This window comes from Rosa chinensis, chromosome 5, assembly GCF_002994745.2.
Source record: "Rosa chinensis cultivar Old Blush chromosome 5, RchiOBHm-V2, whole genome shotgun sequence".
Classification (NCBI taxonomy): domain Eukaryota; kingdom Viridiplantae; phylum Streptophyta; class Magnoliopsida; order Rosales; family Rosaceae; genus Rosa; species Rosa chinensis.
Window position 1 is genome coordinate 30990520 of NC_037092.1, and position 144179 is coordinate 31134698.

Genomic DNA, 144179 nt, shown 5'->3' on the forward strand with positions numbered 1-144179 from the left:
ATCTAGTTTAATTTAAAAGGCGAGAGACTAAATTGTTTTTCAAGGAAAAGTTTGAGGAGTAACAAGTATTTAATCCAAAAATAAAAATATTGTTATTCGTCTCCCACAACTATTTTTTCCCCCCTCATCCTCTCCTCTTAATTAAGCGATCAGTTGCAATCTAACGACCAATCTTGAAATAAAGGGAGTGAAGAAGAAGAAGACATGGACAAGGAAGAAGTGACAAAGTGGCAAGTTTTTTTTTTTTCCTTTTTTTTTTTTTGAGAATAAAGGGCTTGTACGGCTATCCTTAAGCCTTGATTAATGAAACTGAATACAAAGGGGGGGGACGTTGAGCCTAAACCCCTAATTACAATAAGCATCTAGAGAATGTCCCGAAATAATATCAGGAGTCTCAACAAAATACATGTATTCTAACAAGCACCAATTAGCAAAGAGTGCACTACTGGATACTCCATTTGCTTTTACATAGCGGTGACATATTGGAAAGATAACTCAATTACAACGAAGCATAATAACTAAAATATCAGTTTTCCCACTATGTTGCCGCCGGACAATAATTCTGACGACACTTAGTTTCATTCTGCCACTAGGAGGATGAGACCATTTAATTGATCGTTGCCTCGCTAGGCCAAACAAGACACTTAGAGTGCACGCACAGACACAAAGCCCAACTAGCCCTACACCACAAGTATAAGGACTTATTACTCGCAAAATGCGCAAATAAACTAAGCAACAGAAAATAAAAATAGTTCTAAATAAAAAGAGAGCTAGGGCAGGGCCCAAAAATGGAGCCCAAACCCAAGCCCAAATAGCAACCATGGGGTCAACAAGGTCAAAAGCCGCCAGCCAATATCGGCCGGACCCTGCTACAGGCACCGCCGGACCACCCACAACGCCGCTCCTCCACCAACTCAAGACCGCCGCCGTCATCCTTCCACCCTCCCCGACATGACATGGAGAGACACCACTCCATTCCACCGTCACCTTCCCCAAATCGTCCTTCTTTTAACGAAGAACAGTTTTGTGTTTTTTATTTATTTCTTTAACGATGTATTGGTTTGTTTAATTTTTTTTTTTCAAGTGATTGTTGAAAAGACGAAAAAGCGCCTCACGTGCTAACCAAATTAATAGAAAATTGGATGGAAAGTCTAAAAAATAACGATATGGTGTAAATCGGCAACAATTAGAAAAGTGAGGGTGTAGATAATCAAAATTGAAATTTCAAGGGGTAAATCAACGGCCATGAGAAAAGCCAGGGGGTAATTTGACTATTTTGCCTATAAATAATAAATCATAATTATGAATGCCTGAATGATTTTTGATTTTATTGAAAATTTGCAGAAATGATCTACTCATGATTATCTAAATAAACATTTAACGATTAATTGCCGAAATATGATTGAAGAGTGAGTCTTATAACCGTTGATTAGGAAGTCCTCATAAATTCCTCATTGTAATGGTTCTCATTAGAAGCTCATGTCTCATCACTGTTATTTCACTTATCGATTGTACATCTTGTAGCACAAGAAATGTGCATTTTCAAAGTTGTTAGTAGTGCATTGCACAGCTTAATTTGTTGCTTTTGGAGTGACTTGGACAGAGATGACTAGTTTTTTTGTTGACCCATTTCTTTGCTAGGTTGTATGGAATTGATGATGATGATGATGATTGTGTTCATCACAGTCATCACTGCTATATTGCTGGAATGTTTCAGTCATGCAATAAAATTGATTTCATGCTCCAATCCTATAGCCTTAACAAGTTGAAATGAAAAATAGAATAATTAATGACTGTAATCCTATGGTATCATCATCAATTTTCTATTGGGGTTATGCCCGTTTGCCCAAAATCTCATGGTATTTTACCCAATCAATCCATCACCTTTGTACTTTGCTCATTTACACAAACTTTAGGGGAAAAAACTCATAAGGGTAGTCCTTTCTAAGATAGTGCCTAGTATATCATATGCTGACTTTTGGGTCCAAAACTCACTTTTTCTTAGAAAAATCTGTTCAAACTTCTAAGAAAAACAAAACTAGCCTTCAACATGCCCAAGTTTTTCACCTAACGGCTCCTTGCCTAACGGTTACTTTAACAGGCAGAATCACTGCTGCTTGTTTCTATCTTAAGCTGAGGCAAATTTTCTTAAGAAACTGAAAATCTGAACTTAAAGGAAGTATAGGATAAAGGCTGAACGTAACACAGATGGAGTATAACAACATAAACTTTTAAAAGACTTGATGAAGTGGGTGAACACACTGAAATTATTTATTTAAACATAATTATAGGCTAAAAATTCAGAGCCTCATTCTCAGGTAAACAGCTAAAAATTCAGAGCCTCATTCTCAAGTAAACAGCTCAAAGCTGTTTGCCTATCCATAAGAATGATTACAAATACTTACTTGTAATGAAAGCATACTTCACACTTAGACAGGAAGGAAAGAGCACACTGCTATTATGGCTTTCTTACTTCTTGAGAGAATTTGATTCTTCTCAATTTTCTGATCTAGAACTAATATGAAAATTTTCTGATCTAGAACTAATATGAAAATTTTATGATGCCTTACAACTGAAGCCTAAAGCTCCTTATATAGGGAGCGGAACTCAAACTAGAATTCAAAATCTAAAAATGTACAGAACAACTCTGTGATTTTCTGCTTTCTTGAGTGCTCCTGCTGGTGGAGGTCGGACGGGAAAAAGCAGATTCCTTTAGGTGAAATGTTTTTCACTTGTCTTTTTGAAAAGCAAAAGCAACTTTTGGGAAAAGTCCAAAAATACTTTCGGTGCTTTCTACACCTGCTGCTTCACATGTTCTCGTCTGTTTCTGAATTGTGACCAAGGACAAATGAGTTGTTATCTGCCTGGGCCATACGAGCAGTTGTTGCATTGTCTTCGACATCTGTATCAACATACATCTTGTGGTGGTTGTCTGTTTCAAGCTTTTCAACCCACTGTAAGCAAGCCAGTGTCGAGTCTATCTCCTTTTTTGTGAGAGATAGGAAAAAGTCACTGCTGACAACGTCAGGATGATCGTAAGCAGTGATAATCATTTTTTCTCCTGCTGCCAGGAACGTATTTTTTGTATCTTTTTGATATATTCCAGAGACATGGCCTTCATCCAAGGAATGCTTGAATTAGGCTGGCCATTGTATCCAACACAGGCGGGTTGAAGATATCTTCTTTGAATAATTCTCACACAATGATATGGAGAAATGTATTCAACTTCACCATTTGTCTTCTTTATCCATTCTGGTGGAGTAGATCTGAACTTCAGTCTCAGCATACAGTCATTTTTTCTGACATTTTTGACTGTGTTTACAATGATAGGGGGTAGTCCTTTGAGATCATCATTTGTTTTAGTCCATAGATTATGGACAAAACCATTTTCAACAAGCCAAAACTTGTGTTCTTGAGGATGTTCACTCTGAACATTAACTCAATACCTTCCAACAAAAGGTCCTGCAATAATGAAGACGGTTGGAGGAATACAGTTTTCAGAATTGTGGCTTCCGATCAGATTGTGGAAGTCAAACCAATCTGATTCTTTTAGTGCTATGATAGGAACTCTAGCACTCTCTGGATCTTCAAGATAGTGAATTTTTTCACTTCTAATAGCACTCTGTTGTATATGAACTTCTTCATGCTGTGGTCTAGCATTTTCATGGTTCTTCAGCTAATGCAAACAAAGCTGGGAACATAATACCACTGTTTCTTTCCTGAAAGGCAAATAAGAGGTTATCCAGGATTACCTTCTGGTGGTAAGTTAGCCTCCTACTAGTTCTGAACACAGGATCAGCAAAGGTTCTTAATTCATAATTAAAAACATTTATAACTCCAGTTGGAGTTGGTTTGCTTTTTGGCAAAGCAATAGCCGTCAACGGTCTTGATGAGCCTTTACCATCTGCCATTTGAGACGGGCTAGCCAATCCTTTACCTTGGGATTGATCAGTTGTGGCTAGTCTTTTTGGACCTAGCAGGAATCTTTTGAGGATTTTTTCTTTAGGATCCTCAGCAGGTTCATGTTCTTTCCCAGATCTTCTATTTCTGGGGTTGCAACCTTCGTCGTCATCTTTTCGGCTAAACATTGTCATTTCTTTGGTTAAGGCGTCTGGAAGATAGTTCTTGTTTCCTGCAATTAATTCAACAATATAATCATATTGATTAAGGAACAATTGCCAGTTTGCTAGTCTTCCTCTATCAGCAGCTTTATCAAGTTTAAAATTTTTAAAATTCTTTACTCTGGCATAATCAGTGCAGACAGTAAAGGGTTTTCTAAGAAAAGATGGAGAATTTAAAATTGTTTTCTTGACAGCCAAAATTTCTTTTTCCCCTGTGGGATAATTTAGTTCTGCAGGGCTGAACTTGCCACTACAAAATTTACAAATCTTTTCAATGTTAGTTCCAAGCATTTTTGCCAGAACAACACCGGACCAGTAATTATCACTTGCATCTGTTTGGAGGATAATTTCATCATTTTCCTCTGGTTGTTGTAGAGGAGGGAGATCCTTGCAGAGGTTTTTTATCTGCTTCACAATTTTTTCATCATCTTCTGAGAAGTTCCATTTTCTCTTGGAACTTGTTTTAGGAGATAACATTGATGTTAGTTTTGAGATCTTGGGAATGAAATCTCTCCCATAGTTTATGACTCCTAAGAATCTCTCTAGACTCTTAGCATCAGGAATTCTGTCTGTGAACTTCTACATTTTCTCAAGGATGTGAGGTTGGAGTTTTATCACTCCATTCTTGATGTTTATTCCTAGGAAATCAACTTCATCAAGGATAAAGAAGATTTTCTTTTCTCCTAGGATAATTCCATGCTGAACTATTAGCTCAACCTCGTGGAGGTGTTTCATGTGTTCTTCTCGGTTTTTAGAGAAGACAAGGATGTCATCAATGTAGATGACGCAGAACTCTGCAAAATGTTTGAAGATATTGTCCATCTTTCTTTGGAAGATTGAGGGAGCTTGCTTTAGACCAAAAGGCATTACTAACCATTCGTAATGGCCTTGTGGTGTTCCAAATGCAGTGAGAGGAACACTCTTGGGATGCATTTTTACCTGCCAAAAACCCGACTTTGCATCAAATACTCAAAAGACTTTAGCTCCTCTGAGCTGGTTGATCAGTACTCTTACTTGAGCAATTTGATAACCGTCTTTGACAGTCTTCTTGTTGACATCTCTGTAGTCAATCACCATTCTAGCTTTTCCTCTGAGGTTTTCTGCATGATTTCTCACGTAGAATGCTGGAGCATGATGAGGGTTAGTGGAAGGTTGAATTAATCTCTTGTTCAGGAGATCTTCAATATCTTTTCTGAATTCTTTTTGATCCTCCTCTTTGTACTGAGGAATAGGTTTGACATGACAGATAGCATTCATATCATGTAATCTCAATTCACAGACCACTGGGTCTTTTTCCCAAAACTTCTGAGGGTCTACATCGATATTTTGTTTGAGTAGTTTCTTGATTTTATCAAGAGTGGGAATTTTCTGAGACTCAAGCTTATTCTGGAAGTACTTGAGGTTATGCTCGTGGATGAAACTAGCTTCTTCATCTGTGCTAGTTGTTTATTCTTCTTCTTCATCTTCAGAAGATGAATTTTCAACAAGTAGTTCTTCTTGTTGTTTTATTTGGAGGATGGTTTCAAATTTGGGTTTATAGGGCGTAAGATCACCACTATTCTATTGCGATCTCTGATATTGTGTAGTAAAGTTTGGACCTACTACACTTTTGGCTTGCATAAGCCTATCTGTCCAGTATACCCTTTCTCCTTTTCTAAAGCCTATCGCTTCTTCATCCTGGATGAATCTTTGTTGGAGAATAAAATCATTTCCCAACAAGAAATCTGATCCTTGGCCTTCAGATTGCCAAACATTGTGGATGATAAATGTTCCTCCACCAATGGTGATGTGAACATTTTTTGCTACTTTATTCATTGTAAGATGGCTTCCATCAAATGTAACACCAGTAGCTGTTCTTTTCTTATCTTCTTTCCAGAGTTCTTCTGGAATTGCAAATCTCTTTGCAACTGTAAATCCTGTTCCATTGTCTACAAATGCATGTAGATGATATTTTTTATGGTCAAGGAATTTGAGTCCAATCTCTATGTAGTTGCTGTATCTACTAGTAGAGATGACTTTCGATTGCTGCAGCTCATTTTCTTGAGCTTGTTCCTGAGGTATGAATGGTTTACATTCTTCTGGAACATTTTCTGGTATTTCAACCAGTTCAATGATTGCATCGAGTTTTTCTTCCTCGATGTTTTCTTCCTTTATTTTCGAGGAAGATGGTTCTATAATTTCTTGGAACTGAGTTTCTAATTCTTTCTCTTTTTTCTCAGAGAAATATTCTTCATATTCATGTTCTACCAATTGGCTGACAAGGCCACGCTTGGTTTTTCTTCTTGCTTCAGCTATGAAGCATTCTTTGTGATAAGTCTTTTTAGACGTTTCACAAAACATTGGAAGTCCATTCTTTTCGCGACATAAGCAGTAGTCACAAACGAATGTACCAGGGTTCACCTGGTAAGCAGACGATATTGATTCTGTCTTACTTTCTTCCCACTTTTTGACGTGTAGAACGTTCATCTGCCTAGATTCCAAGTACTCTACTTCAGAATTAATTTCAGAATCAGATGATTCTTCTTCTTCAGACCAAGCAGAGTAAACTGACCTGTCATCATCAGAATAGGCTATTTCGTAGCCCTTCATGTTTGCTGTTTCTACTATATGCTCATATTCTTCAAATAGAGCTTTAGTATATCTTTTACCCTTCAGCTTTACATAACTAGAATCTGCAAGCTTTCTTGCCTGGTTGAGTATTCTGAGGATTGACTCGGTTATTCTTCTTTTTCTTGAAGAATTTCTTTTTAGGATCTTCATGCTGTTGTTTTATGTAATTGGAAGTTTTCTTGAATTTCCAATCTTTTTTCTTATTATTCTTTTTGAATTCTTTCGAGTAATTTTTTTCTTTTCTTTTTCTGTGGAACTTGGATTCATGACATCCCCAATTGGTTGGCATATCCAGTATTCCATAACAGAAATTTTCAATTCCTTTGAGTTGTTTCTTTGCCATCTTAGCTCTAAGATTGGCTTTGCATTGTTCCTTCAGTAATTGCCTGATTCTATCGGCAATTCCTCCAACTGAAAATCTTTCAATTGGTTTTTCAGCTATGCTTTCTCTCACAGCTGTTCTCCATGGTTCAGGGAGTTTTCTGTGCAACAGGTTGACTAGATCAGTATTTTCTAGTTCATCAATTGTACAGTAATATTCTTGAAATTCATTCAAGTATTCTTCAAAATATCTCATGTAGCAGATTTTGAGAGCATAGATATTTGATTTGGCTGTTTCTTTAGCCTTCTCACTTAAATTCGAGAGATCTCCACAGAACTAATCATACAGGGGTACTGCAAAATCATACGGAGATTTTGAATTTTTGATTTATTCGAGTCAGTCTTTCCCTCTAGTTGTCTCTTTAAAAGAGAAGTAATACTTTTTTGCTACTCCAGTGAGAGTAATTTCATAGTACACCTGAAGATTTGGTGCTTCGAATTTTCCAAGGGTTAGAGCATAAGCCATCATCAGGCTATCAACCTATTGGTCAAGAGTTTTTCTCTTGTCTAGAGCTTTGTCTAGATTTAGCCAGATACCATGAGTAGAAATTGGTATTCTGGGTGTGTTGTCTTCTGGGACAAATCTTTGATAATTTCTTTCTCCATTTTTGCCCGTAGGGCTTTCTGTAAAGGGAGTTTTATTTTTCCCTTTTCTCTTATGATGACTGTTTTGGAGTTTTCTCCTTCTTCCATTTCTATATCCTGATAGGGAAGGAGTTTTCTTTCCTTTCCTGGTTTGAAGTTTTTCATTTCTTCGATTAGTTTTTCTAATCGTTCAGGATCTTCGCATGACTCTGCTTCATCATAGAGATCATAGAGCTTTTGTGCTCTAAGCATATTTACTGGTCTGTTTTTATCGGCTTCTAATTCTTCTTCAGTGATGGACTCTGATGGTTCTTCAGAGTATTTGGTACCACAAACACTAGCTTCTCTAGTGTTGTAGCTTCTTATGAGAAGATTGTTGTTTATCCTGACATTTTCAGGACATATGTCACTTTTTCTGTGATCGTCAAATTTTAGACTGATATCTCCAGTCTTTCTGCTTTCATAAATTGCCGCTTTGGCATTTTCTGTTGGTTTTTTCGGACCAGACAATTTCCATTCAATAGGAAAAGTTACTTTATTCCAAGTAATCTTGTGGATCTGTTGTGAATAGTTTTTCTGGCTGGTGAGGAATCCAGTAGTAAGACCTGGGATATTTGATATCCTGGTTTTAGGTTCTACTGTGGTACTCATCAATTTATAGTATATATTCTGTATACTATAGCCAGTTCTTGCATATCTTTCTTCATTAATATGCCATCTATCTTGACTCTCAGTCTTAAACAGTGAGTTGCATCTTTCAAGCTGGTTGACAAATTTGGGAAGCAGTTGAATAAGCCACTTGATTGCATAGAGATGCTTCAAGGGTTCCCAACAGACTAGCTTGAAAATCTGTTAGTCTATTGTCTTAGAGGACACATAGAACTGAACAGTTTATGCCTTCTCGGGCAAAAAGTTTTATGCCTACTTGGACTGCTCCAATATACATAAATTGATAATTTTTTGTTCTTGCTCGGGCAACTTCTGCAGGAGTGCTCATCAGTAGATCTGTTTCTCCTGTTGTAGCGGGGGTTGTAAATTCCAGTAATTTGAAGTGATGGCTATCCATCAAATCAAACATTCCCCTTTTGTAGATTTGTTTGAAATCTAACTTTGGAATTACGGAGTTTTTTACCTCCTGTTCAATTTCGTTCAATTCAAATTTTTCAGCATTGAGGAGTTGTACTCCTTTCTTTTTCCCGAAGATGCTCATCATTTTGACATCTCTTGTATCCTTCGGATTTTCATATCGAATACTAGTATGACTAGTACATGGTTCCAGAAAAATCATGTTAGGAACAAGATTCTTATCTGATTTTTCTAATGGTTTAAATCCATTAGCTTTCTTTGTTTTTACTGTAGAAACTTTCTTGTCCTTCAGTATATTTTTCATAGAATCCAGCGTTTTTTGCTGTTCATTGATTTTTCTACTAACACTTGTTAGCTTTTCTTCTTTCGTTTTTGGAAGTTCCTTGATATAATCTATTTTGTTTTCCAATTTTTCTAATTGGTAGATTATAGCAGGTAGTTTTTCTAGATGATCTTGACATCTAGATAATTCCTTCAGTAGGATCTGATGTTTCTCATCAGGGGATTTTAGTAGAGAATTCAACTTCTCTAAATATTAAATCAAATATTGTCCCCATTGGGGATTCCCCTTTTGAACTATTTTACAAGCTCTGATACCAGTAATTTGCGGATCTAACCAATGCTCAAGTAATCAAGAGGTTTTTGTTCCTCTTTAAGTATATATAAGAGATTTTCAATATCTTGTTCAACTTTGTAGATTCTTGTTTGAATCCTAAAGATGATATCCCAGTAATCGGGAATTTCTCCGTTAAGACTTTCTCTAAAGTCTTTCAACTTTCTTAACTTTTCCTTTTCTTTTCTTAATTTTTTGCTTGTGTTTCTACAGATAACATTGAACTCAAGTCTGTCAACGATCAAAATTATGAATATTAAAATTTAGGGTTAATTACAGTTTACCCCCCTAAGATTTGGAGGTGTCATCATTTCAACCCCTAAACTTTCCAATTTCAATCAGCCGTGTCCAATTTCTCCTATTTTGTCCAAATTGGACGTTAAGTCTGACATTTGAAGGCTAAAATAGTCATTTCAACATAAAACATAAAAAAATAATTAAAAATTAAAATAAAATAAAATTTTTTTTTTCTGTTTTTTAGTTTTTTTTTTTTTTTTTTCTGTTTCTTCGTTTTTTTTAAAGAGTATTTTTTTTTTGGTTTTTTTTTTTTTTTTTTGTCTTCAACCTATACACCACAAGTTATAATAGGTTTATAAAAACAAAAAAAAACTCTGGGTGGTTGAAAGCCGCTCGCTGGTCTACGATATTTGTGATATATCTCCGATAAAGTGAAGAATTTAGGATATATCCCTAATAAAGTAAAGAAATATATGTAAAAAATAATTTTACACTTTATCTGTAAATAAATATCTGTAAAAAATGATTTTACACAGATATTTCTTCACTTTATTGGGGATATATCCTAAAATTCTTCAATTTTTTGGAGATATATCACAAATATGTAGACCAAAAATGATTTTACACAGATATTTCTTCACTTTATTAGGGATATACAGATATTTATTTACAGATAAAGTGTAAAATTATTTTTTACAAATATTTCTTCACTTTATTAGGGATATATCCTAAAATTCTTCACTTTATCGGAGATATATCACAAATATGGTAGACTAGCGAGCGGCTTTCAACCACCTAAAGTATTTTTTTTGTTTTTATAATCCTATTATAATTTGTGGTGTATAGGTTGAAGACAAAAAAAAAAAAAAAAAAACCAGAAAAAAAAAAGCAATAATAATTTTTCTTATTTTATTATTATTTTTTTATGTTGAAATGACCATTTTAGCCCTCAAGGGTCAGACTTAACGTCCAATTTGGACGAAATAGGAGAAATTGGACATGGCTGATTGAAATTGGAAAGTTTAGGGGGAAAAAGTCAAAATTAAAAGTAGAGGGGGTAAAATGATAACACCCCCAAACCTCAGGTGGTAAACTGTAATTAATCCTAAAATTTAACTGTTACCTTTGAATATAGAGGATGAAAAATAACTGCAATTATAGTTTAGACAAATAAATCCAAAATGGGCCCACCACGTTTCATCAAAAGGAAAAATAATAGTAAAAGCAAGAATTTGGAGAGAGAGAGAATGGTACTAATGGTATAAACATTAAGTGAAAAGAATAGTTGGGAGAAAAAGAGAAAACTTTTGTGTGAATGGGGTTGAAAATAAGTTGGTGGAGTGTATTGGGTGTATTTTGGTATTTTGTGGGTAAGTGGTCATTATCCCTTTTCTATTTCATCCCAACTTGCTGTTAAAGTCTGCGCTCACTCATCGATGAAGTTGAAGAAACTGGATCGAATTGTCAACTAATGTGTCGCTGTATTTTCTAGAGGTTCGTGACTATTGAAGAGAAAAACAAAACCAGAGAATAAGAATAATATGAGCACCCATCCCACTCCACTAGTGGAAGTCACTATTTAAGCATCAAAATCATCTAGAGCACATGAGTATAGCTTGACGATTGCAAAACGTTGATGCTGGCATGGCACATAGGGGTACTGATGAATATGATGGTATATACTATATATGAAACTAATGAAGGTTTGTACCGATTCATTGGATTATAAGTTAATTTTGAATTAATTTATTAATACATATAGTAAGTTTACTTCTAAATAGAATTAGTTGGGGATATTGACCAAAAAAAAAAAATGTTGGGGACGCATCGGTAGCATATTAAATTATAGGGTTTTTGTCCATTTACCCCATTTTTAGAGATTTTTTTCGCACTTACCCCATAAAGTTTTTTTAATTCTCTCTTACCCAAAACACTCTAAGAAGGTCTTCCTTAATACCCCATTAAGATTTTTTATTTTTTTTTATTTTTTTTTAATATCATTTTACCCTCACCTTTGTTACTTAGAGAGAGAGAGAGAAACCATTAGGGACTTTGCCGGAGCCCGGTCACCGGAATCCGGTCGTCAGCCGCCTCCCATCGGACTTTTTTGAAAACCTCACCGGAAATGTTTATTGCCCCAAATAACCCCCAATAGAAGGGCAATAGACATCTCTTGCCCCCCCCCCCCCCCTAATAAACGTCTATTGCTCCCCAACAGAACTTTCAGTCACAGGAATGAGAACTAATCTCTTTAAATTTAGACAAATAAACTTTGATTAAATAAAAAAAATGAGAAGATTACATCAATTCAAAACGTCTATTGCCCCCTACTAAACTCTTCAACAGACGTCTATTGCCCCAATAGAACATTTTTTTTTTCATTTTTCTTTCTTCTGAGCCTTCTGCCCCCATTTACCAGGAAAAAACGTCTATTGCCTCAATAGACATTCAAAACTTTTTTTTCCTTTCTTTCTGTCCCATTACTTAAAAAATAAAATAAATAAAAAAATTTGGGCACCCAACTCTCAACCTTTCTTCGATCATCGGTTTTCTCCGGTTGCAGACCCGTCGCCGGTTGCAGAGCCTCATTTGCTGTTTTGGTCCCAATAGGTCGATCGAAACCGGATTGTCGAGACCGATGAGATGTAGATCATGACGTTCGTTGGATCGTCGGAATCTGCAAGATAGAGAGAGAGGCTTCGTGCTGGAGAGAGAGAGAGAGAGAGAGAGACGACAACGACGTTCAAATCGACTGGAAGTTCGGCCTCTTCGTCGACAATCTTGGAGACTTCGTCGAGGTATCTTCGAGGCTAGGCAGCGTTGTTTTGAAGCTCTAATCTAGAGTCCGAGGCTAGGCGGTGCTATTTTGAGGCTTTGTGTTTGGCTCCAATTTTGCTGTAGCTGGTCAACAGTTTATTTTCTTGTGAGGGCTTGCCATCACCGTTTGGGTGCGGGCCTTGACCTGACTTCTTTTGAGTGACTGTAGACGAGGAGAGCACAAACCTCGTCGTGGGGGTCTTCTGTGCCTCGTGGTGAGGACTTTATCTTGTATCACCAAGTCGATACTCAACGTTGTAGGTCGAGCAGAGCGAAATCACCGGGAAGTAGAGAAAACTTGCCAAAGCGTGACTTTAGTTTAGCTGGTTTGCGAGGGTGTTACCTTTGCTTAGCTGGTTCCGTAACCATTGTGGTCGCGGTACTACAGTCGGCTCCCTAGGAGACTAGGACCGAAGCACATTGACAGAGGGTTTAGTGGCACTGACAGTCGGCTCTTGAGAAGACTAGGACTAGAGTGTGATCACCGGTAAGAGAAGGAGAGGAGTTGCTCTAGAGAGGCTTGAATAATCTTAGAGATTGTTGTTGAATTGTGTTGTCTATTGTTACTTGTTGTAGCCTCTATATATAGGCTATCAAGTCATAGTGGTTGGCTTTAAACAAATCATGATGGGTTAGGTTTGAGCACTTAAAACACTAATGGAATGTTAGGTTTAAGCAATTAAAACACTAATGGAATGTCAGGTTTAAGCACTTAAAACACTAATGGAATGTCAGGTTTAAGCACTTAAACACTAATGGAATGTCAGGTTTAAGCACTTACAGCTCCAATTTTGTTGCAGCTATATCTCCACCAAGAACTCAAAATGGGCCTTCCACTTCTTCATATCAAATGATCCACAATGAGTGTAGATCATTGTGGAAAATTTTCAGAGCTTTATTCCATGTGGTTGGGCCGGAAATGCTGCTGGCCTCCTAACAGGTCCAGTTTTCCAGTTTTGCTTCTGCAGAAAATTGGATTGATTGGTTGAAGGCTTTCCACTCATAACTAGCTCTGGAACTCTTCATAAGAAATAATCCTTGGAATGTCTAGAAATAATCTGGAAAGTTTTAGCTCATTTGGATTTCATTTGGTTAGTCTTCCACCCCTCCTTCCTTGTTTAGCTCTGTTTCTCCTAGCCGAAATAGGAAAATGTGCTAAAGTTGACTTTTCATTTCCATGCTTCCATCATTTCCTTTTCTTGCAGCTCGCATAATCTTCCATAGTAGGCTTTATTTAGCCTCTAAATAATATATTTCGAACTTGTCGACAATATATAGCTTGAGCCATTGACTTTTGGCTCAATTTCTCTAAGACACACATTGTCAGACCAAAATGTTCATTTTGGGTCCAAACACTTTGATCTAGAGTCTAAAGCTAGGCGGCGCTGTTTTGAGGCTCTGATCGAGAGTTCGACCATCGCCGGCTGAGAGAGAGAGAGAGTCAGATCGGAGAGGAGAGAGTTAGATCGGAAGGGAGAGAGGAGAGAGAGCTTGATGGCATATGGGGTGTAATTTATTAATTTGACTGAGGGTAAAATTGTCTTTTTAAGTTAAATTGGGTAGTGGGGAATAAAAATCTATTGTTGGGGTAAGTAGGATAACTTTGGCTCATTTTGGGGCTTTTGGTCAAGGAACCATAGTTAAGATTATACTTCAATTTCGGTCTATTGGATTCTTATGTAATTAAGGGTTGAGATTAAACATTTTATTTCTTTGTTTTCATGTTTAATTTAATTAAATTAATTGACTGATTTTTAATTAAATCAAGAAAAAAAGTAAATTGAAAACAAAAGCCTTAGCTGCCCTGAGGATTCCAAAGGGATTAAGGTAGATGAAGATTTAGTTGACTATTTCTCTTAAGAAAAAAAAGAACGGTCGAGATGTGGATATGCGATCGAAAAGTGACCCTAAACTCCAACCTCGTACTTTAATTTCAGAGCGAGGCCTCGCTCTGGATAGGATCTGTGTATATATATCACTGTATATCATTGAATTAAACTCCAAATATGAGGACAAACAAATCAATCCCAATTCTTTACATCTTGGTCATGAATTCATAGTATAGAATAATCAAAGAAAAGAAAAACTGAATCATCAAAAATAAAAAATAAAAATTATAACTTCCCCATCGAAACCCATGCCAGATCTTAACCTAAACATCTAATCGTTTCATGGCCTCTCTTGCCATCCACCTAGCCACTGCTAACTTTTCGATGACTTGAAAGGCCTGTTTAATGCGACGCCGCAAGGGTGTGCCATCAGACAAGGCATGAGAACTCTACGGAGAAAATCAATTGCTTGCAAGAATGTGATGTTTGTTTGTTTTCATCTTTACATAAATATATAAAGTGTGCTTCAATTATTTTGAGGTCCATAAAGATTGGGGCCTATTGGGCTTATAGTTTAATTTTGAGATAATTATTGCCCTACTTACCCAATTGAACAATTCTATTAGAGTATTGGGCTGGGAATACACTGTTATTTCACTTATCGATCGTATATCTTGTAGCACAAGAATGTTCATGTGCACAGTTTTAGCAGTGAGCAGAAGCTTAATTTGTTGCAGCCATTGCGAGTGACTTGCTAAGTCATTTTTTGTTGAGCGATTAGTTTCATTGCTAGCTTGTGTTAAATTGATGATGATAATTTTGTTCATCACTGTTTTACGGCTGGAATGTAATCCTGCAAGAAAATCATGCTCCAATCCTATAGTCTTGTCAAGTTGGAATTAAAATAGAAAAATCAATGATGTTCCTCAATTGTTTCAATGCTGAGTGAGTATATTCCTATTGTCTATTTGATCCCACTTGCTGTTGAGTGAAAGAAACTGGATCAAATTGTCAGCTAATGAGTGTTACAGCTAATGAGTGTTACTGTATTTTCTAGAAGTTTGTTGACTATTGGAATAAAAAAAAAAACCAGAAAAAGATAATACAAGCACCCATCACAATCCAGTAATGGAAGTCAATATCATCTAGAGCGTATGTTGATGCTGGCAATCCGGGCATGAGACCTTTTAATTTTTGACAGATTTTTTGTTTTATTTTAAAGACAAGTTCTCAAAGTGTAAAATTTTTCTCATATGTTGACTCTTATCAATAATTATCCTCATAAGTCTAATATAAGCCCACAGATTCCCCATAAGGATGAAATTATTGTCCCATGTCTTTTTCAATTTTTTTGGAACTGTTTTACCCTTTAATTAGTTAAGAAGCTTCTTTTTTTGTAGGTAAATTACTCTTTAATTTTTTTAATACCAATCCAGGAGTAGTTCCCTATTTTCTTTGACACTGACTTCTACCATGCATAATATTAATAGATTATGAGTTTATATATTTATGGTTTCATTCATGGGTTAAATTTTAGGGTTTCAATTTTTTTTTAATTAATTTTGGTTTCTGTTTTGTTCACTTTTTCCTGGAAATGTTTGTTAGTATAAGCTAGAAGGCATGTGTTTTTTTTTTTTTCTGAGAGTCAAGAAATTTTTGTTGATATAAGTTGAGAGCCTCTGTGTTTTTGTCAATATAATTAATATATATATATATATATTTTTTTTTAAAAAGTATACCTGTCTCCAAAAAAATTCAAATTATAATATTTATTTCAAGATACATCGCTACTTAACTTTTGGCCAATATGAAAGACACATCGTATTTCAACGGTCAAACACAAATCTTCAACGTGGAAAGAAAATATCCCCTAATCAGCCCAACGACCAACTACGTTTTTGTCTTTTTTGATGTTAATGGATTCAGGCATTCAGCCAAGCTAGTCAACCCCGCGCAGTTCCCGAGTCTTGCTTCATCATAAAGCCACCCATCTGTAGCTTTTCATCGCTAAAAGCTACCGAGCTTCACACCCAGAAAGCTTGTGAGACGATGAAGAACCTCTGCTTCATTCTTCTCTGCATCTGTTTCAGCAAACTTTCATCTGCAGCTGATACCCTTTCTTCATCTCAGAACATCACTGATGGCAACTCCTTGGTTTCCCCAGGTGGAGTATTTCAACTGGGTTTCTTCAGCCCAGGCAGTTCCAAATCCCGCTACTTGGGGATTTGGTACAAGAACATCCCAGTCCAAACGGTCGTTTGGGTTGCGAATCGAGGCACCCCGATCAACGACTCCTCAGGCCATTTGATGATCAACACCACCACAGGGGCTCTAGTTCTTCTCAACAACAACAAGACCGTTTTTTGGTCATCAAATTCGACGAAACAAACCCAGAATATTAGTCCTGTCGTTCAGTTACTAGACAATGGCAATCTTATTCTCAGAGACGAGAAAGAAGGAGCAAACTCCGAAAGCTATCTGTGGCAAAGCTTCGACTATCCGTCGGATACTTTGTTACCGGGGATGAAGCTGGGATGGGACTTGAGAACCGGGCTGAACCGGAGACTGACGGCGTGGAAGAGTCCAGATGACCCTTCTCCTGGAGACTTCATATGGGAGATGCAGCTGCATAACTATCCTGAGCCAGCTATGTTCAGAGCGGGCAAAGAGTTTTTGAGGAGTGGTCCGTGGAATGGTGTTTTATTCAGTGGAAAACCGGCAAAGGCGCTACCGGCGTTGAACTTCAGCTTCTTCATGGATGAGAATGAGGTTTACACAACAATTGGAATGGTGGACAAGTCAGCATTAGGGAGGATGATGCTGAATTTAACTGCAGATTACTACCGCCAGTCGTGGATTTGGTCTGAAGCAGACCGAAATTGGACACTCTATGCAGCATTTCCTAGGGATCCTTGTGACAGTTATGCCAAGTGTGGAGGAAATGGAAACTGTATGCTTAGTGCATCCCCGATGTGTCAATGTTTAGACAGGTTCAGGCCTAGATCAATGGAGAAGTGGAGCTTAAACAATTTTTCGCTCGGGTGTGAGCGAAAGACGCCATTGAGGTGCAAGAATGATGGATTTGTGACTTATACTGGGTTAAAATTGCCCGATACAACGCATACTTGGATCGATAAAGCTATGAATCTCAAGGAGTGCAGGGCCAAATGCTTGTCTAATTGTTCTTGTTCCGCGTACACAAACTTGGATGTCAGAGGAGGAGGTAGTGGTTGTGCAATCTGGTTTGATGATCTTGTAGACTTGAAGCAGATTCCGGGTGGTGACCAGGATATTTACATTAAGATCTCTGCTGCAGAACTAGGTATGATCTTAACAATTTCTAGTGCTGCTTTTATTTCAAGTTTTTTGGAGTACTAGGACGTCCTGTTTCCATTTGTGTTTTTCTACTAATCCTGTTACTCTTGAAGAAATTAACTTATGTAGATTTTAAATTTATAACTATATTTTGTTTACTGACTCAAAATTATCCATGAAGGAGGGAAAGATAAGAAGTGGAAGATAGGAGTGATAGTTGCATCTGCCGTTGCTGTAATTCTTGCGATGTTCTTATTTGTCTATTGTTACATTCTCAGACTCAGACGCAGGAAAAGTTTCAAAGGTTAGATTACCTATCTAGATCTGTCATTATTTTGAGGTAGAGTTGCTGCATGTTATGGAGAAGGTCAAAACAATATAGAGCACTACGTGGCTAACTTTATTGCTTGTTAATGATAATATAAGGTACTCAAAACAACATTGAAGAGCAGAAGGATGAAGACCTGGAGCTGCCATTGTTCGACTTGCCAACAATAGAGGCTGCTACCAATAAATTCTCAATCAATAATAAACTTGGAGAAGGTGGTTTTGGACCTGTGTACAAGGTAATATGTAATCTGGTAACAGAAGAATCAAACAAGTTTAGCATCTGTTTTGAGAAAATAACAACTAATCTTCATGCAAATGTGAATAATCTTCAGGGTACACTAATAGATGGAAAAGAAATTGCAGTGAAGCGGCTCTCAAGAAGTTCTGGACAAGGAATGAAAGAGTTCAAAAATGAAGTAATACTGATTGCAAAACTTCAGCACCGCAATCTTGTAAAGCTTCTTGGTTGTTGTATTCAGGGAGAGGAGAAATTGCTGATCTATGAATACATGCCCAACAAAAGTTTAGATTCCTTCATTTTTGGTATGACCCCTTAAAACTCTGAGCTAGCTGAACTTAGTTTTATCGTATTGGGACCAAGTACTGCATAATATTTTTCTGACAGTTCAATTTTCAAAACTTGCTAGATGAAATGCGAAGAAAATTGTTAGATTGGCCTAAGCGCTTCCATATTATTTGCGGAATTGCTAGGGGGCTTCTCTATCTTCATCAGGACTCCAGGCTGAGGATTATACACAGAGATCTAAAAGCAAGCAATGTCTTGCTTGATCGTGAGATGAACCCCAAAATCTCAGATTTTGGTCTTGCTAGAACTTTTGGTGGTGACCAAACTGAAGGAAACACAAACAGAGTAGTTGGAACATAGTAAGTGTATTTTGTTTTTTTTCTTTGGCATGTTATATAGTCTGTTTAAAATTTAACATGCTTAATTTGTTTCCATGACATTCTATAGTGGTTACATGGCCCCTGAATATGCTGTTGAAGGGCAGTTCTCAGTAAAATCCGATGTCTTTAGCTTTGGTATTTTACTGCTGGAGCTAATAAGTGGAAAGAAAAGTAAAGGGTTCTATCACTTGAACCACGACCAGAATCTTATTGGAAATGTAAGTTTAAGCACAAGCTTCTTTTTCTAATATTGCGATGTATATTAAGCAACGATTGATAAATATGCTCTAAAATGTATTAGGCATGGAGGTTATGGAACGGAGGGCGGCCATTAGAACTGATAGATGAAGGGTTTGGGGAGTCCTGCAACTTAACGGAGGTGTTGCGATGCATCCATGTCAGTCTCTTGTGTGTACAACAACAGCCTGACGACAGGCCGACCATGTCATCTGTAGTTCAGATGTTATGTAGTGAAAGTGCCTTGCCTCAGCCTAAAGAACCAGGATTCTTTTCAGAGAAAGATTTGGTTGGAGGAGGCTTTCCCTTTCTTAACAACGAAGCGTCTTATAATGGATTAACCATTTCCCTACTCGAGGCTCGTTAAGGATCATTCTATTGTATCATAGATTTTATGCAGAAGTTTATCATAAAATTTGTAGTTAGCTATAGCAAAAGTGTTGTGCTGCAAATGTAATATGTAAACATATAAGTGTACCCAACCCTCTATGCGTGGTTTTTGCCTGGGCTTGTCCAAAGTCTACGTTTGATGTCTCTTTTTTCGCTTCGTTTTGTTCCCTTTTGGTGTTTTATGTATCATCTTCAGCCCCAATCTTCCTATTTCTAGATCTAGTTTTTCTCTCATATTCGTTTCATTTCTTGGCCGTCGCTGTTTTCAGTTACTTTTCTCATGTGTCTTCCACCGCGGCTCACGTTTTAGCGAGGTTAGTCCGCTAATACATATGGATCAATACCCTGTAGTGCAACATCAGATTGTCCATCCTTTGGGTAACTGCCCTTTAGATTCCTTTGCGGACCGTGTCTCGTTTTCTTTTCCCCTAGGTTTTTCTCAGCTCTTTCGCTAGCGGAAGAGAATCTTCATTGTGGAGGTGGTCTACAATTCGGTAGTCTTTGCGTCTCTGTAACTAGGCTCTTCGGGTGTTCGATGGGGATTCACTGAAGTTCACCGGTCTGGTTCAAAGATGTTCATTAATTCGAAGCTTCATCGTGGTGACATCCTCACAGACGAGGTTTTCTCTTGGCTGTTGTATGGCTTTGGATTGTGTTTATTTGGGCATTGCCTGATTTTAGGCCTTTTGTGGTCTTTCTTTCTGTTTATTTGTTAGTTGGCCTAAATTAGGTCCTTCGTATATAATACATGTTGTGTTCTGATCAGTTTCCTACCTTCCTCACCAAAAAAAAAAAAAACTATATAAATCTTCTTAGGCAGTAACAATAAATCTAAGAAATAGTGCCTATAATTCGGAGGGATCCTTCATACAAAAGTTTACTCTAGACACTTGACTACGGAAAGTTAATGTTCAAATAGTACAACCTGAAGAGCACGTCACGTTTGACCAAAGAAACTTAAGAAGGATATAAACTCAGATTTAAGATTTAAGATCTGATTGGGGCTCGTAATTAAGCTCCACTATGATGTAAGGTGAGACAAATTTTCGTCAAAGTAATCTTGTTTATGGGCCCTGTGATGTGAAAGCAATAGCATAGTGTGGAAAGGGACCCAGTTTGATACTTTGAATACGGCTCTGAATGCCTTAAAGTTTCTACAGGATTATCAATTGATCCACCCAGTTAGTCTATAAAGAGAACAAGTGCCGGGACTAAGTGGTCTCATCCACCGAGTGGGCGACTGAAAGTCAATGTGGATGGTAGTTTTTGACCCGAGTTGGGCGTTGGGGGTATAGGGACTGTTATCAGGAATGATCAAGGTAATTGTGTGGCTGCAATGGCTAGGTATTTTCCTCATGCTTGCTCTGAATTACATATGGACGTAGAGGCTTGCAGGGCAGGACTATTATTGGCTATTCACCAGGACTGTGCGGAGGGTGATTGTTCACTCTTGATTGTAGCCATGTCTCAAGAACATGATGACCTTTCTAAGGTTGGACGCATTATTGACTATTGTAAGTTATATTTGACATTTTTTCACTCATCTCAGTTTAGGCATATTATGCGTGAAGTAAACGATGTTGCTCATAGGTTAGCATACCTTGCTAGTTTTAATGCTCTAAATGATGGTTGGTTAGATGAGGCACCTGTTATTATTTGGGATGCTCTCTATGAGGATGCTTGTAATATTGCTTGAGGTCAAGGTGTCATGTCCCCCTCTATGCAAATTATTAATTCTAATATAATAAGTCAGGCGTGGGGATGAGCATTCCAACTTGGCTGGGTTACAAACCCCTTAAAACAAAAAAAAACAAAAAAAAATCTTGTTTGTAATCAATTTGTCAAATGACTGTTTCTATGCAAATAGAGGGAAATTACTAAATTATTTAGGAAATACGAATATAAGGGAGAGAATGATCTATACTTTTATTGAAAATAGTCTCTTTATATAGAGGATTAGAAGTACAGAATCTGCGTCTTACAAAGAAACTGATTCATACAATGATTAGAATATCTCCGTAGATATCTGTAAGATTAACCCTATTCAATGTTCGAAAAAACGGCATGGGCGGCCGCCTGGGCGGTGACTAGGCACTAGGCGCTGGATCACCGACCGGATTTTTGTCTAGGCGATAGCATTAGGAGTTGGGGTCCTCGGCGGCCGCCTAGACGGTCTAGGCGGAGCCGCCTGGGATCTAGGTGCTGGGCAATGCAAAACTTTTTTTTTTTTAATTCTCGTCAAACCTCAAAATGTTGAAGATCTTGGTGGCATCTCATTCTCATACCTTTGAAACCTCTCAAAACTGACCTCTGAAAACCCAGACCACTCAAACCTGAAAATCTGGTCCACTCGACGTCGACGACAGTGGCACGACGGCAGCGATAGCAAAACTGAAATAGGGATTCATAATTGAAAATTACCATAATTGAGAGAAAACGATAAGTCACGATGAGATTATTTGAGGGGGAAAACGAGAGAAATATTTTGTTACCTTTGGATTGAATGAAATGGCCTCTCTTTCTTTGTATCAGAGGCGGAAGAGGATAAGAAACTCGTGGCAGTTACATGAAGCTGGAGATATTCATGGCCCATATATTTCCTAGGATTTTGTGTATTTTTGTATTTCGTTTTTACATTAAATCCCTTTATTTATTTTTTTGGTCCTTGTTTTCTATAAAATAAAACAAAAAATCCATTCTAATACTTTTTATATGTTTATTTATATAATTTATATGTTGTAAAAATAAATATAAAATTAAAAATATAAAAACCGTCTAGGCGCTAGGCCTTGAACTACCGCCCGACTAGCGCCTGGCGTTTTTTAGAACATTGACCCTATTACAACATAAACAAGTAACTAGAGTTTTAGTTAGACACACAAACCAAGTGTCTTTAAACATAAATATTATAGTTTAACCAATGGTAAAACCTTTAAAACAAGCCAATCTAGCATATTGAAAAGTCAGGTTGTGATCAAAACAAAAGGACAAATATCATATTGTTTTAGTTGTTTTTCTAGGCTAGAACTTAGGACTTTTACAAGTATTATTTTATTCAAAATTGAAAATACAACATGTACATGAATCTTGAAACTTTAAAATCATTCATCTTTAAAAACTTCATAATGTTTGAGTAAATCCAAATTGTGTCTGGCCCAAACTCTAGGGTACTTGACCTAGTGGTAATAAGGTTTAATTAGAAGAATCTAGAGATTATTTCCTTGTATGATTCAGACTCTATACATTGTAATCCTCTATATAAAGAGGCCCCTATTATCAATGAGAATACACAACTATTTTCTCTCAATTTCTGATTCCCTAAAATACCCGAATCGCCTGCCTGAAGCACCTGCACCCTAAACCGCGGGCAACCCTTCCTATTTCAAGCCCCCATTCTGTTCCGAGCCCAATCCAGCCCAAGCCCAGAAGCAAGGAGCCAGACCCACGTGTAGCAACCCACAATCGGACCCACGACCAACCTTGGCCTAGAAGAAAGCAAAGACTTAGGCCCAGAAGCAGAGAAGCAGGCCCAGAACCGAGAAGCAGCCTACCATGTCAGCGTCCACGCAGGCATCCAGTCAGCGTCCTGTCAGCCTGCCACGTCAACCGCGGGTGCCAAGTCAGCAGACCGGTCAACCGTCGGTCAACTTTTTTCTGACAACTTCCGTCGACTTTTCCGACCACTTTCTGACGACTTTTTCAAGCTAAATTTTCCAGCGACCCATTTCGAGGTATTTTTTTTTTCTAAAAGTTCCCTTTTTTTTTAGAGTTTTTAAATTCAATTTCTCTTCTCTTTATCGGGGACTTGCAACCTCCATTCTTTTATCCCCCTTTCTTCATTATAGGAGAGACCAAATTAAGCCGAACTGTGGGGGTTCGTGCTCACTCCAGGCTTAGAGCTTGTTGAGATCTCCAAACTTAGAGTTTGTAGAGAATTTATGATCGACCACTTGCGTCATTGTTTTGATCTAATCCAATACCTCTTGGAATTTAATTTCTTGGAAGCGATTACGCTCAGAAATTCCTAATTTCCTGGAAGCAATTATGCTCAGGAATTTTATATGTTTTCGTGGTAGCCTTTTACGCTCCGAAACTAACCCTTTTTATTGTTCTCTTTCAGGATGAGTAATCTGAACAAATTGGACTTTGCTTCATTGGGAACAACTGGCTCTGGATATCACTGGCAGGTTCGTGATGTCCGCCAGCATCTCAAGGCCGATGGAATCCTGGAGACGATTCTCGAGCCTAGCCAGGACGTGCTAACTGTTGAGCAAGCTCAAGCTTTGGAAGCAAATAGAGCAGCCTTAGAGGCAAATAAGGTGAAACCCATCATCCTAATGACTCGTCATATGGATGATTTGTTCCAGTACGAGTGTATGAATGAAGAAGACCCCAGAAGGTTGTGGGTCTCACTCGAAGAAAGATTTGGCAACATCCGTGACTCTCCCTGCTTCCTGACCTTGAAGTGAGATGGCATATCCTCCGCTTCTATGATTTCAAGTCAGTACTTGACTTCAACTCGGAAGCACTTCGCATTAAATCCTTAATGAAATTCTGTGGTAAAAAGATCACAAATGCGATGTTGATTGAGAAGACTCTCTCTACCTTCCCCATCTCTGCATTGATGGTTGCTAAATTCTATCGAATCGATGTTATTGCAAGACAAATCACAAGGTTTCATAAGCTCATTGGAACTATGAATGTCGCTGAAAAGCATGAAAACATCCTTGTGAAGAACTATAATTCGAGATCTTTGTGAGCAGAGCATATTCTGAAATCCAATTATAGTCGCGCCCCAAAGAGAGGGCGCCAAGAGCGAAACCCTAATCTTAGGGATACATTTGGACGTTCTGGTCTATATAATTGCTCTACTAGGGAAGGTAACCTCCAAAATAGGAGAGCACGAAACCGAAGAGGTCAACGTGGAAAGAGAGAGGGAGGCAACGCCTCTGGCCATGTTGGTGGCACCACTAACACTAATAGCCATCTAAATGACGCTTTCAAAGCACCTCAATCAATGGAGTTTGAGCAAAGAGATGTATGTTCTCAATGTGGAGTGTCTGATCATTAGGCACACATTTGTAGAGCTTGTGAAGAACTTGTCACCGCCTACAAAGCATATTGTGAAGCAAGAGAAGCTCACTAAGTGGAACAAGAAATCAAGAAGATGATCTAGAGTGAAGGGTTGAAGACTACAAATCTAGTTAGGATCAATAGATCACCAATTCTATTTAAGTCTTTATCTTTCCAAGAGATGTAATAGGCAATTGCCATATATTTTTGTAGTAGATGCCAATGTTTTAGTCTTTCTTCAAAGTAGGCTCACTCAAACTACGTATGATGTCTAGGAAGGTTATGAGATTAGTGGTACTTAAGCGAGCCTTGCTCCACCGACATCTCTCTACTCACCTGGTCACATTTATTTTGGAATTACCGAAAAAAGTTAGACAACTACCATTCTTTTGCATTAGCTAGCATTTTGGATTAGATTTTCTTTGGTCAAAGAGACAATGATGTGACTCCGTTGGCTTATGAATAAAATTTCAAGTTCTTTTCATTTTGACTCCATTTTGATTCTAAGCATATTACTTTGTGACTAGAATGGCTGGGACATCAGTATTAATTCAAGGACATGGTATAGCCCAAGTTCCCCTTGCCAAATGGCATCTTAATTACTGTCACAGAAACTCTATTCGCTTTTAGGGCGAATCGCACCTATGAATAGCCAACGAAGTCCATGTGAACACGCATGTAGACAACAGAAATGAGTTCCTTTGCAATGCCTCTAACAGGCGCATCTTAGAAAATTTTATGTGTCTCTAGTGGACTTTATGTCACTATTCGAGCTATTAAATCCAATAAAGTAATGAGAGAAGATCTCTTGGATTTAAACACATATTGGCTTTGTCATGACAGGATAGGTCATTCTGGTCATGATATGATGATCCGTCTACTAAAGACTTCACATGGACATCTTTTCTATTGAGTAAAATGAAGCATGAATCTAAGTGTGACCGATGTTGCTGCCTAAGGCACCTCCTCCGTCTACCACCAGCCTAGGGCTGGCGTAGTCCCTATCCATGATGCCATGGATGGCGTCCATCATGGTGATGGCACCCCAGGTGATGCTATAATCACCAACTTGCTTCAAAAATAGCTTTTTAGATGCTTAGGCCTAACCAAAATTCTCATTGGTTACTTCTAAAGCCTCTCGCTCATTTACAAAGCCCGTTCCTTAGGGAAATTAGGACTGAGACTGACCTATGCAAAAGATATGAAAATACTCATGTTCTTACATAGAATCCGTGGGGATTCTGCGGACTAGTTCAACCAACTTGCGGACATTTAAATATATCATGATGTTGGTTGACACGCAAACACGCTGGTCACGTAGTGTTGTGCCATTGTCCACTTATAATGGTGCTTATGCTTAACTCCTAGCACATATCATATGACAACGGGATCACTCCCCGAATCATCATATTCAGTCAATTGGATTTGACTATGCTAGTGATGGTTATAGCATTGGGATTGATGTTGGACATCATATTCTCATGTACACACCCAAATGGTCTCGTGGAAATGACTACGATGGTCGTCAGGTTATTGGTATTGCGCACCAACCTCCTTATATCCTCTTGGGGTGATGCAATATCACATGTAGCTATGCTAAGTAGTCTACGACTCACCGCCACTCAATCTACCTCTGCGTTACAGCTAATGACTGGGTATAAGAATCGTACTTATACATATTTGAGTGTGCCATTTACGTGTCAATTACGTAGCCACAGTACTCTTTACAGGCGAATGGGCAACTACGTTGGATTGAAGACTCCAACAATCGTCCGCCACTTCATACCCTTGCAAGGCGATCTCCTTTCCGCTAGATTTGTGGGTTGTCACTTTGATGAGACAGTCTTCCAGTCGTTAAGGGGAGATAAGAACACGGATGTTCAGCATGAACGAAAGGAATTGTAATGGCATGTCCCCACTATGTCTCATCTCGATCCCCGTTAAAGTGACGAGATCACACAAATATGCTACAAACATGCCTGCAAGGATGGACGTCCCTACGAAAGGTCGTAGCGCCACCCTACAAGGAGGTAGGTATGGTGCCACCGCCAAAGAGAGTGGCACTCTGGCGTTATAGGCCATGGCCCCAGCTAGGATGCGTGGGAGGCCCGTGGATTCAAATGATACTTTGGCACATTCCAGTCCTTTGATCATCAAGACTCAAAATCAGTCTCATGAGAATCTTCCGGATTATGGTTATCGTTGGGGGACGCCTCAACGTCAAAACCTATTCCTAAGAATATAGAGCTCTATGAAAATTACACTAGTGTACATGAGACGCAAGATAGAAACTCCATCATAATTGATGATGTAGTCGCGCATGAGTTTGTTGAGTCCGATGATATCGAACCACGCTCCGTTGATGAATGAATGTCAACGTAGAGAAATTTGGCCTAAATGGAAAGATGCGATCCAGGTTAAGTTGGATTCTCTAACGAAGATGAGGGTTTTTTTTTTAGCCAATGATGCCAACACTTCCTAACATAAAACCTGTTGACTATTGGGTCTTCGTTAGAAAGCATAGTAAGAAAAAGATATGGTAATCTCGCCTTATGGCGCAAGGCTTCTCATAAAATGCCTTGGAATCGGCTGCGATGAGACATATTCTCTCGTAATGGATGTCATTGCACTCCACTACCCTGTCAGTTTGGTAGTTTCCGAATAACTGATCATGCAGCTTATAAATGTGGTCACTACGTATCTCTATGGGGATCTAGATACAGAATATACATGAAGGTTCATGGTGAATTTCATTTTAAGAGTGGGCTCGTGAAACCAAAAACCAAAAAAAAACCGCACTGATACCTGAACCGAAGCCAGAAAAAAGCGCACCGAAAAGAAAAAAACCTCACCGCACCGAATCTGGTATGTTCGGTTTTCGGTTTCGGCTTCGACCCAGCCTAAACCGAACCGAACAGAAAAACCGAACCTCCCCAGAAACAACGTTGTTTTGTATATGTGGAATCGGAAACCCTAAAAAGTAAAAAGCTTATTCTGCCTCTCTCACTCAGACTATCGACTCCTCTCTCTCTCTCTCTCAGTCCCAGACTCTCAAATCTATCCTGATCGCGATTCCACCTCAACCCCGACCCCAAGTCTCGACCTCTCCCTCTCTCTGACCTCTGTCTTGATCACACTTCGACTTCAGTCCCCAGTCTTGCCATCTCCTTCTCTCTCTGACCTCTGTCACAATTACATAACGTCGATGGTCGTCGTTTCCCTCGCTACTTCGCCGGAAGTTGAAGCTCTCTCCGGTAAGCATATTGCTAATTCCCTTCTTTGTTGTGCGTTAATTTCACTTCAGTCTCTGATTGCTTTTCATCTTCAGCAAAACCTTATCGATCTAGGCTTTTTGATGTCTTTGTGGATCGGAGCCCGGTGACAACTTCATCACGTTTTTCTGGTCGTCGTCTCCCTCGCACCTTCATGGGAACCGAAGCTTGGAATTGAGTATTTTAGTTTCAGGTTATCACACCCCTGATTTTACACACATGAAAATCGATATATAATCTCATAATTACATATGCGTGAACGTTCAGCCATAAATACAAAATATCTAGAAACTTTTTCCCCTTTTAACCCAAGTACATATTGATGCCCTGAACCCACTATCTTAATATTGACCCGCTCCATAGAGTCATATATTACATAAGCTTAAGAATTAAATTTTCAACAACAAAATAAAACGTAAATGCCGCTCAGAGTTAACTATACAACGAAAGTCCTTATCAACGGTAAAGTCACAAAAAAAGCTTCCTACAGTAAAGTTGCAAAGGCGCTACCTCAGCTTCAGCCCCGATTATCCTAACCTGCAGGATTAACCCCTATACCGTTTGAATAGTGTACCGGGTTGCCACACAACAAACCCGGTAAGCTTTTGCAAGCCCGTATGAGTAACTCAAAACACACATGCACAACTCACGCCAAAACAAAGAAAACAACTCACGCTTTGATTCCTTAAAACACGAAATAAAGGAGAATAACTCACACTTTAATTTCCTTTCAAATCGAAACATAGAAAACAACTCACTCCTTGGTTCCTATCAATTGTACCAAAATCGTACCATAGAAAACAACCCACACTTGAATTCTATCAGTAAAACATAGAAAACAACTCACACCTTGAATTCCATCAGTTAAAACATAGAAAACAACTCACACCTTGAATTCTATCAGTTGTACCATAAGCGTACCATAGAAAGCAACTCACACCTTGATTTCTATCAAATCGTTAATAAGGAAAACAACTTGCACCTTGTCCCCTTAAAAACCATTAATAAGGAAGCAACTCACACCTTGTTCCCTAAAAATATGTAATGTCATAAGTTGTCAATAACTAATTCCTGTTACCCCATGATTTACCTATATGGCAGACATATTAGAGCTCTAACTGAAAATGTAACCACTCGTCCGGCCAAAGACGTGATTACCAGATATTCTGCCCAAGGTCATAGACCTTCGATCCTCGGGCCGCACTGTCCCTTGGAGCAAAACATTAAAGGAGTTACACTGGACCCAAAATGTTACATAAATCGCAACGCTTTTGAAAACAATCAAAATCAACATTTCCATAATCATTGTTTTCCGAAAAAGCCATAACACAAAACAATAAAATGCATCAATTCATGCCTATTGTTTTCATACCCAAATCTCAACGCTTTTCTCAAATCTCAATGATTTTCAAAACAAATCGAAATCAATCATTTCCACAAATCATTTGTTTTCCAAAAGTCACAACCCAAAACAATAAAAAGCATCATTTCATGCATATTGTTTTCATAAATCCACAAACCACCAAAACATATATATTTCACGTAAATATATATCTATATATAGTCATCCGCTCAGGAATGCCTACTAATACCAACTATAGTTTGCAGTTAATAAATAACTCTCAAAACAATAAGGGTATTCCCGTTCGTGAATGAACTTCGTGAGATTACTCACCTCGAAACTCCCGCTGCGTCTTCTATACAGAACCGAACTAACACTCTCACCAACAACTTGTCCAATTCACCTTTTAGAAGCACCTATTCACCAATGATCTCAAATCAGTAACACGATTCACATTTGATTTAAGTTCGAAACCCCTGTTTTGAACTAAAATCCCCAAAGTGGCGCCAATCGAGGCAAAACCACATCCGAGACCTCCCAAAGTCTCGTGAATACGTCCACGATCGATGTGACCAAACCACAAGTCGATCGGACCCTCAAATCCTCACGGATAGAATAAATCGATCTGTATGAAACTGCAAAAATCATAACAATTCCATACGAACTCCAAAATTTGCATATTATATATCGAAACGCTCGTATCAACGAGTAGAACATATATAATACAAAAAACAGTTCATTAAGTGGCCGGAACACCCCCGGAACGCCGCCACAGGCGGTGGCGCACCGCCGCCGGCCAAAACTCAATATTTCACAAAACTGCCAACATCAAAGTTCTTCATCTAGGCATGCTTGTGAACTTTCATAACTAGCTTGAAGTCAGAATACAAGCATAAAGGGTCGAAAACTACCTCACAAGCCGTGAACAGTAATCCGGACTGAGTTGAACCAAGTTTCACGTGAATCGATCCAAACAACCACCAAGGATCGATCAAGGAGGCTGCTCTGAGCTCCCCAAGCTCAACTTGAAGCCCCGCCGACGTCAGAACAAGGATTTCCGACCGGGTTCAAAAACACCAATCTGCACAGCCTTCTACCGCCGCCACCACCGAGAATCGGCTCTAGAGAACACCACAGGGACGACCAGATGGAGGAGGCGAACTGATCTGGAAAGTCTCGTCACCGGAGATGGCCGTAGCTCGCCAGAAAAGTCGGGTCGGATCGTCCGGGTTCGGGTCGAGTTAGCCAGATATCTTCGATTCTGAAGGTAGCAGCCGAGAGAGAAGAGAGAGAGGGAAAATGGTTTCCGGAAAAGGAAACCAAATGAAAATAGTAAGTTTCTAACTTGGGAAACTTCTATTTATACCGAAATGGAAATTCCTTCCAATGGCCATAACTTTCTCATACGAACTCCAATTCTCGCGTTCTACATATCCACAAACTCGTATCGATGCGCTCTACAACTTTTGTGAAGGAAGTTTTCGGAGAATCCCAACGAATAAAAAGTCAACCTTTGCGCCACCCCTAAAGTCACATTTTTCGAATGAAAATTAATCCGAAACACCTCCGCTCCCGTCACGAAACTGTCCAATAAACATAAAACTAATTCCGGAAAATCTTCGGAAAATAATTACGAATTCTGGGGTATCACACAGGTACACCTCTTTGATAACCGAAGCTTGTTCTCTATTTCTTATGGATTCTTGTTTGTTGATTCTTTTTTATTGAAGTTGTTTCTTGAAGTTGTGGTGGTTTGTTTCAACATGCAAGTCATTATGCTTATACCTTTGACAAATTTGGGATATGGGTTTCAGGTACTCTGCATTTGTTTTGGCCGAGTAGTCCTAGACTTGAGATTGCTGAAAATGAAGAGGCAAATGAAGAAATCTAAGTCATGTGGTACAGGTTCTACCTCAGCCCCGAAGAATAAATCATCTTCATCATCTCGATCAGGTAGCATTTTTTTGTTTAAAATCTATAATCTATTTGTTGATGTGGTGTGCTTTGAAGTTGTACCTTAAATTATTTGAGATATAGAATATCATGATTTCGTCCTTGCTTACATGTCCAACTTGGAACTAATTGTATTATTCTGTATGCTTCGGTTGTATGATTAATTCAACTTTCTTCCAAGTTTTTTTCTGTTACTTTAAATCAAAATGCTCTTGGATCTTCTACTTTTACTTTTCAATAATTAGTGTACTGTTGATTAATTTTACCCTAGTTATGGAGAAAGCTAGAACTAGCTGGGGTCTTGATTTGAATAATCAGCTGTACTATAGAATTCACTTGTTTTTTGTGTAGGTAAAAAACCTATCTTTTAAATTACGCTAGCACAAGAGACTAATTGAACCACTGTTACCGACAAAAATAGTTCTTGATTTGTTTCTATATTTGTACATTAATTTCCAAATTCTGTGGGTGGCATGTTCCAGATATCTCTAGTGCTTAATTGATCCTGTGGAAAATAGGAGTTGGGGTACAATTAATCAACTGTTTCTATTTTGCACTTAAAAACTACATTGGGGAGTAGTCGGAGCGGAATGTTACCTCCAAAGTCGAAGACTTCATCTTTCCGAGCTTGAGATCATGCCATTGCTCTCCTTCATATGTAGATGTTGGTTCATTCTTTTTGTGATATTTAATCTTTTAGTGAACTTACACATTTTTAATTTGTGAGGTTAGTGACTTAGTGTTGATGTAATGATGGACTGTTATAAACTTTGGACTCTATATTTTTTGACCATTTCATATGTTGATGACTTGATGCTAGAACTTGATGGACTATTAGATTATATGAATTGAATTATATGGACTATGGAGTATGAAATTATAGATTATTGTATATTGAAGTACAAAGCATGCATTAGTAAACTTGTAAACACATTGTGATATATTATTATTACAAGTTTGAAGAAACAAAAACTTCTCGAGTTACAATACCAAAGAAGTATGAAGTATATTTGGTAAAAATCTATTTACCAAAATTTTTTATAAAAAAAATTTAAAAAACAAAAAAACCGAAACTGGGCCAAACCGTTCCGTTCGGATCCGTTTTCGGTGTCAACTTTTGAAAATACAAAAACCGCACCGAACGGCACCAATTCTAATTTCGGTTCGGTTTTCAATTGAGGCTCAGAACCGAACCCACCCCTACTTCATTTACCCAAGTCAAGTGGCTCTAGACCACGCAGCGTGTTTGCAATATGTTTGAAATGCTCACTAAAGTGACTACTTGATTGGGAATAGATATGTCCACCCGTTTCCGTAACAAGTTTCGGATTCTATCGCTGTTCATGTTGGAATGATCTTCATTGGAAGCCCTTAGAGAGTTAAGGGAAACCGCTGAACACTTGAAATCTGAGTTTGAGATGAAGGATTTTGGGAGAACACGATTATGTCTCGGTTTGGAACTTGAGCATCGTGTTGATAGATGCTTAGGCATTTTGACAAGGTCAAATTGCAAGCACCCATCAAGGTTCAAAAAAACGCTAGGTGCTAGTCGGGCTGTGGACAGGTGACTACCGCCCAGGGTGCCTAGGCGGTTTTATATTATTTTTATTTTTATTTTATTTTTATAATATATATAAAGAAAAATAAAATAAGAGGAGGAAAAATATGTATTTAATTAAATTATTAAATTTTTGTTTAACATAATATTTATTTAATTGAATATTTGTTTAATTAAACAAGGAAAACACCGAAGGAGTAGTATTCAATTATGCTTTTAATTATACTTTGGCTTGCACATGTGTCACACCACTTGTCCATCATCCCTCTTCTCTCGCTCTCTACACTAACAACAGCCACACATTTGTTTAATAGAATTCTCTCCATTTGAAACAAACTCACACCACATACAAACAAACTTATCAACTCTCTCTCTCTCTCTCTCTCTCTCTCACTCATTAGTTCTTTTGAGCAGGCTGCTTCAGATTTAGAAGAAAAAGATAAACTTTTCGTTATGTTCGCAAGGCTCCAAGGAAGCAATTGTTTGCGGCTGCCAGCGATTAGTTGAAGACCGAACTCTTGATTTTAGGGATCAAAGCGTCATCGTCAAACTGGTGAGATGCAGAAGACGAGGAGGAGAGAGAGAGGGAGTAGAGTTCGGATTGGGTGGAGAGGTGGAGGTCGACGATCGGGACGGAGTCGAGGTGGAGGTGGTGGTGGTCAACAGTGGCCATGGCATTGAAGAGAATAGCAGTGAATTAGGAGAAACAGATCGAAACCCAGAAAAATATATAATAAACCTGCCTACTCCGCCCAAACGATTATGGCCGACTAGGCCGACTAATCGCCCGCCTAGGCTCACCAATCGCCCGCCCAAATCCATGTCCGCCTACCCCACTGAGTAGGTGTTACTCGCGGCGGTTAGCCACCGCCCAGCGCCTAGGCGGTCGAGTTTTAGAACACTAACCCCATGATAGTTCGTAGTCTTGATCCTAAAAAGGATCCTCTTCGTCTAAAGGATGATGACGAAGATGTGCTAGAGGCAAGAGTGTCTTACTTAAGTACAATAGGAGCATTATTGTACTTAGCTAAATGCACCAGACCGGACATCTCATTTGCAATGAACTTGTTAGCTAGATATAGCTTTGCGCCAACGCGATGCCATTGGATTGGTGTAAAAGATATTTTTCAGTACTTGAGATGTACGATTGATATGGGCTTGTTCTATCCCTATAGAGAGATGATGGATTCGGACCCATCACACACCAGGATCGCCGTCAACACTGGCTTACGTCCTCTATCCCCATCCCAAAACGACATGTGTTTTAGAAGGTTTTGCTGATATTTGGTATCTCTCTGGCTTATACAAAGGTCATTCCCAAACTGGTTAAGTGTTCACCATGGGTAAAGACCGTGATATTTTGGAGGTCTACAGAAATAGACCTTAGTCGCTATATAGTCGAACCATGCAGAGATTATTGCTCTTCACGAAATGGTTCGTGAATGTTTATGGATTGGATCCATGATTACACATGTTCAAACTATTGTGGTTTGAAGTCTACCACAGATAAGCCTACGAGCATTTAGGATAATGCTACTTGTTTTGAACGAATGAAGTAAGGCTACATCAAAAGCGACAACAACAAGCATAATCGGCAACAACAAACTCTCCTCAAGATCAAAGTGAACTAGGTTCGATCTGAGGACAGTATGGCAGACTTGCTCACTAAGTCATTGCCTAAATTCCACTTTCGAGAAACATGTTGGTAGCATCGTTTGCGGAAATTATCCGAACTCCAATGACCATAGTCGTCAGGGGGAGGTGTCTACATGTATGGTCTCAAAACGTAAAGGGTGTGTTGTGCTCTTTTTCCCCTTCGACTGAGGTTATTTTTGTCCCACTGGGTTTTTGTTGCTCGGCAAGGTTTTTAATGAGGTAACGAGAGGAGCACCACGTTATTTTTGTCTCACTGAGTTTTTGTTACTCAGCAAGGTTTTTAATGAGATAACGAGAGGAGCATCACGTTTGGGCGAGACAGGGGGGAGTGTTTGAGTAAATCCAAATTGTGTCTTGCCCAAACTCTAGGTTACTTGACCTAGTGGTAATAGGGTTTAATTAGAAGAATCTAGATATTATTTCCTTATATGATTCAGACTCTATACATTGTAATTCTCTATATAAAGAGGCCCCTATTATCAATGAGAATGCACAACGATTTTCTCTCAATTTCTTATTCCCTAAAACACATAAATGTTTTTTTTTTTAATGTTACTTTAATAAACTTCTTAATCTAGTTACCCATGTTGCCTTGAGGCTCAAAATTATTTATTATGTATTGCCCACCCTATCCATTCATACCAGTGATATTCGAACTTATAGGATATTAATTTTACAAATAATCAACACATGACAATTCACCAGACGCTCAAGGCATAACTTGTATAGTAAAATGATTCAAATGATTATTGCCATATAAATTGCTACGAAGTAATATACTTGAGATGTCATGGTATTTTCTTACAAATAACCAACATACGACAGTTCACTAAATGCTTGAGGCATAACTTTTTTTTTTGACTTTGTCAAGGGGAATCCAAAAGCTTCTTAAGCTCAAGATAAACCTCTTCGGCGCATGTGAAATGCTCCAACTATGCATTGCAGCACAGTGTCTGACCATTTGATAGCTTCGGAATTCGAACCTAGGTTGGGGAGCACACCAACTAAGTAAGAACTACTAGACCAATTCCAGTGGTTTGAGGCATAACTTGTTTAGTCAAATGACTCTAACAATCATTGACCATATGAATAGCTACAAAGTAATATACTTGAGATGTCATGACATTTCTTTTAGTTCTCAAGTCTTAATTCTGTACCCCAATGTTCATCGAAAAAAACATTCTATTCCCCGGTGACTGTTATGACTCTTCCAAGTCTTTGTGCCACCATTCTAAAAACAAAAAAAAAACAAAAAGTCGCTGTGCCACGATAACAACCCCGTCATCGTCTCACAAACGACGACCCCGTTGGATCCTTGAATATAATTACGCTTTACCTCTTCTCATTTCTTGGCTTTTCTTTAAATATGCAATAAATGACCCATTTTCTTCAACTGCTTTGCGTATCAGATTTTCCTGCCAAGATTACCACCTATATTTCCCAGCCTGCTCCATCAACTTCTAGGCTTCTAGCTCCATTTGTAGGGGCCAAGAAGTGTGTTCAAATTCACTGTGGGCCTTTAAAGTCAACAAACCTGTAGTTTCGGGCAAAAGCCCCTTCTAGATGATAATGATACAGCTCTCTGGGTTCTACTCCCCAGCTCATCTGCAACTTGTGATACACCGTAAGGCACAGAAGTGTATTCAGCTGCCGTTTCAACCAAATGGGCATTCTTTCATTCATTTTCATTGGAGTTTGCTTGTTAAAAATCTCAGCTTTAGCTCAATCCACTTCCAGCCATGGCGGCTATGAATCGGGTTTCTTGAGTAGACCAAAGGGTGTTCATAGGAGGAGTCTTTTGGCCTCGACTTCTGGAGACTATTGTGACAATAATAACCTTTGTGGCCCGAATGGAATGTGTGTCATCACCAATTCACCGGTCTGTACTTGTTTAAATGGGTTTGAACCCAAGGCACCAGAAAAATATAACTCTGGGGACAACTCAGGTGGTTGTGTCCGGGCTCAACCTTCCAACTGCCAAAACAAGGATGATGGGTTTGAGATATATGCTGGGGTCAAATTGCCAGATACCACAGATTCTCGGGCTAACCAGAGCATGAGTGTCGAGGACTGCAGGGAAAATTGCTTGAACAACTGCTCTTGTGTGGCTTATGCAAGCTCTAAAGTCAGTGGCTGTACTATCTGGTTTGGTGATTTAATCAACATGAGGACTCTTTTTGGTGGTGGGGAGGATCTGTACATTCGGACACCTGCTTCAGAATTAAGTATATGCAACAGATTTTCTTAATACCTTATTTGTTTATTGGATCACATGGTGGGACAAAGTGTTAAGTAATAGTTGTGTATTACACTATTTCATGATGATGACTGCATTTTTTTGCTCTATGTTCTTCTGCTTATGTTCTCGTGCTACTCTTCATTTTAGCTGTCATTTTAACACTGATTGTTTTGTCCTGTTGAAATTAACTGTGAAGAGAAAAACCACTCACCTAAGACAAAGATAGCGGTGATCGTTGCATCTGTTGTTGCGGTTGTCATTGGGATGCTCTTGGTTGCTTATTGCGTTCACAGGAGGAGAACAAAGTTCAAAGGTAATACTTCTTCTAGTGATGCTCTTGAAGCATGTGGCCATATCAACTATTAGTTGTTCAATTAGGTGTTCTGCAATGCAATATCCTGAGCAGGATCCGTTCTCATATAGAATTTCATGATTTAACAGTCACCACTTATCAACCAAAGAAAATTTGGCTCAGCGATAACATGTCAATGCAGTGCCTGAATTTGCAGCTATCATGGTGAAACCACTAGTTACTTAAACATTGCAGTACAAACTGAATAATCAAAAAATAACCCTGGAATGTTTGTATAGAGGTTAATACAGTACTTGAATTCCATCATATTCATGGTAACTTTACATCAGCCATCTTTATATACAGAGTTATATGAAATCTCTTGGCTCCATCATGTCATATACCGAGGCATCAGCTGCTACTTAAGCCTTGTTTTAAGTTCAGGCTTTGGCAGAATACTGAACATTTAGTCCACCTGACATCTCCCTTGGTGAATAATAATACGCTTTCCTCAAATAAGAGTTAGAACTTTTATCTGTGTACCTTTTTAAAAGAATTAATATATGGCTCCAGGATAAGAAAAGCTGAAGATTTACTGCTTTTGTATTTTATTGATGAATGTATGTGTAATTACTTGACGTGTATTGTCTTTTGTTCTGGTTTCATTTAACTTAATTACTGAGAAGCTAATCTTTATTCTTTTATTTTGGTAGAGAAAATGGGAGATAATGGAATGACGAATCAGAACAATGACGGACAGAACGAAGACATCGAGCTACCAGTATTTAGTTTGTCCACAATAGTCACAGCCACTGATAACTTTTCATTCAACATGAAACTTGGAGAAGGTGGCTTTGGGACTGTATACAAGGTATATTTCCAATATATGAACATATCAACTGTAAACACTAGTGAAACAGTTATATGATCAAAAGTTCAAAACTATCCAAGTCTTATGCTAATGGTGATTTTCAGGGTAGTCTAGTGGATGGGCTAGAAATTGCTGTGAAGAGGCTCTCACGAAGTTCAGGGCAAGGACCAACTGAGTTCAAAAATGAAGTACTACTAATAGCCAAACTTCAGCACCGAAATCTTGTAAGGCTCCTAGGTTGTTGCATTGAGGGAGAAGAGAGATTGTTGATTTATGAATACATGCCCAACAACAGCTTGGACTTCTACCTTTTTGGTTAGCATCCTTGAAAACCGGCTATATTTTAGTACAGTTATTCAATAGGTGCTGAAACTCTTCAGTTTGCTCATATGATGAAATAACATGAATTTAAACTTACCAGATGAAAATCGAGCAAGACTATTGGCTTGGCCTCAACGCTTTCACATTATCTGTGGGATAGCCAGAGGTCTTCTTTATCTACATCAAGATTCCAGATTGCGGATTATTCATAGAGATCTTAAAGCAAGTAATGTTTTGCTTGATAAGGAGATGAACCCAAAAATCTCAGACTTCGGCATGGCTAGAACATTTGGAGGAGATCAGACTGAAGGAGTTACAAGAAGAGTTGTTGGAACCTAGTAAGCAAGCATCACATCTCTGCTTATCATCTATCAGCTTCTTAGTTGACATATTTTGTTTGTTGTGAATACTACAGTGGTTATATGGCACCAGAATATGCAATTGATGGTCAATTCTCTGTAAAATCCGACGTTTTTAGTTTTGGCATTTTATTGTTGGAAACATTAAGCGGGAAGAGAAGTAGAGGATTTCATGATCCTGTTGATAACCTTAACCTCATTGGACATGTAAGTATCCAGTAGTGAATTCCTCATTTGCTTGTGTTTGATCTTGTGACTGATAAAAGTGTAATGTGTCTTAGGCATGGCGATTGTGGAAAGAAGGAAGATCTTCTGAGTTGATTGATGAATGCTTAAGGGACTCCTGCAGTCTGTCAGAAATCTTGCGTTGCTTCCATATTAGTCTTTTATGTGTGCAAGAGCTCCCTGAGGACAGGCCAAATATTTCAACCGTGATTCTCATGTTAGGTGGTGGTTCTGCCTTGCCTCAGCCCAAAAAACCAGGTTTTTTTGGTAGAAGTTCATCTGCAACAGATTCTTCTTCATGTAAGAATGCAACAACATCTTCAACTAACGATGTAACATCTTCAAGTAAGAATTATACATATTCAAACTATGACTCTACAATAACAGTATTGGAGGGTCGATAAGATTCACTCAACTGCAATTTTGTATCATGTAAGTTACTCGAGGTATTGTTGAAACCAGTGTTTAAGAAAATAGTGAGAGTATAAAAAGTGAAATGATTTCAGAATGCACCTTGGTTTTTATGAAAATTGAGGAAAATCACTAAATATTATTGTTTAACCAATTGTAAACCCTTAAGACAATTCAATCTAACATATCGAAAAACCAAGTTGTGACCAAAACAAAAGGACATATATCATATTGTTTCGGTTTTTTCTAGGCTAGAACTTAGTGAGAAGCTAGGACTCTTACAAGTATAATTTTATTTAGAATTGAAAATACAACATATACATGAATCTTGAAACTTTAGAAACATTCATCTTTAAAATCTCAAGTAAAAATAAAATTTAAGTTACTAAAAAGCAAAAGAATCAGTGTGGATAATTCATATTCAAATTTGACCTAGCACTCTGCTAGGGTTTCTCGTTGGCATTCCACCATCGACAAATTTCTCAAGATTTCACATCTTGATGGTCATGGCTATTGCTAGTCTGGTGGCTAAGCGTTTCTTTCTTATTGTTGCTTGGAGCATCGCCTTGGTGTGGGTTCCCTATGGTTGTTGTTTGAGACGGTAGTTTTGATGTTTGAGAGGCAGATTTGAGGCTGAGCTCTATCGGCGTGGCTCTGGTTTGGTCTGAATTGGATCGGTGCGACTGGGTTTTGGATCGTGGTCGTCAGACTACCGACGGTGGTGGGGATTGCACAATCACTGTGGTTGGTGGGTGGGAACAGAGGGTTATATGCACATCCTCTGGTTTTGGTGGCTCGTTCGGCGGTTCTAGTTCTGATTGTTTTGGGTGTGATGGTTTTGTTTCTGCGTCTACGTTCTGGGGTTGGTGTGAGCGTGGTGGCGGTCATATGGCTTCGGGGGGTCTAGAGATGAGGACTGAGCTGATCTTCTTGGGCCCGAACCCTCTGATGTTTGCTGGCAGTTCAGGGGTTTGGGATTTGGACTTAGGAACATCTTAGTCTTGTTGTAGGGGTTCATTCTCCCAGGAGGACGCAGGCGGAGGTGAGGTTGCCATCGACGATGGATGCAGCAAGATGTTTGGAGGCGGTGATGCATGGGAGGATGCTGCTAGGGCTTTTCCCAATTGGGTTGTTCTGGATGTGGGCCTCTCTGTGGGTTTTAGGATTGGTTTGCTTCGGGCCCAAAAGGCCTTTAGGGCTGCCTTGTCCTCCTGCTGGGCTGACGATTGTTGGACTCCTTGTTTTGGGCTCCCCGAGGTTGGGCTTCCCAGAGGTGGAGGTGAATGCGGGCTGGCATTTGACGGTCTGACAGGTTGGGCTATCTGGGTTTCCAACTGGGCTGTGGGTTGCTTTTGGCTGGAATGGGGCTCTAGGGCCCATAGTACTATTTAAATTTTGTTTGGGTCGCAAAAACTAGAGCCTTAGTTAGTTCCATTTTATGTCTGCTTCGAGGTTTCTTGATTTTTGTTAGAATAATGGTGCGTGGATTTCCTAAAAGGTGGGTATACTCAGGATTTTTTGGGATGTTATTCTATTAGAATAGGGTTTCATGAGGTTCTAAGGAACGATTGCTTTATGTCGACCCCATAGGGGTGTTTCGTTCTTGTAATGCTTGTTGAATTTAATGAAATGGCTGACCTATTTTCGTCAAAAAAAAATCTTTAAAATCTTAAGAATGTTACTTTAAGCAATAAACTTCTTTATCTTTTGTCGAAAAAAAAAAAAAAATTCTTTATCTAGTTAACCATGCCACCTTGAGGCTCAATTTTTTATTATTATTTATTATGTATACCCACCCCATCCATTCATACCAGTGATATTCAAATATTGGTTATGACAATTCACCGGATGCTCGAGGCATAACTTGTATAGTCAAATGATTCAAATGATTATTGACCATATGAATGGCTATAAAGTAATATACTTTAGATGTCATGACATTTTTTTTTACAAATAACCAACATATAACAATTCACCGGACGCTGAAGGCATAATTTATACAGTCAAATGATTCAAATGATTATTGACCATATGAATGGCTATAAAGTAAAATGCTTGAGATGTCATGGCAATTTTTTACAAATAACCAACATATAACAATTCACCGGACGATCAAGGCATAACTTGAACAGTCAAATAACTCAAATTATCATTGACCATATGAATGGCTAGAAAGCAATATACTTGACATGTCATGACATTTCTTCTTCTTCTTCTTCTTTTTATTATTTTTTATTATTTTTTATTTTTTATTTTTGTAATCAAGCTCACACGATATCATCAAAGGTTTCCTAGGCCCAGATTTAGGGACTAATATGTGCACGGGGTGTCATGTGAAAATGCTTCATCCCCCTAGCCACCAAGAATAAATTGAGATTTAAACTCCAATCAGTGTCTACGGGATTTGAACCGGGGTGTGGGGATTCCACACCTGGAGACTCTTACTTACTTGACCATTTGTGGTGGTTGTCATGACATTTCTTTTAATTCTCTAGTCTTAATCCCATACTTCAATGATTGTTAGGCATAATTGTCAAACTACCCCCTAAACTTGGAAATAATTGTCAATTTACACCCTTAACTTGCAATTGCGAAAATTAACACCTTGAATTTGACGAAAACAGTCGATTTGCACCCCTCCATCAAATTCAAAATTTTCCATCCAAATATGAGGGGTAATATGGTCATTTAATATTTATTTATTTGAATAATAAAAATAAATGAAAAATAATTCTTTAGAATGAGATTCATGCCCTTCCGTCTACCTTTTTTTTTGTACAATTTTATCAACTTATTTACTCATTAACCTCATGAATATTTTTTTTTCAAAATTATGCCTACAATTTATTATTTCAATAAGAAAAATGAAGTTAAAAAATAAAAATTTAGCTTTGATATGAATTGATGAACTATTTTTTTTGGCACTTATGATAGACAATCTTTATAAACCAAATATTTTTTTTTTATTTGGTTTATAAAAATTAAGTGAGAAATAAAATTTTATTTTTATTCCTCCAATTTTTTTATTGAAATAATAAAATGTAGGCAATTTTGTAAAAAAAAAATAACAAATCATGAATGTATGAGTCAATAAATAGATTTTTTTTTTTTTAATCGAAAGAGGTCAACCCGATTTTATAATTCAGCAAGTAGTACCAAACGACATACTCTAATGGAGTCGACAGTAAAGAGTCGTCCTTTAGGACTTACAGCAAATCTATTCTAACCAAATAGAAAACTCCGTAATCCAGAGTACACCCACATTTTTGGAAATCCACGCACCATTATTCTAACAAAACTTAACTACTCAGAAGCTGTTTAAATAAATGTTTCAATCAAACAGTAGATTTTGCGACCGAAACAAAATTTAAATAGTACTATGGGCTCTAGAGCGCCTATCTAGCCAACCCCACACCAAATAGGTAGACTTCAAGGTCCTAAACAGAAGCCTCACAGCCCAATTAAAGGCCCAAAAGGCACAAGCGTTCCAGTCTTTGGGATGAGCAAGGATAGCCCATCTTGAACCAGCTGGCCCTGAGCCAGCCCAAAATGCCAGAAATCTGGCCCAACCCATAGATTCCTCCATCCAGCCGCTGCAACATGGACAACCCCATCTTCTATCACCGCGCCGGAGCCAGCAGAACGACTCCTCCGACGAGGGAGAGCTGTTCACCATCACCACTGCCATCAAAGGACTACAACTCGAGCAAAACATAGTAGTCTGGGTCCAACCAAAACAACCAGGAACTCCAGCCGTTGTACCACAGTTGAGAGTGGCAGACCCAGTCGCACAATTTGCTACACACCGACCATCCTTCGCCAAAGAACTTTCAATGAGATCGGGCCGAAAAACCCAATCTTTTGCACCGTCGCTTGGCCCTGATCTGGAAAGCACAACGTACGTGGACCTCCATCTCAACCTAATCAACATCTAGTCTACCCACCAAGCAAAATCATGGAGTCCGGCACCACCATCGCCATAAAAACTTGAAACTACCATAGGAACATCGTCACCCAAAGCATCGAAGGAGAGAAGAAGCAGCCAAAGAACTGCCATAGGCTCTATTGGCAAGCAATATAGGAAAACGGAGAAGTCGCAGCCGTAAAGGAGAGGTTTCTCAAACTCTAGTAGAGAGACGACTAGGTCAGAAAAATGTTAGTCTGAAAGATTTTAAGACTTTTTACTCCCTAGATGGTGAGAAACTAATGAGTAAATAAGTAGATGGAATTGTACAAAATAAATAAATATATAAGTAGATGGAAGGTCTTTTCAAAATGACTATATTACCCTGCATATTTGGATGGAAAATGTTGAATTTGATGGATAGGGTGCAAATCGGCAGTTTTCACTGAGTTCATAGAGTTAATTCTCACAATTGCAAGTATGAAGTCTACATTGATAATTATTACCAAATTTAAGATGTATTTTGGCACTTATGCCCGACTCTTATGACTTAGTCTCGGTGCCACAATAACAACCCCATCATCTAGTCTCACAAACAAGTGGAACGACCACCTCTGGATTTTCTTCATCCCTGCAATAATATAACAGGACCACAACCCAAGCTTTTCCCTCTCCTCATTTCTTTGTGTTTCTTTAAATATGGAATAAATGACCTATTTTCCTCAATTGCCTTAAGTATGAGATTTTCCTCACAAGATACCACCAGTCTTTCCCAGCCTTCCCCATCAACTTGTAGCTTGATTTGTAGGTCCAAGAAGAGTGTTCAAATTCACCATGGGCCTTTAAAGTGAACAACCTGTAGTTTCGGGTCAATACAGCTCTCTGGTTGCTCTCCCCATCTCATTTGCAACTTGTGAAACACTGTGAAGTACAGAAGTTGTAATCACCTGGTGTTTCAACTCAAATGGGCATTCTTTCTTTCATTTTCATTGGACTTTACTTGTCCTTGTTTTTGTTAAAAATCTCAACTTTATCTGATTCCATTCCCAACCATGGCGGCTATGAATTGGGTTTCTTGAGTAGACCAAAGGGTGTTCATAGGAGGAGTCTTTTGGCCCCAACTTTAGGAGACTACTGTGACAACAATGACCTTTGTGGCCCCTATTCAATCTATATCATTAGTAGTTCACAGGTTTGCAATTGTTTGAAAGGGTTTAAGCCTAAAGCCCCAGACAAATTTAACAATGGGGAATATTCTGTTAGAACTTGTTGGTGTTTGAGTCCCACATTGAAAACAAGTCCTATACTAATGTCCTTTATATGTGCTTAAACAAAACACATAATGAATGGATGAGTGGAGAGATAAGGCCCAATCGGGTTGAAATCCCATTGGGTTGGAGTGGAGCTTTGCAAATACAAATAAATAAATACTGGGTTTTGCGGCTCTTGAACTACGGGGACTTAATTAAAGTCCAACAAAACAAATTTTATTTTGCAAAATTCGGATAAATATGAAGATAATGTTAAAAGAAAAACATATTGTGTGCCTTCGTCAAAGCAACTGACGGAGAGGGAATCAAGAAATCAGCGATTACCATCAATCAGCACAATTATAGATCAATCAGCATTCAATGTATTTAATGTAATTGATATTTCCGTTGTAATTCTAGCCTTATATAAAGGGACTATGAAATGAAATGAGCAGACTAATTCCAATTGTCGTTTTTACTTTAACACGTTATCAGCACGCTCAGAGCAAATAGCCAAAAGAAAAAAATCCTAATTTTCTAGTTTCTTTCCGTCGAAAAAAAAAAATTTCCTCGAGCAGCAGCCCCACCCTCTGCCATCACCACCGCAGTACACCACTACCAGCAGCAACAGACCAGCCTCCAGCCTGCCCAGTCGGTCGCCTGCTGCTCCAATCTCATCACCGCTGCCGGACAGCTAGATCGATCTTCCGGACTACAGCCCTGCCTGCGCCGATCCCAGTAGCCCACTGCATCGCTGCCTGCAATACACCGAACTGCACAACCCAGCAGCCCCGGCGTTCGCTCATCCGTGCAGCCTGCCCAACCGCGCAGCCCACCGGCGTCTGCCCTTCACCGGCCGCAGATCCCAGCGTCCTCCAGCCTCGATTCAGTCGCTACTGTTCCCCATACCTGCGATGCTGCACCTTGCCGTCTATCCCAGCAGCCTACCGACCCTGCCTAGCCACGGCCATTCACACCCCGCCTTCCCGCCGCCGCCCAAGACCTGCGTCAGCTACTCTTTTGCAGTTCTACAAACCAGAAGGAAGAAGAGCAGAAGGAGGAAGAAGACGTGAAGAAGAGGAAGAAAAAGAGAAAAAAAAAAAACCCGGCCCAAAGAAAAGGGACCCGGCCAAAAAAAAAAAACTGCAGGCCCAGAAAAGAAAAACTGTGCGGCCCAGAAACGAAAAAAAAAAACAGTCCCTGCAGCCCAACAAATTAGTAGGCCCAGCAGAACCCGAAAAGAAAAAAAAAAAAAAAAAACATCGCTACGCACGCCTACATCAACACACGCGTGCGTTAGAATTGTTTTTCTCGAAACCAAGTATGTTCTTTTTTATTTTCATACTATGGTATATTTAATTATTTATAATTAGAATTTTTTATTTTTGAGCATGCTATTTTATTGCTTGTTATATATGTGATATATATTCGTGGAATCTAAAGCATGTGATTTTCATTTATGTCTACTATTTTTAAGCATGCTTTATACTTTATTATTTATGCAATTTTGAGCATGTTTTTATTTTATTTACGCTTTTATAAATTATGCCTACGCATGTTTTATATTATGCTATGTTTATATTTTATTTTACGCATGATATATTATTACTATTATTATATACAGCATATATTTTGTTGTATGTTTGTGCAATATGAGCATGTCATGTAATTTATTTTTTATATGCTATGTTTTATTTATTATTAAATGTGTTATAATTATTTTTGTAATGCAACATATAAATTCCATTTTGCCATGATAATGTAAATTCATGTGCATTATACACACACTTACTGTGATAAAGTATTTTCACATAGCATCGAAAAAAAATGTGACCATTACGAATCTTGGTCTTGAAATCTAATTCATACATTTGGAAATAATTCACGTGGATGTCTTTATGACTGCGTAATTTATTTCTTCTCTCTTGTTTATGTAGATGGCTGATCCAACTCGACCTGAGTTTGACATTTTGGACTCAGAAGGACTTGAGTACCATCGTTGGGTTTCCGATATAGAAACTGCCTTTGTGGCAAAAGACTACACTGCCACCATTACTGACCCCAAAGATGATGAATTATCTAATAAGGTGAAAGCAGATGCCTTAATGTTTCTGAGGCGACATATTGATCCTAGCCTACGCTGGGAGTACCTTCAGTTGAAGACACCCAAAGAACTGTGGGATGCCCTTAAGGGACGTTTTGGGAACATTCATGACATTTTGCTCCCTGAACTGGCCGTTCAGTGGAATGGAATCCGCTTGCTTGACTATAAAAGGGTCAATGACTTCAACAAGGACATGTTGCGTCTTAAGGCACGTCTCAATTTCTGTGGAAGGGAAATCATAGAAGATGATATGATCTATAAAACTCTTACCACCTTTCCTACTTCAGCATTTATACTAGTGAACCAGTATCAGTTGGAGTATGACAACAAAAGAATCACAACTTTCAATAAGTTAATAAGCCTACTGCAAGTGGCTGAGAGACATAATGAGATTCTCTTGAACAATAATACTAGGCCCACTGGGACAAAGAAAATTCCCAAGGCTAATTATGGAAAAATGAAAGGTGGAAATAACTCCAATGCAAGGGGGTTTAGACGTGCTGATCCCTACCCACGTGGCAACCATGCACCACGTGGAAAGGGACATGGGGATCATCGAAACAAGATGCAAAAGGAAAGAGTTGACAATGAACCATGCTATAGGTGTGGATTCATTGGGCATTGGTACAAGAACTGCCAAGCAAACAACAGAGTAGCAGCCAATTACAAGAGGTATAGAGAGTCTAATGAACAAGAGGCTCACTATATGGAAGAAGGAGGTCATGACCTAGACGTCAACCTTACAATTGCAGACTTCAATGGCAAAGAGGAACTTGCTAAGTCAATGGATGCTCTCAATCTTGATTGATCTGCTTTATTTATTTTCCAAAGACAGATGTGAAGGCATAATGCCTCATTTTTAATTAGACTATTGCTTGCTTGGTCTTAAAGTTTATTACATTAATGGTTTGATGAATTAGAACAAGACCTTGATTTGATTATCGTTAGCTTATTAATAAATTTTGAATCTTATTCTGAAGCACTGAATTTATTCAAATTTATTTCCTATACACATATTTACATGGTTCGAAATAACATTATATAGATGTAAAGCAATACATCTAGAAAAAAGAAAATTATTAGAATGCAAAGATTCTCATTCTACTAAAATAGAAATACTCTAAAGAAAATGAGATATGCTCTATATGCACCAAGAGCTAAATCGAACCTTGTTAAGTTTCAAAGATATTCGTGCCAACGGTTATCATGTAAAAACACACTGTGAGAATGGAACTGAATACATTTATATTACCTCTAATGAATGTGGAAGGAAACGCATTTTAGAGAAACTTATGAGTCAATCTAGTGGACTGTACCTCACTACGATTCGGATCATTGAATCCTATACTGTCACCAACAGTGAAATGTGGGACACTGACTCATACAGGCTTTGGCATGACCGCCTAGGGCACCCCGGTCGTGACATGATGATCCGTATTTTAACGAACTCATATGGACATCCCTTCTTTCGAGTGAAAAATAAAATGGGACAAAAATCCGCCACACTGCAAGGTGTCGGTCCTAGTACTGCTCAAATGCAGTCATTGCCTTCTGAAGTACCAGAAGCACTACCTCTCTTCCATTATGCCTCATTGACTATCTCAAAGGCACATCACTCGTTTTGCAAAGCCTTCTCTTTAGCAAAAACAGGATCGAGACCTTCCTATGCTAAAGATATAAAATAAAACATTCCATTCTTACAAAAGATACAAGAAGATATCTGTGGACCTATCCATCCAGAATGCGGACCATTTTAAGCACTTTATGGTTCTGGTGGATACTTCGACACACTGGTCACATGTCGCTTTATTGTCTACAAGAAATACGGCAAAACTCCTAGTACAGATTATACGTTTAAGGGCTCACCACCCTGATAACCCTATCAAGTCTATAAGGCTTGATAACGCTGGAGAGTTTACATCAAAAGCATTTGATGAATATTGCATGCCTATTGGGATCGCTGTAGAGCATCCTGTACCCCATGTGCACACACAAAACGGTCTCGCAGAAGCCTCCATCAAAAGGCTACAGATGGTGGCTAGGGCATTGGTTATGCGCACCAACCTGCCTATATCTGCATGGGGTTATGCAATATTGCACGCAGATTTACTTATTCGTTTCAGACCCAGTGCTAGCCAACCATTTTTCTGCGAACCAGTTGGTAACTGGATATGTTACACATATTTGGTTGAGCAGTATATGTGCCTATTGCACCCCCATAGCGCACTACAATGGGTCCTCAGAGACGATTAAGTATTTATGTTGGATACGAATCCTCAACAATTATCCGCTATTTGGAACCCTTGACAGGCGATCTCTCTACCGCTAGATTTGTGGATTGTCACTTTGATGAGACAGTCTTCCCATCGTTAGGGGGAGATAGGAAAAAGGATTTTCCAAGGGAACGACAGGAATTTTCGTGGTTTGTCCCCACTCCGTCTCATTTTGATCCCCGCACTTCACAAAGTGAAAGTGAAGTGAAAAGAATAATCGATCTTCAAAACGTAGCAGATTCGATGCCTGATGCATTTACTGATATCACAAAAGTGACGAGATCACATATACCAGCTTCAAATGTGCTTGCAAAGTTAGAAGTCCCCAACAAGGGGCACGGTGTCGCAGATAGAGGCATTGCAACCGCACTCAGTGGAGGTGTGGTTGAGGCCGTGGCTCCCAAAGGAAGAGGGGGAGGTCACTTGGTTCGATTGACACTCAACCAAGGAAGAAGAGGGTGAGTAAGGCACAAACCAATCATCAATGTATAGAATCCCTCTCACGAGATTGTCTCTGATTATAGTTATGTCCATGAATCAATACTGGAGGACGCTCCAATGTTAAAAATGATTCCAGAGAACAAAGAAATCTTAGAGGATTATGAGAGTGCGTATGAGTTGATAGAAAGATCTTCCATACACATTGATGATATATACTGTTGCTTAAGGAATCATAGAGCACGATGATATCGAACCACGCTCTGTTGCAAAATGTTAACAAAGAGCAGATTGGCCTAAATGGAAAGAAGCAATCCAGGTAGAATTAGATTCTCTGACAAACAAACAGGTATTTGGTCCGGTATTGCTAACCCCACCAAGTGTAAAGCCTGTATGACATAAATGGACCTTTGTCAGAAAGCGTAATGTTAATGCTCAAAGTCCGGCAGTAGCCCCTAGTAGAACTCTTGTTGATGTAGAGAGACAATCTTGAAATTTCACCAAATAGAAACGTCATATACTCCTTCAAAATCTTCATAAAGAGTCAAATGTCATCATTGTTGGGCTCATGCTTCGTTCTAAACATCCTTTGAACGCTTGTGAATTGGACAAAGACCAAATTTTTCTTGAATAGACCTTCACTTCAAAACAAACTCGAAATCCACAATGGGGGGACTAAAATCCATAAACACTTATCATATTTTTTCTTTTGCCGTCACATACAATTTTTTAAAATTTCTTTCTTTTTTTCCTTTTTTCTTTTCACGGCATATACATACATATATATTTTTTCCATGGACAAGTCTTACCTCCACACTTGAACTTATTTCTCTTCTCCATCTTCATTCTTGACGCCAAAAACCTCTTGTATGTCTCAAAAATTAGTTTCACTAAGTCTTTAGAACAAAGGATGAAGTTGTAACTATACTAAAGTTTAGGGGTTAAGGATTATGAGGGTGATGAAGGAAAAAGCTTAATGTAGGCTCAAAGGGGTGAATTTCCAGGGTCTTACACTTTTGATACTTGAGATATAAGATTGACATGAGCTTGTTCTATCTCTTCAGAGAGATTATGGATTCAAACCCGTCACACACAAAGAACGCTGCCAACACTAGCATGCGTCTTCTATCCTCATCCCAAAATGACTTTAGTGTTTTTGAAGGTTTTGCTTATGCCGTGTATCTCTCTGACCCACACAAAGGTCATTCCCAAACTGGTTATGTGTTCACCATCAGTAAGACCACGATATCTTGGAGGTTTACAAAACAAACTCTAGTTGCTACTTCTTCGAATCATGCAGAGATTATTGCTCTTCACGAAGCGGTTCGTGAATGTGTATGGATTGGATCCATAATTACACATGTTTGAAGCAAATGTGTTTTGAAGTCTACCACAGATGAGCCTACGAGCATTTATGAGGATAATGCTGCTTGCTTTGAACAAATGAAGTAAGGCTGTATCAAAGGCGACAACACCAAGCATCATCAGCAACAATAGACTCTCCTTAAGATCAAAGTGAACTATGTTCGATCTGAGGATAGTGTGGCAAACTCGTTCACTAAGTCATTGACTAAAATCCACTTTTGAGAAACATGTTGGTAGCATTGTTTGCGGAAGTTATATGAACTCCCATGATCGTAGTCATCAGGGGAAGATGTCTATATGTATGGTCCCGAAACGTGAAGGGTGTGTTGTATTCTTTTTCTTCTTCAAACGAGGTTATTTTTGTCCCACTGGATTTTTGTTACTCAACAAGGTTTTTGACGAGGCAACGAGAGGAGCACCACGTTTGGACGACACAAGGGGGAGTGTTTAAGGACATCTGATTTATGTGTCTGGCCGAAACTATAAGTGACTTGTCCAAGTTGTAATAGGGTTGTATCTTCGGAAATATTCTAATCATTGTATGATTCAATTTCCATGTAAGACTCATATTCTCTAGTTGTAATCCTCTATATAGAGAGGCTTGTATTATCAATGAAAGCACAACTCAATTTTCTCTCAATTCCAGTTTTCCTAAATCATTTTTGAAATTATTTCCTTATTTTTAAAATTAAATAAAAATTGAAATTGAAATAAGATAAGAATAAACTTTGAAGGGGAGAAAAAGAAGAAGAAGAGTGTGGTGCGGCTAAAATAGCCTCACAATTTAACCATGCAAAAATATTGAGGTTAGTATAGCACAAGCAAGGATCGTTCAGTCAGGGGATTGTAGGGTAGACTTCGACAAAAAGGTCAATTAACAAATAAAAGAATTAAATGGGGGTTTTGAGATTTGGTTCCTAATCTATGTAAAATAACAACGAAACAAATAAAACTATATACAATGATCGACTTCCCAACCTCGACCAATAGCACTCGGAAATTACTAAGTGTAAAAACAAAAAATCCATTTCAACATGCTACAAAAATGTGCCCATCTTAAATGCCTAGATAAGAGCCCAAATGAAAAGCCTCAGTGGATCAATCCATTTATCTAATTCGTTCTAATGCTTGGATCGGAAAAGTTCTTACCAAGCTCAATACTACTAATGTTCGAAAACACTCAGCGTAATTCTCTTAACTAGTAGTATTATCTAACCCTCAAATCAACTCACACATGAAAATTAACCATTACACATAGCAATTAACACATAATTTCTAGAATCGTTTAATCATTGAGACATGATTTTTACTACTCGTTAGAACTAATTACTACTTGTTTAACTCAACACCTTAACAAATAACAATTACTCTTTGCAAATTAAGCAAACAAACAAGAACACTTAGCGTTATTCTAGCATGCAAACTTCTTAACCTAACTCTGAAAATTACCTAAACACGTAAAATGACACAAGATTGTAACATGCATCATAAAAGAATTGTCGAAATCATCTCAATAATAAACTGAAAATCACAAAAATATTAATAAAAATATTCTGAAAATTTCATGTCTCCAATTACACAACTCGCAAATCCAAACACACAAAACCGAAACAAAAAATTGTAAATAGAGTCATAATTACACTTTGAAGCTTTCCTCAGCGACTTAGCAACAAGGTGATGAACTCGTCTCTGCTATGGTGGTGGAGTGTCCGTGACTCTATGCCTAGGAGCGTCCTTGACTTAGCGCCTAGGAGCTTCGTGGATTGATGGATAGATGGTGGTCACGGTCTTGTAGATGATGGAAGTTTGAGGAGTGAATTGGGCAGAGTCTCAGAAATTTTTTTGGCCAGGAAGTGATGATAATTCTGGTCTGGACCCGAGCTGGGGTGCCGCTGGGAGAGAAGAGGGTTGGACTACGATCACTGAGCTAGAGTGCTGACGCTCTGGATTTAAAGATGATGATGGGCTCTTTTTCGGAGAAGCCATGGGTTTGATTGAGAGACAGAGAGAGTTAAAGCCGAAGCCATTCGTTTTTGGATGCCTACTAGACAGCCACCTAAAAAGAGGCGAGAAGCCACCGTCGATCTGCGAAGAAAAAGAATATCCAATTCGATCTGCGAGAGTTCGAGCCATGGCAAGCCCATTTTTTTTCCTGTATTTTTATTTCTTTTTATAGTTCTCTGGTTTGGAGAAGATGAACACTGAACAGACAAAAATACCCTTGAAAAGTTAACAGGTTAACGTATTTACTATTGCTAGGTACTAAAATTGGATCAGGCTTAAATAGTCAGGTACCATTTTGATATTTGAAAAAACATAAGTATGAAAGTTAATAGTCGAGTAAAGTTCGGGTGTTGTTTGAACAATTTTCCCTTAACAATAATAGTTTCCTCTAAACACTTATGCACGTGAAGTACTTTTTTGATTGACCAAGTAAAGTTAATGCTCATATAGTACAATATAAAGATAGCACGACAAGTTTGACCAAAGAAGGATGTGAACTCCAACTTGGGATTTAAAATATGATTGAGGCTTGTGATTAGCTCCACTAGTAGAAAAAGATGACTAATATGATGAAAGATGAGACAAATTTTCGTCGAAGTAATTTTGTGTATGATCAATTTGTCAAAGGATTTGGTTTTCATGAAATAGACGGAAACTACTGAATATTATAGTTTTTTTTTTTTCTGACTTTGTCAAGGGAAACCTAAGGTTTCCTAGGCTCAAGATAAACTCTTTCGGCGCATGTGAAATGTTTCAATTGTGCATTATAGCACAATGCCTGACCACTTTGACAGCTTTGGGGTTCGAACTTAGGTTGGGGAGTACAACCAACTAGGAAAGAACCATTAGGCCACTTGCAATGGTTACTGAATATTATAGTTTACCCAGTAGTAAACCTTCAAAACAATCTAACATAACGAAAAACCCGGTTTGTGACCAAAACAAGCACAAATATCTTCAGTGTTTTCTAGGTTAGAACTTTACTGTAATTTCAAGTATATTTCCGATTTTTTAGTTCATGAACTTCTTTTTTTTTTAAGATTTGAGACAATGGCAATCTAATATTTTATCATTAATTGTTGAGTGTTTCTATTCATACCTCCAAATTTAGTATTTGGACCTCCTTTTTTTTTTTTTTTTTTTTTTTTTTCAAGTAATGATTAAGGGTGGTTCTATTCAGACCGCCATAGTAGTTATGTTCCCATCCCCATTGTCTTCTCCTCCATTTCAATTCATCTTACCCTTATGTTTCTTGATGAAGAAACATGAAAGAACGATAGACGAAGATACATGAAAGAACAACAAGAAGAGGTTTTTGGGCAACATATCCAAATACCTGAACTTTACCTTCAATTCCAATTGTGAAGATGTAGAACAGTCTTCCATTTCTTTCAAGCCGAGGGATCTAATAGAGCACCATTCTTGATGCAATTGAACTTATATCAATTAAATACAGGCACAATCTATTTATCAACTTAAATTCTAGAAACTGCATATATCCTACCAAGCCATGGTTACAGATGAACCAAAACCCAGTTAATCTAGCAATCCAAAACCCAATTATGAGAGAGACATCTAACCTATACACCAATTTAACTTTTCTTCTTCTAATTATATATTTGTAGAAGGAAGAAATAACCACCCAAAATGTCATGGTTTTCTTTTCAATTTATATGAATCTGGATTACTGAATCATCAAATTTTCCAAGCCTTTGGTTTGAACCTCAACTCAACCTCATACTTGATCTGCTGGGTCCCAATTCAATCATGAATCAGAATAACATGTATTAATGATCTCATGCAGGCGACTCCTAGTTACAGAGCATGGGCTGAACAAGAATGAAGATTGAAACTTGTTGATCGATCTTTATGGCTTTTTATTATATGGAAAGAAATTGAGTCATGCATATCTTTGCAATTAAAAAACTTGTTAGAAAAATTGAGTGGGTTGAACAAAAGAAAGGGTGAGAGAGAGAGAGAGAGAGAGAGAGAGAGAGAAAGAGAGAGGAGGAAAAGCTTTACTCTATTTTCCTCAGATTAAACACTGACTCTTTTTTTTTTTTTTGAGAAGAAACACGACTCTTTGAGCCGATCATTGTTTTTTTTTTTTTTTTTTTTTTTTTTTTATACTGTAGAAAGGGTAAAATAGGAAATAAAATTGTACAAAAATTATGAGAGGTCTAAATAGCAAATTGGGAGGTATGAATAGAATCACCCAATGATTAATTGTGTTAGTTCATATAAAATGACTAATTCAGACATGTACAAATAAAGGGGAAAAAAGGGATCCGGATCCTCTCCTTAGCTTCTTTTGGGCCTTGTTTCTCCTTGACTTTTAACCATTAACTGCATATCCAATAGCTCATTTGCTCATGAGAGACCACATCAGCAAGTTCTAAATATTAAATGCAAAATTTAGCTTTTCTGTTGAACAGAATTGTAATTGTATGTTTATTATTGATAATAGGAGCCCTTATATAGGGAGTTACAAGGTACACAAAAGGTAAGAATCCGAATATAATTGAATACTTAGAAGCTTTTCCTATTACAACTCTAAACCCTAGTTTGTAGAGGCACACATTATGTCGACATCCTTCAACACTCCCCCTTGTGTCGCTCAAACTTGGTGATGACGTTTTGATCGTTGCCTCACTAAAAACCTTGGCAGGTAATAAAAATCCTATGGGACAAAAATAACCCTGGTCGAATGGCAAAAAGAGCACAACACGTCCTTCACTTTTCGAGATCAAACATGTAGACATCATACCTCCCCCTTATGTCAATATCTCCCCCTGATTGCTACAATCATAGGAGTTCGGATAACTTTCTTAATCCGATACTCTTCACATATTTCTTGAAGGTGGATTTAGGTAACGACTTAGTAAATAAGTCCGCTACATTATCCTCAGATCGGATTTGGTTCATTTCAATATTTAGTAGTGCCTGTTGTTGCTGATTGTAAAGGAACTTAGGCAATATATGCTTGGTGTTGTCGCCCTTGATGAAGCCTAACTTCATTTGCTCAATACAAGCTACATTATCTTCATAAATGCATGTACGTTCATCTGTGGTAGACTTCAAACCACAAGTTCCTCGAATGTGTCTGACTACAGATCTTAGCCATATGCATTCTCACACGGCTTCATGTAGAGCAATAATCTCTGCATGATTTGAGGAAGTAGCAATAAGGGTCTGCTTTGTAGACCTCTAAGAAATCGCAGTGCTTCCCATGATAAAGACATAACCCGTTTGGGAGCGACCTTTGTGAGGGTCAGAGAGATACCCTGCATCAGCAAAACCCATCAAGACATCGTTGTCATTTTGATGGAGGGGAGGAGGAGCACAGAAGGTGACGTTTTGCCTTGTGGAGTCCAATCCCACACTTCCGTTATTTCTTTTCTCTCTGTAGGGATAGAACAAGCCCATATCAATCGTACCTCTCAGGTATCAAAAGATTGTCTTTACACCAATCCAATGGCGGTTTGTTGGCGCAGAACTGTGTCGAGATAACAAGTTCACTGTAAATGAGATATCCGGTCTTGTGCATTGAGCTAAGTACAATAATGCGCCTATTGCACTTAGATAGGGCACTTCAACCTCTAATAAGTCTTCATCCTCATCCCTTGGACGAAATAGATCTTTTCTGGGCTCAAGACTACGACCGATCATTGGAGTACTCACAGGCTTTGCTTTATCTTCATTAAAGCGCCTTAGTAATTTTTGAGTATATGCTGACTAATGGATCATAATCCCATCACCACGGTGCTTGAGTTCTAATCCGAGACAAAATCGTGTTTTCCCAAGATCTTTCATCTCAAATTCGGATTTCAAGTATTTAGCAGTTTCCTTTAACTCATCTAGACTTCCACTTAGGTTCATGTCATCGACATAAACTGCTACAATTGCAAATCCGGAACTTGTCCTTTTTATAAACACACATGGGCATATTTCATTGTTGACACATATCCCTTCGCAATTAAGTAGTCACTTAGACGATTATACCACATCCGTCCGAATTGTTTCAATCCATATAGTGAGCGTCTCAATCTTATTGAAAACGCACTCCGTGGTTTAGAGCCACTTGACTTGGGTAATTGAAGTCCATCTGGAACCTTCATATATATCTCTGAATCTAGATCCCCATAGAGATATGCTGTAACCACATCCATAAGCTGCATGTCAAGTTTTTCGGAAACTACCAAACTGACAAGGTAGCGGAACGTTATAACGTCCATTATGGGAGAGTATGTCTCCTCATAGTCGATTCCAGGGCGTTGTGAGAAATCTTACTCCACAAGGCGGGCTTTGTGTCTAACAACCTCATTTTTCTCATTACGCTTTCTAACAAAGACCCATTTATGGCCAACAGGCTCTATATTTGGGGGTATCAGCGTTATAGGCCCAAATACCTGTCTCTTTGTTATTGAATCCAATTCAACCTGGATCGCATTTTTCCATTTAGGCCAGTCTGCTCTTCGTTGACATTCTTCAACGAAGCGAGGTTCGATATCATCTTGTTCTATAATTCCTTGAGCGATAGAATATGCAAACACATCATCAAGGATAATAGAATCTCGACTCAACGTCTCATGTATACTAGTGTAATTCATGGAGATCTCCCTATTATCTGGAATTGGTTCTAACATTGGAGCGTCCCCCAATGATGTCTCTTGGATATAACCATAATTCGGAATATCTTCATGAGACGGGTTATTTATGTCGATGATTAATGGATCTCTTTGTGCCAAACTCACTTTCTTTCTTGGGCGAGAATCCATCGAACCTTTGGGTCTCCCACGTTTCCTTGTTGGGAGCCCGGCCTGAGCCACATTTTCATCACCATTAGTGGTGCCGGCGCCATGCCCAATACCTCTAGGGGTGGCGCCATGTCCATGATTTTTAGGGACATCAATCCTTGCAGGCACGTTTGTAGCAGTTATATGTGATCTTGTCACTTTAGCGATATCAGAAAAAGCATCAGGCATAGAGTTTGCTACGTTTTGAAGATCGAGAATTCTCCGCACCTCAATTTTGGACTATGCGGTTCGAGGATCAAGATGAGACACAGTGGGGATAGACCACGACAATTCCTATCATTTCTGTTGAACATTATTGTTCTTATCTCCCCATAACGAAGGGAAGACTGTCTCATCAAAGTGACAATTTGGAAATCTAGCGGTAAATTGATCGCATGTCAAGGGTTCTAAATAGCGGATAATGGTTGGAGAGTCATATCCAACATAAATGCCTAATCGTCTTTGAGGACCCATTTTGGTGCGCTGTGGCGGTGCAATTGGCACATAAATTGCACAGCCAAATATGCGTAAGTGGGAGACGTCAGGCTCATATCCAGCAACCAGCTGGGACGCAGAAAAGGGTTGAGTGGCAGTAGGCCTCAGAAGAATAAGCACAGCTGCATGCAATATTGCATAGCCCTAAGCAGAAATAGGGAGATTGGTGCATGCGCATAACCAATGCTCTAGCAACCATTTGAAGTCTTTTAATGGTAGCTTTTGCTAGACCATTTTGGGTGTGAACGTGAGGAACATGGTGTTCAACCTCAATCCCAATGGACCTACAATAGTCATCAAAAGTTTTTGATGTAAACTCTCCGACATTGTCAAGACGAATTGACTTAATGGGATAATCAGGGTGGTGAGCCCTTAACTTAATGATTTGTGCTAGGAGTTTAGCAAATGCAGCATTTTGTGTGGACAAAAGCATGACATGTGACCAATGTGTCGATGCATCAACCAACACCATAAAATATCTAAATGGTCCGCAAGTTGGTTGGATAGGTCCACAAATATCACCTTGGATTCTTTGTAAGAATGGTATGTTTTCTTTAGTGTCCTTTGCATATAATGGTTTAGATCCTAACTCTGTTAAAGAGCAGGCTTTGCAAAATGAATGATGAGCTTTGGAAGCAACCAAGGAAGGATTTGGTTGTACCATGAAGTCACAATTAACTTTAGAAGTAGAAAAAGGAACCAAGGAGGCATTAGTGGTGTCAATACCACTTTTGGGCCGCAGGGGGTAGGCGGCTCTGGCCCTACCTTTGACCAAATTTTGGTTCTGACTTCTTTTCGTTTTGAAAAATGGATGTCCGTGTGAAGTCTTTAGTATACGGATCATCATATCACGACCTGGGTATCCTAGACGATCGTGCCAAAGCCTATATGTGTCAGAATCCCACAAGTCATCTCTCATGACATGGTTAAATTCAACGACTCGAATAGTGGTTGCATACAACCCACTAGATCGACACATAAGTTTCTCTAATACTCGTTTATGTCCGTAGTCATTAGAGGTGATGCAAAGGAACTCTTGTCCATTCTCACAATGTGTTTCCACATGAAAACCATTGGCTCTTATATCTTTAAAGCTCAATAGGGTTCTTCCAGCCCTAGGAGCATATAGAGCTTCGGTGACATAAATACTTGTGCCATTTGGCAACATAAATTGAGCTGGTCCTTGACCATGAATCAATTGTGTTGGTCTAGCCATCGTAGTCACAGAAGATCGACTAGGCGTCATCCATAAAAATAGTTGCCTATGTCGCAATATAGTATGTGTGGTGCCACTATCAACAAGGCATTCCAACTCTCCAGGAAACATACTGAGAAATAATAAAGTTCGGAATTAAAACATGTCCATGACATTGAATAATAATACGATACTTTATTAATAAAAATAGCCAATGATTACATTAAAGCTTCCAAAAGTCTAATCCAAAATAAAGAAATCAAGCTGAGACACATTGTAGTCACTCTATATGTTTGGTAACTCCAATCAAATATGACCAGGAAAGTAGAGAGATGTTGGTGGAGCGAGGCTCTCTTAAGTACCAATGATCTCAATGACTTTCCTAGACATCATATTTTATTGGGTGCGCCATATGAGAAAGAGTTAATACAATTGTCACTTATTGACTAAGGCATATTCCCATTACAAAATTCTTGGAAAATAAAAGGACTATTCTAATCAAAGTCTGCAGCATCCTTGTGCACTTCATCTTCAGATTTGAAGTCCTCTATGGTGAGATTGACATCTCCACCATCTTCTTCTTCTTCTTCTTCTGCAAGGTACACTTCTTGCTCCCTCAGGTTCCTGTATACCCTGTATCTTGTAGCTAGTTACTCTGTTGCCTTGCATTGCTTGAACCAATGCTCACTTGATCCACATCAATGACACATATCATTGTGGATGCCTCCCTTCAATTGAGGTGCACGTTGTGGGCATTCCCTAGGAGGGTTGGTGCCACCACCATGAGCCATGGTGCCACCACCACGTCCAGGGATGCCACGACCCTTTCTCCCACGTGTGGCATTGCCACCACGTGTATCCGCACCAAACTTGCTGTTTCCTTCCTGGTTAGGGCGGTTATATGAGCCCATACACCCCTCATGTCTCTTATTCTTAGGGTTCAGCTCCTTGCGCCCTCCTTTGGGTACATTATAATTCGCCTCATGAATACTCTTAGTTCCAATGGGTCTTGAATTATAATTCCTCACGAGTATGTTATCATGTTTCTCAGCTACAGATATGATATTGATAAGCTAATGAAACCTCGTGATCTGTCCAGTATTGACCTCAGTACGATATTGCTTTGAGACCACAATTGCTGAGATGGCGAAGGTGGAGAGAGTTTTCTCAATTAGCTCTTGCTCTGTGACAGGTTGTCCACAAAATCTCAACATGGATTGTAAGCGAAGAGTTTCTGAATTATATTCAGCAACAGACTTGAAATCAGCAAAGCGCAGATTGTTCCATTGAACCTTCAAGTCAGGGAGGAAGGAATCTTGGACATTGCCAAAGCGCTCTTCTAGCGCTATCCATAGCTCTCTTGCATCCTTGATCGACATATACTCCAATCTGAGTGCCTTGTCCATATGGCGTTGCATCAAGATAACTGCTTGAGCATGCTTTGTAGGTGTTCGCACGAACACAAGATTCAGGTTAGATGCCTGGATTATGGGTAATATTCCCTTTGAAGTGAGGTGGTTCTCAACATCGGTTACCCAACTGTGGTAATTCGAGCCTGTTGAGTCAAGCATGTCGAGTCAACATATTACTGTGGTAATTTGTAGGTGTTCGCACGAACACAAGATTCGGGTTAGATGCCTGGATTATGGGTAATATTCCCTTTGAAGTGAGGTGGTTCTCAACATCGGTTACCCAACTGTGGTAATTCGAGCCTGTTGAGTCAAGCATGTCAAGTCTAGGTTCATTCGACATCCTGAAAATAAGAAGAGAAGATATATTAGTTTCGGAGCTAAACTTCCACGAAAACTTAAATAATAAGATTTTTGAGCTATGCTACCAAGAAATCAATTTTCAAGAATCTCTTTTGGATTAGACCAAACAATGATGTTTTAATATGGTCACAATTTGATGCTTACAGACGCTCTTAGTCGAAGCATTATGAACACTCTTAGTTCATACGAATGCTCTTAGTTTGTTTAATTATGAACACTCTTTGTTCATACGAACACTCTTAGTTCGTTAAGCGTGAATCCGCACAATTCTGCTTTGTTAAATACTCAAAATCATATTCATATATTTCCAAAATTTTGCAGAAAATAAAATGAATTTAAAATACAGTAAAGCAGCAACCTTAATTACAAAACTTACGTGATTTGGGGCTTGAGAACAAGCCCGTGTTGGAGCAGGCGTGTTTTTGGGGCAGCAACAATAAGTGACAGTAGTAGTAGGTGGTGTGCACGGACGCAAGCAGTAGCAGAGCAGGAAGGCAGGCTGCAGGGCTGCGGAGGCTTCGACGCTGGTCGCTGGGGTGAGCGGGCACGACAGGAGGATGCAACACGGGCTGCAAGGCTTGCGGCAGCAGCAACGCAGTCTTGGAAGCAAGCGGTGTGGCAGCAGGCGTGCTGGGCGAGGAACGCAACAAGGACGCAGGGGGCGTGTGCGGCTGCAGGTAGCAAGCAGGAGAGCTGGGCAGTGCGGGCTGCAGGTAGGCCGGTGGGCTGGTGCGCGGTAAGGGCAGCAGAATGCTGCAGCGGCTTGCGGCAGGGCTGGAGGTTGCAGGAAGGCTAGAGGCTGCGGCAGGAGGCAGGAGCAGCAGGCTAGTGTTTTCGGTAGTTTTTGGTGTTTAGGGTTTTAAGTTTTTTTTTTTCTTTTTTTTTTTGCTAGGGTTAGGGCCTGTGCTGATAACGTGTTGAAGAGAATTGTAATTGTATGTTTATTATTGATAATAGGAGCCCTTATATAGGGAGTTACAAGGTACACAAAATGTAAGAATCCGAATACAATTGAATATCTAGAACCTTTTCCTATTACAACTCTAAACCCTAATTTGTAGAGGCATATACATTATGTCGACATCTTTCAACATTTTCTATGTTTTTGTCTCACCTCCCTCTCTTTCCTCTTCTTCGACAACAGTACTTTATTTTTTTGGGTTCAATTTGATAACAGTACCTTTGCAGAAGCCATTTTCCAATTTGATAACAGTACATTTGGTTCTCCATGTTTCCCAGAAGCCATTTTTCAGGTAACTCTCTACCTCGACTAGGCCGGACTTTTTTCAATTTGCACAGCATCTGAATAATATAACCAACACATGACCAGCATCTGAATAATATAACCAACAAATGACCATTCACAAGATTTTTGACCATATGAATGACTACAAAGTAATATACTTGGGATGTCAATCATGCCATGACATTTCTTCTAATTCTTAAGACGGTCTTATACTCACTCCGATGACTGTTATGACTCTTCAAGTCAAACAATGAAACAACCACCCATTTGGGTTTTCTACACGAGCAGAACCACAAGCTTTCCCTCTCCTCATTTCTTTGTGTTTCTTTAAATATGGAATAGCTGACCCTTTTTCTTCACCTGCTTTGCGTATGAGATTTTCCTGCCAAGATACCACTCGTCTTTCTCAGCCTGACCCATCTCGGTTTGTAGGCAGCCAAAAGTGTGTTCAAAATTCAAATTCTTTGTGGGCCTTTAAAGTCAGCTAACGTGTAGTAAAAAATTCGGGTCAATTAATGCCCCTACTAGAAGATGACACAACTGTTGGGGTTCTCCTCCCCGTCCCATCTGCAACTTGTGAAACACTACTTTAAAGCTGTTGTGATCAGCAGGCGTTTCAACCAAATGGGCATTCTTTCATTCATTTTCATTGGAGTTTACTTCATAAAAATCTCAATTTTAGCTGATTCCACTTCCAGCCATGGAGGATATGAATTGGGTTTCTTGAGTAGACGAAAGGGTGTTCATAGGAGGAGTCTTTTGGCCTCAACTTCTGGAGACTATTGTGACAACAATGACCTTTGTGGCCCCAATGGAATGTGTGTCATCAGCAATTCACCGGTTTGTACTTGTTTAAATGGGTTTGAACCCAAGGCACCAGAAAAATATAACTCTGGGGACTATTCAGGTGGTTGTGTCCAGGCTCAACCTTCCAACTGCCAAAATAAGGATGACGGGTTTGAGATATATGCTGGGGTCAAATTGCCAGATACCACAGATTCTCGGGCTAACCAGAGTATGAGTGTCAAGGACTGCAGGGAAAATTGCTTGAACAACTGTTCTTGTGTGGCTTATGCAAGCTCTAATGTCAATGGCTGCACTATCTGGTTTGGTGATTTAAACAACATTAGGAAGCTTTCAGATGGTGGGGAGGATCTGAACGTTCGAATACCTTCTTCAGAATTAAGTATGTGCAACAGATTTTCTTAATAGCTTATTTGTTTATTGGATCATATGGTGGCGCTAATATATTGTTAAGTAATAGTTGTGTATTACACTATTTCATGATGATGACTGCATTTTTTTGCTTTATGTTCTTCTGCATATGTTCTCGTGCTACTCTTCATTTTAGCTGTAATTTTAACACTGACTGTTTTGTCCTGTTGAAATTAACTGAGAAGAGAAAAACCACTCACGTAAGACAAAGATAGCTGTGATCGTTGCATCTGTTGTTGCGGTTGTCATTGGGATGCTCTTGGTTGCTTATTGCATTCACAGGAGGAGAACAAAGTTCAAAGGTAATAATACTTTCTCTAGTGATGCTCTTGAAGCATGTGGCCATATCACATGCTCTAGAAGCATGTGGCCATATGCTGAGGAGGATCTGTTCTCATAAAGAATTCCATGATTTAACAGTCACCACTTATCAACCAAAGAAAATTTGGCACAGCGATAACATGTCAATGCACTGCCTGAATTTGCAGCAATCATGGTGAAACCAATTACTCAAACATTGCAGTACAAACTGAATAATCAAAAAATTACCCGGGAATGTTTGTATAGAGGTTAATTCAGTATCAGAAGTTCCATCATATTTAGGGTAACTTTACATCAGCCATCTCTATAAACAGAGTCCTATGAAATCTCATGGCTCCATCATGTCATATACCGAGGCATCAGCTGCTTCTTAAGCCTTGTTTTAAGTTCAGGCTTTGGCAGAATACTGTCTATTTTGGGGCCAATCATAGCTTGAGACTGAATTATATGATTTCCATTTAGTCCACCTAACATCTCCCGACATCTCCCTTTCCTCAACTAAGAGTTAGAACTTTTATTTGTGTACCTTTTTAAAAGAATTAATATATGGCTCCAGGATAAGAAAAGTTGAAGATTTACTGCTTTTCTATTTTAATGATGAATGTATGTGTAATTACTTGACATGTATTGACTTTTGTTCTGGTTTCATTTAGCATAATTGCTGAGAAGCTGATCTTTATTCTTTTATTTTGGTAGAGAAAATGGGAAAGAATGGAATGACGAATCAGAACTATGATGGACAGAACGAAGACATCGAGCTACCAATATTTAGTTTGTCCACAATAGTCACAGCCACTGATAACTTTTCATTCAACATGAAACTTGGAGAAGGTGGCTTTGGGCCTGTATACAAGGCATATTTCCAATATATGAGCATATCAACTGTAAACATTAGTGAAACAGTTATATGATCAAAACTATGTAAGTCTTATGCTAATGGTGATTTTCAGGGTAGTCTAGTGGATGGGCAAGAAATTGCTGTGAAGAGGCTCTCGCGAAGTTCAGGGCAAGGACCAACTGAGTTCAAAAATGAAGTACTACTAATAGCCAAACTTCAGCACCGAAATCTTGTAAGGCTCCTAGGTTGTTGCATTGAGGGAGAAGAAAGATTGTTGATTTATGAATACATGCCCAACAACAGCTTGGACTTCTACCTTTTCGGTTAGCATCCTTGAACACCAGCTATATATTACTACAGTTATTCAATAGGTGCTGAAACTCTTCAATTTGCTCATATGAGATTTTATATTGGAGATGAGATTTCATATTGGAGTAACATGAATTTAAACTTACCAGAGGAAAATCGAGCAAGACTATTGGCTTGGCCTCAACGCTTTCACATTATCTGTGGGATAGCCAGAGGTCTTCTTTATCTACATCAAGACTCCAGATTGAGGATTATTCATAGAGATCTTAAAGCAAGTAACGTTTTGCTTGATAAGGAAATGAACCCAAAAATCTCAGACTTTGGCATGGCTAGAACATTTGGAGGAGATCAGACTGAAGGAGTTACAAGAAGAGTTGTTGGAACCTAGTAAGGACGCATTACATCTCTGCTTATCATCTATCAGCTTCTTAATTAACATATTTTGTTTGTTGTGAATGCTACAGTGGTTATATGGCACCAGAATATGCAATTGATGGTAAATTCTCTGTAAAATCGGATGTTTTTAGTTTTGGCATTTTATTGTTGGAAACATTAAGCGGGAAGCGAAGTAGAGGATTTTATGATCCTGTTCATAACCTTAACCTCATTGGACATGTAAGTATCCAGTAGTAAATTCCTCATTTGCTTGTGTTTGATCTTGTAACTGATAAAAGTGTAATGTGTCTTAGGCATGGCGATTGTGGAAAGAAGGAAGATCTTCGGAGTTGATTGATGGATGCTTAAGGGACTCCTGCAGTCTGTCAGAAATCTTTTGTTGCTTCCATATTAGTCTTTTATGTGTGCAAGAGCTTCCTGAGGACAGGCCAAATATTTCAACCGTGATTCTCATGTTAGGTGGTGGTTCCGCCTTGCCTCTGCCCAAAAAACCAGGTTTTTTCTGTAGAAGTTCATCTGAAGCAGATTCTTCTTCATGTGTGAATGCAACAACATCTTCAAGTAAGAATTATACATATTCAAACTACGACTCTACAATAACAGTATTGGAGGGTCGATAAGATTCTCCCAACTGCAATTTTGTAGCATGTAAGTTGAAACCATTGTTTAAGAAAATAGTGGAAGTACATAAAAAGTGAAATGATTTCGGAATGCACCTCGGTTTTTATGAAAATAGAGGAAAATTCACTGAATATTATAGTTTAACTGATGGTAAACATTTAAGACAATCCAATCTAACATATCGAAAAACGAGGTTGTGACCAAAACAAAAGGACAAATATCACAGTGTTTCGGTTTTTTCTAGGCTAGAACTTAGTGAGAAGCTAGGAATTTTACAACTATAATTTTATTTAGAATTGAAAATACAACATACACATGAATCTTGAAACTTCAGAAACATTCATCTTTAAAATCTTAAGAATGTTACTTTAAGCAATAAACTTCTTTATCTAGTTAACTGTGTTGCCTTGAGGCTCAAGATTTTTTTTATTATTTATTATTTATTACAAAAAACCAATATATGACAGTTCACCAGATGCTTGAGGCATAACTTGTATAGTCAAATGATTATTGACCAGATGAATGGCTATAAAGTAATATACTTGAGATGTCATGGCATTTTTTTACAAATAACCAACATATAACAATTCACCGGACACTCAAGGCATAACTTGTGCAGTCAAATGACTCAAATGATTATTGACCATATGAATGACTAGAAGGCAATATACTTGACATGTCATGACATTTCTTTTTTTTATTTTATTTTTGTAATCAAGATCACACGATATCTTCAAAGACCAAGAATAGATTGAGATTTAAACTCCAATCAGTGTCGACGGGTTCCACACCTGGAGGCTCTTAAGTCTTACTTACTTGACCACCTGTGGTGGTTGTCATGACATTTCTTTTAATTCTCTAGTCTTAATCCTATACTTCAATGATTGTTAGGCATAATTGTCAAACTGCCCCCTAAACTTGAAAATAATTATTAATTTACACCCCTAACTTGCAATTGAGATAATTAACACCCTAAACTTGACCAAAACTGTCGATTTGCACCCCTCCGTCAAATTCAACGTTTTGCATCCAAATATGAGGAGTAATATGGTCATTTATTATTTATTTCTTTGAATAATAAAAATAAATGAAAAATAATTCTTTAGAGGGAGATTCATGCCCTTCCATCTACCTATTTATTCATTTTATTTTTTTTGTACAATTTTATCTACTTATTTTCTCATTCACCTCATGACTTTTTTTTTGCCTACATTTTATTATTTCAATAAGAAAAATGAAGTGAAAAAATAAAAATTTAGCTTTGATCTGAATTGATGAACTATTTTTTTTTTTGGCACTTATGATAGACAATCTTTGTTAACCAAATAATTTTTTTATTTGGTTTATAAAAATTAAGTGAGAAATAAAATTTTATTTTTATTCCTCCTATTTTTTTTATTGAAATAATAAAATGTTGGCAATTTTGAAAAAAAAATTTCATGAATGTATGAGTAAATAAGTAGATGAAATTGTACAAAATAAATAAATATATAAGTAGATGGAGGTCTTTTCAAAAAAAAAAAAAAAAAGATGGAAGGGCATGACTCTCCCTCTAAAAAATTGTTTCTCATTTATTTTTATTATTCAAAAGAAGTAAATGTAAAATTACACTAAAAGACTATATTACCCTTCATATTTGGATGAAAAAATTGAATTTGATGGATAATATGTAAATCGGCAGTTTTCACCGAGCTCATACAGTTAATTCTCGTAATTATACTCAATTGATAATTATGTTACTAAATTTAAATTTATTTTGGCACTTACGCCCGACTCTTATGACTTTGAGTCTCGGTTCCACAATAACAACCCACCCTCTGGTGTCACAAACAAGTGAAACAACCACCCTCTGGCTTTTCTTTATCCCTGCAATAAAATAACAAGACCACAACCCAAGCTTTCCTTCTCCTGACCTCGTGCTTAAATATGGAATAAATGACCCATTTTCTTCCAGCGGCTTCCTTCCCAGCCTGCCCCATCAACTTGTAGCTCGATTTGTGGGTCCAAGAAGTGTGTTCAAATTCACCGTGGGCCTTTAAAGTCAACAAACGTGGGTTGGCCTCCCCATCTCATCTGCGACTGTAAAGTACAGAAGTTGTACTCAGCTGGCTTTGCAACTCAAATGGGCATTCTTTCATTCATTTTCATCGGAGTTTACTCGTCCCTGTTTTTGTTAAAAATCTCAACTTTGGCTGATTCCATTCCCAACAATGGCGGCTATGAATTGGGTTTCTCGGGTAGACCAAAGGGTGTTCACAGGAGGAGTCTTTTGGCCTCGACTTCTGGAGACTACTGTGACAACAATAACCTCTGTGGCCCCTATTCAATCTGTATCATCAGTAGTTCACAGGTTTGCAATTGTTTGAAAGGGTTTAAACCTAAAGCACCAGACAAATTTAACAATGGTGAATATTCAGGCGGTTGTGACCGCACTGAAGCTTTGAATTGCCAAAATAAAGATGATGGGTTTGTGAAATATGCTGGGGTGAAGTTGCCAGATACTACAGATTCTCGGGTTAACCAGAGTATGAGTCTCGAGGAATGCAGGGAAAATTGCTTCAACAACTGTTCTTGTGTGGCTTATGCAAGCTCTAATGTCAATGGCTGCACTATCTGGTTTGGTGTTCTAAACAACATTAGGAAGCTTTCGGATGGTGGGGAGGATCTGAACATTCGAATACCTGCTTCAGAATTAAGTATGTGCAACTGATTTTCTTAATACCTTATTTGTTTTCTTAATACCTTATTTGTTTATTGGATCATATGGTGGGACTAACTGTTAAGTAATAGTTGTGTATTACACTATTACATGATGATGATTGCATTTTTTTTTGCTTTATGTTCTTCTGCTTATGTTCTCGTGTTACTTTTCATTTTAGCTGTAATTTTAACACTGATTGTTTTGTCCTGTTGAAATTAACTGTGAAGAGGGAAACCACTCACCGAAGACAAAGATAGCGGTGATCTTTGCATCTGTTGTTGCGGTTGTAATTGGGCTGCTCTTGTTTGCTTATGGCATTCACAGGAGGAGAATAAAGTTCAAAGGTAATACTTCTTCTAGTGATGCTCTTGAAGCATGTGGCATATCAACTATTACCTGTTCAATTAGGTGTTCTGCAATGCAATATCCTGAGCAGGATCTGTTCTCATATAGAATTACACAATTTAACAGTTACCACTTATCAACCAAAGAAATTTTGGCACAGCGATAACATGTCAAAGCACTGTCTGAATTTGCAGCTGTCATGGTGAAACCAATAGTTAAACATTGCAGTACATACTCAATAATTAAAAATTAACCTGGAATGTTTGGATAGAGGTTAATTCAGTACCAGAAGTTCCATCATATTTATGGTAACTTTACATCAGCCATCTTTAGAAACAGAGTTCTATGAAATCTCTTGGCTCCATCATGTCATATACCGAGGCATCAGCTGCTTCTTAAGCCCAGGATAAGAAAAGCTAAAGATCCACTGCTTTTGTATTTTAATGATGAATGTATGTGTAATTACTTGACATGTATCGCCTTTATTCTGGTTTCATTTAGCATAATTGCTGAGAAGCTAATCTTTATTCTTTTATTTTGGTAGAGAAAATGGGAAAGAATGGAATGACTCATCAAAACTATGACAGACAGAATGAAGACTTAGAGCTGCCAATATTTAGTTTGTCCACAATAGTCACTGCCACTGATAACTTTTCATTCAACAAGAAACTTGGAGAAGGTGGCTTTGGCCCTGTATACAAGGTATATTTCCAATATATGAGCATATAAACTGTAAACATTATCAATCAAAAAAAAAAAAAAAAACTGTAAACATTAGTGAAACAGTTGTTTGATCAAAACTATGTAAGTCTTATGGTAATGGTAATTTTCAGGGTTGTCTAGTGGATGGGCAAGAAATTGCTGTGAAGAGACTTTCACGAAGTTCAGGGCAAGGACCAACCGAGTTCAAAAATGAAGTACTGCTAATAGCCAAACTTCAGCACCGGAATCTTGTAAGGCTCCTAGGTTGTTGCACTGAGGGAGAAGAGAGATTGTTGATCTATGAATTCATGCCCAACAACAGCTTGGACTTCTACCTTTTTGGTTAGCATCCTTGAAAACCAGCTCTATTTTATAGGTGCTGAAACTCTTCAGTTTGCTCATATGATGAAATAACATGAACTTAAACTTACCAGATGAAAATCGAGCAAGACTATTGGCTTGGCCTCAACGCTTTCACATTATCTGTGGAATTGCCAGAGGTCTTCTTTATCTACATCAAGACTCCAGATTGCGGATTATTCATAGAGATCTTAAAGCAAGTAATGTTTTGCTTGATAAGGAGATGAACCCAAAAATCTCAGACTTCGGCATGGCTAGAACTTTTGGAGGAGATCAGACTGAAGGAGTTACAAGAAGAATTGTTGGAACCTAGTAAGTACGCATTACATCTCTGCTTGTCATCTATCAGCTTCTTAATTAACATACTTTGTTTGTTGTGAATCCTACAGTGGTTATATGGCACCAGAATATGCAATTAATGGTCAATTCTCTGTAAAATCCGACGTTTTTAGTTTTGGCATTTTATTGTTGGAAACATTAAGCGGGAAGAGAAGTAGAGGATTTTATGATCCTGTTGATAACCTTAACCTCATTGGTCATGTAAGTATCCAGCAGTTAATTCCTCATTATCTTGTGATTGACCTTGTGACTGATAAAAGTGTAATGTGTCTTAGGCATGGCGATTGTGGAAAGAAGGAAGATCTTCGGAGTTGATTGATGGATGCTTAAGGGGCTCCTGCAGTCTGTCAGATTTCTTGTGTTGCTTCCATATTAGTCTTTTATGTGTGCAAGAGCTTCCTGAGGACAGGCCAAATATTTCAACCGTGATTCTCATGTTAGGTGGTGGTTCTGCCTTGCCTCTGCCCAAAAAACCAGGTTTTTTTGGTAGAAGTTCATCTGCAGCAGATTCTTCTTCATGTAAGAATGCAACAACATCTTCAACTAACGATGAAACATCTTCAAGTAAGAATTATACATATTCAAACTATGGCTCTACAATAACAGTATTGGAGGGTCGATAAGATTCACTCAACTGCAATTTTGTAGCATGTAAGTTGAAACCATTTTGTAAGAAAATAGTGGAAGTACATAAAAAGTGAAATTATTTCAGAATGCACCTTGAAAATATGATGCGAGTAAAGTAATGTTATCAATGATAAAATGGCGTGTGCATTTTATAGGAAATTCTGTTATCACACCATAACAGATTCCAGGCTTACTTCTAACAGAAGCTTGAAGTTTTGGGGTCTGCTCCAAGCATTGGTCAAGGAAGTACTAATACTAGAAGTACTAATACTAGATTTTAATTCTTTTCTGGGTAGGATTAGATCATGTTGAAATTTTGGGACCTTCTCAGAGCCCCAGATCTGTTACTGGTAGGGAAAATGGGAACATGTGTGACCTGTGCTCATCTGTGCCTTCTGTTAAAAGATAGTCTAAATAGCTCACAATACTAATAAAAAAATTGAGATTTCAACACAATCCAGTGATCCACACCTAACACCCAAAAATGTAAGAGACGTATACCCTACAGAAATTTACAACACGAGACAATTGCCATACTTGTCAGAAAAATAAGACCCTTTTTTTCCCTTTCCTTGTTCTTCTCTCAACAGCCCTTACGATAAATAATCTCAATATGAGCACAAGTGTATCTCTAGAACAGCTAGCATCGTCTGTTTTCAAAAGATGATCAGCATCAGCACCAGCAATATCAGAATCAGTAATGATGAATTCCGAAGGGCTTCCATAAGGAATCGAAACGATTGTGTTGGGCGAAAACTTCTCAGCCACCACAACTCCACCAACACTAGGTTCAGAGCTGCGCTTAATGCTGTAAGCTCCCCTCTTAATGGCCAAAGTGGCAGGTTCCCATATGTCAAGAAACCCAGTGTTCTCAAACACCTTAAATGATCCATGACCCTTCTGAAGAATCTTCTGTATCTGGCTTTGCATTTCGGGCTCACAAGTGATCTTCTTGTGATCGTTTGCAAACACCTTCACGAGCTCTCCCTTTCGCTTCCTGTTATCGAGGGGTTGAACTTCGATAGCAAGGTATGTATCGACATCATCAGCAGTGAGAAGATAGTTCGGTTGCTTTGCTCCTTCAATGTAGTTAACTGATCCATCTGGAAGGTGGCGTACCCACTCAAAGTTGCAACTGGTCGTTCCATTAATGGAGTATCCAGATGCTTGGAGCTCATGTCCCGGTAAAGCTTCACCCGAAATCTGGAGGCCCTCAATAGCTGGTAATGGATCATCCTCGTCTAAAAACAGATCTTCATGAACCGGTGATAGATACCGAGGATAAGAGGAGGAGCTGGGATCGGTGTAAGGAGAGGTTCCTCCACTCTCATTGTATCCCTCGTCATGATCATCATAATCTGTGTGTGTTTGCATCTCAGGCTCACGAAACTTGACCTGTTTTCCGGGTGTTGTATCGTCTCTATATCGATTTGCATCAAGTCTAGCAATAGTAGGCTTAGCAGGTACAGCTGGGGTTACAGAGTTCCTGTTTTGAGGTTCACTGTGTTCAATATTCCCTGTGTCAACACCACCAGAACCGCTCCGAGGGCCACCCGATTGATCCCAATTCGGGGCGGTTGTCTGCGTCTGAGCACCAGGAGGAGGAGAAGCCGGTACTTTCTCATGGGAAGATGGCGGGTGAGTAACCATTTCAAGCCTATCTTTGTTGGAAATTTCCAATGCTGCACCAATGGAATGAGATGGAGGTGACTGTTGGGTATTGTTAGTGCTAGACTGATTCGAATTCGACTGTAAAGGTCTTACTTGATACTGAAACTGCTTCAATTTCGACTCTGTCATAATAAGCTTCTCCTGCAAATGCCTAAACAAAATCTGAACATTGCTGGCAATGGACTGAGCATCATGAACCTGCGGCTGCAATGAGTAGTCTGCCAGAATCGGCAGCAATGCCGAAACGAACGTCGTCCTCTCCTGCTGCACATCCTGCAAAGCATAAGCCAGCCGTATGTTCTCCTCAATTATATCTTGCCTGTACACCAGAGCCTTGGAAGCAGCATCAGCAAGATCCTGCTGCTGCTGATCAAATACCAAACGCATATAAGCAATGCGACCCTCGAGAACATGCTTTTCGTTCCGAATCTGTGCTTCTTTCATCGAGTAATCCCCAAGCTGCTTCCGCAATTGCATGATCTCCTGCTCATTTTCATGAATCTTGATCACAAGATTCTTCTCGCCGGGATGATCCAATCGCATCAACCCTTCCCCGGAATTCACCCGCGGCGGGTCATAATATTCCCCTTCGGTGCTGTATCCCCCATTATCGGAATTTGGCGCCCTAGCTTGTTGATTATCTCCTGAATTGTTCACTTCCGGACGAGCCGATCCTACCAGATCGAGAGACGACCGCGGCGCCATCGATGATGGTTCGTGGAGTTGTTTACGTCTGTGGAGCTCGAGAGTCTTGTATTCGAGCTCAGACCTCAAGCGGATGTTCTCCTCGACCTGTCTCTTGATGGTGGCCTCGGCAGCTTCAACGGCCTTCATGACCTGGAACAAGCCAATGTCGTCGGTTTCGGAGGACCGACTAGGATCAGGGCTGGAAGTCCTCGTCAACCCTGAAAATTTCTCCGCAATTCTCCAATCGAGTCCGTTCTCCATCTCTCTTTGTTTATGTGGGGGGGGGGGGGGGGGCGCTTCCTCCTTCACTTCATTTCCATGTGAATTGGTTTTTCTACTGTTGTGGGCTGCTGTTGCCGCCTTTATAAGAATGGAATGGATTGGATTAATTCAAATTAGTGCCTTGCTCGTGCCGCTGGGATTGAGCAGAGTTTGGTTTTGGTCTCTGAAGGGAGGAGATGGAAATTTCTCGTAAAGAGGGGTTGATTTTGAATTTTCGTTGTTCAGGGGGAGAGGGGATGACCAGGTCTCGTACTTATTGGGCCGGGCGGCCGGGTCCACCACCCAACAAAGCCCATCGAATTTTGCTTAGTACCTGCCGTCTTGGCACTAATCATTTCCAAATTTTATCTTGGTGAGCAAATATTTCTTAGGAAAATCAGACGTATAGAGGGAGTAAATTTCTCAGCCCTGTTTTAACGTATCTTTCCCTCACACATGTTGTATTTTAGTCATTTATGTATTAAATAAATGGGCGGTTGATGCTCTTCATTGTTGTCAAAATCATTCAATAGTGCAATACAATTAGGGTGGCTGAATGATATTTGATCCGACTGATATTTGTAGAGTGTTCAAATTCTGAAAAGGTAAAAATTAGTCCATTACAAATAGAAGATGGGAGAATGAGTAATTTCACCTAAGGGATAAACATAAGAACTGCTCTTACTTTCTTTCTAAACATATTAAGTTAAAGTTGAAGTTGACGCATTTGCATGGGTTGTGGAACAAGATTTGTCAACTTTAACTTTAACATTATTAGTTTTAGCATTAACCCACATTTTGATTTTTCTTTTTCTTTTTAAATAATAATACGTGTGTCACACACTCACAACATGAGTGAGTAACTAGAGGAGGGGTGAATGATCAGGTTCACCTTAGGAATGAATCCATGTATCATATATCCATGCTACGAGGTTATCTACTCTATTTTACATTAATTCTTATATTTTATAAATATATCATTTTCGCAAAAAAAAAAAAAATGATAAGGTTGAAAATCCATCATAAGTAGGAATTCTTAAGTCATTTTCTATTGAATCAAATTTTTATATGTATGTCTTGCAAACTAAGTTATTATCTTCCAATATTTAACACTTTTGACAAAAATTAAATCATATTGTCAACTGGAGAGAGTCTTTTCTTGAGTGCTAAGCATTTATGAATTATGAGTATTAAAAAGCAGTATATACATCATGAGCTCTATATAATTTGACATTGAAATCATTATGTGCATGGTTTGCACATATTTTCAAAGGACAAATAGATGTTGGGTTGTGTCTTGATGCACCGAGAACTGATAAATTCTATATTATTTACTTGCACCGAGAACTTTTACTAAAAAAAAAAAAAATCTATATGGCTTGAACTAATTAAAGTAGGGCCTATTTAAAAAATAAACAAACAAACTATTCAAGTAAACCCTATTTTGTGTTTAGCCCAAACTCTAGGTTACTTGACCTAGTTGTAATAGGTTTAAATTAGAAGGATCTAGATTCCTATTCAATGTACGATTACTTTCCTTGTATGATTAAGATTCTATACATTGTAATCCTCTATATAAAGAGGCCCCTATTATCAATGAGAATAGACAGCAATTTCCTCTCAATTTCAGTTTCTCTACTACACGTTATCAGAACGAGCCCTAACCCTAGCCCTAAAAACAAAAAACCAGAAAACTCTTCTCACCAAAACTGCCGCAAGCTCCTAGCCCTTGCTAGCCATGCCGTACGCTGCCCCTGCAGCCCTTGCTCACCCGTGTGCAGCCTACTGCCCCTGCTGCACAACAGCACGCTCGGTCTTTTGCAGATCATCCTGCTTTCACGCCCCGAAACGTCTTGTTCGGAACCTCTGATCAAAATACTTTATTCATCAAAGTTGTTCATCTCTGTCTCTTCTATCTGACCTCCAAATTTCAGCCCTATTGGAGTCGTTTTGAGACATGTACACTATTCGAGGTGGGAGCTGTTCAGCATGCTCGTTCCTGTGCATATCAGTCAGTTTGCAAGCCCCGAAACGCCTAGTTAATAACTTCAGATCAAAATTCTTCCTTCATCAAAGTTATTCAAGTCGGTCTCTTCTATCTAACCTCCAAATTTAAGCCATATTGGAGTTGTTTTGAGACCTGTACACCAATCGGAGTGGGAGCTGTGTAGAAGCTAATTTGCTCCGAATTTCAACAAGTTTGATTCGCCTAGGACTGAAGCTCGTCTGCAATCCTACAACGAGGATCGAATACGCTCTGCAATCCTAAGAGGTATGGTTTACTAAAAGTTCCCGTTTTTGAAGTTTTTTATTCTTTTCGCTTCTTTTTCTCGGGGACTTGCAACCTCCCTTCTTCTACCCCCCTTTCTTTATCATAGGGGAGACTAAATTGAGCCGAACTGTGGGGGTTCGTGCGCACTCCAAGCTTGGAGCTTGTAGAGTTCTCCAAATTTAGAGTTTGTTGAGATAAAACGATCGACCGCAAACATCATTGTTTCGATCTAATCCAACCCCTCTTGGAATCGAATTTCTTGGAAGCGACTACGCTCAGAAATTTTATTTACCCTAATTTCTTGTTCTCTTTCAGGATGAGTAACCTGAACAAATTGGACTTTGCTCCATTGGGAACAACTAGCTCTGGATATCACAGGTGGGTGGGTTCGTGATATCCGCCAGCATCTCAAGGGCAATGGAATCTTGGATACGATTCTCGAGCCTAGCCAGGACGTGCTAACTGTTAAGCAAGCTCAAGCTTTGGAAGCAAATAGAGTAGCCTTAGAGGCAAATAAGGCAAAAGCCATCGTCCTAATGACTTGTCATATGGATGATTCGCTCCAGTACGAGTGTATGAATGAAGAAAATCCCAGAAGGCTGTGGGTCTCACTCGAAGATAGATTTGGCAACGTCCGTGACTCCCTGCTTCCTGACCTAGAAGTGAGATGGCATAGCCTCAGCTTCTATGATTTCAAGTCAGTTCTTGACTACAACTCAGAAGCACTTCACATTAAATCCTTAATGAAATTCTGTGGTAAAGAGATCACAAATGCGATGTTGATTGAGAAGACTCTCTCTACTTTCCCCGTCTCTGCATTGATGGTTGCTAAGAACTATCGAATCGATGTTACTGCAAGACGAATCACAAGGTTTCATGAGCTCATTGGAGCTATGAATGTCGCTGAAAAGCATGACAACATCCTTGTGAAGAACTATAATTCGAGATCCGTGGAAATAGAGCATATTCCGGAATCCAATTATAGTCGCGCCCCTAAGAGAAGGCGCCAAGAGCGAAACCCTAACCTTAGGGATACTTCTGGACTTTCTGGTCCATATAATCGCTCTACTTGGGAAGGTAATAGCCAAAATAGGCGAACACGGAACCGAAGAGGTCAACGTGGAAAGAGAGGGGGAGGCAACGCCTCTGGCCATGTTGGTGGCACCACCAACACTAAGAGCCATCTGAATGACGCTTTCAAAGCGCCTCAATCAATGGAGTTTGAGCAAAGAGATGTATGTTCTCCATGTGGAGTGTCTGATCATTGGGCACTTATTTGTAGAGCTCGTGAAGAAATTGTCACCGCCTACAAAGCATATTGTGAAGCAAGAGAAGCTTACTATGTGGAATAAGAAGATCAAAAAGATGATCTAGAGTGAAGGGTTGAAGACTACAAATTTGGCTGGGATCAATAGATCGCCAATTCTGTTTAAGTCTTTATTTTTCCAAGAGATGTAATAGGCAATTGCCATATATTTTTGTAGTAAATGCCAATGGTTTGGTCTTTCTTCAAAGTAGGCTCACCCAAAGTAAGTGTGATGTCTAGGAAGGTTCTGAAATTAGTGGTACTTAAGCGAGCCTTGCTCCACCGACATCTCTCTACTCACCTGGTCACATTTATTTTGGAATTACCGAAAGAAGTTAGACGACTACCATTATTTTGCATTAGCTAGCATTTTGGATTAGATTTTCTTTGGCCAAAGAGACAATGATGTAATTCTGTTGGCTTATGAATAAAATTTAGAGTTCTTTTCATTATGACTCCATTTTGATTCTGAGCATATGACTTTGTGACTACGATGGCTGGGCCATCAATATTAATTCAAGGAAATGGAATAGCCCAAGTTCCCCTTGCCAAAAGGGCACCTTGATTACTGTCGCAAAAGCTCTCTACGCTCCTAGGGAAAATCGCACCTATGAGTAGCCAACGGATTTCATGCGAAAACACATGTAGAGAACGGAAATGAGTTCCTTTGCAATACCTCTAATGATTGCGAATAAAGGGGCATCTTAGAGAAGTTTATGTGTCTCTCTAGTGGACTTTATGTCACTATTCGAGCTATTAAATCCAATAAAGTTACGATAGAAGATCTCTTGGATTTAGGCACATATTGGCTTTGTCACGACAGGATAGGTCATCTTGGTCATTATATGATGATCCGTCTACTAAAGACTTCATATAGACATCATATCTTTCGAGCGAAACGAAGCATGAATCAAAAGTTGATTTCTGGACTAAGTGTGACCGATGCAGCTGCCTAGGGCACCGCCTCCGTCCACCACCAGCCTAGGACTGGCGCAGTCCCTATCCATAACGCCATGGATAGCGTCCATCATGGTGATGGCGCCCCAAGTGATGCTGCAATTACCAACTTGCTTCAAATAGTGTTTCAGACACTCAGGCCTAACCAAAATACTCATTGGTTGCTTCTAAAGCCTCTCGCTCGTTTTACAAAGCCCGTTCCATAGGGAAATTACGACTAAGACCGTCCTATGCAAAGGAAATGAACATACTCATTCTGTTCTTACATAGAATCCATGAGGATCATGTGGATTGATTGAACCAACTTGCGGACGCATAAATATTTCATGATGTTGGTTGACACGCAAACACGCTGGTCACGTGTTGTGCCATTGTCCACCTATAAATGCTGCTTATGCTCCACTCCTAGTACATATCATATGACAATGGGCTCACTCCCCAGATCATCCTAAATAGTCAATTGGATTTGACTATGCTAGAGAGTTTACATTGAAAGACTTTCGATGGATATTGCAATGGGACTGATGTTGGACATCATATTCCCATGTACACACCCAAATGGTCTTGCGAAAACGACTACGATGATAGTCCAGACATTGGTAATGCGCACCAATCTCCTTATATCCGCTTGGGGTGATGCAATATCGCATGCAGCTATGCTAATTCGTCTACGACCCACCGCCACTTAATGTACCTCTGCATTACAGCTAGTGACTGGGTACAAGTATCGTACTTACGCATATTTGAGTGAGCCATTTATGTGCCAATTGCGCCGCCACAGCGCTCTATGATGGGTCCTTACAGACGAATGGGAAACTACGTTGGATTTGAGACTCCAACAATCGTCCGCCACTTAATGCCCTTGGAAGGCGATCTCATTACCGCTAGATTTGCAGGTTGTCACTTTGATGAGACAGTCTTCCCGTCGTTAGGGGGAGATAAGAACACAGATGTTCAGCAGGAACGACAAGAATTGTCATGGCCTGTCCCCACTATGTCTCATCCCGATCCCTGTTAAAGTGACGAGATCACACAAATATGCTGCAAAGAAGCCTGCAAGGAAGGACGTCCCTACGAAAGGACGTAGCGCCACCCTACACGGAGGTAGGTATGGCGCCAACGCCAAAGAGTGTGGCACTCTGGCGTTACAGGCCATGGCCCCAGCTAGGATGCGTGGGAGGCCCGTAGGTTCGAAGGACACTTTGGCACATTCCAATCCTTTGATCATCAAGACTCAAAATTCGTCTCATGAGAATCTTCCTGGTTAGGGTTATCATTGGGGGACGCCTCAACCTCAAAACCTATTCCTGAGAATATAGAGCTCTATAAAAATTACACTAGTGTACTTGAGATGTGGGATAGAAATTGTAGTTGCGCATTTTGTTGCTTATGAGTTTGTTGAGTCAGATGATATCGAACCACGCTCCGTTGATGAATGAATGCCAACGTAGAGAGATTTGGCCTAAATGGAAAGATGTGATCCAGGTTAAGATGGATTCTCTAACGAAGAGGAAGGTTTTCAAGCTAGTGATGCCAACACCTCCTAACATAAAACCTATTGACTAATGGGTCTTCGTTAGAAAGCGTAGTGAGAAAAAGAGATGGTAATCTAGCCTTATGGCGCACGGCTTCTCATAAAACACCCTGAAATCGACTACGATGAGACATATTCTCTCGCATTGCACTCCACTACCCTGTCAGTTTGGTAGTTTCCGAATAACTGAACATGCAGCTTACAAATGTGGTCACTACGTATCTCTATGGGGATCTAGATACGGAATATACATAAAGGTTCATGGTGAACTTCATTTACCCAAGTCAAGTGGCTCTAGACCACGGAGCGCGTTTACAGAGAGGTTGAAACGCTCGCTAAAATGACTATTTGATTGGGAAGGGATATGCCCACGCATTTCCATAACAAGTTTCGGATTCTATCGCGGTTCATGTTGGACATGATCTTCATTAGAAGCCCTTAAAGAGTTAAGGGAAACCGATGAACACTTGAAATTCGATTTTGAGATGAAGAATTATGGGAGAACACGATTATGTCTCAGTTTGGAACTTGAGCATCGTGTCGATAGATGCTTAGGCATTTTCACAAGGTCAAACCTTCAAGCACCCCATGATCGTCCGTAGTCTTGATCCTGAAAAGGATCCTTTTCGTCTGAAGGATGATGACGAAGATGTGCTAGAGGCAAAAGTGCCTTACTTGAGTACAATAGGCGCATTATTGTACTTAACTCAATGCACAAGACCGGACATCTTGTTTGCAGTAAACTTGTTAGCTAAGGTATAGCTCTGCGCCAACGCGACGCCATTTTGATTGGTGTAAAAGATATCTTTCAATACTTGAGATGTACGATTGATATGGGCTTGTTCTGTCCCTACAAAGAGGAGATGGATTCGGACCCATCACACACCAGAAACGCCTCCAATGCTGGCCTGCGTTCTCTATCCCCATCCCAAAACGATATAAGTGTTTTGGAAGGTTTTGCTGATGTTGGGTACCTCTCTGACCCACACAAAGGTCGCTCCCAAACTGGTTAAGTGTTCACCATGGGAAAAGACCGTGATATCTTGGAGGTCTACAGAACAGACCGCAGTCGCTATATCTTCAAACCATGCAGAGATTATTGCTCTTCACAAAGTGGTTGGTGAATGTTTATGGATTGGATCCATAATCACGCATGTTCGAACAATTGTGGCTTGAAGTCTACCACAAGATGAGCCTACGAGCATTTAGGATAATGCTGTTCTTTTTGAACAAATGAAGCAAGGCAACATCAAAAGCGACAACACCAAGCATAATCAGCAACAACAGACTCTCCTCAAATACCAAAGTGAACTAGATTCAATCTGAGGAAAATATGGCAGACTTGTTTACTAAGTCATTGCCCAAATCCACGTTCAAGAAACATGTGGCAAGAATTGGCTTGCGGAAATTATCTGAACTCCCATGATCGTAGTCATCAGGGGGAGACACAGACATCAGGGGGAGATGTCTACATGTTCACCTCGAAACGTGAAGGGTGTGTTGTGCTCTTTTTCCCCTTCGACCGAGGTTATTTTTGTCCCACTTGGTTTTTGTTACTCGGCAAGGTTTTTAACGAGGCAACGAGAGAAGCACCGCGTTTGGGCAACACAAGGGGGAGTGTTCAAGTAAACCCTAATTTGTGTTTAGCCCAAACTCTAGGTTACTTGACCTAGTGGTAATAGGGTTTAATTAGAAGGATCTAGATTCCTATTCAATGTATGATTACTTTTCTTGTATGATTGAGATTCTATACATTGTAATCCTCTATATAAAGAGGCCCCTATTATCAATGAGAATAGACAGCAATTTCCTCTCAATTTCAGTTTCTCTACAACACAAACAAAATAAATTTACAAAAAACTATTATTAAAGCTCATGTAAGGCACTCAACACCATTAATTTGGTCTAGTGACAAAAGTTTTCCGGTTTTCCCTTCGACTAGTTGTTATAATTTTCAGTTATTAATGTGATAAAAAAATTTTAAAAAAAACATTTATGAAATAGGGAAAATATATTTTACTTTTCCACGAGTTTGAAGAAACCAGAGTCATCACCTGTAATCTTTGAAAGTTGTCTCCTCATCCTTTACTTCCTTGGTCCTAGATTGGTACGCAGATTTTGGATGTCCTCCACAGGATTGAACAGTACTAACAAACATGAGAATCTCGAGTCTTATCGAGCCTCCGCCACAGTTATTGAACATTCATTTGTACACGAGAATGTTTCGTTCTTACTTGAAGATGAATCTACTTCAGATGATGAATATTTTCCTACATATAAACCTGGCCTTTTGGGTTGAGGCAAGGCACTCTCACCACCTAGCATCAGAACCACCGCCCACATGGTCGGCCTATCTTCAGGAAGCTTTTGGACACATAGAAGACCAACATGTATGCAATGCAATGCTTCTGATAGAGTGCATGATTCCCTTAAGCATTCGTCAATCGCCTCAAAGGACCTTCCTTCTTTCCACAATCTCCAGACCTAATCAATACACTTGGACATTCATCTACACAATATTCATTTGACAAATTTAACTGATGATGAATTCAGCAGTTGACACTTACATGTCCAACTAGATTAAGGTTGTGTTTCTGATCATGAAACCCTCTACTCCTCTTTCCGGTTAATGTCTCCAGCAATAAAATGCCAAAGCTAAAAACGTCAGATTTTACAGAGAATTGACCATTAATGGCATATTCTGGTGCCATGTAACCGCTGTAGAGTACATGTCACACGAAACAGAACACTTAATTAAGAAACAAGCAGATTACGGCAGAGATGTGATAAATGTAATCCTCGGTTACATACTAGGTTCCAACTACTCTTTTTGTGACTCCTTCAGTCTCATCTCCTCCAAAAAGCCTAGCCATGCCAAAGTCTGAGATTTTTGGTTTCATCTCATCATTAAGTAACACATTGCTTGCTTTAAGATCTCTATGAATAATCCTCAGTCTGGAATCCTGATGCAAGTAGAGAAGACCCCTTGCTATACCTTCGATAATGTGGAAGCGCTGAGACCAATCCAACTGACCTTGTGTTTGATCTAGCAAGTGTATGAATAAAATTATTCTAGTACCAAAATTAAATCCGAAAGTATAAGTAGAGTTGAAGTGTTGAAACCGAAAATGTAGCAGTCCATGCTTCTGTTGGGCATATATTCATAGATCAGCAATTTCTCTTCCCCTTCAATGCAACAACCAAGGAGCTTTACAAGATTTCGATGCTGAAGTTTCGCTATAAGTATCACTTCATTTTTGAACTCTGTGGCACCTTGTCCAGAAGTTTGTGAGAGCCTCTTCACGCCAATCTCTTGACCATCTGTTAGTCTACCCTGAAACATTTCATTAGCAAAAGGATTATGGAATTTTAAACAAACCAACTATTTCAGTGATATATATTCACTTTTTTTTTTTTTTTTTAATAATATTCTCTGTTATTATGTATGCTTAAATGTTGAAATTTACCTTGTATACAGGTCCAAAACCACCTTCCCCGAGCTTCATGTTGAATGAATCGGTGGCATCTATAATTGTCGACAAACTATACAGTGGTAGCTCCAGGTCTTCATTCTGTCCGTTGTTCTGACCCATGCCTCCATACTTTCCCATTTTCTCTAATACAAGGAGAACAAACTAAAATATTAGCTTCTCCTCAAGTACAATAAATCAGGAAGGAAAATAAACTTGTAACATTTAAAGAATGAGGCTTGATGCATTCAATCTTCATTGACATCTTCTTTAGTAGATTTAGTTTATTTAGTATTATTATGGATACAAACTCCTCAGCTTTTTTTTGTTTTTGGTTACAAGGGGCCTAAAAGGCAAAAACAAAGAGCAAAGGGAGCAAATTAACTAGAAGACCTATCAGCAGGTCTGTTCCTGGACTTTCTAACTCTAGCAACAGAGTCCATATCTGACAGGACCCGCCCCGGATTTCACCTTGAAATCCAGAGTGGCCCTGCGGGGTCCACCTTAGAAGAAATTCTACCAAAAATTTAGCAGAACTCTCTTTAAAAGTGGACAACCCAAAAACCTGTAGAAAGACATTTACACTTTTAAAATAATCCACCATTATTCTTCTGGAGCCACCCTGCTCCCTATATCACAACACCTCCCATTTCACAAATAATTCTGAACTTAAGAATATTAATATCATGGGTTATCAGAGCAAGCTAATGTACAGGGGTACAAGATGATAGAATACAAGACAAAGAACCGATACTTTTATAAGGCGGAAGCTACGACAGCTATGCCTCAACTCCAAGTATGCTCGACCTCCAGCTAAACTGGCCTGCAAACTGGGCATTTAAAACCGACGGGCCCAGGGGAAAGCATTTAAAATCCGTTAGAGTGAGTGGACGAAAATTAAGTAATTTCGAATGAATAAGTAAAACTTAATGCTTTCCCAAGTTATTCTCTAAAACCTCGCATGCACACTATGCCAAAAAGGCCTTCAGACGACACACTTCAGACGACATAAGTTTTGTTTTATGTCGTCTGAGTTTTTCAGACGACATAATTTTTTTTTATGTTGTCTGAATATACACTAAAACCATACTGGTTTAATTTGAAAAACTAGTGAGCATTCAGACAACACATTTGTGTAGTTGTAGAAGGTGGTGATTTTCTATCTCAAATTTGGATAAATTGTGAGCATTCAGACAACACATTTGTGTAGTTGTAGAAGGTGGTGATTTTCTATCTCAAATTTGGAGGGATATCCAAAAGTTGATTGAGTCTTTTCCCTCTCAAATAGCCACGCCCTAGTTGACTGGAAAATGTTGTGACATTCAGACAACATTTAAATGTTGTCTGAATGTGGGGGTTGTTTTAAAATTTCCCAAGTTATTTTGACTTGTGCTATTTGACACTCAACAGTCCCTCACTCCCTCGCAATTAAGTCACTTTCTGCCTTCTCAAACACTACCCCGCGCGCTCTCTCCTTCTCACTCAGCTCTCTCAACTCGACCTAGAACCCGCGAAACTGAAAACTCAAACACCAGCCTCTCTCCTTCTCACTGTGCTCTCTCATATCTCAATTCTCACTCTCCTTCATCTTCTCACTCTCTCTATTCTTCTTCGTAGTCTCTCCTTCTTCTTCTTAGTCTCTACTTCATCTTTCATGTTCGTATTAATGGAGCTCTCCAGCAAGAGTTGTTTTCAAATCGGATATTGGTAAGCAATTTAGGGTTTCAATCATTTTGTAGTTTAGGGTTTCGACTGGGTTCAATCTTCAATTGATTTTAGGGTTTTTTTTTTTTTTCTGCAAATGATTTGTGTTTTGGGGTTTTTTCGACTGGGTTCTTCCATGTTGTCAAACAAGAACTCTTTCCTCTTTCAATTAAAGCTGATTTGTGTTTTGGGGTTTTGAGTTTGGTTATAGTTCTTCAATTTTGTAACATGTTTCTTCTGTTTTGTTGGTCTTGTTAGGGAAACTTGGTGCTACAAAAGGATTTGCTGGGAAGGCTCACTGCTCGTAGTGTAGCGCAGAGAAACATAAGGCTTGTTTGTCTAAATTTATGGGGAGTCTTTTTCCCCAATCAATTTATGGGTCTTGTTAATTCATTACCTAGACTCTTTGACAGCCAAACACTCAGTTAACAAAAACCAAGCTATCTCTGTTCTCTTTCCATTCCGCTCCCACTTCTCTCCTAAGCTCTCAAATACTTGAATCTTCTCACTTCATTTTCATCTAAGGTCGAAAATCAGTAGCTACTTTACCTCTGTGCCTTGCTTCTCATCATGTTAAGGGGTATGAAGATAGGATTGATCAAACCTCCGTCTGCACATTTCCAATTTCACAGCTCCAGGTCTTCTCTATTTTTCATGTCTTGTAAACCTCCTCTAATTCACTTATTTCACTATGACAGAACAAATGGAGGACTTTGAGATTTCAAACCATTGAGCTTCTCTCTATTTTGCTTCAATACCAGAAATTTTCTTTCCTTTCGGTAAGAACTTCTACTTTTTGTTAAATTCCAGTTCTTAAAGCTGTTCAAGGTTGTAATGGAATGCACTTTTGATTATTATGTTTTGGTAAACCCATGAGGATGGATAGGACTGGAAAAGACCAAAGTTCAATTACTGCACTCCAAGTGTTTGATGTTATGCCTCAAAGACAACACCAAGCTGAACCAGTGGGATATTCCATGATTTTCGAAAAACCCATACTTCTTGTTTTACTCTCAGTTTTTGACAGCTTAAAGTAGACTCTTCAATGATCATTTTGAGCTTGGTTTCAAGAAAAACGGAGTTAAACTGAGATACTTGTGCTATTTTGAAGTTACTGCATTGTTTCAGGATTTCTGCAGAATCAACGTTTCTGTCAATTTTAGATTCTTGTTTGACCCTCCATTTGAACTTCGATTAGCATGAAACTTTTCAAAATAGTAGCTTTGCATGTTTACTTCAAATCTGGAAAGTTTTGCTTGAAATCACTGAAAGACTAATTGTTGGTGAAATTTTCTTGCTTGTTACCAGTTTTCTGAAATTTTCTCAAACTTGCAGCTTATTCTTACAAACAATTGATTTGAGAACCTTTACATTTGTTTTCTGTCCTCGTTTTTCAGTAAGTTAGATTAGAAATGCAAAGCATGCCCTGAAACTTAACTTCAGTTCGAAAGGCTTAGAAAAAAGTTTTGTCTTTGTCCGAAAGTGACTACAAACCAGTGTTTTCTATGCATTCTGATCAGAACATTTTGATCAATGTTTTCTTCTCAGAATAAGCCCACATATGGTGAAGCTCTAGCTATTGCCTAGTCTCTAATTGAGTGATTTATCGAGTTCTGGGATTTGCCCAATCGAAGTATGTGACCTTAATTCCTATACCACTCAGTCATTTGAACAAATTTAAAAGTTCAACCGTTGTACCGAGTCGGGGCCTCCATCATTCTCAAACACATAAGTAGAAGAACCTTACTGTTCAAAACTCACAATCAAGATTGGTCAGAGGAACAACAAAAGCCCTAGAATCATAGTCCTCCACTTTATTGAATAGTAAGTTTCTCTCTATCCCTCTCTCTCAAAACTCTGTACCTTCTGATTTGGGAATGGTGAATCACATTCATTTGGGGTCATCTGATTCAATCTTCTTGTTTCTCGGTAAAAAGATTCAAGATTTGATTTTGATAATGCCAATCACCTTTTGAATGATTTTTGGTAATTGGGTCTAAATCTGAGTGAGTTAATTGATTCATTGATTGCAAATTCACAGGCATTGTTCCAATGGAGAAGGATCAGAAGGTAGCATCTGAAGACCCCAAGGTGGATATGTTCAAGGACGATGACGAGTTTGAATAGTTCAACATCAATCTAGGTAATTTGGGGACATGTTATTAATAATCAGCAATTAAATGTTGTGGACTTTATTCTGCTTCTTTTGAATTGAATGTAATGTTATACACGATTGGAATTTAGGAGCTGTACCGATATATTGTAGCATACACTAAATTTAGTCCAGATATCTTCCACCTGACCTCCATGTTTAAATCTGCATTTTATATCCCTCTGTACATATGGTTTCTAATTAGATTAAGCTCTAATATTGCCGTGTTGCTCTTGTCAAAATTAAATTGTTGGTCTAAAATCAATTGTGATAATATAGGTTGCTTGATTTCTGATATACTTCCCCATGAAACTAGCAAGTTTATGACTGAGCCCGTAAGTGGTAAACGTGATGAGTTGATAATATAGGTATGCAATTAATCCTCCTGTTTTTTTTCCTCTCTCTATGATGTCTATAATTCTCACCTTTTGAATGGATTCTGTGATCAGTTTGTTTTTTTAGATTGATTTGCCAAACGACTGTGGTCACTCAATTCAACTTGGAACTATGATTTTTTTTTTTTGGGTGCTTCTGTGTAATGAATTTGATTGTAGTGACACCTTCTAATTATGTTTTGCTTTTTGTTGCGAGGATCATGTGTGTTCTGTGAGACGTTGTGAGAAATTCTAAAACTTTGATGGGCGATCTTAGGCCTTGGTCGCCTGAGCCAAACGGCGCTGTTTTGGAGGAGAGGCTGACCTCATCTTCTTCATCCGTGTTTTCAATTTCAACAAATCAGAGGGACGTTTCCGCCGAGTACTGGCGGAGAGCGGAGGTGGCAATGCAGGGGGTTATAGCTCAGATCCAACGTACTCACGTCTCCAAGCGGAGAAGGAAAGACGCCATTGATTACGTTCAGAGGATCATTGGAGCTTGTATTGGTTGTTAGGTCAGCATTCATGCCTATATATACCATTCCCCTATATCTGAATTTAAACTTGAATTTAGTGAAAAGCCCTATGTTTTTATGTGAATTGAAGAACTCAGTTTTCGTGTGATGATGAAAATGTGCTTGAATTTTGGCTATAAGTATAGCTTTTTCGCTCTCGAAGGCTTGGACTTTGATTTTGAGTATGTAGCTATCCAGTTGTATGAATTGCAATCAGTTTGCAGCTCATGAGTACATGTAGTTACGTTTTACTTTGAATTGATAGAGTAACTCTGTGATTACCCAACCAATTTAGGGAGTAATCTGTTTGAGAGATTAATGTGCTTGTAGGTTTGTTCTTGTTCCACATTATGGTTTTTGATTGCAAATTCTGAGATGTCAGAGTTAAGAAAGCAAAGGGGTGGTGACTAGGTGGAGGGTATTGATTTCATGTTGGGTTTTGTTTCAGGTGTTCCCGTTTGGATCAGTACCTCTGAAGACGTATCTGCCGGATGGAGTGCTGTTCTTGAAAGGGAAGATCACAATATGGCTGCTGAGTTTATGGTGAAGGACATGCAGTTAATTCGGGCAAAGGTTTGTAGGTTTTACGTACCCTATATCATATGAGATATCATTGGTTGAACCTTTATATTCATTACCTAGACCCTCGTACAACCAAACACTCAGTTGACAAAACAAGCTACTTCTCTTCTCTTTCCATTCCGCTCCCACTCTTCTCTTAAGCTCAGAAACACTTGAATTTGCTTACTTCACTTTCATCTAAGGTCGAAAATCAGTAGCTACTTTATGTCTACGCCTTGCTTCTCATCATGTTAGGAGGTATGAAGCTATGCATTGTTAAAATCACCTTCTGCACTTTTCCAATTTTCGTATCTCCAGGTGTCATATAAACCTCTTCTAATTTACGTGTTACACTATGACAGAACAAATGGGGAACTCTGAGATTTCAAACCACTAACCTCTCTATTTTGATCAGTATCAGAAACTTTCTTTTGGTAAGAACACCTACTTTCTGTTAAATCTCTGTTCTTAAATCTATTCAAGGTTGTTGTGGAATGCACTTTTGATTATTATCTAGCTATGGTGACTCCATTAGGATGATTAGGACTGGAAAGGGTCAAGTTCAATTACTGCACACTATGTGTTTGAAGTTATGCCTCAAAGACAACACCCAAGCTGAACCAGTGGGCTATTCCATGATTTTCGAAAAATCTATACTCCTTGTTTCACTCTCAGTCTTTGACTGCTTAAAATAGACTCTTCAATAATCATTTTGAACTTGGTTTCATGAAAAACGGAGTTAAAATGAGATACTTAAGCTATTTTGAAGTTACTGCACTGTTTCAGGAATTCTGCAGAATTCAGCGTTCCTGTCATTTCAGATTCTTGTTTGACCATTCATTTGAATTGCGAATAACATGAAATTTTGCAAAATAGTAGCTTTGCATGTCTACCTTAAATCTGGAGAGTTGTGATTAAAATCATTGAAAGGATGATTGTTGGTGAATTTTTCTTTCTTCTTACCAGTTTTCTGAGAACTTTTCAACTTGCAGCTTTTGGTACAAGATTAATGATTTGAGAAACGTTTACTCTCTTGTCAGTCCTCAATCTTTAGTACATTGGACTAAACATGCAAAGCATTCCTTAAGTCTTAAATTTCAGTTAGAAAGATTATATCCATGTTCAAAAGTAACTACAAAGCTCTGTTTTCCGTGTATTCTGATTAGTGCATTCTGATCAGTGTCTTCTTTTTAAAATAATTCTATAAACGTGTGGCTTCATCTTAAGGGAGAAAGAACATTGAGACCGATGATGGTTTACATGTTCATAATAGGATCAAGGGCTCAAGTGGACTGAAGATTGGTCCTTTGGTACTTGCTGGGAGTTGCACATCAAGGATTCCAGGTAGGGGGTCTTCACTAGTTAGAGCTTTTCTCGAAAAGATTTCTATGCTTTTATGCATACACATTGCATTGTTGTTAAGTGGTGACCTGAGAGTGAAGGGAGCAAAACAACTACCTTGGGTTTCGATCCCCTAAACCTCCGGAGGGGCTATACGGACTGGAGGATGTCTAACATCCTTTGAGGTGTGGCGTCACTCCTAGGTGGTATGGCGTAAACGGCCACTCTTACTACTTCTTGCTGGCTATTTGTGTACTTACATTGGCAAGTAAGTAATTGGCATTAAGAACGATCATCGGTTTTTAGGAAAGTCGGTACCCCATTATGCATATGTATCCTTCTATTTCCTTTTTTTAAGTTTCTGTCTACTCTTGCTGAGCTTGTTACTTCAGTTGGATAAATCCTAATTGCTGTTGTCATTGCTTGAAAATTTTCCACCAATTGTAGTCTGAAGCCTCAGATTTCAAACCTCTTTGTATTCTATTTAGTTTGACTATCTCGAGTTTATTTAACATATATTTCACTTGAATTTATGTAGTTTTTTCATCACCAAAGGTTGAGATACATTGATTCCAAATATCGAATTTTGCAGCTGCCCAAAAGAAAAAAAGAAAAAAAACTTAGTTAGTCATCAAACTTTACTTGATTAGTTTCGTTATCTTTAGCCTTGCGCATCTTAAAAAGTTTGAGTATTACTTTGTCAATACTTAAGCTTCGTACGTAAGATTCACAGCGCTGTGACGTCAACCCTTTCGGGGCGTTACAGTAGCACCATCATGTCCATAAAAAATTTCTGTTTCACCGCTAGTATGTCCTTTAATTTGCTTTTCCTAAAAACCTTTAGGAAATGCACGTGTGTTTATGAGATTATTGTTTGTTTCTATTCAGATTCACTTAATTTTAGTTGTCCTCAGTAAAGATTGTTGTGTTTTCTGGTGGCAGGTTAAGCTTGTAAAGTGCCTTGTGCAAAATATTGTGGTTGATATATCCTTCAATCAGTTAGGAGGGCTACGTACGTTATGCTTTCTTGAGCAGGTAGTCTTCCACTAAAGCTGAGTTTTATTAGTCCAGTTTTGCTACATATGATTGGGTTCATGTAAAGGATGCTTTCCGAGGAAGCTCTGGTTTATCAGATGCAATTATTATTATTATTAATTTTTTTTTTCAAGTCTATTATAGCAAGTAAAAATATTGGACTTTGGTGCTCTTTGCTTGTTTGTGATTTTGGATTTTTTTTTTATTCTTGATCATCTTCCTGGTCCTGTTACCATACAGGTTGATCGCCTCATTGGCAAACATCATCTCTTTAAACGTAGTATCATACTGATTAAGGCATGGTGCTATTGTGAGAGTCGAATTCTCGGTGCCCATCACGGTTTGATATCTACATATGGTTTGGTGACCTTAGTTCTTTTTATCTACGTGTCATTGTTTCAGGTGAAAGGAGAGTGATACTAAGGGACCACAGTATGCAAACAACACTTCAAAACTTGAATCTGATCTCTCAAGTCAGTGGAGATCGCTCATTCACATGGAGGATATCTTTGTAAATGAAGGCAAACACTTTGTGAGTGTAGCCACCTTCTTGTTTTATTTATTATAAACTTACCTATTTTTGAGCATTTGTCATGCTCTCCAATGTCTCAATTTTTATGAAAATGATCCAAACTCTTTTTCTCTACAATCCAAATTAAATAACCTAAGTTTGTCAGTTCCTTAAATCTATCAAAATGTGATCTTTTGCTCTCTCTGTCGAATCGCGACTTCTTTCTTTTGGGGTCTTATTCTAATAAATATTCTTGGTTCTGCTTGTTTTGCTACTTAGTTATTGGTTGCCACTATTATCATCAATTTTGTCAAGGAACAAGAAGGTGCATAGTTGTACACCTGACTTGCATTCTAAGTTCTAATGTAACCTTCTATATATTTAAATGAATGGTTACATAATGGGAAAATTGGCACATCTCTGTTTACTTTTGCAATTTTAGTTATGTTGTACATTGTGTGATATTCAGTACTGTTGTAATGATATTTTGGGACTTGTGGTTTTACAGCTTCCTTTATCAAGTGTTGAACAAATCGAATATGCTTGACATAATTGACTTCGTAGACCCTGCTCAGACTGGTGTCATTGGCTATGGAAATCCGACTAAACGAGCTCGTTCTTTGTCAGCTTCTTATTAAAGAGGGAAGCCTAGTCAGATTTTTTGGGTGCCCTATAACTCAGGGTATGAAAGCTTGATTCATGCATATATTTTGTTGGCTGCCCAGATTAATAGATATGGGCCATTGTGAACTTATGCTCATGAATAGGTTTGTGTACATGAGACAATGGTGGATTCATGAAAATTACAATGAATGATTTTGGATGTGGATATTATGGTTTCATGAATGGGCAATTTTAATTTCCAGAATGCATGCATACCAATTGTAACAGGGGACTAGTAATATGTGTTATCTCAAATTGCAAGCTACAACAAAAGCACACCAAAACGTGTGGTTGCAGCTGCACAAAAACAACACAAAAATCAATTAGAAGTCTATTGACTTTTTGGCATTGGGACAACATAAAATTGTAGTATAAAAGGCAAAACAACAACATAAGTTAGATGAAAGTATTGGCTAAAGTGTACAATAACAACAAATAAGTGTGATTGGACGTGATTACAGACAATATAAAACACGTACTATTAGTGGTCCTTTTTATATTCAGACCACAAATATTTGTCGTCTAAATAATCTCAAACGACAGTAAATTGTCGTCGTAATGATACTGACATAACAGAAAGAATATGATATCTATTGTCTAAACCATTTCCCAACATCACATATGTATAATTTCAAAACCTTTCATACAACACTTAAATGTCATACAAACCTACCCTAGAACGACACTTAATTGTCCTCTGATGCTCTTTACGACCACATATAATTATCGTTTAAAGTAAATTAGCACAACCTTTAATTGTTGTTGTATGAGAGAAGACACTACATACGAGTTTTCATATTTCTGATTTAAGGGCATTTAGACCACACAAATAAGTCTTGCAAATATGCTTCACACAATAGTATTTAAAAAATACTGTGGTTGTTTTGTTTATCAGACAATACAAAACTGTTGTTTGAATGCTTTTAAAGATACAGATCACAATGTTCCCAAAATGCAAAACTCATCAGACAACACAAGACTTTTATTTTTTTATGTCGTCTGATTTTTCAGACGACATAACACTTCTGTCGTCTGATGCCCCCAAGAGACGACACCGTACTAGACGACATATTTTTGTTCATTCAGACGACAGAACAGTTCTGTCGTCTGAAGGCCTTTTTGACATAGTGGCAGTAACAATCTTAAAAAAAATACTTTTAAATCATCATCTTTACTGCAATCTCTTAAGATCTCATCCTGAATCCTTTCTGAAACATCCTTTTTCAAGAGGTTCGTTTGATGACTAGAAATGACTGCTGTCTAGTCATCTCATGCCATCTGGGAGGGACTGCCACCCAGATGACACATCGGAAGGAACTGCCAACCGGAATAGGAGGCGGTGGATAGAAGGAACGGCCAACTAACCACAGGTAGTTAGAAGGGACTGCCAACTAACTACCTCATGTCATCTGGAAGGGACTGCCAACTAGACTATTACCTAGAAGGGACTGCCAACTAGGTAATGCATGCATGCGCTGACTAATAGCCTCCTCAATAAACTGGAAACAACCTCTTTCAATTACTTGCCTTCAGAAAGAAACTCGATATTACTTCAATAAATCATTAACAATTCACCAAAAGCATAACTCAGTATTATCTCGCTAACTCAAATCTCAATATCTCAAGAAATCCTCGAAAGCATAAATCAAATACTCTGTCAATCAATAAATGCTTTCGGAAAGAAATCTCAATCTAACTCAAGGCTGATAAGTGCGGAGCTCAAAGCTCAATAAATCTCGATAATTCAATCATACTCAAATATTTGCTAAATCCTTCATACTCGTATATCATCATAAAAACTTATATTCGAAATCATTAATTCTCATAATATTTTCTTAATCAGTCACTTCCCGAAAATCATTTCCCAACTCAATAACTCATAAATAACTATCTCGAAAATCTACTAAAAGCCCTCGGGAAGGAATTCAATACTAATCTCGTAATTCATAAATAAAACTCAATAAACTAAATCTCATAAAACCATAAAACTCAATAATTCAAATTATAAATTAAACCTCACTAGGAAAATAATAATATATTGCATGCATATTTAATTTAAAATAAATGTCCACTCACAGTACTATTTAGGCTACCACACTACCGGTTTCCTACGTCGAGCAGTAGCTCGGCACGTCGCCCTGTATACAATTATAATTCGTGAATAACAATCCGGAATTTAAATACGATTCCCACATCAAATCCTCATAAATTAACATTTCTATTTCTTCTCTGATTAAACCAAAACTTTATCATTTGTACCAATTCTTTAATTGAAGGTTCTAGGGCAGAACCAAGAGAAATCTGGCTGTCGGATTCTCGTAATTCAATGATCGACAACCTAAACTTCGGAATTACACAATCGATACAAAACTCCTTCAATTTCCACCAAACTTCACATACAAGCTACTCAACATTTATAAGATTTAATTGAGCTAAAACAGGAATTAAAAACCAGCCCTATGCGCCTCCACGCGCCATCCACAGTGGCAGCGCGTGGGGCCCACGCGCTGGTAGCCACCACCTCCAATGGTCACCAAATTTTGGCAGCACTACCTACTCAACAGTCCAAGCATTTTTCACAACTATAACAAGATCCAATTTTACCTGTAAGTGATCGAAATTGGCCGGTGAAGTTTTTCCAGAAAAACCCAAGAACCCTAGAATTTGAAATCGTCGATTCGACCTCCACACTGCAAATCGTGGCTCAAGGGTAGGGGCGAAATGATCCTTGGCAAAAACCGAACCTTCGACACCAGTTTGGTGGCCGGAGATGGGCGAAATCGCCGGAAATTGATGAAAATCCCATCTGCTACAGTAAACTTCACAGCTCAAAATCGAGCTCCTCCGGTCGAATCACTGCAAAACACCACCACAGACGTGACAAGGATGAAGAGGCGAGCCTGCTGGTGTCTGGATTCAGTCATGGGTCAGCCGGAGAAGGAAGAAATCGAGGAGGAAGAATAGGACCGAAGAGGAGAAAAGATCGGGGAAGAAGAGAGAGAAAACTGGGTAAGTTTCCAAAAATGGCAACTTACCACAGTAACTTTCTATATTTATAGAAACTTACCATGAACAGTAACTTTAGTATTTTGGCCATAACTTTCGTATACAAACTCCGATTTTTACATACCACATATGCACGCCCTCGGTTTAACGTCCTCTACAACTTTCATGAAGAATATTTTCTCAAATTTGACCCGAACAAAAAGCCAACTTTTAGGGCCACTAAAAGCACTAAAACGATAGTAAAAGTGAAAGTAAAGATCGTTCACCGTCCAAGTGACTAGTAAACCGGTGAATTCAGGTTCGGGACGTCACAATATCATCTAAATAAGCTTGCAAGGCATGAGAGGGAGGATATTCAAATTCAACAGTTCCATAGTCATGGGTAATGCTGTTCTTTGCAAGACAATTAGCAACAACATTGCATTCTCTATAAATGTGTCTCAGAGACACATATTGAAACTGAGCAAGCAGATTTTTGCAGCAAGAGATAAGAGAGCCAAGGGGATGCAACGATATATCACTGTCAGTAATAAGTCTAACCAAGATAGCAGAATCAGTTTCGATCTCCAACATACTAATTCCACAGTTATGAGCTTGCTTTAGACCGTAGTACAGGCCCCATGATTCGGCATGAAGAACTTCCCCAATACCCAAATTGGCTTGGAAACCTTTAATCCAGCTCCCATCAGAGTTTCGAATGACACCACCTGCACCAATTTTTCCAGAGTTGCCACTTCTAGAGCCATCAACATTAAGTTTAAAAGCACCAACATATGGTTTAGACCAATTTAGCATATTTAAACAATAATCTGAGGTCAAAGATAGCTTAGCTTGAGCTGCACACCATTCCTTGGCAGCATTAGTTATGAGAATATCAGGAGAATGAGGATAATGAAAAACTGGATCAAATATGTGCTTGTTTCTCCATTTCCAAATACACCAACAAATAAACACAAAGAAAGAACTCCACTGAATATCCATGTCAAACTTAGTATTGCTAAGAAGATGAGCTTTAATCCATCCAATCCAATTCATGGAGAACGTATTGATAGCTAAATTTATAAGCCATTGATTTTCCTTATTCTCCTGCAAATATGTCAATTGTAATATAGGGAAATAAGGGTCTCCCGCAGAGGATTAAGTTAAACTAAAAGTTTCAACAAAAGTCACAAAACGTGACTGCAGTTCCTACTGAACAGCAGTCGAAAAACAAACTAAAATCCTAACCAAAACAACCCAGAAAAATATGAAAATTTACAGAGACGTACTAGACACACAAGGCGTCCAGCACACAAAATTTAGGAATTTTTGGAGTTCGTTTACTATGAGAATAAAATATGTCAAAACAGATAACAGAAAGAAAAACGAAACTGGAACAGATTTGAGATTGGTTGATATCAAGATGATGAAACTAGCTAGGAAGGAAGTATCCACCCCCAACAATCACACACAATACACTTTGTCCAATTTACTACCAATTAACTTAGTTGAAGACACTCAGATTGGCTCGGTACGCTTGAACACAACCTATTACTCTTTCTTACTTTGTACGCTAGGCAGGAAGTGCTCTACACCTAGACTATTCCCAAGCAATGCAACCTCAAGGTGCGCTTATTAGATTAAACATGCAGAGATCATTAAGTTTGAAAAGAGTTTGAGCAATCACTAGGCATCGCAATTAACTTAGAGTCTTGCTAAACCTAGGGTTTTGTTTACTTGCTAGTGAAAACTACCAATTACTTCTCTAGACAATTTGAGGAATCCAGCTATTGATCCAGACATCAAACAATCAAAGTATTAGAACCCTAGCATGCATACTAAGTAGGCCTCCAAAGCACACAAACATAGAATTCATCAATGAGAAATCGGTAAACAAAACCTCAACTTTATTAATTGGAAAACAAATTGAATGTCAAAGCATGTTATGGATCATGTCTAGGGGTTTCAACTGCCCCCTAACTACTGGAAATTTAGTTACACATAATGGAATCAAAAACACAAAATAATGAAAAAGGGAGGAAGAAGAAGAGAGAGCGAGCTGCTGCAGATTGATCTCCTTTTATATCTTAGAGGTTAGGAAATCCAAAACCTAAAAGAATTTAGGGTTCACGTGTTTAGGTGGAGTTTTCCTCTTGGCTCTTGGACTTGATGACTTATTCTAACCATTCACATCGTGCCATTTGTCCATCATGAGTTGGAATATGAAGCACAAACTCGTCCTCGAGCTTCTTGGTGTGATTTGGGCCTCGAAACATAAATTCCCGTCCAACCTCAGATTCACGCGCAGCCTAACCTTCTTGTACTAAATCGGCCATAACTTCTTCTAGAAAAATGATATTGATGAGCCGTAAAAAGATTCGGAAACTAGACATCCGAGGCTATCCATCAATATAAAGATCATTCTCTGGATCGTTCTGAGCTGGTCTCAGTGCTCTGTCGAAGTTAACTGATCTGCACAGGCAGATTTCCCGATTTTGCTTTTCAATCCCTCTTTTACTTCTTTTCTTCTTCTTTACTCCAAGATATCTATAAAACAAATAAACAAAGTAAATAACCAGAAAATACACTAAACTAACAAAGAAAGTATGGAGATTAACGCTATTAACATCGCATAAATATGCTCTTATCACGTATTTGGTAGTCTTGTTCCGCATCATTCTAGAGATTACACAACAGCTTCAGTTACCAGAAGCTGGAATGGAACTTCTAGTCCTAAATTAAGCTCTCTATATCACAAAATTCCAGGGAATCATGTGTAACACTATTGTCAAGCACCAATTAGTTTCACCATCCCATCCCCAAAATTTAGATATGTACTTATTACTTAACATCGATCACATGTGCCAAACTACTTTTGTTAGGATAGAAATAGTACCTTTCTGTTTCCTCCTCTTTCTGCTAATGCAATAGAAGGCTAAGGGCATTCCAAAAACAATGCAAAAACCAGATGCAACTGTCGCTATAATTATCTTCAACTTAGATCGATGCTTCGCGCCTTCATTGTTAATGTGACACAGAAAATAATCCACTATGCCAAAATCTGCATCAGACTACACTTTTTAGACAACGAAAAAAAAATTTCCGTTGTGTGTTGATTAAAACTGCTTCATACAACAGGTTTAGTGAGATTCGGTTGTATAAGGACATCTAAAATCAAAAAAAAAAATTATGCAAGATATAGTACAACAGTTATAAGGATTTGTCTGTTGTCTGAATGAAAAAAAATTTTCCTCCCACCTTGCTCAAATTTGGGTCGAAATTTTGACTCACCTTGTACAACAGTATAGTTGTTTATGTTGTATGAGCAATATATCATACAACACATTTTTTGTTTGTGTTGTGCAAGTTTGGAAGAAAATTAGATGTTCCCAAAATGAGAGTCTTTAGCGCCAAAACGGCCAATTTTTCAGTGAAATGCAGGTACATGATTGTAAGATCCTACAACGGAATGACCTATTTTTGTTGTGTGAATGTGCCTAGGCGGGAGAAATGAGTTTGTGATTCACACTAGGCGGGAGATTTGCTTGCTAGGTCCATAAGCTGAAGTTTCAAGTGTAGACTATCAGACAACCAAAATTATTTATGTGTTGTCTGAATTGATTATACAAAATAAAAAACTAGACTTAATGCACATTGTCTCCCACTTAGCCGTTTTCAACACTTAGATAGTCTTCGAGAAAAACAGCAAAACCCATCTTCTTCTTCTCAAAGTAGAACCCGTCTTCTTCTCTTAAAGAATTGAACCCGTCTTCTTCTCGTAACGAATTGAACCCATCTTCTTCTCGAAACCCATCTTCTTCTCAAAAACCATCTTCTCCAAATACCATCTTCTGAAGACACTCGATTAGGGTTCGATATACTCAATCAGGGTTTTCAATTTGGGGATTTGAAAGAGGAGGAGGGGGTGTGGTCTCTCCGGTACATTAATCGATAAATCTGGTGAGTCAATTTCGATGTTTTAGAATAAGGTTGGTTCGATTTGTCTTGTCCATCGGTGCCCTTCACCCCCTTTTATTACTCCAATTTCAATTTGATTGGTCACACACAATGAATCGCTACAAGAACAAAGAAATCTGGGATTTTGAGCAACAAATGTCGGTTTCCGACGCTGCCCGAGACGTTATTCTTAGGTTGGATGGTGATTGCCTCACACATGGTGTCTTGCGCCTCCCATATCATCTTCTCGAACCGTGCTCAGACGGAGGTCGGTGAGGACGACTAGCCGATGAAAGACTCGAGCTTTTCCTTCTCCGGCGTCTCTTTCTCGATGACGGCGCATTGCGGAGTGAGGGAGGGGCAGCAGCTGCTGCTGCTCTCAAGGTTGGTAAGAGGCTTGAAAATGCAGGGAAGCTTATCACGGTATATCCTTTCTCAATTACTTCCCTTAAAAATTATTTTCCTCTATGAAACTGATAAACATATACACACCGAGGTGAGTTGCAGCATTAATTTGTGTGTGGTGGGGTGGGATTGTAGATTTTTGCATATGAAATCACACCTGGTTGAGTTGCAGCATTATTTGGGGCAGGGGCTATGAGGGTGGGATATTAACGAATAACTATTGTGTTGGGGGTTGTTTGTTGTGTACTTGTGAGATGGCTATGTTTGAAGAAAAAGTGAACAGGTGATTTCTCTGCATACATATTTCCTACTTTTGATTGTTGGTTGTGAGATTGATTTGTGGGACTCGTGTTGGAAGTTGGAACCATGTTTACTTGACATGGTTATGTTTGACTAGACCATTAAGTAGTCAAATTATGTATGGTTATGTTTTGGAACGCAGGCTTACAGATCACAGTAACAATAAGGACCATTAAGTATTTGAAATTATGTTTGCATTTTTTGGGTTGACGTACAGCATGACTACATGTAGATTTTCAACTATGCAAGGTGGAGGTGATTCTAATCTAAGAACCAATAAGGTTGGAAAACATATATATTAAGATTGTCTGTGTTTAAGACAACATGAAAGAACCCTTTCATTTAGTGGAACATGAAGAACTTGTACTGATCTATTCTTAATTTATTCCAACTTTCCCATGATTTTGTTTCTTTTATCTTTAAAAAAAAAAAAAAAAAAAAGGCAATTGCATTGTTATGGCTCAGGATATGAAATTAGTATCTTACCTTCCTTGTTATTTGGGTCTAATCTTTGTGAACAATTTTGATTGAAAACTTATATTACTGATGAATGAATACTTTGAAGAGTGATTCTCTAAATATCCTTCAGTTCATGTTGATAATTTGAATTTCTTCTCACCACAGTTATTATAGCTCATGACACACTATCTGAAGCTCTATAACTTGTGTTGCCTCCAGACGATCTCTGAGTTTGATTTCTCATCTACATAGCTTAGCTTTAGCCAATTTGCACTCACTTCCTATAGTGTAAGACTGAATATGCATTTAGAGTTTCAGAATCTTAATCTACATAGCTCTGAATTTGCTTTTGAGTGTGCCAACCTAGTTGTACTCTTACATAATATTCTTTACATCAAAAGGCTAGCATGAACATATTCAAGAGCATCGGCTGAAGGGAAATGCGTTCAGGTTAGTCAGCTTCGTTTCTTAAGAGCAAAGTAGTGGCCTTCATTTTTTTTGCAACTGTTGAATGTGAACTGACTTGTGTTTAGATTGCAGCTTCGTATCTCTCTATTCTTTCAGCGAGCTTTTAGATTTGGGAAAATCTGTTCTTCATTGCTTATAAGCTGACTATAATTGTGTGTTTAGATTGGAGGTTGCCAATACATTGATATACCTGGACAATATATCTATACACAGCACCTTAAAGGAGCCAAACTATGATCTAGTTTTACATTACTACTGTGCTTTATGCTTTTGATCTAGGATTGGGGATGAGAATTAACTGTTTAAGATCAGAAACTATATTCAATTAAATTTATGAATTGATTTGTTTTTTTTCTTTTGTTCATTAATGCATTCTGCAAGAAGTGATGGAGGGAAATCTTGCTAAAACCATGAAGAATGTTTCAAGAGGCATGGATGTTCTTATAGTTCCGTTTACCATCGGCTTTCCAAAGGTACTTTGGCTGATTTTTAGTTTTTTTTCACGATGTATTCTGTATAAGCATATTTCCTGTCCTTTTTAGAATATATGTGAATAAAGCCTTGCAATGTCAAGCCTATGGCTTTGAAATTAATGGCACCTCATGTTCCTTGAAACTAGAGTAGAGGCTGAGTTCCAAGGTTACCAACCCATCGAAGAGTTAGGTCAGTCTTCAAAGCCTTAAAAAGTTTATTGAGATGATTGTAGGATAATGTCTTTCCCTGTAATATAATTTATTAGTTTCACATTAGTTATCACCGAAGTTAATATGAGGTGGGAGGCCTAGTTGACATGATTGTGGTTGTGCTTTTTCCACTTGCAGTCCCTATTTACTTATTTAGCTACTTACCTGTAAATTTTAATCTAATTTGCTTGCCAAGTCTTTGAATCTTGGTCATGGATTATGTCCCTGATCGATATGCTTTTTGGCCTCTCCAGTTAGCCTTGAATTTTAATTGCGCGAACTTCACGCGTTGCTGAAAGTATTAGAAATTGATATAGGGACTGGTCTTGAAAGTATTAGTAAGCTTTGGGTTCTTATAACATCCTCTCGTTAACGTTTTACAAGATCTCAGCTTCAACAAATTGGAAGGATGTATTCATGATCTTGAAGATCTTACTCTGAACATATTGCAGTACTTGTAAGAAATGTGAATGTCATGACTAGCATACATCATGATGCATGGGTCCTCTTCTGTATATATTATCTTTACATAAACATAAGCATAGATTTATCCCATGTAACCAACCTTTTGTAGTTAACTAGTTAAGTAATAATTACCAACAAAATATGGCTGTGATTTCTTTCGGAATAGGTATTTGACAGGCAACTTGCTCAATGGCTCTATTCCAAAATGGATTAAGAACAGAGATAACCACTAGTATGTTTTCTATCCTACATCAGATTTGGTTTCGATTTTTGTTTTTATTTTTACTGAATCTTGCAGAAGTATATCATTCTATAATCTATATCATCTTACTGTTTTACACTCATGAAGACATATAGCAAGAATTTGTCAGTTAAAGTAAATTTCTTTTACAAGATTTATTCATCTGTAATGAATTGCTGGAATGAGTACCAGATATGTAATTTTGTGGTGTTTAGTAGATCATTCTATTAGAATTATATGTTAGATTAAATTGTTAATGTAGTGGGATGTCTTTAAAAGCTCTGCTATACCAAACAACTCGTAAGCTTCTACTAAATAGTCTTCAATGATGTAGCCATTTGTTTTCTTTCCACTTTATGCACTTAATAAATAAGCTGATTTTCACATGATCTAGAATAGCCAGAGCGTGCCTGGACAAATTTCCATGTATAGAAGGTAACTATATATCTCTTAGAAATCATTTCTATGATTTACATATATACGCTTTAGTTTTCCAACTTGTTCACTTATATAACTTTGTAAAAATTTTATAAAGAGAATTCAGTTGATAACTTAAGTTTGCATGTGACCTCAGAATAAATGGCCTAGTACTATATTTTGATTTCATTTATCTACTCCTATATTTTCTTGTACCTGATTTTTTGTTTATTTGCTGTTACCAAACAGTTTAGTACTCATTGCATATAAACTGTGGTGTGAGAGCAACCACAGTTGGAGACATCAAATTCGAAGATGATACAGATCTTGGAGGTGGAGCAAAATTTGTTGATGACTACATAGAAAATAATGTATCGACACTTGGAATGGAAAGCAAAGGAATATGCTCTAATGCAATGTTAAACATAGCAACCCATATTCTAGCACACTATTGTTTTTGTCCCCTGATGCAATGTTAAATAAATAATTGTCACTGATTCATGATTTTGTGGAACAATGACTGATACGAATTGTATCTTAGTGGGTCTAATGTATTTTGAAGTTTAAAATATGGGGAGTACTATATATTAGTTCATTTGATTGTTTACATCAAATTTTATTTCCATTTGATCACTACTGTTCATTAGGTAAAATGGATGTTTAAATCATCATACAACAGATCTCTCATATATCAGACAATGGTTTGTTCAAAAAATAAGTTTTCTAATTGACTCTCACACAACAGAAAACACTAGAACTCCGTTGTCTGACAAGCTTAACAAACAACGGATTTAAACAAATTCTGTTGTCTCAAGGCAGCACCTCAACTGCTGCACAGCTGCGCCTGGCATCTGCCGAGCTATCACACAACAGTTATAACACATACCCGTTGTTTGAATTTTTCTCAGACAACTGTGTTCCACCGTTGTCTGAATTTTCAACAGACAACGGCTCGCTCTACAACGGTAGCACTCCAAATCACACAACAGTTTTCTTCTGTCGTCTGATAAGGATTTTGGCATAGTGATCTCTAGTTAAATCACAGCTATAATAAAAAAAAATATGAGCATTGAAATTATATCAAAGCAGGGGAAATAATTGGAGTTTTCTTGTGTACTCGATTCGGAAGTAGGCACTCGAACATGCAGATCCTCCCCTCCATGTGGAAGCTTTCTAATGTTGAAAAGATCACCAAACCAGATGGTGCAGCCACTGACATCAGAGCTTGCATAAGCCATACAAGAACAGTTGTTAAAGCAATTCTCCTTGCATTCCTCGAGACTTGTGCTCTGGTTCACCCTAGAGTCTATGCTCGCCGGCACTTTGACCCCGGCATATTTCACAAACCCATCATCCTTACTTTGGCACATCAATGGAGTAACACGCACACAACCATCCGAGTTTTCCCCAAAGCTCCAGTTCTCTTATTCTTTGGGCTTGAATCCCTCTAAGCAACTGCAAACTTGTGAGTCACTAATGTCACACAGTCCATTCAGGCCACATCGACCATCAGTGTCACAGACATCTCCCGGAGGAGTTGATGCTAAAAGACTCCTACGAAAAATAGCATCTTGAGGACTGAAAGAACCCAACTCAAAGATGCCATTTTTGAAAACCAAGGTGCTACCAGCTGCTGCTACAGTAGAAATCTTGAAGAAAGAAAGGGACAAGTAAATTCCAATGAAGGTGAAAGAAAGAGTGGCCATTGTTTCCTGGTCAAGGAAGTAAAATGCGTATGCCTACTATCGGAAACAAAATCAGTTAAATCGACCATGACTACTAGTTGCTACAGGTAAGTATAGGGTTGTCACTTGGTCGGTTCGAATCGGTTATAGGTATTACAAACTTCAAAACTAAAGTTTTCGGTTTCAAAATTGAGCTACCAATTACCAACCAAAATTTTCAGTTTTTAATTATATCTACCAAATTCGATATTTTGGTTTTCTTTATTACCAAATTTAGAACAACTATTTCTTTGTAATATAAATTAGAATGAACAATACTAGGTTTTTCAATTTTATATTCGTAAACTTTGTATTCATCAACTTATTATAGCTTTCTTTTGTACATATGACATCAAGTTTTAGCCATTTTCAATAAAACTATGTTATTTAACCATCTTTGACCAGGTTACTTAAAATACATATACTATAAATGTAGTATATATAGTAATGTTCATACTATTATGAATTTTTTTATGTTTATTTCTTAATATACATGTATGCGTATTGAAAATTATAGTATATAATGCTAATATTTAGATAATCGGTAGATTCAATATTTACCGAAACCAAACTAACTTTTTCAGTAATTTTTGATTTCGGTATTATCCGTCTCGGTTACCAAAAAATCAGTATACCAAACTTAAAATTTTGGTTAGTATTCGGTCGGTTTGGTAATTATCAAACCAAGTGACAGCCCTAGGTATAACATACATGATGATAATGGAGGATCCCGAAGGGCATTGACCGTGCGTTGCGGGTGAGGTGACTTTTATGGTCTTTTGTAGGCCATACTGGTGGAGGTAGAGGTTGAAGTGCATCGAAGCGTGAGGTTGTTGAAAATATCATACAAAAGTTGGATTTGGGAGGAGCATGGTGGTGTGATTCTAGTGGTCATCAGGTCACTTTAGGTAGAATACCATCGTTAATCATAGGTTGGCAATAGAATGCCACTTGAAATTTAATGTTACATGTGCTCAATTAAAGAAAAATCCAAAAGTTTTTGGTAGAGCATTCTGAATGAAATTAAGTGTTATTATGAGGGAGACACTTAACGTACGAGCACGACGAAATAATTATTGGGGACAAGATTCAACATAATTGACATATATTTATAATTGTGTTTTAGAAAAACTGAAATTGGGATGTAGAGAGAATCGAGAGAGAATGAGTTGTGCTTTCATTGTTAATAGGGGCGAGCCTCTTTATATAGAGGATTACAAGCATATAATCAGAGTCTTACAAGGAAACATGATCGTACAATTATTAGGATATCTACGAAGATATCTCAGAAAATATCTCTAATATTAACCCTATTACAACTTAGACAAGTAAATAGAGTTTGGGCCAGACACACAATCTAGGTGTCTTTAAACACTCCCCCTTGTGTCGCCCAAACGTGGTGCTCCTCTCGTTGCCTCGTCAAAAACCTTGCCGAGTAACAAAAACTCTGTGGGACAAAAATAATCTCGGTCGAAGGAGGAAAAGAGTACAACACACCCTTCACATTTCAAGACCATACTTGTAGACATCTCCCCCTAATGTCTGCATCTCCCTCTGATGACTACGGTCATGGGAGTTCGGATAACTTCCACAAACGATGCTACCAACATGTTTCTCAAAAGTGGAATTGGACAATGACTTAGTGAACAAGTTTGCCACACTATCCTCAGATCGAACCTAGTTCACTTTGATATTGAGGAGAGTCTATTGTTGTTGATTACGCTTGTTGTTGTCGCTTTTGATGTAGTCTTGCTTCATTCATTCAATACAAGCAGCATTATCCTCATAAATACTTGTAGGCTCATATGTGGTAGACTTCAAACCACAATTTCTTCGAACATGAGTAATTATGGATCTAATCCATATACATTCACGAACCACTTCGTAAAGAGCAATAATCTCTGCATGGTTCGAAGATATAACGACTATGGTCTGTTCTGTAGACCTCGAAGATATGGTGGTCTTATCCATGGTGAACACATAACCAGTTTGGGAATGACCTTAAGAGATACCCAACATCAACAAAACCTTCCAAAACACTAATGTCGTTTTGGGATGGGGATAGAGGACACAGGCCGGTGTGTGCGGCGTTCCTGGTATGTGATGGGTCTGAATCCATCATCTTTCTGTAGGGATTGAACAAGCCCATATCAATTGTACATCTCAAGTATCGAAAGATATCTTTTACACCAATCCAATGACATCACGTTGGCGCAGAGCTATATCCAACTAACAACTTCACTACAAATGAGATGTCCAGTCTTATGCATTGAGCTAAGTACAGTAATGTGCCTATTGTACTTATGTAGGGCACTTCTGCCTCAACACATCTTCGTCATCATCCTTCGGACGAATATGATCATTTTTAGGATCAAGACTATAGACGATCATGAGCGTGCTTGAAGGCTTGATCTTGTCAAAACGCTTAAGCATCCATCAACACTGTACTCAAGTTCCAAACCAAGATAAAATCGTGTTCTCCCAAGAACCTAATCTCAAACTCGAATTTCAAGTGTTCGGCGGTTTCCCTTAACTTTTTAAGGGCTTCCAGTGAAGATCATATTACCAACATGAACCGTGATAAAATCCAGAACTTGTTATGAAAATGTGCGGGCATTTACATATCCATTCCCAATCAAGTAGTCACTTAGTGAGCGTTTCAACCTCATTTCAATCGCGCTTTGTGGTTTAGAGCTACTTGACTTGGGTAAATGAAGTTCACCATAAATCTTCATGTATATTCCGTATCTAGATCCCCATAGAGATACGTAGTGACCACATTCGTAAGCTGCATGTTCAGTTATTTGGAAACTACCAAACTGACAAGGTAGTAGAATGTAAAGATATCCATTACGAGAGAATATGTCTCATCGTTGTTGATTGCAGGGCGTTTTGTGACAAGCCTTGCGCCATAAGGTGAGATTAGCATCTCTTTTTCTCATCACGCCTTCTAATGACGACCCATTAGTCAACAAGTTTTATGTTAGGAGGTGTTGGCATCACTGGCTTGAAAACCTTCATATTTGTTAGAGAATCCAACTTAACCTGGACCGCATTTTTCTATTTTGGCAAAATTTCTCTACGTTGGCATTCATTCATCAATGCAGCATGGTTCGATATCATCGGACTGAATAAACTCATGCGCAATAAAATGCGTGACTACATCATCCACCACAGGAATGAACAATACTAACAAATTAGATTCTACTTGAGAATCTCGAGTCTTATTGAGCCTCCACCACAATTATTGTATATTCATTAGTACTCGAGAATGTTTCATTCTTACTTAAAGATGAATCTGCTTCAAATGATGAATATTTTCCTACATATAAACTTGGCCTTTTGGGTTGAGGCAAGGCACTCTCACCACCTAGCTTCAGATTCACCGCCGACATGGTCGGCCTATCTTTGGGAAGCTCTTGAACACATAGAAGACCGACATGTATGCAATGCAATGCTTCTGAGTTCTGATAGAGTGCAAAATTCCCTTAAGCATTCGTCAATCGCCTCGAAGGACCTTCCTTCTTTCCACATTCTCAACACCTAATCAATACACTTAGACATTCATCCACACAATATTCATTTGACATTCTCCAAACCGTTCTCCATTTCTTTTTTTATAGGGGCTTCCTCATTCACTTCATTTTATCATGGTTTATAGGCTTATATGTTCCTTATGGCGCACTGAATGTTTAATGAGTGGTCTATCTCTATGTACCACCGTGGTACCACCACAACTTCTTGTCTGCCCTTAGATGACAGCGGAAGGGTATGTAATGGTCATTCTGGCTTGAGTATTAATGACAATCATTTATGGATTGATTAAAAAAAAACAAAAAAAGTCATGACCTCCGATCTTTGAAAGTTGTCTCCTCATCCTTAGTCCTAGATTGGTACGCAGAATTTAGACGTCCTCCACAGGAATAAACAATACTAACAAATTAGATGATACTTGAGAATCTCGAGTCTTATCGAGCCTCCGCCACAGTTATTGAACATTCATTAGTACTCGAAAATGTTTCGTTCTTACTTGAAGATGAATCTACTTCAGATGATGAATATTTTCCTACATATAAACCTGGCCTTTTGGGTTGAGGCAAGGCACTCTCACCACCTAGCATCAGAACCACCGCTGACATGGTCGGCCTATCTTCAGGAAGCTCTTGGACACATAGAAGACCAACATGTATGCAATGCATTGCTTCTGATAGAGTGCATGATTCCCTTAAGCATTCGTCAATCGCCTCAAAAGACCTTCCTTCTTTCCACATTCTCCACACCTAATCAATACACTTAGACATTCATCTACACAATATTCATTTGACAAATTTAACTGATGATGAATTCAAAAGTTGACACTTACATGTCCAACTAGATTGAGGTTGTGTTTCTGATCATGAAACCCTCTACTCCTCTTTCCGGTCAATGTCTCCAGCAATAAAATGCCAAAGCTAAAAACGTCGGATTTTACAGAGAATTGACCATCAATGGCATATTCTGGTGCCATGTAGCCGCTGTAGAATACATGTCACACGAAACAGAACACTTAATTAAGAAACAAGCAGATTATAGGCAGAGATGTGATAAATGTAAAACTGGGTTACTTACTAGGTTCCAACTACTCTTTTTGTGACTCCTTCAGTCTCATCTCCTCCAAAAAGCCTAGCCATGCCAAAGTCTGAGATTTTTGGTTTCATCTCATCATCAAGTAACACATTGCTTGCTTTAAGATCTCTATGAATAATCCTCAATCTGGAATCCTGATGCAAGTAGAGAAGACCCCTTGCTATACCTTCAATAATGTGGAAGCGCTGAGACCAATCCAACTGCCTACCATGTGTTTGATCTAGCAAGTGTATGTAATACAATTATTCTAGTTCCAAAATTAAATCCGAAAGTATAAGTAGAGTTGAAGTGTTGAAACCGAAAATGTAGCAGTCCAAGCTTCTGTTGGGCATATATTCATAGATCAGCAATTTCTCTTCCCCTTCAATGCAACAACCAAGGAGCTTTACAAGATTTCGATGCTGAAGTTTCGCTATAAGTATCACTTCATTTTTGAACTCTGAGGCACCTTGTCCAGACGTTTGTGAGAGCCTCTTCACGGCAATCTCTTGACCATCTGTTAGTCTACCCTGAAAGATTTCATTAGCAAAAGGATTATGGAATTTTATACAAACCAACTATTTCAGTGATATATATTCACTGTTATTATGTATGCTTAAATGTTGAAATTTACCTTGTATACAGGTCCAAAACCACCTTCCCCGAGCTTGTTGTTGAATGAAAAGCTATCGGTGGCATCTATAATTGTCGACAGACTATATAGTGGTAGCTCTAGGTCTTCATTCTGTCCATCGTTCGTTCTGTCCATTTTCTCTAATACAAGGATAACAAAACTAAAATATTAGCTTCTCCACAAGTACAATAAATCAGGAAGGAAAATAAACTTGTAACATTCAAAGAATAAGGCTTGATCCATTCAATCTTCATTGACATCTTCTTTAGTGCAGATTAAGTTTATTTAGTATTATTATGGGTACAAATTCCTCAGCTTTGCAGCCTTGTTCCGCATCATTCTAGAGATTACACAACAGCTTCAGTTACCAGAAGCTGGAATGGAACTTCTAGTCCTAAATTTATAAGCTCTCTATATCACAAAAATTCCAGGGAATTATGGGTAACACTATTGTCAAGCTCCAATTAGCTTCACCATCCCATCCTCAAAATTCAGATATGTACTTAACATCCATCAAATGTGCCAAACTACTTTTGTTAGAATAGAAATAGTACCTCTCTGTTTCCTCCTCTTTCTGCTAATGCAATAGAAGGCTAAGAGCAGCCCAAAAACAATGCAAACACCAGATGCAACTGTCGCTATAATTATCTTCAACTTAGATCGATGCTTCGTGCCTTCATTGTTAATGTGACATAGAAAATAATCTTTAGTTAAATCACAGATACAATAAAAAATATGAGCATTGAAATAACAAAGCAGGGGAAATAGTTGCAGTTTTCTTGCGTACTCAATTCGGAAGTAGGCACTCGAACATACAGATCCTTCCCTCCATGTGGAAGCTTTCTAATGTTGAAAAGATCACCAAACCAGATGGTGCAGCCATTGACATCAGAGCTTGCATAAGCCATACAAGAACAGTTGTTAAAGCAACTCTCCTTGCATTCCTCGAGACTCGTGCTCTGGTTCACCCTAGAGTCTATGCTCGCCGGCACTTTGACCCCGGCATATTTCACAAACCCATCATCCTTACTTTGGCACATCAATGGAGTAACACGCACACAACCATCCGAGTTTTCCCCAAAGCTCCAGTTCTCTTCTTCTTTGGGCTTGAATCCCTCTAAGCAACTGCAAACTTGTGAGTCACTAATGTCACACAGTCCATTCGGGCCACATCGGCCATCAGCGTCACATATATCTCCTGGAGGAGTTGATGCTAATAGACTCCTCTGAAAAATAGCATCTTGAGGACTGACAGAACCCAACTCAAAGCTGCCATTTTTAAAAACCAAGGTGCTACCAGCTGCTGCTGCAGTTGAAGTGTTGAAGAAAGAAAGGGACATGTAAATTCCAATGAAGGTGAAAGAAAGAGTGGCCATTGTTTTCTGAAACAAAATTAGTAAAATCGACGATGACTCTACAGTTGTCGTTGCAGATAGGAATAACATACATTATGATAATGGAGGATCTAGAAGGAGCATTGACCGGGTGCCACAGGTAAGGTGACTTTTATGGTCTATTGTAGGCCACACTGCTTGAAGTAGAGGTTGAAGTGCGGCATCGAAGCGTGAGGTTGTTGAAAATATCATAAAAAAGTTGGATTTGGGAGGAGCATGGTGGTGTGATTCCAGTGGTCATCAGGTCATTTTTAGGTAGGATACCGTCGTCAATCATAGGTTGGCAATCGAACGCCACTATGCCCCTTGAAATTTAATGCTACATTAATGTTACATTGTTACATGTGCACAATTAAAGAAAAATCCAAAAAAGCTTTTGGTGGAGCATTCTGAATGAAATTAAGTGTTATCATGTGGGACAAATTTTAAGTGCGAGTATTTTGAATGAATGAAAAATTCAAACGTTTTTGGCGATATGTTCAGGGATTGTGACATCTTCAGTAATTTTTAACAAAAACATGATTTATTATTTATCCGAGTTAATAGTGTTTAAGGATATCTCTATTTTGTGTTTAATTCAAATTCTAGGTTACTTGACCTAGTGGTAATAGGATTCAATTAGAAGAATCTAGAGATTCTCTTTCCTTGTATGATTCTAACTCTATGCATTGTAATCCTCTATATAAAGAGGCCCCTATTATCAATGAGAAGACACAGCAAATTTCTCTCAATTCCTGATTCCCTAAAACACGTTATCAGCACGAAGCCCTAACTCTGAAATCCTAAATTTGTAGCCTTCAAATCCCAGAAACCACCGCCGCCAACCTTGAAGATCTCAACTCCAGGAGTCCAGAACCGGTGGCTCCACCCCCAGAACCGGCCGAAAAACCACCGAACCGGCCACCGGTAGTAGCAAAAGTTCCTCTTCCCGGTTCAAAGCCTTCCTCACCACCTCCTACAGCCATACTCCACCACCTGCAGCGTCTCTACCCAGAAACCCGGAACCGGAAATTTCACACCGGAACAGGCCAAAAAGTCTCTGAACCGCTCACCAGAAGCCCGCCTGCCCTGAACCGCCACCTCACCTTCAGTTTGCAGATTCTCTCTCTACCCTATCCCTGTAAGCCCAGCCCAGAAGCAGCGAGGCCCAGAAGCAACGAAGCCTAGAGGCACAGTGTAGGCCCAGAAGCAGCGCAGGCCAAAAGCGTGGCCCACTGACGTCACCCACCTCAGGCGCCACATCAGCACTGCCACAACAGCGCTTGCGTCAGCGTCCAGTTAGCGCCGCACTGCCACGTCAGCTCTGATCTGCCACGTCAGCACCCCGGTCAACGGTCAGTCAACACCGGTCAACCCTCCGGTCAACTGCCAGTCAACGCCTGTCAACACTTTTCCGGCCACTTTTCCGGCGACATTTTTCCGGCCAACTTTTCGGTCAAGTTTTCGGCCACTTTTAAGGTAATTTTTCTAAATGTTCCCCTTTTTGAAGTTTTTTTTTTTATTTCTTCTTCTTTTCTCGGGGACTTCCAACATCCCTTCTTCTACCCCCTCTCTTCTTTATAGGGGAGACCAAAAGCCGAACTGTGGGGTTCGTGCTCACTCCAAGCTTGGAGCTTGTAGAGTCCTCCAAACTTAGAGTTTGTTGAGAAGAAAACGATCGACCACATACATTATTGTTTCGATCTAATCCAAAACCCCTCTTGGAATCGGATTTTCTTGGAAGCGACTACGCTCAGAAAAATCCCTAATTTCTTGGAAGCGACTACGCTAAGAAATTTAATAGTTTTTCGTGGTAGCCTTTTTCGCTTCGAAACTAACCATAATCTTGTGTTGTTTTTCAGGATGAGTTACCTAAACAAGCTGAACTTTGTTCCACTAGAGATAACTGGCGCAGGATACCATAGGTGGGTCCGAGATGTGCGCCAACATCTTAAGGCTGATGGACTTCTGGAAGCCATCCAAGAGCCTAGTCAGAATGTGCTATCCATTGAGCAAGCTACTGCTTTTGAAGCAAATCAAGCTAAAGCCATCATTCTCATGACAAGGCATATGAATGACGCGCTCCAAAGTGAATACCTCAATGAGGAAGACCCAAGAAAGCTATGGGTTGAACTTGAGCAGCGATTTGGCAACGTTCGTGACTCCCTGCTTCCTGATTTAGAAGTGCGATGGCATAGCCTCCGCTTCTGTGATTTCAAGTCTGTGCTTGATTATAACTCGGAAGCTCTTCGTATCAAGTCCCTGATGGAGTTTTGTGGTCAAACCATAACTGATACGATGTTGATCGAGAAGACTCTCTCTACCTTCCCTGTCTCTGCCCTGATGATTTCAAAGAATTATCGGATTGATGTGAAAGCAGGACGTATCACGAGATTTCATGAGCTTATTGGCGCCATGAACGTAGCTGAAAAGCACGACAACATACTCGTGAAGAACTATAATGCTAGACCCGTGGGAACTAAGTCTATTCCGGAGTCTAACTATAGTCGCGCCCCCAAGGGAGGACGCAAGGAGCGAAACCCTAAGAGTAGGGACAATTCTGGACGCTCTGGTCCATATTCTCGCCCTAAAGAGGAAGGAAATCGCCAAGAGAGGCGTGCACGGAACCGTGGAGGTCAACGTGTGAAGAGAGAGAGAGGCGGAGCCTCCGGCAATGGTGGTGACGCCACCAAGAATAATAGTCGTCCAACACATGCACCAAAAGCATCTCGATCAAGGGAGCCTGACCATAAAGATGTTTGTCTTCAATGTGGATCAAGTGGACATTGGGCAAGGAAGTGTACTGCATCCCAGAACGTTGCCAACGCATACAAGATGTATCGTGAAGCAAGGGAGGCAAATTACATGGAACAAGAAGATCAAGATGGAGATCTCGATCTAAGGGTGGAAGATTACAAGGATCAAGACCCAGAAACTGACGATTTTAATTAAGTCTTTTTTATTTTCCAAGAGATGTAGGCGATTGCCATATTACTTTTGTAGTAGATGCCAATGATATTTGTCTTTCTTCAAAGTAGGCGTACTCAATGTAAAAGTGATGTCTAGAAAGGTTTTGAAATAAGTGGTACTTAAGCGAGCTTTGCTCCACCGACATCTCTCTACTTACCTGGTCACATTTACATTGGAATTACAGAAAGAAGTTAGACGACTACCATTGTTTTGCATTAACTAGTTTATTGGATTAGATTTTCTTTGGTTAAGAGAAACGATGATGTAATTCCGTTTGGCTTATTAATAAAAGTTGAGTTCTGTTCTTTATGACTCCTTTTTTAATTACGAGCTTTTTCTTTTTGGAATGGATGAACTTCAATGTCTTGCGGATAGTGTGACTATGCACACCATTCTACGACATAGGCAATTATTCTTAGAGATGTTGCCTACGTATTCATCTGTGACTACGATGGCTGGGCCATCAAGTTTAGTTCAAGGACATGGAACGGCCCAATTCCTTTTGCCCAATGGCACCTTGATTAAAGTCACTGAAGCTCTCTATGCTCCTAAGGAAATTGAACCTTATTAAGCTTTAAAGATATTAGAGCCAACGGATTCCATGCAGAAACGCATAATGAGAACGGAATAGAATTCCTTTGCATTACCTCTAATGATTGCGGACGGAAGCGCATCTTAGAGAAGCTTATGTGTCAATCTAGTGGACTTTATGTCACTACAATTCGACTAATTGAATCCAATAATGTCATAAGAGAAGATCTCTTGGATTCAGACACATATTGGCTTTGGCATGACCGACTAGGACATCTTGGTCGTGATATGATGCTCCGTATACTTAAGACTTCACACGGGCATCCCTTTTTCAGAGTGAGAAGAAGCAAGAATCAAAAATTGATTCCAGGACTTAGCAAGACAGCGAAAAGGGCAGCTTCTGGCGCTGCTGCTGTCTTGGGCCGCCGAAAGGCCGCCCCTATCCCTAGTGATGACGCCATAAATGGCGCCAACCATGCGCATGACGCCATGGTTGCTCCTCCTGGTGGCCATGACACCACACAAACCAATTTCCATGGCTCTAACGCCATAATGGGAGATGTAGTCACACACTTTGCTTCTAATAGCGCTACTGACGCTCAGGCCAAACCAAAATCCTCATTGGTTACTTCTAAGGCCCCTCGCTCATTTTGCAAAGCCTGCTCCTTCGGGAAATTAGGACCGAGACCGTCCTATGCAAAGAATCCAAAAATACTCATTCCGTTCTTATAGAGAATCCAAGGGGATATCTGTGGACCAATTCAACCATCATGCGGACCTTTTAAATACTTTATGGTATTGGTTGATGCGTCGACACGCTGGTCATATGTCGCGCTATTGTCCACTCAAAATGCTGCTCATGCTAAACTCCTCGCCCAGATTATCCGTCTACGGGCTCACTACCCTGACCATCCTATTAAGTCAATTCGACTTGATAATGCTAGGGAGTTTACATCAAAAACGTTCGATGACTATTGCATGTCACTGGGGATTGATGTAGAACATCTTGTTCCCCATGTTCATACCCAAAATGGTCTCGCAGAAGCCGCTATCAAACGACTACAAATGATAGCGCGGACATTGGTTATGCGCACCACTCTCCCTGTTTCTGCTTGGGGATATGCAATATTGCATGCAGCGACACTCATTCGTCTACGACCCACTGCAACCCAATCTTACTCTGCGTTACAGCTAGTGACTGGATACAAGCCTGATATCTCGCATTTACGCATTTTTGGATGTACCATCGATGTGCCTATTACGCCGCCACAGCTTACTAAGATGGGTCCACAACGACGAATGGGCATCTATGTTGGCTTTGAATTTCCAACTATTGTCCGCTATCTTGAACCCTTGACAGGCGATCTCTTTACCGCTAGATTTAAGGATTGTCACTTTGATGAGACAGTCTTCCCATCGTTAGAGGGAGATAAGAACACAGATGTTCAACAGGAACGACAGGAATTGTCGTGGTCTGTCCCCACTATGTCTCATCTCGATCCCCGTACCGCATAGTCCGAACTTGAAGTGCGAAGAATAATCGAGCTCCAGAACGTAGCAGACACTTTGCCTGATGCCTTTTCTGATGTTGCCAAAGTGACTAGATCACACATACCTGCTGCAAACGTGCCTGCAAGGATCAATATCTCAAATACTGGACATCATGCCACTCTTGTGACATTAGGGGATGGCGTCATTGCCCAACATGGCAATGATGTGGCATTGATGGCCGCAGGTCCCGCAAGGAAGTGCGGCTGACCAATTGGTTCGAAGGATACTCGCCCTAGAAAGAAAGCAAATGAGGCACAGATAAATCCTTTGATCATCGATACTCAAAATCCATCCCATGAGAATGTTCCGGATTACGGTTATGTCCAAGAGACATCATTGGGGGATGCCTCAATGTCAGAACCTATCCATGAGAATGTAGAGATCTCTGTAAATTACACTAGTGTACATGGGACGTGGGAAAGAAACTCCATCATCATTGATGATGTATTCACGTATTCAGTGGCGCGTGAGATTATTGAGACCGATGACATCGAACCACACTCCGTTGATGAATGCCAACGTAGAGCTGATTGAGCAAAATGGAAAGATGCGATCCAGGCAGAACTTGATTCTCTAGCGAAAAGAAAGGTATTTGGCAAAATTGTACCAATACCGCCCAACACCAAACCAGGTGGTCACAAATGGGTATTCGTTAGAAAGCGTAATGAGAAAAACGAGATTGTAAGATATAAAGCTCGCCTTGTGGCGCAAGGCTTCTCACAAGGCCCTGGAATCGACTACGAGGAGACCTATTCTCCTGTAATGGACGTCATTACGTTCCGCTACCTTGTCAGTTTGGTAGTTTCCGAAAAACTGAACATGCAGCTTATGGATGTGGTTATTGCGTATCTATATGGGGATCTAGATACGGAAATATACATGAAGATTCCAGATGGAATTCAGTTACCCAAATCAAGTGGCTCTAGACCACGGAGCGCTTTTGTGATTAGATTGAAACGCTCACTATATAGATTGAAACAATCCGGACGGATGTGGTATAACCGTCTAAGTGACTACTTGATTGGGAATGGATATGTCAACAATGAACTATGCCCATGTGTGTTCATAAAACGGATAAGTTCCGGATTTGCAATAGTAGCGGTTTATGTTGATGACATGAACATAGTTGGCACCCTTAAAGAGTTAAGGGAAATCGTTGAACACTTGAAATCCGAGTTTGAGATAAAAGATCTTGGGAAAACACGGTTTTGCCTCGATTTAGAACTCGAGCACCGTAGAGATGGTATCCTGATTCATCAATCAGCTTATACCCAAAAGATGCTTAGGCGTTTCAACACTGATAAGATTAAGCCTTCAAGCACCCCAATGGTCGTCCGTAGTCTTGATCCAAAGAAGGATCCATTCCGTCCAAAAGATGACGACGAAGAAGTGCTAGAGGCAGAAGTGCCCTATCTAAGTGCAATAGGCGCATTGTTGTACTTAGCACAATGCACAAGACCGGATATCTCATTCGCAGTAAACTTGCTAGCTAGATATTGCTCTGCGCCAACACGGCGCCATTGGACTGGTGTTAAAGATATTTTTCGATACCTAAGTGGTACGATTGACATGGGCTTGTTCTATCCCTATAGAAAGATGATGGATTCGGACCCATCAAGTGCCATGGACGCTACACATGGTGGACTGCGTTCCCTCTCCCCAACCCAAAATGATATAAGTGTTTTGGAAGGTTTTGCTGATGCTGGGTATCTCTCTGACCCACACAAAGGTCGCTCCCAAACTGGTTATGTTTTCACCATGGGAAAGACCGCGATATCTTAGAGGTCTACAAAGCAGACCTTAGTCGCTACCTCTTCGAATCATGTAGAGATTATTGCTCTTCACGAAGCAGTTCGTGAATGTATATGGCTTCGATTCATAGTTACACATGTTCGAAGCAATTGTGGTTTGAAGTCTACCATAGATGAGCCAACGAGCATTTATGAGGATAATGCTTGCATTGAACAAATGAAGCAAGGCTACATCAAAGGCGACAACACCAAGCATATATCGCCCAAATTCTTCTACAATCAGCAACAATAGAAGTTCCTCAAGATCAAAGTGAACCAGGTTCAATCTGAGGACAATGCGGCAGACTTGTTTACTAAGTCATTGCCCAAATCCACATTCGAGAAACATGTGGCAAGAATTGGCTTGCGGAAATTATCTGAACTCCCATGATCGTAGTCATCAAGGGGAGGCACAGACATAAGGGGGAGATGTCTACATGTTCGTCTCGAATCGTGAAGGGTATGTTGTGCTCTTTTTCCCCTTCGACCGATGTTATTTTTGTCCCACTGGGTTTTTGTTAATCGGCAAGGTTTTTAACGAGGCAACGAGAGAAGCACCGCGTTTGGACAACACAAGGGGGAGTGTTTAAGGATATCTCTATTTTGTGTTTAATCCAAACTCTAGGTTACTTGACCTAGTGGTAATAGGGTTCAATTAGAAGAATCTAGAGATTCTCTTTCCTTGTATGATTCTATCTCTATGCATTGTAATCCTCTATATAAAGAGGCCCCTATTATCAATGAAAAGACACAGCAAATTTCTCTCAATTCCTGATTCCCTAAAACAAATAGTTCTTTTTTATTTTTCTTTTTTTAATGAGATGAATCCAGTTTTTTTTTTTGTTTAAAGGGGGCTAGTGTGACTGCCCTCAAGCCTTAATTAATGAAATTATAGAATACATGGGAGGGACATAAAGCCTGAACCCCAGCTTACAATAAGTGTTAGGAGAACAACCTGAAATAATATCAGGAGTCTCCACTAAATCTATCTATTTTAACAAGCACCAACTAGCAAAGAGTGCACGACTGACTACTCTATTTGTTTTGACAAAGCAGTGACATAATGGAAAGATTACTCTATCACGAAGAAGCATTATTACAAATAGCACAGTTTTCCTACTATGTTGCCACACGGAAACAAATCCGACGACACTCCATTTCATCATGTCACTAGGAGGTTGCGTCCATTTGATCAAATAAATGGTTCGCCGCCTTGCTAGGCCAGACAAGGCACAATGAGCGTGCATACCTGGACCAATCCCACTTCGCCCTACCATAAACTGATAGCGATTTATTGTGGGCATAAAGCCACATCTTATTAAAAATAAAAAGCAATAAAACTTAAAATAAATAAAATAAAGATAGTTTTGGACCAGAGCCCAAGCCCAGGACCAAGCCCCGGCCCAAAAACTCTCGGGCCCAAGCCTAAGATGCAGACTGTGCATATCAGCCCGCCACCATCTCACACAAACCACCTCCACCGACCTATCATCGGCAGCATACCCTAAAGGCCTCCATCCCTCCATCCTCCCTGTCACGCCAACAAGCATCGTTGCTCCTCCAAACCACCCTACTAGACGAGACTGCTCCAAACAAAGCAAACCAGATCGAAGCAAACCAATCTGATCCGATCCGAGTCCATCTGCACCATATCTTGCCGCCACCCACTCGTTTCTACCAAGCGACCATCGTCCACGCTCCTATCAAGGGTGGAGCAACATCAGCGCCACTTGCTTTCTACCTAACCGCCGCTACTGATCCTACAAGGCCTCCCTGCAAGCTAGGCAACGAAGCCACCACCACTCCTGCACTTCGACTGGGCATACTCTGGGAGCAACTACCACTGGACACTAGGTCCCATATGGCCCGTCCAACAAAGCTGCCGCAAGGGCATGCCGTAGGACCGAGTATATACTCTTGCCGGAAGCCTACTCGCTCCTCCTAGGGTTTTAAGAAAGAAAAAAAAAACCTTTGTGTGCGTGTGTATACACACACACACACACACCGATGAACCTAGTTAATAAATTTAGGTGCATATCAAAAGAATCTTAGGAATGGATTTAATATAGGAAGTGAATGACAATTTGGGTGTATAATGAAATTCCTCTATTTCTAAATATCATATTCCTAGTCATCCATAAACTGTAACATGTGCACAATGCAATGCTGAAATAATCTTTAGCATCAGGATTATTAATTTTGGATAAGAATCTAACCGATCAAAGAAAGATTGATTCCAAGTAGAAATGTAAAAACTAGAAAAGGTTAATTTCCAGACTTGTGATGAAAAAGAGCAGTTAAAAAAAAAAACAGATGATCATAGACGAGAAATTTTATTAACACATCCCTAAATACTTAATACATATTCTAATTTTTTTTTACATTTACAATAAGATTATATAGGTAAATGAAATGACTGAAAAGACATTCATATTAGAAAAGGAACTATAATTGGAATATGTTTAATAGCTTTTAATATTATTATAATTCAAGTTGAAATCTTTGTCATGAGTTCATGACAAGCTTGATTATTAGTAATTATGCATTACAAAATTTTTATGATCGTTCATATAGAAAGAAAATAAAACCTAATATGATATATATAAACCCTAATTGGAATCTTCTTCTACAAGCTTGACTACTAGTAATTTTGCATTACAAAATCCTTATGATTGTATATGTTGTTTCATGATAACTAATGGAGAGAAAATAATAGCAATGTAGTTATAAACCTAGTTGGGATCCTCTTCATGTGTTCTTGATTATTTTTCAATAATTTTGACTACCAGCAATTTTGAATAACAAAATTGTTAAGATTGTACAGGTCTCATGATAATAGTTGAAAGAAAATTAAAATTATTATGATGATTCTGATAATTAAATGCATTAATTTAAAAAAAAAAAAAAAAAAAGGAACAAGCTCTATCAATGTGAATATTAGTATAAATTTAATCTCTAGTTTGTAAACATTTTCTTATAAGTTTCCAATTATAAATTTTGATCTTTGGAGAAATAGCATATTTCCACATCTTTCAAAGCAATATAGATCTAGAGTGAGCAATAGTATTTTGCATAAGAAGGTCAGAAGCAGACTTAACAGAAAACTTACCACTGCCAACAAGTCCCTAAACGAATTCATCAGAAAATTTAGAGAAATGAATGGGTAGCTATGACATTCTGCACTATTTCATTAGGGAGGACAGAGGAGAGTTTATCAGTACCAAGTGTCATTTAAAATATAATCAGGGAGCGTTTTATTAGTATTAATATATCGATGATTGTTAGTAGGGATAAGATTTAAGATTTACAAGAGGGAAAGGAAAAATCCAATTGAAGATCTTAAAATTGATAGACATACCATCATACTAACCATTTCTTCTTCTTTTTTGAGTTGAAGGAGGTCAGACGTTTTTATTCAATATGAAAGAAGCAATATTACACAGTGACCCGCCCCTGTGGGGCCGTCAGAAAGAGACACCGCTAACACAATACCACCTCACCTATTGAGTGAAGCTCAGGGGTGAGTAAACTAATAAGAAACTGACAATTAAATTTTTCCACAGAATCCATTAGTGGACTCGCTGACAACCTCAGACCAATAACTATAGTTCCTCGCAGGTATTTATCCCAAGAAAAATAACAATTTAGGTGCCAAAACAGAAGTCGTCCTGGATCCCAAGGTTTTATAGAAAAACTACCTGGATCCCAAATCTTGATCCAAGCCTTAGAGAGCCAAGATCTCACTGCCAAAGACCACCCAAACAGGCCCAATCCTAAATCTAAAAAATAGATCCAAACCCAAGCCCAAGCAAAATGAACCCTAGCAGCCAATTCAGCAAAATCTTTGTGCTTGCCGTCACCCTCGCACCAACACCACATCAGCGCATCAGCAGCCGCCGCACGGACATCACCTCTACCCTCCAGCCAAGTATCAACTACCCCTTTTCGAGAAGACCCGTAACCCTCGTGTGAAAAGGCCTCAAGAGGATCAACTTCCTCCCCACGAGTTCTCTCCATCGCCATCTCATAGACGCGACTCTACCAATCCATCCATATTCGCAGATCAAACAGAGAGCACCGCCACCCCTGATGCCAACCTTTGAAAAAGGTTTCCAACAGAACACGATCCTAACACAGCCCAACCGAAGACGTAGCAGGTACTCCACCACTCGGCATAGGGCCGAGACCAGACCGCCATGATGCCTGCAAAAGCCCTGGATCCCAAACCCTCCAGTCACCCGTAGCCACCGTTCCAATAGAGCAGCGAACCGAGGACAAGCTCAATCCCCTGCACGTGGCAATCAGAGGAAGAGAGAGGGCGACCAGCTCAACCCGGATGGTTGATATCGATGTCTTAGAAATAAAAGGAAAAAATGAGGGTATGGCCTCAACCGTACACGCCAACTGTGACACTATGGCTGGAAATTTGTTCCATCAGAGATTGAGGGAGGTATAGAAACGCCAACCCATGGGCGGCCTCTCACAAACCCTAGCAGAGCTCTGCTAGGTCATTGTATCATACTAACCATTTCATTCCTTTTTGTAAAATTGGTCTAGAATCTAGGATGCCTTTTCAAGCAAGGGAAGGATTAATTTTCTTTTTGACATTCCAAAAAGAGAATTTTAATTCATATGAATTATCGCGTTTTCCATACATGTATTCTATTATTAAGTTAAGAGTCTTCATTTTTCTAACTATGCCCAATATTTAATAAATTAAGGTGTTTATAGTAATTAGCAATATAAAGTTACAAATAAAATCAAATAAAAACTAACATTCTTATGCTTTCCCCCACTTTTTTGTTTCTGCAATAAGTAAATTTTCCAAAGCTCCCATGATTTTGTTGGATTATGATGGGCAACTCTGATCAGTAAGATTTCTTTTAATACTCTGAATTATTGAGTTTGGCTCGGTAGCATTCCTCCCCTCTATGAAGAGAAGCACCGTATCCCCTTCATTGTGTCCATTGTGGGTACTTACATTGAATTGGATGAGAAATTGTTCCAGAATAAGGGGGATATTAGAGTTAGGGTTGGGCATGACATCTCCAAAACTATAATTCTCAGAAGCTTATGAAACTTACACCTGGGGTGGAAGAAGAGATCTTCTTCTTCTAAGAACAATTGGTAGGGAGATGTTTTGATTGTGGTATGATTTTCCACCCTTTTGGGGAATGTGATCAAAAGGCGACAACAGGTACCCTTGCAAATGTACAGTCTGGCAAGAGGACGACAGTGTCTCCTAGCTAACTTTGATTTTGGGCAAAAGTTGTTTCAGATGGGAACTTCTCCCAAATTAACCTACTTTTGATAGTTTACATATTAAAGGAAAGAAATAAGTCATTAGTCTGCATTCAAGTGACAGTAGATATGCTGGAGAGAATGATGGATCGAGCATCTCATCTAATTAACCTGGGATTGATTGTAGGATCTTGATTATATGTATTTATAGCTTTTCCTAGAATAGAACACTGATAGATGTATATATCAATCACTTGTACAATTGTATTCATTGAATCCAATACACATATTCAAACAACATTTTGTTTATGGTATCAGAGCGCTGATTCTGGTGTCTCTAACCCACAACCTTCCGCTACAAACAAACACCAAAACACTACCACACCAACACCATGGTTGAAATTCTTGAAAACACAGAAATCCAAAGGCCAAAAACGATTCTTCATCCAAAACCATGGAGGGGATTGAGAAAAAATTACCTGACCCTTTGGTCTTGGACCATTCTGATACCCCAGGACTTACCCTGGTTAACACACTACTTGATGGACACAATTATGGACAATGGAGCCGCTCAATGCTCCTTAGCCTCAATGCCAAGAACAAGCTAGGATTGATTGATGGAACAATACAGCCGCTCCTAGCCACCAACCCCAAATTTCCCATGTGAAAACATTGCAATGACATGATATTGACCTGGATTCTTTATTTAATCCAGCCCGACATCGCCCGCAGCGTGATTTTTTCAGATACAGCAGCTACAATATGGAGTGATCTTGCAGACAAATTTTCACAAGGGAATGATTCCAGGATCTATGAGATTTGATAAGGGATCGCTGAATGCCGGCAAGGTTCTCAATCGGTTTCTATCCACTGCACCAAACTCAAGGCTCTTTGGGATGAACTAGCCTCCTATCAGGAACCCATCATGTGTAGATGTGATGGTGCTCAAACCCTGGCCAATCAAGAAGAAAAAGAAAAGGTTATGCAGTTTTTAATGGGGCTGAACAAAACTTATTCTACCATTCGTGGCTCAATGTCTCCTAGACACAAAGAAGGTCCATGGCCTCATTCTCCAACATGAGAGGCAGATGAAAGAGGTAGCCAGTTGTGAACACCCACCGATTTCTCATGCTATGCAAGCTGCACACACATCAGGCGCACCAAAGACTCCTTTCTTTCGCAAACCGCTGAAGTGTACATATTGTGAAGAGGGGAATCATCTAGTGGATCGATGCTACTACCTTAAAGGGTTTCCAGTGGGCCATAAATGGCATGGAAAGAATGTGAAGCCTAGAAACAAGAGGCCTGTTGCTCACAACATGGAGATAAAGACAGAACTTTCTAATAAAAGCCCAACTTTCGCCGTTGAAGAATACAAGTAGATCCTGACTTTGCTTCACAATAAAAATGGTAATGATCAACCATTTGCAAACGCGACAAGTATATTCACACCCAATTCCAATGATATACAACATGACTCTTATTCAACTTTATATTGGATTGTGGATTGTGGAGCAACAGACCATGTATCTCATCTCTCACCCACCCACAATAATATTAAGGCATCACATGATTTCGTTGGGTTACCTAATGGAGGGCAGGTTGTCATTGAAAGCATTGGATCTATTAAATTGTCCAAATATTTATCTTACATGTGCCTAAGTTTTGTGTGAATTTGATTTCTATGAGTAAATTGACCCGACCTTGAAGTGTATCATGATATTTCATCCAGATTTTTGTGTTGTGCAGGACGTGGATACAAAGAGGACAATTGGCCTGGGAAAGCATTTTAATGGGCTCTATTACCTCATACCAACTCAAAATCCACACCTAGCCAATCATATCACCCGCACCTCGGATGTTTGGCATCAACGTCATAGGCACCCATCTTCTGCACCTGTCCAATTTCTATCTCAAGCTATTCCAGAAATTATGTTTAATCCTAAGCATGTTTATGATATTTGTCCCTTAGCAAAGCAAACTCGTTTATCCTTTGCTTTAAGTTCAATAAAAGCAACCACACCTTTTGATTTGATTCATTGTGATATTTGGGGACCACACAAAATTCACACACATTCTGGGGCTTGTTATTTCCTCACCATTGTCGATGACTTCACACTTTTTACCTGGGTTCATCTTATGAGTTTTAAATCCAACACTTAACCAATCTTGAAATCATTCTTTTCTTGGGTAAAAACACAATTCAATTGTGACATTAAAATACTCCGTGTCGAAAATGGGGGAGCGTTCACATCCATGCGTGCTTTCTTTGATGAGCATGGCACTATTTTTCAACATTCTTGCGTCTACACCCTCCAACAAAATGGGGTCCTAGAACGCAAACATCGCCATCTTTTGAATGTTGTTTGTACTCTTCGATTTCAAGTAAATTACCATTAAAATTATGGGGTAAGAGTGTTCAAACCGCTTGTTATCTCATAAACCGTCTTCCCACACCTTTACTTTCTAATAAATCTCCATATGAACTCTTGTATGGCGGCATCCCTTCAACTTATTCACATCTCCGTGTCTTTGGTTGCTTGTGTTATGCAACCAATCTCACTCCTTCTCACAAATTTGATTCCCCTGCACGTCGATGTATTTTTCTTGGGTACCCTCATGGCCAAAAGGCCTACCGTCTCTATGACCTTGAAAGAAAAAAATTATTCACTTCCCGGGATGTGATTTTTCATGAACATATTCTACCTCTAACAACATTGCCACTTGAGGAACAAGAAGATTACCCAATTCTACCCACTCCTACCATCGACCCGACCCAATTTTCTCACCCCATTCTTTCTCAAGAGCTCGCTCAGCCCACTTCATCTCCTTCTGCCTCACTTCCCGATCGTAATCTCTCTCTTTCCTTCTTCTCCACCGTCGTCACCTACCTCCCTTTTGCCCGCACCGCCATCCCCGCTGCCAACCCAGCCCACTGCCATGCTACCATCCCTCTCTCAATCTCAATCTCAATCCCCAAATTCACCCTCACCGATTTGCCTAATTCAGGCCCCGACTGCCTCAGCGGCTTTTCCGCAGTCGTGGGTGCCTATTCATCCACCAATGCCGGCCCTAAGACGCTCCCATTGTTCTAAACAACCAGCACCCTATCTTCGAGACTACCAAACTAATCACGCTATTTTGCTTGACCCGGCTGCTCCCTCTTCCTCCACGTTCGACACTCGATACCCACTTCAACAGTATGTATCCTACTCTGGGTTATCTCCTAGTTATCGTTCTTTTGTGCACAATGTTTCTCAATTGGTTGAACTAGCAAACTATGATCAGGCTCGTCATGACCCTCAATGGGTTGAGGTGATGAATTCTGAAATTCAGGCACTTGAAGATAATAATATTTGGTCCATGGTTCCTCTACCTTCTAGTCACTATCCCATTGGCTGCAAATCGGTCTTCAAGATCAAATACCATGCCGACAGCACCATCAAGTGTTACAAGGCTTGGCTGGTCGCAAAGGGGTTTACTCAATGAGAAAGCATCGATTACAAAGATACATTTGCCCCTGTTGTGAAATTATTACCGTTCGGTGTCTGTTGGCTGTTGCTGCAGTGCGAGATTGACCTTTGCACCAAATGGATGTGCAAAATGCCTTCCTCCATGGTGAGCTCATTGAGGAGGTCGATCTATATGTTGCCTTCTCCCGGTTATCGTCGACAGGGGAAGGACCTGATTTGTCTACTTCACAAATCCCTCTATGGTCTTAAACAAGCATCTCCCAGTTGGTTACAATGATTCTCTTCTGCCATTCAAGAAATTAGTTTTCAACAGTCCTGTGCCGATTATTCATTGTTTACATAGGTCCATGAGAATTCCATTACTCTGATATTACTTTATGTTGACGATATGGTTATTGTAGGGAACAATGAGAAGGCCATTAGTGATCTCAAGAAGTTTATCAACTATTGTTTCAAGATTAAAGAACTTGGACCACTCAAATACTTCCTTGGCATAGAAGTTACATGCTCCAAAGTTGGAATTTTAGTTTGTCAACGTAAGTATACGTTGGATTTATTGGAGGAGGTTGGATTACTTGGGGTGAAACTTGCAAAGGTACCTATAGAGCCTGATTTGGTTTTAACTGACAAAGGGAGTGATGCCCTCAAGGATCCTACTCGGTACCGGAGATTGATTGGGAAGTTAATTTATCTTACAATCACTAGGCCGAAGATTACTTATGCGGTGAACACACTCAGTCAATTTATGTAGGAGCCTAAGTTACATCACCTTAAAACAGCTCATCAACTTCTGCAATATCTCTCAAGGGAGTCCCGGGCCAAGGATTATTGTTCCCTACACACGATTCTCTTCATTTGATCGCATATTGTGATGCAGACTGGGCAAGATGTCCGATTACACGACGATCAGTGACTCGGTACTGTATTTTCCTTAGCAAGTCACTTGTGTCATGGAAAAGTAAAAAGCAAGCCACAGTATCAAGATTATCAGCAGAGGCAGAGTATCGTTCTATGGCTGCAACTGCTTGTGAACTCAGCTAGTTGAGGTACTTGTTGAAAGACTTACGACTTGAACATCCTGAAGCAGCAAAATTATTATGTGATAATAAGCAACCCTACGCATCGCAACAAATCTAGTGTACCATGAGCGAACAAAGCACATTGAGTTAGATTGTCATACGGTTCGCGAAAGAATCAACAAGGGTGAAGTTAAGACTGCTTATGTGCAAACTGGAGATCAAATTGCAGACTTCTCACAAAGCCTCTGCATGCACCAGCCTTCCACGCACACCTCAGCAAGTTGGGTGTCATTGACATTCACACTCCAACTTGAGGGGAGTATTAAAGGAAAGAAATAAGTCATTAGTCTACATTCAAGTGACAGCAGATATGCTGGAGAGAATGATGGATCGATCTAGCATCTCATCTAATCAATCTGCATCTTATCTAATCAACTTGGGATTGATTGTAGGATCTTGATTATATGTATTTACAGCTTTTACTAGAATAGAACACTGATAGATGTATGTATCAATCACTTGTACAATTGTATTCATTGAATCCAATACACATATTCAAACATCATTTTGTTTACTATAGATTGTAATGATCCCCATGAAATAGAATAGAGCTATTGTTCATGATTCGTGAATCGTGAATTGGAGCAAAGGAGTGATATTCCTGTTATGGTAGCATCTGAAGAGGATTTGCAATTGGGGAAGCTTGGTAGGTTTCTACTTCGACTACTTCACCAAAGAAATTGAAAGTTCCTAATGGCTCATTGCTTATTGATGATGAGAAGTGTCAAACTTCCAAACCTAAGAAGTTAAAGGTGTAGAAGTTTAGCTCCAAATTTTTTGCTTAGTCTCTTGTGTGATGGTGTCTTATGCTACTACAGGAGGGGATATGAGTACTAAGAAAAAGAGACGTCGTCCTTTGGGTGCTAAGAATAAAACTCCTCCCAAGGACAAGAAGAAGAAAGAGGTGGTCGATCCTTGTGAACCTATCCAGCAAAAACTCCTAGCTGAATACAAGCAAGGAGAAACTATCTAGCTAGTTTTATTTTTCCTACTTGCGTACTTGCTATGTCGCTTTTGTGCACTTTACTAAAAAAATCTCCTAGAGCACTATACTTGCATGCACTGGCGAAGGGAGATTCACTCTATTTTAATTTTCTGTAGGGAAATGTCATAGTCTAGCAAGCTCTCTGAATTAGTGAGCTTCAATTTGTTTCAATGGATGGTCCCGGTCTGTCCTTAGGTACTTGACTTCTAATTTTGATACAAAAATAGAGATCTTTCTGTATGCACCATTCTGGCTTCGGGATTGTTATTTAATTATTTTTCTTTTGTTATATCTTTGAATTTCATATATTAATAAGAGTGAAATAGTACATCAAACAGGTTTATCGCTTAATTATCTTAAGGGCTAGGTTCTATATATCCATTTAGATTAGGGTTCAACAAGATTTCAACATTGGATATGTGTGCCAAGTAATTGGATAATTCGATACCTAGCAGAAAATTTTAGTAACCTTTGATCATTTGGACACATTCTTTTCTATTTCATGTAGCTTTCATGCTAGTTGGCTTGTAGAAATTTGTCATACATTCCGATCTTTTCCATAAATGAGACATGCTAGTTCAGATATTAATTCTTGTCATTTCAATAATGACCTGGTGGCTTGAATGGATAGTATAAGAACTTTACACAATCATGATTGCTAAAATCTTTTTTAGTTTGCTATAATGTTTGGTATGCTAAAAACAATCTTGTTTTTCAAGGGAAAAGTACTAATCTTTTGTAATGTGTTTATTCAATTGTTGCAATGGATTCTTCCTATTGGAAGGTTAATCATTTCATGTTAAAAAGAATAATAATATTAAGGAGGTTATTAAATGGGTTCATATAGCTCTTAATATAGTTAAAATAAATGGTCATTGCGCTATGTGCCAATATCAGTCTACATCAGCAGGCTTTGTTATTAGAAATTTCAACGAGAATTTCGTACTGGCATGTGCTAAAAATGTGGGAAAAGCTTCTACGTTGGTGGCTTAAGGGATGGCTAGCTCTTAGGGAAGTATTAGACAAGCTTTAGTGCATGGATTCTTGCATTCAAGTCGAAAGTGATTCAAAAATTATTGATGGGTAGCATTAAGGGCATAATTCAAGTGCCTTGGAGGATCAAGTTTTTTGTTCAATATATTATTTGGCTAGCTCAGCAGTTCCAAAAGATCGATTTCAAACATGGTTTTAGAGAAGCAAACTTGTTGACAAATGTTGTTGTAGAATCTGGTCATCATCTTTACCTGGCCTTGTGGAATCTACTCTTTCCTTGTCAACTGCAAATTCTCTTAGGTTTGATCAGTTAGAAAGTGGTTGTTGTAGGGTTCTTCCCTATAGTTTGTATGTTGGGGTTGTTTTTTCTATAGTTTGGTTCTTTTGTTATTGATAGAGAAAAAAAATGACACGTATGCAGCATTTGATATGGTAAATCATCCACTCATCTTTGTCGTAATGAAAAGAAAAAAAAATTTAACACTTCATAAAGTGCGAAGAAGTAAAATGAAATTTATCCTTTAGTAGATCATGCAATCACTAAGGGATCCACTCATTTGTGTCGTAATAAAACATTGTGAGTATATACCAGTGTGGCTGACCTAATTAATATTGTAGAATTCATGCATTCAAATGTCAATAGCATTAAGGGATGGAGTAGACCTCATCATATGGCCCTTGGGCCCAAAGCCCGCCCAGCCCGTAGGGTCGAAGCCAGACCCGACCCTTCCATTAGGGCGGGCCAGCCTAACCCTTTTTCAAATAAGGTAGGGTATGGGTCATACAAATGAAGCCCGCCCTGCCTGATTGAGCCTGTAAGGGCTAGGCTCGGCCCGGCCCTAAAATTTATATTTTATTTTTGTTATTTTCTATTACATGTGTTATGTGTATAAAACTATAGAACTTGTATTGAATTATTTCAATCTGTCATATTAGGAAATGGGTCTTTTAAATTGAGTCCATCCATTTGAGGCCCAAAGGTATCAAGCCCAACTCCAAAAAACCAACTATCCAAGTCCAACTCAAGTCTCCAATATGGCAAAACCTAGTGCTACCGAGTAATCAAGGTCTTCAGACAAAAATTGAAAAACAAAGACCACATCCGCCTCTCTCTCAAAACCCTCTCTTCCTTCAGAGTTCAGACAGCAAACCGATACTCCTCCAGTCCTCCGCCGCGGGTACAATCACCACCACCACCTCCGATTCTCAATGACCCAATAAGTTAATCAGACAGTAAACAGCTCCGTCTCGGTCGACGAGGGCTTGGTGGACGACACCGTCTCGATCTATAAGGCTTGGTGGACAGCTCCTCCATCTCGATCTACGAGGCTTGGTTGACGGCTCCTCCGTCTCGATCTCCGACGCCCAAGGTGAGGACTTCGTTCCCGATTTTTGTTTGTTATGGGTTAGGATCTCTCTCTATCTCTCTCATGAAATCTCACACTTCTTCCAGATCAAAGATGCTCATAGCGAACTTTGTTCGATTTGTTCGATGCTCAGATCAGATCGGATCAGAATATTAATTCTGATTTTTGATATTTCAATTATTAGGTGCATCTGCTGGAGAAGAGCTTTGAGACAGATAACAAACTGGAGCCGGATCGGAAGACGCAGCTAGCCAAGAAGCTAGGGCTGCAGCCAAGATAGGTAGTTGTGTGGTTCCAGAATCATAGGGCTCGCTGGAAGACAAAGCAGGTCGAGCGCGATTATGATGTTCTAAAGTCATGAAGTCATGAAGACATGATCAGTTTTTGTATCAAAGTGTCAAACATTGCTTCATTTTTTGTAGCCTCAGTGGCTTACTGCCTCTGTGGTAGTTTCATTTCAATTTTAAATCTACTACTTGATCAGTAAGAATGTGAGTTAGTTTATGTGAGATTTGTAGATATTTGTAATTAAATCAGGTTCTCAAATCTGAAGTGTTCAGTTTCATACACACACACACACACACATATATATATATTTATTTATATATATATATATATATATACATACATATGTATATATATATAAGAACTTTCCGAATCTGTCGAATCGGAACCGTTTGTGTTCATTGTTGTAAATTGCAGTTTTAGTTGCCTTAACGATCATCAATTTGGCTGAAATTTTGCAGAAGTGATCTATACATTAGGACCTAAAAACTAAACGGTTAAGATGTGAATGTGTGATTGAAAAGTGTGAAAAAAACTGGAAATCCGTTCCTCAGACGGACTCTCTCTGTGTGTGTGTGTATTTAGTTTTGAGTTTATGTAGTTAAGAAAATTTTGTTTTATGTGAGTTAAACAAAGGCCCGGCCAGGCCCTTTCAGCCCTTGCAGAATAGGCCTTAAGGGCATGTAAGGGCTTACGTATTGAAGCCTCGGGTGAGCCCTAAGTTTCTTTGACTTGGTCAAAGCCCAGCCCTGCCCTACCTAAGCCCTAAAATTTAGGGTAGGGCTAGCCCTAGCTCAGCCCATGATGAGGCCTAGTCTTTATTGAGAGAAAGGAGGTCAGTCTTTATTGAGGAAAAGGAAAATTACAAATTACAAGCTTCAGCTGCTAAAGCAGCTTGTAAGAAGGAAGGTGCAAAAAAATAAAAAACCTCATTTGGAATTGAGGAGCAAGAAGCTGCCATAAGATGAGCCATCTTATTTGCACTCCTTTTGGTATGCACAACTTGCGGATTTGGGTTAGCAGCCAGAATAACCCCCAAGTCTTCATAAAGACGTCCCAACACACTACTACAAAAAGGTCATCAGACGACGGTGGATTTGTGTTGTGTGATGACCAAGCTCACCGTGGTCTAAGTGAGTGTTGTGTGATTGAAACATCAGACAACAGTGATTTCACCGTTGTGTTATAGTACTTTGCTCAACAGAATACTAGTTTCCGTTGTGTGAATTCTACGCAGACATGTGCTTGGCATGGCATGTGCGGGGATGCCGCGGCACAGTAAGACAACAGAAAAGGAAATTTGCCGTTGTCTGAGATTCATAACACACAACAGATATAACTCATTCTTTGTTGTCTGAGATTCATAACACACAACAGATATAACTCATTCTTTGTTGTCTGAGACTAATAACACACAACCGATATAACTCATTCTTTGTTGTCTGAGACTAATAACAGACAACGGATATAACTTAATATTTGTTGTCTGAGGTAAGTAACGCACAACTGAAGTAAAATTATCTCCCTTGTCTGTTGATTACTCAGACAACAGTGATCATTTTATTTCTGTTGTGTGTTATGAATCTCACACAACAGAATTTTGTTTTCTTTTGTTGTTGGTTGTTAGTTCACACAACAACTATATTTGGTTATCTGTTGTGTGAATATTGTAATCAAATTGGGTAACAACCAGTGACTGTTATAGGAGAAGCCTCAATTTTGAACTCTTTTATCATCATACAACATATGGTTTTGTACTGTGTTGTATGACTGAATATTAGATAGTAATTAACACATAAACAGTACTCTAATCCATATCATTCAATCACCATTTTTCAAACATCCATACATTCAAGATAGATAATGTACCAAACAAGAAATCATTCCTAGCTACCTATACATGAAACAAAAGCTGATATAATATCTTTTCGCTTCAACGAAGTTTCCTTTTGAAGAAGAACAAGGGCAGGCCCAAGAGACTTGGCATTTGGCCTCTCATGAGGTTCATACTGCAAACACCATGACGCTAACCGCACCAGCTGAATTCCTGGGATCACTTTTTCTGCCAGAGAAAAGATATTAACATTCAGATTAACTAAAAAGTTTCACCTCGATCAAGAAATGTGTTCAAAACTCATCCATACAAATTGTACATAATTGTAGCACATCTGCAAGTGCATAATTGTACACACTTCCAAATAGGAGTATGATTTACTTACATAAATGAATGAAGTTAAAATATGGGACTTACATAGTAAGCTGTCACAACGCCAGTAGAGTCACCTCCAACTAACTTGAGCTTCATGCTAAACCAACCAAATCAATACATCTGTTTCATTTGAATCTTGTACCCTGTTCAATAATAGCTACTTGATTTAGCAATGAACCTGGAAACTAATCTTCCAAATGATTGATATTCAAAGTTTCAATCATTTGTACCTGCATTATTGTCAAGGGAGAGGTACCAGGTTTGCCCATCTATAGAGGTTTTGAAATGGTCCTCGGACCACATTATGTCGAAATTGTGGAGGGTGAGAACTAGTCTAAGATTGGGAGCTTCTTTCAGCTGTTACAGATGAAGAACAATAAGCAGCAACCACGAAAACTGCAATGTAAACAAGAATAGCAGTCGTCGGAGAAGTTGCTCTTCTTTCCATTTTGGAGGGAGAGAATTAGTCTGAGATTGCAGTCCTGTAATGGCTCAGCAAAGTGGCGAAAGAAAGAGCTACGACGGCATTATCTTTTTGACTGCAACCGAAAAGACCAATAGTCAACCACACTGTTAACACATTTATTAAAAATGTATTTGGGACAAGGCAGAATTGTTAAGGAATTATATAACTAGAAGGATAGCAGAATGAAAAAGCAGGTCACAACACATATCACGAGTAAACTGGTAACTTTCGAGTTGTGATACGCTTCACCCTACTCCATAGTTAGCTTCATGGTTGATGTTTGGGTTGGGCTAATTTTCATATACCATAAACATGATCCAACAAAACCCCGCAAAACATGACCTGTTGCAAGGTCTAGTTTAAGTGGACCCTGACACTAAATATGAAGCTTATAATGCAGGGCACTACCTGACAATAGCGTACAATGTCATAAAGGTTATGCAGTCCGGAGTTTTCATAGAAGACCATTGAACTCTGCTCAAAGGAAGGTCATACATATACATTATGCAGTGTTTTAGGAATTATAAATGAAAAGGTGCAAATGGTAGAAATAGCACCTGCCTAGGCATGTCAGCAGGTCTAAAGTAAAGTAGGCATTGAGAAGGAGTCCATCTCAACCAGCACGGCCACTTTCCTGCAGCAAAGAAGGTAACAAAACGGATAAAGTTCAAAAAGTATGTAAGCTTAGCTGGAACGGTAGAAAACCTGGTAGTATGTTTCCATTGATTTACTCAAGCTGTGATGGATGACGAACCTGACTACAAGCAATAGCCAAAATATTAGATAATTAAAAACAAAACTGTCAGGAATATCCTGTGAGGGACTTTCTAGGTTATATAAAAGTATTCAGACAGTTTATTACAGTATGTAGAGTGTATATAAATGGACAAAAGATAAGGGTAGTTTGGAATATTCTAGCCAATCAGTGTCCCAATAGGAAGTATGGTGACAATTATACTGTTAAAAGTATCAAGTCCTGACATACTCTCAAACTAGCAAAGTATACTTAGAGACAAACTCAAACACATGGTGGACGATGTTAAATACTTACCATAAAGTTTGTTGATTCCCATACCAAATGCTACCTGGAATGCATATGTAACCTTGGGTTAAGAAAGATAGATTTCCAAAGAAAGATAACTTTCTGTAAGAAAAGGGTCAGTCCAAGCGAACATACAGTGCCAACGATGACCTGTAGTTTGCTCTTGCTCCACCTGTTCATCAATAAAAAGGGATCGACAAATTAAAACAACATAGAGTACACACTACCGCACAATAATGCATGATCTGATTATTCGACAGTAGTCACAGCACTCAATAGAATTAGATAACTCCAAGAAAAGTCAGAGGTATCTAAACTTCCAAGAAGATTATACTAGTTCCTAAGAATAGACATCAAAGGGTGATAATTGCGTTTAAATAGGTTGCCTTGAACAATCAGAGCTGGGCATACAATTACTGCCAAGAACTTCTATCAAATAGTAATCAAAATTGTAACCATTTTATAAAAAATCAAAACTTAGATTAACAAGTTTAAACTTAACTATAAAATCATTGGCATAGAAACCTGCCCCCAAAGAATTCAAAAAGGCTTCCATTAGAAATGAATAAAAAGGTAAAACGTACCTTCAACTGAAATTGAAACATAAAGGCAGAAACACCTTAACTTAAACACAAGCAAATCCTAAAGGATTAAAGAACATTTAAAAAGCCAATTAACAACCAACTCATCTCAGCTGCACACTCACCATCTCATGGACACCGTTTCATCAACTAATAGAACAATGAGAACCAAACAACAAATAACCCAAACCAAAAGAATTCCATAGTAAAATCGGAAAAAGATATAACAAAGCAAAATTCCAATTACAAAGTCATTCACAGTAGCAAGGAAGTCCAACATTAAGATGGAAAACTAACTCAATTATTTGAAAGGTAACCTCACATTTGGAACAACATGCTATTGATAAAGAATGAACAACAAGAACATAAAATCAAGAACAGAAACACAAATTCAGAAAATAGAAGCCACTCACCTAAAGCAAGACAACTGAAACTCAGTTTCAGTTTCAAGAGCAGAATAATCAAACTCTCATTCCCATTCGTTCCTCCTCCTTCTTCTTCTTCTAACACTCAATCGAAACTCATACAATTCTATAGCTTCACTGTCCTCTAATCTAGAAATTCTCTCTTCTCAATCCCTCTCCGTCTCCTCCTTTCTACTTCTCATTCTTCTTTCTTTTTCAACTAGTCGCTTTCCCCTCCCCTCTCTTTTCTTTCTTCTTACTCTTTTCATCTCCCTCTTCTCCCTTTCCTTTTCCCGTTCTCTTCCTCTTCTTTTTGGTTTCCATCCCCCACCCCCCACCGTCAACAACCAAAACCCACTTCTTCCTCTCTCTTAACCATTACATAAATAAATAAAAAGTAACAATAGATAAAAACAAATATCATATCTATATATATATATATATATATATATATATAATAGAAAATTAGCAGGGAAAATACTATATTAGCTACACCAACAGACTACCCAGCTAGACAACCCTACTGGGAAAAGATGCAATTTGTTTGCACCGGATATTGCAGCTCCATAATCTATAGTACAATACCAAATTAGTGTGTGAATGTGCATGTGGATGTGTAGGAGAGAGAGCAAGAGAGATACCCTGGAGATACAGCAGCATGCCCAGGCTCATTTGCTGATATATTAGTCAAGTCTGAACTACCAGTTTCCCTAACAAAAACGATTAAACAGATAAAAAGCAGCATGTTCAGTGCATTCAGCGATCAAAAACTTTGGTATGCAAATTTGTGTATCTCAACATAACTGTTCTAACTCAGTCTTACTAGCAGTCTAGCTCATCGAATCCATATTGAAACCAACATGTTTAGCATTCCGTAATTTAAAACGCAACAACTCCATAAAAAAACCAAAATAAGATACAAGATGGGCCCGAATATATTTACCGCGTTGCCTTGGGTGTGGAAGACTCCTTCAATTTCAACAAAATTTGAGCGTTGAGATTCTTCACTAGGGTGTTCAAGTTCTTAAACTGTGATGAGTAATTACTACCCTCATTTTCTTGCACATAATCACCAACACTGCAAAATTGTTTAAAGAAAAAACCCAAAACCCAATTAACAACCAAGAATTCAAAGACTACCCAATTCCAAAACAAACATAGAATCAAAGCAAAAACCTACTTAAATTCACAGTGAACGTTCTGAGAAGCCCCATCAGCCAAAGCATCTACACTCAATGTTCCATCAATCACAAGACACTTCACCAAAACCTTCGTCGAACCCTTTTCCGGGTTCAAATACACGAACGCGTACTCGTTCCATTTCTCAATATCCACTTCCTCTACAAAACCCCCCAAATACACAATTTATTTAGGGTTTGGGGTTTTTAGGACAGAGCAGGGTTTAGTACAATTCAAAAGGGTGAGTGATGTACCTGGCCGTTAGATTCAGTAGGGTGAGCGGCGAAGCCAAGAATGAGAGTGAAAGGAAGAGGGAAGAAGAAAAGCTGGGAAGCAATTCCTATAGACGACGGGGGTCTTCTATTTCAAGATAGGACCTAAACGACACCGCTTTTGGAGTACCGGAACACCAAGTCACTGAGCCAGAGGTACCAATCGAGGCGGAGAAAAACCAAAACTAGCTAGGACGAGGCTCAGGCTGTTAAGGATGGTGATGGCGCGGGAGAAGAGGCTGAGAGGAAGAGAATAAGGAGCGGAGTACAAAGCTTGAAATTGAATCCATTCGCCGGAAAAGGGTTCGAAAGAGAGATGGGTTTTTTGTCCAGCTTTGTTTGGAATTTTCAATCTATGAAGAAGAGGACTGAGATCGAGATGGGTTTGTAAGAGAGATGGGTTTCTAGGTTTAAGAGAGGACTAAGATTTCGTTTAGGGTCGAGAGAGAGCTGAGCGTCGAGTGTCAAGTGTCGAGAGGAAGGCTTTCTTTTTCTTCCTTTCTTTTGGACACGATGGCAATTAAACCTAGCTAAAAATTTTCAACGTTATTCACACAACACAAACCTTACTAACTGTCATCTGAGTGCAGCACTAAAAATCAAAATGTGAAATCATGGAGGGAAACATGGCGCCTACATCATTTTGGCTCAAAATGTTGCCGCTCAGTTCCAAGTTCACACAACAGAAAATCTTAAATCTGTTGTACAATTTCTATAGCTTGCACTAGGCCTATCTAGGGGAAGACATTCAAGCAAGCTTCCTCAAACTTTGATGCTTAATTTTTCAATCACACAACGGAAATAGTAAAACCCGTTGTTCTAGTAGCCCAAATTTCAGTGTTTCAAGAGCCAACCAAGCCTCGAAAGTGGAGAGAAATTTGTCGCTAAAGTTTTTAAGACTCAGACGACAGACATTACTTCATTTCCGTTGTGCCATGTAGTTCTGATAAAAAAGTTATCACTTAGTTGACATTCACACAACAGAATATAAATAAAACCGTTGTATGATAGAGCTTACTTAAACACACAACAGATGATTTCTATTCCGTTGTGTGATTAGTGTTGTGTGATTAACTTTTTGTAGTAGTGACACTGATGTATTGACCCAAACATGAATTACCAACTGTTGCTGCAATAAAAGTGAATCAGTTTCAATCATAGCAGGCATAAAAGCCTGTTCAACCGCAAACTTCACAGCCTGCTTACAAGCTTCTACTTCTGCATGCTCTGGAGAGATCAAACCAAGCATAGTACCCTGCTAATCCCATAAAACAAAACCTAGACTTCCTGTCTTCGTAGCATGGTGAAAAGAGTCATCAACATTAATCTTAAACCAACCTATTGGAGGAGCTACCCAACGGGTCACCCTTACTCCTCTAGTGCCAGTTCTACTCGATTTCATTGCATGAAACTTGAAATCTTGTAGCCTAGAAACTGTCCTGATCAACACATCATTAACCGAGCTAGCCTTGTCATCCCAGACACGACAATTTCGTTCTTTCCAAACACCCCACAGTAAATATACTAACTCACCCAAACTTCCCAAAGAAAGTTTACTAGCACAAGCGCATAACCATTCCAATAGGTTGTGATGAGCAAAATGGGGGTTGTAACAAACCTGAGATACCACAGCAATGGTTTGCAGCAACTGCCTTGTGAAAACACAGTCTCGACAAAGGTGAAGACTCCACTGCCAACGAGCACAAGGGACAAATCATGGACTCTAAATCAACCCTCTTTGAAGCAAGTCTCTCCAATGAAGGTAGAATATCATGACACACTCGCCAAATGTGTACCTTAGTAGAACTAGGTATATTCACCTGCCATAACTTCTTCCAAAACTTTACACCCACTAACAAATCAAAAGGCTTTCTAGAAGAAGACATAGAAAAAGAAAACCGATAAGCAGTCTTCACAGTAAACTTACCATGTTTTTCTAGTTTCCAATTCACTCCATCATTCATCTCCCTTAAAGACAAAGGGATTGATAGTATCATTGCAGCTTCTACCAGTGGAAAAATGTCTCTAATCAAAGGAACATTCCACACACCAGTTTGACACATCAGCTCATTAACCAGAGTAATGTTTCCAGCTGCACTATTACCTTCTTGAGGCTTGCAATTCAGTACTCCAGGAATCCAGGCATCATACCACACATTCACAGTGTCTCTCTTACCAACTTGCCAGTAAGTACCCTTTCTTAACAATTCACGAGTGCCAAATATGCTTCTCCAAGAGAAGGATGGAGAGGGATGGGGTTCCACATTCCAAAAAGAAGTTTGTGGGAAGTATCTAGCTTTAAAAATCCGTGCACACAAAGATTCCAGATTAGTAATCACTCGCCAAGCTTGTTTTGCTAACATGGCTGTATTAAAATCGGATAAATTATGAAACCCTAAGCCCCCTTCCACTTTAGGGTTACATAGGGCCTTCCACGTCTTCCAATGTATTTTTCTTTTTTCAAGAGTACTTCCCCACCAGAATCTTGCACACATTTGCTCCAAATCCTCGCAAAAATTCTTTGTCAATTGGAAGACACTCATTCCATAAGTGGGTAAAGCCTGTGCCACCACTCTAATTAAAATATCACGGCCTGCACCACTCAACAACTTCCCTTGCCATTAGCCACCTTCTTGGCTAGATTCTCCTTAATATATTGAAAGGTAGCTGTTTTCTTCCTTCCAATGTAAGTAGGTATTTTTCATGTGAATCAACAACCTTCACACCCAACAAGCTGGCAACTTCCTCCTGCATAGGTTCTGCGACATTTTTACTAAAGACCACTGAGCTTTGATCAAAATTCACCAATTGTCCAGAAGCTCTCCCATAAGTTTCGATAACATCTTGTATTTGATAACAAGATTCCAATGAGGCAGAAGCATAGAGCATGCTATCATCAGCAAATAATAAATGGCTTACCGAAGGAGCAACATCACAAATCTCAATCCCAGCCAATAAACCAGCATTCTGTTTCTGTTGGAGCAAAGCAGAAAATCCTTCGGCCCCAATAAGAAACAAATAAGGAGACAAAGGATCTCCTTGTCTCAACCCCCTGCTAGGAATCACAAGGCCGCGAGGTTTACCACGAAGCAAGAAAGAATATCTAACAGAGCAAACACATTGCATTACCATTTCAATCTATGCAGAATCAAAACCAAACCGCTCCATTACCTTTCTCAGAAAAGTCCATTCCATTCTGTCATAAGCTTTGCTTAGATCCAATTTCAAAGCCATCCAACCTTCATTCTCGTCCCTTTTGTTATGTACAAAATGAGCTAATTCATTTGCAACCAGAATATTGTATGTGATCAATCTGCCGGGAACAAAGGCACTTTGAAAAGGTGAAATCAGATCCGGCAAAATAACTTTAAAGCTGTTAGCAATAACTTTCGAACAAATCTTGTATATAACGTTACACAACACTATTGGTCTCAAATCAGACATATGTTTAGGATTGGATACCTTTGGAATTAGACAAATGTGAGTGAAGTTTATTTTCCTAAAGCTCCAAACTGCTTCAACGACATCTTTCCAATGGCATCCTAGTAATGCTGAAAAAATAATGGAGGCATCCCATCAGGCCCAAGGGACTTAGTCGGATACATTTGAAAGAGAGCATCTCTTACTTCATCCAAAGAGTATTCCGCACACAGCTATTCATTCATGTCCTGAGTCACACACGGTTGGATAGATTCCAGTGTTGTATGCATCGCCTCCAAATCAATATCGGAAGCAGTGAACATAGAAGAGGTTATAACCCGATCCATGCCTTCGTCATCCTCACACCACACTTCGGTCTCATCAAACAACCCATTCAAAGTATTCTTCCTCCTCCTGTTAGCTGCATTCCTATGAAAGTAACCGGTATTTCGGTCACCTTCTTTTAGCCAGGTGACTTTGGACATTTTCTTCCAAAATGTTTCCTCTTGAGAGAGTAAAGATTTTAGTTTCTCCATCAACAACTTCTCAGCCAGAATTGGTTCAGTAATGGTAATATCAATTAGCTCATCCATTCTTGCCCTAATTCCCAACATCTGTTGTTGCCTCCCTTTAAATGTTTTTTTTTCTGCCATTGATCCAACGACAATCTTGTATGCATAATCTTCTTTGCAACTTGAAACATGGGTGGACCCGACACATTAGTTCTCCATGCTCCAGATACAACTTCATCACACTCACCATGTTGCAACTAGTAGGACTCAAATTTGAACCTGTGATGTCTCGGCCTTATGGTCAAAGGGATCGTACTAGCATGCAGCAATATACAGACATGATCGGAGTCGCAAGGAGGAAGATGTTTCAATCTTACAAATCCAAAGATGTCACACCAGGATTCTGTACACACTGCTCTGTCAAGACGTAGTTGGGTTTCCGAGTTCCACCATGTTGACTGCGGCCCTTGAAATCTCAAATCAAGCAGTTCACAATAACCTAAGGCTTTATGAAAACTTTTCATCTATCGTTCGGCCCTAGCCGGACCATCCTTCTTCTCTCAATTGTTAAGGATCTCATTGAAATCTCCTATGACAACCCACGGCAAAGAGTCAAGGTCCCTCAGATCATGCAAAAGCTGCCATAACCGATCCCTTTCGAATGTTTTGGAGAAACCGTAGAAACCCGTAAGGCGCCATCTATGGTTCCCAGATCCTTCGTCAATCATGATATCGATGTGGTGAGGAGAAAAAGTACCAACCTGGACCTGCACATCCTCCGTCCAGAACATCCCCATCCCTCTGGACTGACCATCACTCAAAACCTCCTTTGAGTGTGCAAACCCTAGCGCCGACTGGAATGTAATAAAATCAGTCAAGCATCTGATCTTGGTTTCACATAAAAAGATTATCTGAGGCCGGTTTTGAGAGATGAGATCCTTCAAGGCCCGAGTTGTCGTATCGTTGCAGATCCCTCTGCAATTCCAGCTAAGTATTTCCATATCCATAGTCGAGCGAAACTTGCTTTCTAGATATCTAGAAAGTAAACCCTAGCAGAGGCTAGGTCAGGAATATAAAATAATTTAGCACTGATGAGGCCTAAGATAGAGTGAGGTGGGGTAAAAAAATTAAAAAACAGAGAGAAAAGTATTGTAAAGACTCTAGAGTAATGCAAGACCCAGACCACAATCAAAATAACAATTTAAAGTGCCAACCCAACCAAACACAACGCAACTGACTCTAGCCTACTATGTTGGGTAGTGAGAGCATCTCGTCTCAGCCCAAGCATCTCCTCTCTGCGCTTTTTCAGTAAAGCTCTTCCTTCATCGAGGCCCATAGAGTACTACCTGATCTCTTCCCCCACGGGAATGAGTGTTTCTTTTTCCATTTTTATTTATTGATTTATTTATTTTATTAATTCTTCCCCAAGAATTGTTCTTGCAAATTAGTGACCAAAGAAATCGAAAATTATAGTCATTTAATTGATAACAACAATCATTAATTACTTTTTTTTTTAGCCACAAAATTATATTTGTTTGGACAGGAACAGTGCAGATAACAAAAAAATGTCGGATTTGGCTTTACATGTATGATTTGTTTTACATGAAACAATATAATAATTGTTATTATTGAATTCACTACTAGCAAAAGGCTCATAGAATACAGATTTTTTTCTGTATCTTTTGCTTCAAATGATACAAATAAGGGTATCTAAAACTCATTAGGTACGGTGCAGCCACGGAATGAAAAAGGGTATTCTCTATCGCAGGTTCCACTAACCAAAAGCCACGCTTAAGACTTCAGTATCTCCCATTTTTCTTTTCTTTTTTACTGCATTAATTTTTATTTTCTTTCTCTCTCCTCATTTTCTTTTATTTTCTATTTTCATATTTACCAAAATACATAAATACTTTTATACGTATACAAAATACGTTATACTTTATTTAATATTATATTTTTTGTATAATATTAATTTATCCATAATTACGGATAATTATCCATGTGTATTAAACAATGGGTACACTACGACATCGGTATCGTTTAAATTTTATATTTAAAAAAAATATTTTAAAAATCAGTAATTTTAATATAAATAAATTATATCCAAATAATTCTAATTTTCATGGAATTAAAAAAATAATAATAACAATGAGGCATAACCATTAATATTCTAAAAAATATATATTTATAATAAAATCTACAAAGTTTAAACTTTAAACCAACAAAAGACAAGAATTAAAATTAGTCCGAAATCTCAAATGACTAGAAAATGGAAATACTAAAATGAAAATCTTTATTGTAATATCAAACTAATTTCGATAGAGTTGAACGAGCGACCACCATCTTCAAGCAAAGTCTTCAATCCGTCTGCAAATCAGAACATTCAAATGGCAATGTGGGGCGGTAAACATCATCATTTGGGGAAAAAATCACATTTGACGGCCTTTGAGAAATGTTCTGAGCAAATTGAGACATTGTTTGCTCCATATCTTCTTGTGTATCCACCGATATTCCACACTGTTTAAACAACTCTCCCATTTTTTGGACCGCCATGCCTACACACCTTACTTCAAACATTTCTTCCATTTTTTTTGTTTGTTCAGCCATTTTCCTTTGTAATTCATCCATCAGACGTGCTTCCCTCTCTTGTGCCTCTTTGGTTTGTGCTTCTAATCGCTCTCGCAAGAGTTGCACTTCCTTTGAAACACCTCGCTCTTCCACATGAATTCCAGGAACTTCATCCCAAGTGACCCCAGCTCCAAGACCCCTTACTCGGTTTCCCTTCTCCTTACCAAGAACCTCAGCATACATCTCTTCACGGATTTCTGGAGCAGTGATGTCAACATTCATGCTTAGCCTCTTTTGTTCGGCTTCTTCAAAATCCGCCTACAAAATGTAAATATTATATTACAAATTCAAGAATCGCACTAGTCTCGTATTTGTTAAATAAACATTAATATTTCGTATAGCTCTTACAATTGCTTTTGCACTTGCCGCATCAATTGGCTCTTGAGTTCCTGCCTTTCTGTGTGTTAATTTGAACAATTCCCATCTATCTGGCTCTTTACCATGCAGAAGTTCCTGTGCAATTCAAAGGATGGTACATATTATATAAAGATAACATCATGTACGGTCTTTTCATGCATAACCAAGGAGGGAGATTGTAAACAGTAACTATAACAGGCCAGGTACTATGGGACAAGCTCATCATACCAAAAGGGTTGAATCCATCACTGGCTAGACCCAAACGAACATTTCGACCCTCTGAGCCAAAATCATAGTCAATTTTGTCTAATTCTGCCCAAGCAAGAGAATCAGCTGGATGGCGCAGAACCCCATCTCGTGGTCTCTTTTCGGAATGCCAAACCATAAATTCTGAGGTGTGGCGAGACATGTACAGCCTTTGAAGTCTTGGCCCTAATGGAAAGTAACGCAGAATCTTAGCAGCTGTCTT

General features: G+C 39.0%; 7 protein-coding genes and 1 long non-coding RNA gene across 13 annotated transcripts; 5 read left to right on the forward strand and 3 right to left on the reverse strand.

The window, feature by feature from the left end:
• The first annotated feature begins 16209 nt into the window (after positions 1 to 16209).
• LOC112202829 (G-type lectin S-receptor-like serine/threonine-protein kinase At4g27290) lies at positions 16210 to 19611 on the forward strand. Its single transcript, XM_024343842.2, has 7 exons — positions 16210 to 17601; positions 17776 to 17898; positions 18021 to 18160; positions 18257 to 18467; positions 18572 to 18809; positions 18898 to 19048; positions 19132 to 19611. Exons 1-7 carry the CDS (start codon positions 16329 to 16331, stop codon positions 19432 to 19434), a joined length of 2439 nt encoding a protein of 812 aa, XP_024199610.1. The 5' UTR covers positions 16210 to 16328; the 3' UTR covers positions 19435 to 19611.
• A 16048-nt stretch (positions 19612 to 35659) lies between these two features.
• LOC112202832 (G-type lectin S-receptor-like serine/threonine-protein kinase SD1-1) lies at positions 35660 to 66700 on the forward strand. 2 transcript variants are annotated; one of them, XM_040506996.1, is made up of 8 exons: positions 35660 to 36536; positions 36747 to 36863; positions 37556 to 37713; positions 37818 to 38028; positions 38135 to 38372; positions 38450 to 38600; positions 38675 to 39040; positions 65589 to 66700. In XM_040506996.1, exons 1-7 carry the CDS (start codon positions 35975 to 35977, stop codon positions 39020 to 39022), a joined length of 1785 nt encoding a protein of 594 aa, XP_040362930.1. In that variant the 5' UTR covers positions 35660 to 35974; the 3' UTR covers positions 39023 to 39040; positions 65589 to 66700. The 2 variants fall into 2 exon arrangements, with proteins under 2 accessions (XP_040362930.1, XP_024199614.1); XM_024343846.2 differs by lacking the exon at positions 65589 to 66700 and having other exon boundaries at positions 35661 to 36536; positions 38675 to 39128.
• On the forward strand, positions 62349 to 65693 carry LOC112202833 (putative receptor-like protein kinase At4g00960). 2 transcript variants are annotated; one of them, XM_040506995.1, is made up of 7 exons: positions 62349 to 63057; positions 63272 to 63388; positions 64104 to 64261; positions 64358 to 64568; positions 64704 to 64941; positions 65082 to 65169; positions 65244 to 65693. In XM_040506995.1, the coding sequence occupies exons 1-7, from the start codon at positions 62403 to 62405 to the stop codon at positions 65568 to 65570; spliced, it is 1794 nt and encodes a 597-aa protein (XP_040362929.1). In that variant the 5' UTR covers positions 62349 to 62402; the 3' UTR covers positions 65571 to 65693. The 2 variants fall into 2 exon arrangements, with proteins under 2 accessions (XP_040362929.1, XP_024199616.2); XM_024343848.2 differs by having other exon boundaries at positions 62352 to 63057; positions 65019 to 65169.
• An 841-nt stretch (positions 66701 to 67541) lies between the features above and the next one.
• LOC112202831 (putative receptor-like protein kinase At4g00960) lies at positions 67542 to 70665 on the forward strand. Its single transcript, XM_024343844.2, has 7 exons — positions 67542 to 68267; positions 68500 to 68616; positions 69162 to 69319; positions 69451 to 69661; positions 69754 to 69991; positions 70069 to 70219; positions 70294 to 70665. Exons 1-7 carry the CDS (start codon positions 67694 to 67696, stop codon positions 70639 to 70641), a joined length of 1797 nt encoding a protein of 598 aa, XP_024199612.1. The 5' UTR covers positions 67542 to 67693; the 3' UTR covers positions 70642 to 70665.
• A 162-nt stretch (positions 70666 to 70827) lies between these two features.
• LOC112202830 lies at positions 70828 to 73489 on the reverse strand. Its single transcript, XM_024343843.2, has one exon. It carries the CDS (start codon positions 73262 to 73264, stop codon positions 71186 to 71188), a length of 2079 nt encoding a protein of 692 aa, XP_024199611.1. The 5' UTR covers positions 73265 to 73489; the 3' UTR covers positions 70828 to 71185.
• An 8016-nt stretch (positions 73490 to 81505) lies between these two features.
• Positions 81506 to 82944, reverse strand: LOC112203628 (G-type lectin S-receptor-like serine/threonine-protein kinase SD1-1). The gene is made up of 6 exons (XM_040505821.1): positions 82883 to 82944; positions 82801 to 82833; positions 82457 to 82662; positions 82145 to 82379; positions 81901 to 82051; positions 81506 to 81817 (listed from the first exon to the last, which is right to left on the reverse strand). The coding sequence occupies exons 1-6, from the start codon at positions 82942 to 82944 to the stop codon at positions 81506 to 81508; spliced, it is 999 nt and encodes a 332-aa protein (XP_040361755.1).
• A 2268-nt stretch (positions 82945 to 85212) lies between these two features.
• On the forward strand, positions 85213 to 91733 carry LOC112201440. Its single transcript, XR_002936750.2, has 10 exons — positions 85213 to 85286; positions 86056 to 86331; positions 86549 to 87548; positions 87997 to 88121; positions 88277 to 88367; positions 88472 to 88543; positions 89383 to 89453; positions 90393 to 90485; positions 90726 to 91017; positions 91505 to 91733. It is a non-coding gene; the product is annotated as an uncharacterized LOC112201440 (long non-coding RNA).
• Positions 91734 to 107593: 15860 nt separating this feature from the next.
• LOC112202383 (G-type lectin S-receptor-like serine/threonine-protein kinase SD1-1) lies at positions 107594 to 110650 on the reverse strand. 4 transcript variants are annotated; one of them, XM_040519395.1, is made up of 8 exons: positions 110450 to 110650; positions 109790 to 110308; positions 109557 to 109676; positions 109003 to 109142; positions 108688 to 108898; positions 108372 to 108609; positions 108127 to 108277; positions 107596 to 108043 (listed from the first exon to the last, which is right to left on the reverse strand). In XM_040519395.1, the coding sequence occupies exons 2-8, from the start codon at positions 110040 to 110042 to the stop codon at positions 107732 to 107734; spliced, it is 1425 nt and encodes a 474-aa protein (XP_040375329.1). In that variant the 5' UTR covers positions 110043 to 110308; positions 110450 to 110650; the 3' UTR covers positions 107596 to 107731. The 4 variants fall into 4 exon arrangements, with proteins under 4 accessions (XP_024199145.2, XP_024199144.2, XP_040375329.1 ...); XM_024343377.2 differs by lacking the exon at positions 110450 to 110650 and having other exon boundaries at positions 107594 to 108043; positions 108372 to 108555; positions 109790 to 110443; XM_024343376.2 differs by lacking the exon at positions 110450 to 110650 and having other exon boundaries at positions 107595 to 108043; positions 109790 to 110443.
• Between the last annotated feature and the right edge of the window lie 33529 nt (positions 110651 to 144179).

Bases quoted from the DNA above. Each gene is read 5' to 3' on its own strand.
- LOC112202830 (XM_024343843.2), bottom strand. From the start codon at position 73,264: ATGGAGAACGGACTCGATTGGAGAATTGCGGAGAAATTTTCAGGGTTG.
- LOC112203628 (XM_040505821.1), bottom strand. From the start codon at position 82,944: ATGGGAAAGTATGGAGGCATGGGTCAGAACAACGGACAGAATGAAGAC. The intron at 82,834-82,882 runs GTATAGTTTGTC...TTCAACATGAAG, and splicing joins GAAGACCTGGAGCTACCACT to CTCGGGGAAGGTGGTTTTGG. The intron at 82,380-82,456 runs GTTTCAACACTT...TACACTTGCTAG, and splicing joins CATGGACTGCTACATTTTCG to ATCAAACACAAGGTCAGTTG.
- LOC112202831 (XM_024343844.2), top strand. From the start codon at position 67,694: ATGGGCATTCTTTCATTCATTTTCATCGGAGTTTACTCGTCCCTGTTT. The intron at 69,662-69,753 runs GTTAGCATCCTT...TAAACTTACCAG, and splicing joins CTTGGACTTCTACCTTTTTG to ATGAAAATCGAGCAAGACTA. The intron at 69,992-70,068 runs GTAAGTACGCAT...TGAATCCTACAG, and splicing joins AGAAGAATTGTTGGAACCTA to TGGTTATATGGCACCAGAAT.
- LOC112202832 (XM_040506996.1), top strand. From the start codon at position 35,975: ATGGGCATTCTTTCATTCATTTTCATTGGAGTTTGCTTGTTAAAAATC. The intron at 36,864-37,555 runs GTAATACTTCTT...TTATTTTGGTAG, and splicing joins GAGGAGAACAAAGTTCAAAG to AGAAAATGGGAGATAATGGA. The intron at 38,373-38,449 runs GTAAGCAAGCAT...TGAATACTACAG, and splicing joins AGAAGAGTTGTTGGAACCTA to TGGTTATATGGCACCAGAAT.
- LOC112202829 (XM_024343842.2), top strand. From the start codon at position 16,329: ATGAAGAACCTCTGCTTCATTCTTCTCTGCATCTGTTTCAGCAAACTT. The intron at 17,602-17,775 runs GTATGATCTTAA...TTATCCATGAAG, and splicing joins GATCTCTGCTGCAGAACTAG to GAGGGAAAGATAAGAAGTGG. The intron at 18,468-18,571 runs GTATGACCCCTT...AAAACTTGCTAG, and splicing joins TTTAGATTCCTTCATTTTTG to ATGAAATGCGAAGAAAATTG.
- LOC112202383 (XM_024343376.2), bottom strand. From the start codon at position 110,378: ATGGCCACTCTTTCTTTCACCTTCATTGGAATTTACATGTCCCTTTCT. The intron at 108,899-109,002 runs GTAAATTTCAAC...GAAATCTTTCAG, and splicing joins GTTTTGGACCTGTATACAAG to GGTAGACTAACAGATGGTCA. The intron at 108,044-108,126 runs GTAAGTGTCAAC...TGTATTGATTAG, and splicing joins ACCTCAATCTAGTTGGACAT to GTGTGGAGAATGTGGAAAGA.
- LOC112202833 (XM_024343848.2), top strand. From the start codon at position 62,403: ATGACACAACTGTTGGGGTTCTCCTCCCCGTCCCATCTGCAACTTGTG. The intron at 63,389-64,103 runs GTAATAATACTT...TTATTTTGGTAG, and splicing joins GAGGAGAACAAAGTTCAAAG to AGAAAATGGGAAAGAATGGA. The intron at 64,569-64,703 runs GTTAGCATCCTT...TAAACTTACCAG, and splicing joins CTTGGACTTCTACCTTTTCG to AGGAAAATCGAGCAAGACTA.